The sequence below is a fragment of the Simochromis diagramma genome, unplaced genomic scaffold (genome assembly GCF_900408965.1).
Source record: "Simochromis diagramma unplaced genomic scaffold, fSimDia1.1 OVJJ01000483.1, whole genome shotgun sequence".
Lineage (NCBI taxonomy): Eukaryota > Metazoa > Chordata > Actinopteri > Cichliformes > Cichlidae > Simochromis > Simochromis diagramma.
Window position 1 is genome coordinate 2,180,360 of NW_024386835.1, and position 142,289 is coordinate 2,322,648.

The following is a 142,289-nucleotide window of genomic DNA, read 5'->3' on the forward strand; positions in this document are numbered from 1 at the left end:
ATATTTGAAATTGCTACATGATGATGTGTTTCCCTCTTTATGCACTGAAGCTGGCACGTTCCCTGAGTTTTTCCAGAAGATGGTGCACCACCACATTATGGGTGCCAGGTCCGAGCATTCCTAGATGCACAGTTTCCTGGAAAGTGGATTGGTCGTCGTGGGCCAGTTGAATGGCCCCCAAGGTCTCCCGATCTGACCCCCTTAGACTTTTATCTTTGGGGTCATCTGAAGGCAATTGTCTAGGGTGTGAAGATACGAGATGTGCAGCACCTGAAACTACGGATACTGGATGAAACCAAGCACACCATTGTTTTTCTTGTGACATTACCAATAAGTTTGATGTGTCACATGGCCCTCTTCCTAGTGAAAAAAACAAAAGTTGTATCCAAGATGGCCGACTTCTAAATGGCCACCATGGTCACCACCCATCTTGAGGAGTTTGCCCCCTCACATATACTAATGTGCCACAAACAGGACTTTAATATCACCAACCATTCCCATTTTATTACGATGTATCCATATAAATGGCCCACCCTGTACGTGTGTGGGTGTGTGTGTGTGTGTGTGTGTGTGTGTGTGTGTGTGAGAGAGAGAGAGAGAGATGCTTGTGAGTGTATAGTGTACTTTCTTCTTTTATTATATAGTATTATTGTTATATGTTAGAGGTTATGCTGCTTCTAATTATTCTGCTCTGAAACTGAAACTGAAAAGACTCACGTATTTTCTCAGCCAGTTTTTTCAATATTTACCAATGTCCCCAATTTCCCATCTTCATACTGCTCAATAGTGGCTGAGTCCCACATATTACTGTATATACCTGAATATACCTTATCAACCAAAACCTTTTTTTTGGGGGGGGGGGGGTATTAAGAAGTTGTCTGAGCCAAAAAGCACTAGAGAAGATTTTCTTAAGCGTTAACTTTTTTTGTTCAACCAAACTTTACGTAGCATCTGAATGCAAGAGTTCCAAGACAACAGAGTAACTCTAAATAGTTGGGGAATTTTTCAGTTTTCCTTAAAAGTAATATTCCATAGGACTCCTAAACGGTTTTTTATTTACGCAATAATAAAACAAACCACAAATTCTTTACTCCTGAGCGCTACCTGCTTCAGAGCTAAAATGACATCCCTGGAGTGCGGCAATATTACGGCAATTACGGCAGAGACAACACAACCATTCATGCTGATCGTTGTTAGTTAGTTGGCGGAAGACCTTCGAGGTTTGGAGAGCTGCACACGAAACCGGCTACAGAGAAGCGAATCAGCGAATGGAACATGGAGTGTGTAAGTTAGTAGCTTGCATATACAGAGAGGTTTTCCACCCAGCTTTCTCACGTTTAAACCAAATGAACTTACCCGACTTTTTGAAGCATGCTAACGGTACAAGCTAGCTAGCGAGCAAATTCTTGGTGGAGGGGTTGTTGGGGCCAACCCGCTTATTATTGCGCTTAGTCAGTTGTCAGGAAAACGGATATAATTATCAGTCCCGGTACCTGTCACAATTACCAGTAAAATGTAACAATACACGACATAATGACGCAGCTTAAGAGTCTTAGCGTAAATAGAAAGTCACCTCGACAGGCTCAGTAATGTCAACTGACTGACAGGCTAGGTAATACTCCGCTAACCTTTCTGTTATAGTATTTATTTATTTATTTTCCAAAGTTTCGTTACTTGTCAGTGTAACAGAGTCTTTTTGGACACCTAGAAATCACTAAATTATCTCACTAATTACAGAGGATCTTATTTGACTGCAAAGTTATACAGTTTGATGTTTAGCCAGCTGCTTAAGTGCAGTCTATGGCTCGGTGTTAAAGTACAGTTACCCACGTCTCAGAGTCAAGTCATAAACAATGAAACTGTTCACATTTTCGTGGTTTTCATGACGCCTCTGGAAACAGCTGACCTGTCAGCGACACTTCCAGTGAATACATGTTTATCAGAGGACTCATTGGGCTGTACTTCTCACGGTCTTTAAACTTTTTTTCCGACATCAGCTACGATAAACTTCTTTAAAACAAACAATAAACTTCAGATCTGACTTTTCCGTGCATGTCAAAAACAGACATTCCCACATCTTACCCAATATATCAGGTTGCGAAACTTTACATAAACACAACCATTTTTCTAGAAATAACCACTTCTAGAAATATCAGGTTATTTCTAGAAATGCTTTGTATGGATGTATCTCTTTTGTGCCCCAAAAATTGTAAATATTAAAATGTATAAAATAAAGTGTTGTAGCGTCAGAGCAATATTGGTGTGATATAATAGAACGCAACCAAAAAATATCACTTCATTTGGTGATATAAACGTTATCTTTCAGATTCCAGTAACTATTGATGATCTTGAGAGCAAGAAGGACCCAGTCATTGAAGGTAAGGGGCTTGCAACACAGTCTGTCATGCTGGGAAACAGTTATTTTTAGAAAATAGTGACAGCTGATTCTCATTCCTGTAGATCCAGAACACAATGTGTACACCAGGTTTATGAAGTCCCATCGTTGTTATGACCTTGTGCCCACCAGCTCCAAATTAGTTGTGTTTGATACATCACTTCAGGTAAAACAAAAGCCCTAAATTAAATACATATATTTTTCATGATCTAGTATAGCTTTAATCTGTTGTGCAATTCATCCTCAGGTGAAAAAGGCATTTTTTGCTCTTGTTTCTAACGGGGTGCGAGCTGCGCCTTTATGGGATAGCAAGAAGCAGTGTTTCGTTGGTAAGAGTAACTTTCATTTGGCTCTGTTGCACTAAAAAGTAAAAAAAAAAAAAGTTTAATAATAATGGACTCCTGTTTCTGCTCTGCAGGTATGCTAACCATCACAGACTTCATTAACATTCTTCATCGCTATTACAAATCTCCATTGGTAAGATGTAGACACTGAATAGATGTAACCAATTAAATCTCAAACTTAAACTCCATCCACGGTTGTTTTAGTTATGTATACTTTACCTTATTTTTGGTCAAACATGCACTTTCTCTTCGTTTCTGCATTACTTGATCCCTCCATTCACTTATTGTAAATTTTCAGGTTCAGATATATGAGTTGGAAGAGCACAAAATTGAAACCTGGAGAGGTGAAAATCCTTTATTAATATGTAACATAATGTACTTGTAATATCTTAAAGGGAAAATTCATATTTATCTTTTCTTATTTCCAATAGAGGTGTACCTTCAAGACTCCTTCAAGCCCCTGGTTAGCATATCTCCTAATGCAAGGTAAGTAACAGAATGTGCTATTTTAAGTTTGTGAATGCTTATTTGCACTATAATATTAAACTCTGAAAAGTCCCTTTGGATGTTAGTTTGTTGACCAGAATCACTTTGTATAGATATACTATTGAGAAATTAGGAAAGGCTAGCGTATACAACCTCGATTCCCCCAAACCTTGGGATCCTGTGTTGAAATCTAAATAAAAACGAATGAAATGCGTGTTTGCCAAACATGGCAAACCCACCCACAATAATTTTGAATTTGATGTCAACAACGCATCTCAAATGTTGGGACACGGCCATATTTAGCTATGTGTAGCGTCCTCTTTTTTTTTTTTTTTTTTTTTTTGAAAAAGTGTGTCTCTTCTTCTTTGTATTCACATTTTGCACAAATAATCATATAAACACAACACTCACATACAAATCAAATAACAAAAAAATAAAGAATACCCCCCCCCCCCCCCCCCCCTTCACCCCCCAAAAAACCGACAACAACAAAAAATAGGGCAAGTGGTGATGGGCTGAGATTCACAATAAAACACATGATTGGCGGTTTAAAGGGCTAAATAACAGCATTGTTGCATCATTGCCTCTCATTTTCACAACAGTTTGGAAACAGAGGAGACAAGCTGCTGGACTTTTAGAAGAGGAATGTTGTCTCATTCTTGTCTGATATTGGATTCTAGCTGTTCGGCAGTCATGGATGATCTTTGTTATATTTTTCATCTCTCGATGCTCCAGATGTTTTCAGTGTTTTCTGCTTTAAGCTTCAGTGTGTTGTGTGTTCAGGGATTTTCTTCTGCATACCTTGGTTGGTATGCAGAAAGTGTTTGTTTGAGTTACTCTTACCTTCCTATCAGCTTGAGGCAGTCTGGCCATTCCCCTCTGACCTCTGGCATCACCGAGGCATTTTTCACCTTTTTAGTGTTGTTTCTTTTTTTTTTTTTTTTTTTAATTATTAAAAAACCCTAGATATGTCTGTGCAGGAAAATCCCATTAGATAACCAGTTCTGAAATGATAACAAACATGCAGTGTTCAGAGTAAAATCAGTCTACATGCATTGAGCTGCTGCCATGTGATTGGCTGACTAGATAATTGCATTAATGAGCAGCTGAACAGGTGTAACTAATAAAGTTGCTCATCAATGTGTCTCTTCATAATATTTTATTCAGTCGTTTTCTGTCTCATTTAGCAGACTAAATAACTTTATTAACTTACTGTAACTTTCTGTAACTTACTGTAACTTTCTGTGTTACAGTTTGTACGATGCTGTGTCATCTCTGCTGAAGAACAAGATTCACAGATTGCCTGTAATTGACCCGCTGACGGGGAACACGCTCTATATTCTCACACACAAGAGGATTCTCAAGTTCTTGAAGCTTTTTGTAAGTTCCCCGGGGCTCCTCACCACACTGCAGCTGCATTAAGTACTTTAAATCATCTGCCATCTTCATTTTTGTTTTGAATAGAGAAGAGTCTGCAGTTAAGTAGTCTGGGAATATCTCATTTCCTTAACTAAAACACCCACAGTTTTTATTCAGTTATCTAAAATGCTTGTTATGTTTTCAGATAGCAGAGATGCCAAAACCCTCGTTCTTGAGGCAAACTTTAGAAGAACTGAATATCGGGACTTTCAAGAACATAGCAGTGGTCCGTGCAGACACACCGCTCTACACAGCTCTGGGTATTTTTGTTGAGCAGAGAGTGTCAGCGCTCCCTGTTGTTGATGACAAAGGTATGAGAACTGACTGAAATGATGCCCCTGTTGGTTTTCCATTAACCATCTCAGAAATCTGAGACATTGTGCTGTGTCTGTCTCGCAGGTCGAGTGGTGGACATTTACTCAAAATTTGATGTTATAGTAAGTTATAAGCACTCACTGCATGCTGTTTAGGTGTCTCACCACCATCTGCCAGGGCACATTGTGCTGTCTGTGACACCATAAATGCACTCTTATGATGACAGTAAATCATGAACAATGCATTAGAAGCGTCATATAAGAGCATGTCTTTTTACAGAATCTAGCAGCAGAGAAGACTTACAACAACCTGGATGTGACGGTGACCAAAGCCTTGCAGCACCGCTCACAGTACTTTGAAGGAGTGCTGACATGCAACAGGCATGACACCCTCGAGGCCATTATCAACAGACTGGTGGAGGCTGAGGTGAGAAGAGGATGTACACATTATTTGTTCACATTATCTACTGCATGTGTCAATCATCCACTATTTAAGCTCCTTATCATGCATAATCTGAGTAGCAGATTTTGAGCTTTAACTTTCAGTGTTTTGTCACTGCAGCTGTAGGAAAAATTAAATACTTATTATGCCTTTCCTTATGTTCTCTTTCCATCTATATAATATAAAAGTTTAAAATATTGAGGCCAGTTTAGGTAAAAGTATTCTCTCATGCTCTGTTTCAGAGTTTTTTCCCCCCCCATTGTTAGGTCTGTATGATTTCAGTGAGAGGTGATATCCCTGTGATGGTCATTGTAGGAACACAGCTCTGCCTGTGACTATAGAAGCCTCACCCACCTGCTGTTCAAACATTCTGTTTGAGAGGTGCAGCAAATCAGGAGAAGGCTGGCTAAAGAGAGGGTGGCCTTAAAGGGAAAGATGCTAAAGCTGTTTGTTTCAGGCAGAGGAGAAATTTAGAGGCTGTATCAAGGCTCACTATGAGATGAATGAGGATTAGGATTATAATCTAATTAGCATATTATTACATAGTCTAATTAGCATATTATTACATTGTTTCAAAAAGAGGATAAACCGAGGGTTTGCAGCAAGGCCATGTAGATGGACAAAATAGGTATATTTAAATTTGTGATTTATTCCAAACTACTCAGTTAAAGAACTAAGTATACCGTACATTTAAAAAAAAATCTTGCACCATAATAAATAATAGCACACCCCCGTTTGCCTCACAGCAAGAACATCCTGCATTTGAATCCATGCCGGGGCCTTTTTGTGTGGTATTTGTGTGCACACCTCTTGTCATAATTGTTTCAAAACATAATTTGAAATCATATTAAAAAAACAAAAAACAACTCTTTGTTACTTCTGCTATCAAAGCTACTGTCTGTGTACAGTTTGTCTTACACCAGTTTCTCTCCACGTTCCTTATGTAAAAATGGTACCTTGCTGAGATAAGTGTAACACCAACGATGTTCTTGTGTTCCCTGCAGGTGCACAGGCTGGTGGTAGTGGATGAGCACGAGGTGGTGAAGGGAATCGTCTCCCTTTCGGATATCCTCCAAGCCTTAGTGCTTACAGATAGAGAATAGAGTACGTGCACTTCTGTACTGAAGCCTACGTATTTTTTTTTTTTTTTTTTTATATAAGGGGGATTCACTGAACATAAACTTGAAGTGATTATTTGATTTTTCTGCCTACAGGGACAAATTGGAAAAGTTACTCAAAGAATGAAAGGCTGCACATTTTAAAGGTGGCACCAGAGCATAGGAGAGGAGATAACCAAGCCTGTAAGAGGGGAATTATGACAGCAAATGGAAGTTCTATCAATAATTTTTTTTTTTTTTTTGTAATTTACCCATGAATAATTCTATTTGTCTACAGAAACCAAAATATTGTGAATTTTAAACCATATAAAATATTTTTTGGTTCTACAGCTTATACAGAACCTCCTGTAAATTGAGCCAAATTTTGAGTCACTGGAAAACCAAGAAAGATGCAGAAGCACAAGAATCCTCTGGAGGGGAGCTGTAGCTGCTCAGAATACCCAGCAACATATAGGACAGTTAGACGTTTCCAATAATAAAATAGTCTGTAACCTTACAGGAAAACTGATTTTCCTGTTTTGCCTTTTGCTGGCATCACTTTTCTTCTGATCTAAAGCTGAAATCTACACACATAAAGCCTGCCAATAGGGTGATTTTGAACTGTGCAGCTTGGATTGATCAGCACTCTCTTAACACATCAGAGCCTTTTCTGAGCCTTGTTCTCTGATTAAGTAAGTAGTAGTATGATGTTATTGATATTACTCCTCATTCAGTTAACTTGATTATATAAATGCTGGTAAAATACATACGTACAAACTACCATATTCAATTTGAACCACTTCACCCTTCCAATGTGCAAAGACTTATTGAGTAGTTACCTCCACCTAGGAGGTTTTGTGACCCGTTCCCCTGTACTTGATATATAAAACTGGGGCCAACATAAAAATCACTGACCTTTCAAACTCATTTGGTTTAAAAAAAAAAAAAAAAATTTATCTGGATGAAAGCTTTGGTGGAGGTGTGCAGCCTTAGACTGCCCTTTCTACTCGAGTATCAGCATCATGCAGTGGATACAGCCACTCAGTACCTTTCAGTTAAGAATGAACCATTATTTGGCCTGATAAGTTTCCCCCAAAACACCTGAATGAGGTTTCTGTAAAGAATCCAAGGCCTCAGAGTTCAATCTGTTGTGTAGCCAGACAGCCACGAAGCAAACCTGGAAGAGCACTTAGAGTGAAGTCTAAAATGAATTTGCTGTTGAAGACAACCATTAACTGTGCTGTATCCTCTTTGAGTGCTTGTATCCGGATATTTATAGGTGTTATATTTTGCCATTTTAGTGTGTTGTCTTATAACTGCATGTGTAATGGATTCTATACTTTACTCAAGAGACACCCCCACCCCACCCCCACCCCGGTGCCGGTTCTGGTGTCATTATTAGTCGTAAAGGGATCTGCTTATGGCTTCAGTGCTCCAAAATCTCATTCTGTTAAAAAACAGTCCTACTTTGTTAATTTGACCATTACTTTCAGTTATTCTACTTTTGTTTTCTTTGTTCTGTGTTGTGTTGATGTGATTTATTTACTGTGTCAGAACATCGGCTGTTATAGGTTTATGTAGTTTTTATGGTTTTTTTTTTTTTGCGTTTAGAGGACTGACTTTATCAAAATCACTACATACCAGCGTTTTCTATTTTCTAAAGAAGATAAAGTGAGGAACATGTCACACTTTCTGTTTTAGGATATGTGAAATGGATTGTGTACAACTATGTAACTGCACAGTTTTTGTACTAATCTACAGTGATATTATAATTTAAACAATGAGCAATAAAGGTTCTTTAAGAGTGTTTGTATTTATTTTAACTTTTTCAGTGGCTAATTACTGATGAATATATTTGACATTAATATCGTACACATACCTCTTCTTGTAACCTGAGGTCATCAAATCAAAACCTTTTAGTGGTCCCACACTCGTTTTTAGAACTCGAGGGGACCAATCTTTCCAAGCTGTTGCACCCAGACAATGCACTTCCTCTTTTTCTACAGTGTTTGGACTCGGTGGAGACCTTCAAAAGCAGCTAAAGACATTTTTATTTCAAAAAGCTTTTAATTAGACCAGGGTTTTTATGATGTATTTATAACTGTATTGTGTTTTCTTACCTTTCTTGAAAAGGACTTTGTGACATGTCTGTGAAAGGTGCTATATAAATAAACTTTACTTACTTCATTTTTTAGATGTTTTCTAACACCACATGGGCAAAACCAGACTGAAGCAATGAGCTAAAAAACAATGTTGAGTTGGGAAGAATTGCAGGATCAAAATATAGGTTTTCTCACATGAATACAATCCTCGACCCCCTTTGAGTATAAAAATATTTCTTTGAGTGGGGAGGGTGACGAAAATGAAATAGGACACCACATAGGAAAATGACTGCATTTATTACATTTGTGTTGAATGTTACATGATAATTGTCCTGAAGGATTTTTTTTTAAGTAGAATAATTTCAATAACATAAACAGAGTTTTACAACATGTAATATAATACCTATATATATATTTTTTTGTTATTTGTTTTGTTTTGACTCTCACTCCAGCGTTCCTTCAAAGGGATACAGACACCGAAGTATTAAAAACACTGAACGCAATATTCACTTTTAAATTGTAAGGCAAACAAAGAAAGTATAAATATGCTTCACATTCAGTAGAGCTCCCCGGTCTTTTTTTAAAAAATAACACAGGTTGGAAAAAAAATGTGAGCTAACACGAAGGCATTTCAGCAGTATTTAGTTTCAACACTTCTTTCTCCCAGAGATTAAAGAAAAGCAAAATTATCTTTACAATTTTCAGTCAGAAAGGTAGGTCATCTGACTGGCATGATTTGTGTAAACATTCTCGTTTTCAGTGGCGTGATTTTAAACACTGGAGGCCGTGGCCGGAGATGATTCTGAGAAAAGGTTGGTGTTAATGCAGCGAGGTCAGTAGTAGTGCACAATTGGTCTGTCAGACTTCACACGAATACATGCAAACAGTACCTGCAGAATCTGCATACAGCTCAAGACAGAAAGTGCACATTTTTCCTGAATACATAAAAAAAAAAATGCAGTGATTTCTGACAATGTTAAGAGTGAAGTGATATACATAAGGCAAAATATGCACATTAAGGAGGTATAGCATGGTGGGGGTAGGGGGGCACAGAAAGAAATATGAATTTAACTTATACTGCTTGGCAGTAATAAAGTACTATAAGCAGGTCACCTGACAACTACAATGATGTTACTTCACAGGTCACAAAGTAATTTGGTAAATATTTGCCTTTACAAAAAAAAAAAAAAAAGACTAAAAAAAGTCATCTAAAAACACACTCAGACCTAAACTGAAGTATCACCTTAAAAGGCTAGTGTATGTGCAGTGCAGTAAATATACTTGATCAGGAGGAAAGTGCCCTGAGGGGAAAAAAAACCTCTGACATGCTGTAAGAGTATAAAATATGAGCTTAAACATGGATTCTGGACTGCACTGAAGGGGCAGTGTAATATCTGAATGTTGTGTATACAAGCTTATCTGAGGTTATGCATTCATAACAGGAGACTATGATACTAACATACAACACATGGATCTGCATGCATCTTGTTGTATTTTACGTGAGTGGTCTGAAGCTAATGAAGATCAAAGTCAGCAGTAGCTGCTGCCCTTCATCCTAGTGATGTTTAATAATTCCTAAATATGTACTTTTCTAAATGTGAACAGACTAAAATCAGGTGAATTATTTGTGCTAAAGGATTTCTAAGCAATGCAATATGTCAGGAATCAGGAAATATAAATATTACTCACAGCTTATCTGTTCCTATTAGCAATCATTTCAATCTCATAACAAACTCACAAAGGAGTCCCCCACAGTCTTTTTTCTATTTGTTTCTGCACTGTGTTCAGACTCAGAGAGAATGAAACAGTAAAAACTGTGCAGGCCTCATTTCTCCTGGGCTGAACGGTTACCAGGAGTCCTGATCTCTATGACACTGGTATCAATAAAACCTTCCTTTGAATGCTGCAGGTATGGCAGGAATTAACCTACACAGATAGCCCACAAGCTCCCGCACAGTGTTCAATTACTGATATAACAGAATCAGTATAAATGAGTTAATGCTCTTCTGCTAAGACAAAACAAGCAAATGCTGTTTACTAACTAATAATTACTGTCAACACACTTTGAAACAATAAAACACCAGCAGCTGATTTTTAAAATGTAACTTGGTTAAGTACATGTGCTGTTAATGACTGCATACACAAGAAATTCAGGAAACTGTTAGTGCAGCGTACAGGGTGAGGAAAGAGGGCGAGGTTTGGCAGCGGGAGCTAAGGATGAGACAGGGAAGGTGTTCCTGTATGTTTTGGCTGGGTAAAGCGAGGTAGGGTTTGTCAGAAATAAAGTGGTTTCAAACCTGACAGAAGTGTCTGTGCGGTAAAATTTTACAAAGTGCCACTCTTCATTGTGCCATCTCTTTAGAAGGCCCGACCCCTTCCTCTCAGTCTGGATGGAGGGGCCGGGTCCTCTTCAGTGCTCTGCTGTCTCACACATGCTCAGATTTTAATGTCCTCCTGAATGCTGAGCTGGGACAGCGTCTTTTTTATGCGCAAGGCCGTCAGGCGTGCAGCTCCGTTAGCATACCAACACTCCCTCATGATTTTACCCATGATCCGCAAGGCCTGATAAGCACAAGGAAAACACCAGTAAGGCTTAAGAGCTTGTATTGCAATATAAATAATGGTGGTGATGACACAAAGTAGTTCAGACACTCTATGAACAGCATTTGAGTGCTACTTTATACTGAAGAATACAAGTATCAGATTACCCTAATTCATTCACATAAAACACTAATAACAATCAAAACAATGTAGAAAAGCAGTTTTAATAATAACCCGGTTTATTTCATTCTGGGTCTTATTTTTGTAGTTTGGGCTATCAGATTCAGCATGAATGCAGATCACCAATGATCTGTACACATTACGGAAAAGGCAACACGGAAATATATATAACAAACTGAAACAAAAACATAAGATCATTGTGAAAAATATCATTTAAACTTAAAAAGTTTTCATGATTGGCTTAAAAAAAAAAAATCTCAACAAATGTGGATTTTTTGGGAACTGTGATCAAGATTTGCAATGTATGCAAACAAAATACCAGAGTGCCTCCACACGTTCTGCTTAGCCATGCAAACCCATGCCACGAAGCCCCTAATGCACAGTTTTTCTGCTGAAGAGCTCTTGGTGACCCTGCTCTGTAACTCTACATGATCTGCCACTCTGCGGCTGAGCTGCTGTAGTTCCTAAATGCATCCACTTTGCTATGATACCACTTACAGCTGATTTCATGAATTGACTGTTAGCATCCTGTTACAGTACCACACTGGAATTTAGTGAGCTCTCTTTACCTCTTTCACAAATGTGTGTATTTAAAGATAAAGAGGTGTGGCCTCAGTCTAACAAACTAAAGTAATCATTGCTCTCTGGTGGGGGAAACTATGCTTTATCACGCTACACATGGAGCTGCACAGAAATTACTAAAAGACTCACAAACTAGTGAATCTTGGAAATGAATGAACTCTATTATGTGTTGTCCTAGCTGTAACAAAGCCAACAGTGTAGTTCAGAAACACCACAAGCAAAGAACCTAAGTGGAGGTTACACTGTTAGTTTAAGATGATGAATGCAATGTTATAATTAGAAATATAAATAAAGGCCCAAACTGCAAAAGTAAGATCTTTCTGATGTAAGTGCAGATTTTAGTTCGATTTGAACTTAATTTTCATACCTCGTAATTCTGCCACCAATTTGGAATATTGGGTCGAAGCTTTTGGTCACACACCACTTTTCTCATCTCCTCTATGGACGGATCAGACGGTACCAGGTCATAGTAGGGCAGCTGGTATTCTTGATGGATACCTGATAACACAGAATAGTGTGAGGTCAGATCAGTGCCGTCTCTGGCATATCCAACGAGAGGAAAAAAATAACAACAACAAACAAGGCAGCTCAAGTATCCGAAGAGAAAACAAAGAGAGTCCAACCTCCACTGTTACAGCGGCGTGCAATTTCCCAGTAGACCAGGCCTAAAGCGTAGATGTCAGCACATTTGAATGATTCGAAGTGTCTCGTGTTTATGGTCTCATCGAGAACCTCTGGGGCCATGTACCTGGGGAACATAAACACAGTCCTGGTTTGTGCTGGCGTAAAGGATAAAGGGATATTCTGGGAAAGATGTCAGAAGATATCTGTGAGAAACGATGGTCAGCGTTAAGTCAGCAGGTGAGAAAGACCTGTTGGTTCCCACTCTCTGATTGGGCGCGATGTCGATCGTATCCGTGGCAGAGTCGTGACGGACAGCCAAGCCCAGGTCGGCAATGGCACAGGTGCAGTTCTTCTTCACCAGGATGTTCTTGGACTTCAAGTCTCTATGGGCGATGCCTGGCTTTCCTATCATGACATGAAGGAAAACAGTCACTTGTTAATACTTTCTTCTGCATCTAATTGTTTTGTCAACATGAAAATAGAGCCTGTTCGTGCAAGTACCATTTTTTTAAACTTTCATTTACTACAGTTTGATTACGAGAAATAGAATTACTCCTCCACTTTTGCAACAATTTATGATCAAGCAGACTCAACAGAGAAAAATGTTCAAAGATAAGTATAGGTGAGACCAAGCCTTAAAAAAATGGAACATAAATCACTGAAAAGCAGCTGTTTTGTAACTTAACACGGCTTACACGCCCATTCAACAAAAAAAATATTGTTCTTTGATTAAACAAAATATGCAAAACATTACAAAATATCACAGTCGCCTTTGTTAGTGCACAATCTCTGTGAGTAACATTTAAATATCAGGTTGTGACATAGTCTGTTGACTCAAGTCAGTTACGTCAGAGTCTTGCAAAAAACGGAAAAGTGCAGCTGTCAACGCCCGATGCCTTTTTCCTGTCTGTGGGTGGGGGAGGCAAAGTTAAAACTACTGTGGAAGTGATAAAAGGTGTTGATCAAAGCACTTTTTGATAACGCAGATATGCACAGAGTGTAAGCGAGGTGCACACAAGCAATGCTTAAATTCACTGGATTATGAAACTGAATTACAGCATGTCAGTTTAAACATAAGTCAGAAAACTGATGTTTTGAACTGCCAGTCGTTTCTACATGAATACATTTACCAGACAAATTATTAGGTACACCTTCCTAGTCCTGGGTTGGCCCTTTTACTTTCAGAACTTCCTTAATTCTTTGTGTGACAGATTCAACAAGGTGCAGTAAAACACTCCTCAGAAATGTTTGTCCATACTGATATGACAGATCACATGATCACACAGTTGCTGCACATTCATGAAATTAATCTCCTGTTTTTCTATTGTGCAATTTTGTTGAGCCAGTGTGTAATGTGGCCTCAGTTTCCTGCTTTAATGTTTGACGCGTTGTGCATTGAAAGTTGCACACATTGGCTGTAATACATGATTATTTGAATTACTTTTTCCTTCCTATTAGCTGAGAGCAGTCTGGCCATTCTCCTTGGTCCTCCAGCATCAACCAGACATTTTCTTCCAAATGTCTTGCTCACTGTATTGTTTCTCTTTTTTCACACCATTCTCTGTAAACTATACAGATGTTTGTGTGGGAAATCCCCAGCAGGTCAGCAGTTTCTGAAATACTCAGACCAGCCCATCTGACCATGCCATGTTAAAAGGCTTTGAACTTCAGCATGTCTACATGCCTAAATGCATGCAGTCGAGCCATGTAATTGGCTGATTAGATATGGAGCTATGGAACACCTGAACAGGTTTGCCTGGCTGGTGAGTATAAATGAGAAAGTAAACTTGACCTGCCTCTGTGTTACTGCGTCATTACTGTGACTGTGGCTGTACAGGAAAGAGACTCTTTATCTAAAACAATACTATCAGGGAGGTGTCTTGATCATCTGATGACAAAGACTCCAAACACAGCCACAATACAGAAGAACAAGGAAGGCTATTTACTCAAGGCAGAAGTTTACATGTAGTACCTGAAACATACGTAAAAAACTGCATATTTACTGAAAGTGTAATCTAGGACACATAAATAGAATTAACATGATTACACAATAGAATAACAAACACTACCTTGTGTTCCAAGAATCTCCATGTGCAGATGTGCGAGGCCGTTCGCAGCTGATAGTGCCAGTTTGATCGTTTCCTCGGTAGTGACGGAGTAGCGGTTTAGGTAGTCAAACAGAGAGCCGTACTCGTGGTAATCTGACACCAACCACAGCTGAGTCCACGTCCCGTTGTCTAAGGGAGAGACATACAAATGAAGATACTCGAGAAATTATCATTTTACTTTAGGATAACTAGTTATTATACAGCACAGTGAAACAAAAATGCATAATAAGGTCTTGTAAACTGCTGAAAAGATGAACTGTGTTTCTTTGACTAAATAAATGAAATATTGCATATAACTGGGTTGCACCTTTGTTGTCAGCAGCTATAAAGCCCAAGATGTTTTCATGGCGAAGCATGATCGTCTGGTAGATTTCAGCCTCACGGAACCAGGAGCGCTCTTCCCTGGATGAGAAAATCTTCACAGCCACGTCGCCACCCCTCCAGCGTCCTCGCCACACCTCCCCGAAACGCCCCTTACCAATGATCTCCTGCAGGACGATTGTTCTGGCTACAGTCCGCTGGACAAAGAGAGGGAGACCTGCCCAGAAAAAAAAATGACAATAGAAAAAGATTACTAGATACCAGCTGATGAAGATCCACAACATGACTGTCAGGCTGCAGTTCCACCACCAAACTGTCTACTGACCAGAGCCTGAACCAGACGTGGATAGATTGCAAAGGAGATCCTCCAGGGATCTGTCTTTGGCCAGGTAGAGATGGTCACAGGACGGATCCTCCACCTCCAGCCTTTGCCTGTGGTTGTAGCCCCTCCGGTGATAATGATATATGAACGCACCCACCAACAGTAGCAGACACAGCAGGAACAGCGGCCCTGCGATCACAGCAACCAGTTCCACGAGCCTCCATGTCCCACCCGGGCCGTAGCCTCCCCCGATTTCTGATGGAGTCACAATGGAATGGAAGAAAAAGCATCACAAAAATATTGAATTAGAGTAATTGCAAATTAATCCTGTAAAGGCTCATTTTCTTTAAAATATCCAAATTATTCTGTTTTGTTTGGTAAACAGCCAAAACTTCAGTGAACTCATCCGCACAGCTGGGAAAAATATACACACTATATTTTAACTCCAAGACACCAGAATAATTAAACCTCTGTAGAGACGCATGTGAGCAAATGAGTTGCATTCATTGCAACTACAAAGTCTTTTAAGACAGTCAAGAAATACAATAAGGCTATATGCAAACAGCTGACTAGAACCTGTCCCCCTACTTCCCACAGCTTTGATTTAAATTTTACTGGTGATCCCCAATGTGGAATATTATGTGGATTTCTTTTGGAGGGATCACTGAACAGGCAGGACATTTAACACTATGTAATTTTAATTTAGCACAGCAGACTTTCACGGACATTGGTGATATAAACAGTACAGGTAACTAAATGTGAATCTCACCAGTGGGTACTCTGAGGTCAATGCTGTTGCAGTAGTCGGTGTAGCAGCACTGCGTGTATAGGTAGCCTTCTACACCGAGGCAGTAGATCGGTTTTCCAGGGGGCACGAGATCTTCCTGTGGGATACAGCCGCGGCTGTGCTGCTGTTTTCCATTGCTGAAGATGGTGGAAGCCGTGCAGGCCCCATCGGTCTCACACTGGAAGTCAGACTTCTTACACAGAGGAGTGGTGCAGTTACACCACAGAGCTGAAGAGACATAGCAAAACATTTGCAAGACCATTAGCTTGCATGAAGTCAAGCGAACTGTGACCCGCTGGCACAGAACTGTTTAAGTACTGAAGAGTTAGAGAGAATTTTACAGCTCCTATAATACACAGCAGGGGGCAGCAACAGCCTGAAGACTTACTGCTGTGTCCCAAAACCTCACACAAATATGTGAGGATTGTAGGCTGGTTTTAGCATGTCAGGAGACATTAAAACACCTCAAAGGAGGTACTGTGCCCTGTAAATAAGCACACTCTTCTCCTACAATACATTGCATGATGGAAATGTGCTTTGAGAGGGTCGTGAGGCAGCTTCAGGAAAATCTCAGAAACATACATACTACTTTAAATCATTCAAAAAAGGTCTGTTTTTCACCTTTTTAAAGCTGCAGTTTGATTGAAAGCACATGTTACTGTGTGGTTATATTTCCTGTGAGCTTAAAGTGATGAAGTTTTTTGATGATTTGGTACATGTAGTACACCTGTGAAGAACTGGTATCGGTATTGGTAATTTGGCATACAGCTTTACTATCTACTACAACTTATAAAGCCATAAATAAAGCCTAAATATTTTTAAACGATCAGCTTTGCTCTTTAACATGCAGCTATTTCCCTTTTTGGCTTCTTACTGGTTTGTGGGGGGATCTGTTTAAGGCTACTTCCTGCCAAGGATGGCGAACCAAAATATACCGCATAACTAAATATCTCAATGCAAAGTGCTAAAAATATGAAGTAGAGGAAGTGTTAAAAGTGCAGTCATTGCATTAGGTGCAGGAGAGTGTTTTTTCTTTTTTTTTAATAACTCACTTAGTATAATTAGGCAACCAGGAGACTGGGTTCCTCTGAAATGGAGTAATGCTATTTAGGCAAGAATGGGATGTGGCATTCCAGTTATTCTCAAAGAGCTGCCAGGGAATTCTCAGTGGGAAAATGACCTTTCAACAGCCTGTGTGCCGGATGGGATTGATAAAACAACAACAACAAGAGAGCCACACATCCAGGAGATAAAGGGGGAAATATAATGGGCTACAATGTATTTTGTAGTGCTGACTCACACGATGCCCACACATACTGGACGCAAGAAATAGAAGAACCACAGAAGAAAAAAGGAAGATAAACGCTGACTAAACATGAAACAAGACTGACATTTCAGATTTTCCAAAGCTAGAAATGTCACAATTTTAATATACATTGTTGTGTTTGAAACCACAAAGATGTCAAGCGGCACAAAGCTACCGTGTCTGACAATTATTTTTTTAACAAAATAGAAATGCAAAAGCAAAGATGGCTACCTATAAAACTTTTCAAGTGGGTAAAGTAATTTACAATGGAAGCATGCTACTTTGCTTTTTTCAGTGACACAAGCCTTCATATCAGCACAGGAATTCGGCAGGCTGAGCCACCGACTTTGTTCACTTTAATTTTCCTGTTTTCAACCACACTGAAAGCTTTCAACAAGTCAAAGAAAAAACAAGAAAAAATGTCCGCCAAGTTTTTGGAACTATTTTCTAATGTAATAACATCAATTTAATAAGCATTAGTTTGCCGTCTAGAGCATTTCAATATACTAAAAACTAATAAATTAAAAATAAACTTTTGCAGAAACACAATATGTGAGGGAAAATATATTATGAACATCAGACTTCATCGTGCAGCATTTTCAGATGAATGCACTAAATCTCATCTAAGGACAATTAAATGCCAGTTGGGCTATATCATATTATGATACACATCATCAATAGCGCCATATAAAGTAATTGCAAAATCGCTCCCATGATCATGATTTAATCCCTACTGTCCAGCATTACTCCAATAGGCTATAATGCACACATTACTACCTTTGTAGCTAGAAGATTAGCAGAGTTTCATCAACGCATCACTTCTACCCACGAGTAATTTCATTAAATCGATTCCGCATCAACATTTTAAGCCATTTTTTCAAAGGTGCCTGATACCTGGATGCTTTTAAAGGACGCATACAGGAACTGGTGTTTAAGGTAGCTCTCAGTATAAACAGACTGCTACCTGAGCTCCTATTTTACCTGCTGTATCAGACTCACCTAACAAACCTCGACGTGGACGAGATAACATAGATAGACAGATAACATAACATGATTTATAAACATGCAGTGAAAGGCTCCCCGTATCGACAGCAGGAGGTTTGACCTGCTTTTTTCTGGTTAATGATGGTTAGTTTAGCGCTAGCTAGCAGCTAACTTCGCGGAGCGTCGGCTCCACAGCGGTAGCGACAGTCCTCAGACAAAACAAACAGTAAGTTACTCACCCTGGCAGGCTGTGTATAGGACAGTGTGAACAACCAGGACAGCGAGTGACATCCGTAGGTCAGCCATAATCAATGCATTCCAGGTTCATCGCATTAACACGTTGTTAACCAAGGATCTGGGGAGCCGTCATGTAGACAGTGAGACAGCGCAAGTAGTGTAGAGGCTCCACCAGCAGCAGGCAGTGACACACGCAGACAGCGAGGAGGTAACATCTCTCTATCTATAGATTAACTATAGATAGATGTTTAATGGAGACACGCAGACTGCGCAGTTACATCCTGTGCCTTCAATACTCTGGTACAATATTTATAAATTGCTATATTTACAAATTGGTTGATATAAAATTACTAACCACTGTGCTTTTAAGACCCAACAAATCTACTAATAAATCTTCACTGTCCTTTATTTATTCATTTATTTTTATAATTTCAAACAGCTGAAATCCATCTACAGTCATGTGAAAAAGGAAGTTTTCACCGGACTCTATGAAGTCCTGCATAAAGAGCCACCTTTAGCAGCAATGATTTGACCCAGTCTTTTGCAGTCTTTTGCATTAGGACTTTATCAGTCTTTCACATCTTAACAGCCCACTCTTCTTTCAAGCAATGCCTCATTTTATTGAGGTTTACAGGCATTCATCTATGGTTCCTCCACAACATTTAAGTCAGGTTAAGGTCCGAACTTTGACTGGGCCATTGCAACACGTTGATTCTTTTTCAGACATGCGTTTGCAGATTTGCTGCTGAGTTTGAGATTGTTGTACTGATGCATGACCCAGTTTCAGCCAAGATTTCGCAGATGGCCTCACCACCGTGCTAGACAGTTGGTATGAGGTGTTTGTACAGATATGCTGTGTTTGGTTTTCGCCAAATGTGCCGCCACCAGACATCTCCTCTTTGCTCTAATTTGTCCAAAGGATCTATGTTCCAAAAGTCTTGTGGTCTGTTCAAATGCAACTTTTGCAAAGATAAGCAAACAAGCCTCACTTTTGTAATTGTTCTCTAATTAATTTTAACATTTAACATTCTAGCTGAGGCCTGTAGACTCTCAGATGTAGCTCTTGGAGGTTTTTTTTGCAGCTTATTTTGAGGATTGCACGCTCTGACCTAGGGCTGAATCTCCTGGGACATCCTCTCCTGGGAAGACTGTGGCATTGTGTTTACAGACACCTGAATGCTCCAGATCAGCAAACTGCCAAAACTTCCGCATCTGTATAGAAACTCACACCTGCTGATGATCAGTTAATCAAGTGCATTTGATCGGCTACCCTTCAGTAAGGGTGTACATGATTTTGTACATAACTGTACGAAGTCATGTGCAAACTTCCTTTTTCATGACTGTGTGCACGGTATTCAAAGATTACATGAGCATTATTGGCAATATCACAAAGTGGCAATAAACCTAGAGGATTAAACAGATCCTGAGTTTTGATGCTTGTTGTCTAAACACTATACAGTATTTACAGTTCATGTTTTCATCCATAAACTCTTCTTATGTATAAATATTATACATACTACTTAATAATACAAATTAGCTGCAGCATATATGCTTCTAGGTTTACATCTCATGTTATAAATGGATGCAGGTCTACTCGTACTGTGGCTGTGATTTATTTGAATAATGAGGTAGACATCATGGATGCTTTAGCACCGGTAAGAATGAGCCAGTAAATATGGATTTTGTGCACTGTGCCATATTCTTTTTTTTTTTTTTTAAAAAAAGAAGCTCTTTAAAGTCTTTTAATCCCTAATAGAATAATAGACTTATTTTTCACATTAACTCCAAATATAGGTACTGCTTTTAGCGTAGATGCTTCAAACCTTCCCTGAAGAGTCTTTACAGTTCTCTTCCTCTGTCGCTCCCTTTCAGATTTAAGTTTAGTATTCACTTGGATGCTCTTTGGTTTGAGCATTTTAAGCCCTGAGTTGAAAAGACACTCACTTTTCTCACAAAGGATATTTTGTACAGCCCTTTCTTTTTTAAAACCTTATTTTTTGGCCTTCTTGCTGTCCTTTTCTTTCTTCTTTTTCTCCTTTTCTTCCTTTTCTTTTTCAGCCTTCTTCTTGTCCTTTTTTTTCTCATCCTTGATCTCCTTGTACTTCCACTTGGGTGGTTCCAGATAGCCCTTTTCCCTCTTCTTCTTCTTTTCTTTCTTTGGCGTTGCTTCTGTTGGCCTGTCTACATTGATCTTTGGGATGCAGCCAGAGGGGAACACGCTGTTCCGCCTCCCCATACTCCGGGAAATAAAAGTTGTGGCAGCTTTGGTGGAGAGCATACTGCCTCGCCGCTCGGTGTCGGCACAGCATGTCGCAGCAATCGACTCCGCAGAGTGTATTGTGGGGATAATGTGTGACACTGAGCCATTACTGTGGCACACTGAGCTTTCCTCAAGATCCTTTTTTGTATGTTTGCTGACCAGCTCTTGTACGGCCAGACGCTTCTTGCCAATCTCTGGAGGGCTCGTGGGGCAGAGTGGGCGACATCCAGTTGAAATCAGAGGACTGTAGACACTGGTGGTCATGCGCACCATGTGGTCCAACACCCCATTGTCCTCGGGGTCACGAGGTAATTTGAATCCAAAGGTGTCTTTGATCTGCTGGGCAATTTTTTCCCTGGGAGTTTTCTGAGATACGGCCTTGGCTACTCTCTCCTTGAGCTCAGGCCACTCAGGGACATAACCCTCACAGAACTGCTCAGCTCTTGGACGCATATTGAGGCGACGGAGACGGTGCAAGGTCTCGTAGCGACTTGTCTTAAATGCCCAGTCCCGAGCACATCTTCCTCTGGTGGAATCTACTGCATGTATGTCAGCCCCTGAAAAGAAATACCAGGAGGAAAAACAAATACAAGAACTGATTAATAATAACTCATTAATAATAAGTTCATATTAATAACTTGTTAAAGTGCTGTTTTGGGCTGCCCTACAAAAAAATGTTAAACATCAAAGTGTCTGACTTGATAATGTATTAATACTTTTTAGTAAATCTTATCGCATACAGCCTACACACGTCAGACTTGATGCCAAACCTGAGTTCTCGAGGTTCATGAGGCGCATGGTGGCTTGCAATAAACGTGTTGCTGTCTCACAGTTTGTAGATAACTAAGTTACAGCACAGCCCTGAGCCGTTTTGCACAGTTAAAATTATCTACATCTGTGGTTGTCATACTGTGAAATGTGAAAATGACTTGTGTGCCAATGCCTGTTTACTAATGTTTTATTTGTCTTACTAACTTAAATTTTCTGATACAGTGATATGCTGTCTAAATGCGGTAGAATAAAGCAGGCAGGGGTTTGTAAAGTTCAGCTGACTTTCCCACAGTCTGCTTCAGAAATCCATCTTTATGGATTTCATTATGAGGGCAGTTTATTGTAAGATATTAATGTTGGACTAAGTGTTACTCCTGGCAGAGATTTGAGGAAACGTGCAGTCCAAAAATAAGGAAACGGCTAATCTGCGACCAGCCCGCAAGTCTAGTAAGGTAAAGATTACAGAGTCAGTATCTGTTAAGATGCGATAATGTCCTCAGAGTGATCCTTTAAACCAGTCTCACGTCACCGACACGTTGACAGAGTTAGCCGGGTTCAAATACAGTCAGATAAACCATGTGGTCAGCCGTTCTCACTAGCAGTGCTCTTAGTCTTTATTTAGAGCAGTGAAAGACAGAGTTAAAGAACTGATGTTAAAGTTTCAGAAATGATCCAGTGATATCAGTTGGGGGTAGCTTTTGTATGTTCAACACTGTAAAAAGTTCTTTTAATGGAACGTCAGTATAGTTTGAATTGTAGTAAAAAGAGGAAGCTGAATAGCTCATATGTGTAAGTGACTAATCTGTTGTTTTATATATGTATATATATATATATATATATATATATTTCTATAAGAGTCTAATCTCAATAAATGATGGATATTTATTCATATTTGCTATTTCCCAAAGCATTAAGAAACAGAGAATATACCATACCTTTGTTTTTATACCAGTAGCTGAAATGTATAGGTAATGATCCAGTGAAATAAAGTGTGTTTTTGTACTCTACTCTTACATACCAGCCATAACAAGGGCTGCCACAACGTCAGTGCGGCCAGTCATTGCAGCTTTGATGAGAGCTGTGAAACCTCTACAATCCCTTATTTCTGTGTCTATTCCAGGATAATAGTTCAGGAGATACGTCACTGTCATGATGTGACCTGTAAAAACACAGAATTTATACAACAGTGCATCAGAAAACACGAGTTGAGTGCATATTTGCAACTGGTTAAATCTCCGATTAAATCAAGCTCAAGCTATTTGCAATCCCAATCCCAAAGAAGTTCTCAGGAATCTGTGTAAAATATAAAAACAAAATGGAATAATTACAAACCTAATAAACCCAGATTTTGTTCACAATAGAACACATAAACCATATCAAAGGTTCAAACAAAAACATACACACAAAAATATTAGCTCACTTTGAGATTACTGGCACCAATAACTCTCAGTTGGGGCAGTTTGCCACTGTCTAGCATCCCCGCTTCTTTTAACAACAGTCCATAAACATCTGGAAACGGGGGAGACCACCTGCTGGACTTTTGGGAGAAGACTGTTTTCCTGTTCTTGTCTGATACAGGATTCTAGCTGCTCAACAGTCCTGGGTCTCCTTTGACATATTTTTAATTTCATGTTGTTCCAGATGTTTTCAGCTGATGAAAGATTTAGATGTTGGATGGTCAGTTGGAAGGACACAGCTGTTGTCCATGTTTTCCAAAAAGAATGTCAAATTTTTTGATACGTCTGACCAAAGTACCATTTTCTACTTTGTCTCAGTTCATTTTGAATGAGCTTTAGTCCATTTACATGGCTTCTTTTTTGCTTGATAAAGCTTTAACCAGAATTTAAGGAATGCATTTAGTTATCTCTTTCCTGAACTGTTTGTCCATGCAGTCAGAGTGAGTGGGGAACCCATCCCCACCTTTACTGAAACAGATTTTATAGCAAACATGTCACTTGCATCAAATTAACTTTTTCGTGAGCACCCCAGTTGTAATAAGTTGGTAAAACATACCTGCTTGGGATGCAATCATCAGTGCTGTGTTGCCTTCATTGTCCTGGTGATTTATGTCAATATATGGACAGGTATGAAGTCCATGTACGATCTCTAAGAAACCTTTACAGCACGCCACCATTAAACCATTCTGTTGGTTTGAAGTTAACAGTTAAGATCAGTGATGTTGCAATATGTTGCTCACTGCTAGTCATAGAGATCATGAGTTCATTATGGATGAGACTCTCACCCAGCCATTGATGTCCAGCTCCATCGCCTCTTCTTTTGTGACCCCCCTCTCAAGCACTGTCTGCAGAGAGACCGGTTCATTATGGGCGCAGGCTTGATACAGTGTCGATGCTGTACTCCCATTTCTTGTCTCTGGCGTGTAGTCTGGAAGCACCGAGTCATCCGAAAGAATGCTATCTGAGTCTGACTCTCTCCTGGATGGAGACACTTCGCTATCGTCAGGGCCTGATCCCAGGTGGGGGTCCTCCGCTGCAGTGGCCATCTTCCAGCAGAACAGGTGAAATGGGCCCAAATGCCTTTGTCTACATCTAAAACAATATCAAAAACAGAAACTGGTCAGGCAAAAACTTCCTGTCAGATGCGTGTTTTTTTGGCTTCCTGGAAAGCAAGCTATTGTTTTAAAATCTGTCCTCTTATTCTAAGCATAAAGCTGTTGTTTCATCACAACATGCTATATATCAGGCTTCAGGAAGATCAAAGGTTCACTTGGTGACAGATGAAGTGTGACATGAGTCCGAGCTCAGCGCTGCCTCACTGTTAACTGGATAAGAATCTAAATGCCCTGCTGAACACACAACACGGCTAAATGAGGAACAACCCACCTCAGAGTAATCTTGGTCACATGTGAACCTGCTTGCTTCAATCTGAAGCCAACATAGGTATTGAAAGTAATCACTTCTGCTTTTTGACTTGTATAATTTTTACTTCACACAGCAAAAAGTTAAGTTTACATATTTTTACGCTGAAATCAAAACTGCAAATATATGATTTAAAGATCTATCTATAAAGAACATCACTGACAGATGTTTTGATGGTACAGCCATGACCTGTTATGGCTGAACTGTACATTTTTTTATTCGCTCAGTATAGACTTCTCAAGTATTTTATATCAGTACATAACTGTGAAGCCACAGTTCATAAAACAGAAGTAAAGAAATAAAAATTCAGAGGCGCATCTGCTGCATTGACTGTCATTCATCATTATGTAATAAATAATAATACCATGACTGTCAAACTATGAGACACTCATAGACATGAACAGGAAATACATACACTTACCATAAGTAGCATGAACCTGTCAGCATTTGTCTGTGACTCGTGCTAAATGACTTCTGACTTCAGCCCTCCTGCTGTGTTTGCAGAGGAGCCGTTTCCTCCCAGGCCTGTGAACAGAGATACTTTACCCATTTCCATCCCACATGTTGTCATCATGACATAAAACTAAGAGGAGGAGTCTTCGTTGAGTCTTCACTGAGGCACTGTGTGCTCATCTCCTATGCTTAGCTCATCCCACTTGTAACAGCTTTATAGAGGGGATTACCTGTTGCTCTCTTCATCTTTTAATAGCAGTTAAAAGCTAAATATGTCTTAGCTGGATGAACTAAGTTTTCTCCTTCTACAAATTATTCAAGTTCCACTGCTAGCATTGATGCAAACCTCAAAAAGCACCTCAGCTGCACATCTGGATTTTTACTTTTCATAAATAATACCCTTGTTTAATAAAATAGCTTTTACAACTTTTACTGCCGATTTATGAATATGCAGATTGACGCTCTGACTCCTCTGTTGCAGTGGACTGCTCTTAAACAGTTTAAAAAGGCCTTATGCTAAGCTACAAAGTAGCAGGTTTAGACTAATATTCAGCCATACAATTCTGAATTTGAGGACTATTTATCCATGCAGTTGTTATTATTATTATTGAAGTATTTATTTAAACACAAAGTCTCACTGAGATTGAAATCTCTTTTTCACAAGAGACCTGTGTACAAAAAAAACTGAGACAGACATCGACACATTAAAATCACACATTTTACATGGTAAATGGACTGGTTCTTCTACTCTACTTGAGTAGAAGAACACTTTATACAGCATGACTCATTCACCCATTTTCTATGCCTAAGTGCTTTCTGTCTCACATTCACACACATTGACACTTGAATGATTGCATTGGAAGCAACTCGGGGTTCGGTATGTTTCCCAAACATATTTGGTATGCAGTCTGGAGCAGCGAGGGATTGAACCACCAACCTTCCCATTAGTAGATGAGCTGCTTTACCCCTGATCGGTCATAAGAATGAAGATAAACATGTGCACGAGTAGCTGTGGACAAACAAATATAACCCTTCATAATGTTTCTGTGAAATAAAAGATTATAGCTTTCTTCTCCTTCATATTTCAAATTATGAAGGAGAAAAAAAAGAGCAATCTCTACAGGGTCACCTAGAGGTCGATGTAGCTTACAGGAATACACTCCTCTTTTTGACCACCTTATAAAAAAAATCTGGAAATAAGTAGCTACTACCATATAAACTTTTTTTCAGTCTTCAAAATTATTTTTATTGGTGGACATCTTTAATTCAATTACGAGTATAAAATGTTAACAGTAAGCTGCTTTAATCCAAGGAATCTAATTAATTTGTTAAGACTAACTAGCAGAAAGTCAAATCCCATTAGACATGACCAGTGTGCTCGGAATAGATGGGACAGACTCCAAAACAAAGAAATTCCCAAACAGCTGCAGTTCAGGGATGGTATTTCTCAAATTTACCTTTTTGGTTGGTCACAGCAGAGTGAAAGTGATGACATCCTACATCTGTGATAGAAGTGTATGGGATATACAAACTTCATTGGCATGATTTAAATCTGTGGATTGTTTACATTCAAGGAATTACCTCAGAGCACAAACTGGAATAAAAGTGTTAAATCAAATCTGGTTTAAAAGAAAAGGCAGTAAGTCTGTGTTTCTTTATCATAATAATAATTATAATAATAAGACAGTTGAGGTTTTTAATAAACTATTCTGAGTATATTTTTTTTGTTCTGGGAATGCAGTAACAGTCTGAAATTAGCCCAAAGAATCTGCTGGTACATGGCAGGACCTGTCTGGATGGCTTGACCCTCTCTAATCCAGAGCGGCCTAAGGAGAAATCCCACTGAAATTGACCAGCTGTCCTCATCTTCCTGCAGGAGACCCGCTGCAAAGTTTAAGCTGTCTGCTTTTGTCTTTTTGTCAGGCAGGATGAGTCGGATGTTTCTCTGAAGCCTAAGCTTAACTTGTTTTCTACCTTTGATTAAAGTCCAAAACTTGGCGCACGGATGATTTAATGAGGGGAAAGAGTACAGCACCAAGTGAAGAAAGATGATGCAATGATAGAAGAAGCTCAAGAGGAAGAAAAATGAAGACTTTGGAAAAAGGGAGGAATGAAGAACTTCTGGAATACAAGCTTGATAAAGTGAGTACTTGTGTGACATAAAAGGAAATGGTCTCATATAAAATCTTATGTATATATCAGCATATTTTTGAACAAATGTTTAATTAGGTATTAATTTATGTCAAATATTATCCAGTATAATGGATGTTGAATTACATAACACAAGAAGACATCTGAATACAGGAAAATAAGTAATTTTTCAAAAACTGTGCAACTATTATTTGATTCAAATGATATATTTTTTGTTTTCAAATCTTGTTCTCTTTGCCATGTAGTCTTTAGATTTCTAATGCAAAGAATCACATAAATGTAATTTCTTCCAAAATCCATTAAAAGTGATTCCATTCTTGTTAACATGAGTGCAAACAAATTAACATTATTATTAAAATTATTATTACTATTTTGCCCTAAAATAGGGCTCATTTCAGTTTAATTTAATTCGTCATCTGTTATGGAAAACCAAATCCTGAGCCTTAGTCATTTAGCCAGCATGCAGACACGCGCTTCTTGCTGTTTTTATGGCCACACGTTCGAATTTCTCATAAATGCAAAGACAACAACATGCAGAGCAGTGTGGTTTCCTTAAAAAAATCAATTCAAATGAAATAAGCTGCAGATCTTTCTCACATGTCATGCAGTAAGACTTGTTGGGGTGGTGATCAGCAAATCTAGCTGCATTCTGCATTTTTGTTTTGTAGGCTAGAAGCTGACTATTAAGATTCAATTACCCTGGCTTAACTTGAGTGAACATCATTGACCCCAGGCTGTGATACCATCCACTCTCCTGATCGTTTTTGTTCTCTAAGAGAAATTCCACAGATAAGATAAGAACCCACTTAAGCTGAAGCAAAAATAAGAGAGACAGGGGGTGGAGGAGAGGTGAAACAGTGTTAGCCTGGTATAATTAGCTCTGTCTGTTAGGATCTACCTACCCCCCTAATCTATCACATATATATGTATCAAAATACAAATCCAATTCCCTTCACTGATCACTCGCTTGTCTTTTCCATGTATAAGATTTCAGACACCAGCAGGGAGAAAATGTTGTTGCATGGTCATAGCCGGGACATCGGGACCCCGGGTGAAGTGGGCCGGGAAGTCACCTGTGACCGCAGGTTGCAAAGGTACCGCAGTGAGTGTATGGATCGATTCGTATCCCAGGATGTCATGCCACCTGGTTGACAAATCTCACTAGTTTTCCATATTAAACACATGCTATCCTGCACTGTTGTTTCACAATCCACCACCTGCATCATTACTGTACACCTAGTGATAATGGTCCTCTTTTAAAGTGCTGCAGAGTCTGAAGTAACTCAGAGTTTATCAGGCAGGAAAGCATGCTATGTTTTACTTAGTTTTTACTGACTGATTCATTTCATCTTCACTTGCTTTTTACTTTAAAGTTTACTTGCTGGTTAGATTTCGGCACCAAATACAACTTGTTTTGGCTTAAGATAGGTTCACGGTTTGGACCAGTGATAATCATTCACTCATGCATGACTCCCTGCTCCATATTTACTGAGTTATATGAGTAATTTTCTCTGCACCATTAAATGCACCATTGCTGTTACATAGTCAGAAGGTGGCAAAAGAAAAAAGGTTAAATAATGACATAAATACTGGCACACAGCATTGTATTAAACACAGAACATATTTTTTCCAAAATTAATACACAAAGTTAGTAGTGTCATGTGCTCCTCTCTTTCCTCTCATCTGTCTGCCATTTTTGATCCATGATACTATACAGGGGTTGGGGAGTGACCACTGGTTGTACACGGCATTTAACGAGGAATTGTGGGATACTTTGAATTCAGGTGTAGTGAAAGTGCTATAAAATGTCTATATAGTCAATACTTGCTATAAAGTGAGTAGTGAGTGATTTGCACACACTCTGTTTGCTGCTGGGTGCAACTCTTACATCACCCATAGTGGGGAGCTGTTTGACAGAAAAGCAACGCATGCACAAGAGTTAGAATTGACACACCAAAATAAACACCGAATGCAACCCCACATTATGTTATTCTGGTGATTAGTTATTGACTGATTAGGCATGCGCAAGCTGACATACACATGCACGCACGGACTGTAATCCTAAATTGTGGCGGGATCAGTGCAGTTCAGCTCAGAGGGATCATCGTCTCAGCAGAGTTTTTAAAAGCTTAACTCGACGGCCGGCAGAACGAGAGCATTTTGACATTTTTGCAGCCGTAATTTCCCCCTCTGTGGACTGAGATGTCATCATTTGCACTGGTCATGTGTGAATGTTGGTTTGCATGTGTGTGTGAAACTGTGCAGTTTGCATATAGTAAAAAATGAAGCTGTGTCAAATTCTTCTATTCCTTTTTTCTCCCCCTTCTTCATTGACTTTGTCCACATTTGGGATCATACGAGTTTACCCGTAAATCTTCTTGAGTCACCGCTGCAAGCACGGACAGCTGTGCTCGTAAGATCATCTCGTCAAGAATACTTAATCTTGGCTTTGAGATTAAATCGGTCTGCCTCCATCTAGCTACCTCGGTGGGCTGTGTGCAGGATATTTCCACATGTTGGCTTTTCCACAGCAGTGCTTTGGTATCGACGGGTGGCGAGCGGGGAAGAGTAGGCTGTCATACTGATTTGAGAGAATGGTTTAGTTAAAAGTTTTGAAAACATAAATCGTAGATTAAGCTGAGAGTGCGGGCCCATTTGAGTAACTGGGGGTGCTTTTATTTTATAGACTTTAAACGAAATTATGACTGCTTGTGGTATTTCTTTTCACACTTTCTCACTTTTCCCCCTCTACTCCTGAAATACACAAATGTGGGTCGTTGATGTGTTTCCAAATCTGCAGCTTGTTGTCTCTTAGTAGGTTGTGATGGCACACAATGTGTTCTCAGCTTTTATTACTTTAGCTGAGTGATTTGTTTTAACTAAGAGTCCACGGTCTGCAACCTTTGGAGTCAAGTGGTGTTGAATAGTAGAAGTAGAATAGTTTCTGTAATCTGGAAGTGGGGAACACCTGAGATTAATTTGTAACAAATTTGTAGCAAATAGTTGTCAACATCAAAATTATTCAAATAAGCACTTCTTCCTTTGAAAAACATGATTTATAGTGTACTTTCTTTCTTGCTAACCCAGCCCAGACCAAACGTGGAACAGTCAACAGGCAGGCATTGCCTAATGAAAATGACTGTTTGCCTGTTCAGTGGAAAAGTTCATGCTCGTTGTTATTCATGCCTGCTAATGGTAAGCAGAGAGCAAACACTGATAATAGAAGCTGATGAAGGAGGTGTGAAGCGAGAATGGATCAGGAGGGGAGGGGAGAGGCTGAGAGGAGGGACTGGAAAACAGATGCTGGTGCAGCAGCGCAGCATGCTCGCTACCATCCCTCCCTCATCAGGGCCCCTCCCCTTCCCTGCCCCTCTGTCGCTCCCTCACTTACTTTTGGTCCCTCTCATAATCTTTGCCCACTATCTCCCAGCGCAGAGAGGCTCGTAAGCCGAAGCCCTCAACAGCCTCTCTGGTTTTCCTGCGATTTGCCATCAAATCATGGGATAGTGGTGGAGTTTTTTTCCCCATCAGGTGTTGTTGCTCGAATTTGGAATATGGCTGTGAAGCTCTGTGTACACTTTTCCTCTCTCCTGCGGGGATTACCACAGAAATAGTGTGTGTGCATGTGTGCATGTGCTTCTGTGTGTGCGTGTGTGCTCAGCACTATGCCTATTTCTGATGGTGTTGAATGGACCGGCAGAAGTGCATCACCATGAGAGGGAGTCACCATCACCGAGGGTGTGGGTGTCAGCACCTGTTTAGAAAACTACTCAGCAAATGTGGCTGCTGCTTTGTCAAAGCCAGAGGTACGTAGAAGTTTTACTGCAGGTTTATTCATCTGTTGTTGCGGTGTCTGCAAGATGTTGCAGAGTGTTCATATTTTGTAATATGAGGAGATGGATTCAGACTCTGTAGTTTCACTGCAAGGTAAGAGTTTTTATTCAGTTATACAATATAATAAAGACCATCGATCCTTCCTCTTTTACTTTTGATTTTTAATCTTTTCATTATTTGCATGTATCTTTCATCTGTTCGGTTTTGGGTAATTTTTAATATTTTCCATTTCATTGTACGGGAAAACAGGAAACAGGAAAGTTTCAGGTGAAAAGTTATGCAGACTTTTCAACCAAAAATCTCTTCCCTCGACTTCACCTGTTAGAAGATTTATATGAACACTAATGTGTTAATCCTATGGATGGAGGTAAACTGCCAAGAAGAATGTTTTTCAGAAAAATTGATCTGAATGTTACCTGCTTTTGGGATACTGAGACATTCCAAAATCAGTTGAGAGACATAATCTCGTTAGCGTGTCCTGGGTCCACACTGGGGTGGAACCTGAAACATCTCTCTAGGAGGCACCCTAGCCAGATGCCCAAACCACCTTAACTGGCTCATTTTGATTGAGCTGAGCTCCTCCAGAATGATTGAGTTCCTAAGCTATCTCCTGACCTTGGAAGAGCCCAGATGCCCTTCGAAGGATACTCATTTCTGCTGCTTGTATCCACAGTCTTATTCTTTTGGTGACTACCAACAGTTTGTTATCCAAAGGTCAGGGTAGGACTGTAGATCAATCAGTTAATAAGCAGCTTTCACTTCACACTCAGCTGTCTCTTCACCACAACGATTCCCTCACTTGTGACCACAAGATACTCTAACTCCTCCACTGGGGGTAGCAACTCATTCTCACTGAGAACCATGCCCTCTGTCTGGGAAGTCCTAATTCCCATCCCAGCCTCTTCACACATACAGTACATACACCCCAGTGTGAGCTGGAGGTCATTGGTCAGTGAAGCTAACATGACCATAGGGTAAACCCTTTGCTCCTAAAATGTCATGTCCATACAAATTATGAACAGAATCTCTGACAAAGGGAAGGCATTTAAAGTCCAACACAACTGGGAGCTAGTCTTAATCCTGGGAATCTGGACCAAGCTCTCACAACAGTTATTCATGGACCAAATAGCACAGAGATATGACTTCTCCAAATCAATAACTTTAAACTTTAAACCTTCTGACTCAAAGGTTCAGTTAACAGACTCCTCTATCCAGTAACATGGTAAAAACCTTGCTACGTAGGCTGAGGACTGTGATCCCCTGAAGCTGGAACATACTCTGCAGTACCCTCGCTTAAAAAGGGGGACCACCTCTTCGGTCTGCTAACCATTGGCACTATTTCAGAACTCCATGCAGTATTGCAACAGATACATCGAGATGCTCGAGGATGTCAGGGCATATCTTATCCAGTTTTTCATACTGTGACCATGCGCATGAACAAATGATCAAGGTCTGGCTGTCCTAGTATATTTAGGAAGTCTTTAAAACTACTACCACTATAACTACTACGATTACTACTGCTACTAATAACAGCTGTTTAAATTTTGTCTTAAATATTGTCCGAGTGCACTGTTAGTAAATGACGTCTGCTGGGCCCAGCCTTGCTGTGGTGTGAGGTGTGAGCTCCTGGATCAGGGCCATGTTCTCAGAATACCCCCACTATGTCATTTACTAGTCCATGGCTTGATTTAGGGATGAAGGTGACTTAGTTAGATTTAAGAAAGCATTGTGGTTTGTGTTAAAATATGGCCCTTTGCATCATTGGAACATTTGCAACATTAACCTTGCACACTGAACTTGATGCATTAAAATCTGATGCCAAGGGGTTCTGACTAAGTCCTTATTTCATTATGACATACCTGTGTTGTGTGGGTTGCTGTAGAAATTCCCTTGTTTTCTCGTTGGCAAAAATAATGAATCACTTCCACAAAAAGCCTTTTACAAACAAACTACATTTCACTGGATTTCCTTATTTGTTTGATTAAGGTTTAGTTTACTGAGATTAGGTGGATATGCCCATAGCCATGGCTAGAAAAGATTTTTTCACTTTTGGTTTTGTGTGCCACAAACTTTAAATACTAAAAGCATTATGTTAGTAAAAATTCTCATCTGGTTGTTTCTCATGTTGGATGCATTCATGCTGTTCTATGTAGAAAAAATCATTTCCCTAATACTGTGACACTGCCTCATAGCTAATGCGGCTGTAAATACACACATATTAAGACATGCACACACAAAGGCACATGCATAGACACAGAGCCATGTCCCACAACTGCAACCCTTAAATCCTCTGTTGTTCCAGTTGTTTCAGGAAGTGATTACAGGGCAGCTCTTCGCACTGAGCTGTGCTGCTGTGGCAGACCCTGCAAACAGGCATGTAAAATGTGAAAATGAAAGCAGCGTTGCGTTGCCTCGCTTTCTCACCTCCTGGTTTCCTTTGGGATACTCATCTTCTTAGTGATGTGATTCCCCACCCCCCCAGACATTTCTAAAAATATCTGTTTTCTATTTGTGGATCAGTCATAGATGATACTAAAACACTAACTGCTTTTTAACATCTTTTTGCTCATGCCTTTTATTTATTCAGTATTTTTTCTTCTTCTCATTTTATAGTGTTTATCTTGTTTGGTATGGAGATTTCTCCTCTGTTTTACAAGACCTCCTTCTTCTCCTTCACTCTGTGATCCTACTCACTGATTGCTCATTTCATTTGGCACAATGTCCAAGTTCTATTTATAAAGACAGAGAAACACTTCCAGTTAAAGTATTTTTGGGTAACTTGCTTGGAAATCTACAGTTTTCGGTGTGTCACCAGACATTCTTTCACTGTGGCGCAGAAACTGCCTTGATTAATAGCCAATTAGCCAGTGTGTGTGACATCATCCTTGCCAGCATGTGTAGAAGTAAACCCGATGAGTAACAAGCATGAAAGTGTCTAGTTTCACAGATCACCTCCATATACAGGAGTTTACACACTCACTTAGCCATCTTACACTTTTTTGGGTAATGGTATGTTTCCTGCTGAACTAAATGTCTGATTTTAACCAGATTTACATCACAGCATAAAGTTAAACAGTACCTGCAGCAAGGGAAGGAGACAAAGCAGTTTTATTTATAGTGCATATTTTACACAAACAATGCCCTAAAATCATGGAACAGGAAACACGGTTGTGATATATTTCTACATCAGTGTTTGTTGGGAACCATTAGCTACACAATGCAAACAATAATGTGTGCTTCTGGCATGTGCTCAATGGTCAATGTGATGCTTACTTTTTATCTTTTCACTCTAAACTCTGTCCTTAACCTTACCTACAATGAGGCAAGATGGCGTACGCTGTGTAGCTCGTGTATTTAGCAATAGACGTTAGCAGGAACAGTGTGTGTAAGTAACCAGTATGAGTAAAAGCGGGTTAGTTCAAAGTTATTTTTTCTTCTTAGGTAATCCAAGCACTGAGGGGAACCCACAGTCTGTGTCTTAAATCATCACTTATTGCACTTCATGTGTACAATAAGTTAATATCTTGCTGTAAGACTTTATGCAGGAAGTTGTGTACGTGCTGCTGACACACTGTTTTGTTCCACTGTGGATCTTTCATGGTTTGATATTGTAGTCAACTTCTCACACAGAATTAATTTACACTCATGTAAAATTAATGTAATTCAACATTCAGTTCAATTCAAGTTTATTTTGTAGCAATCCATGAGGTGCTTTTTACTGTAAGGCAAAGACCCTACAGTGTTACCAACAATCAGACCACCCTTTATGAGCAAGTGACAGTGGGAAGGAACATCTCCCTTTTAAGAGACTTCTGGCAGACTCAGGGAGGGGCAGCTGTTTGCTGTGGTCGGTTGGAGGGGTGACAGGAAAGAAAACAGCAGAGAGAGAGAGAGAGCAGAGGGAGACAGGACAAAACAAACCTTGTGGGGGAAAAAATGCATGTAGTGACTCGCTGCTGTGGTGCATTAACACATAGGGAGGGAAAATGGTGAGTGGAGAAGAAGTGCTAAGAGGACCTGCAGCAGTCTGAGCCTATAAGAGCAGGATAACTAAAGTATGGCCTATGGTCACCTGATCCTGTTTCCTGGATGTCTGTTTCCTGAATCCAAACTGGGAGCTTGTTCCACAGGAGAGGGCCCTGATCGCTGAAGGCTCCGGCTCCCATCAACTTTTAGAAACTCTAGGAACCACAAGTAAACCAGCAGTCTGAGAGCAAAGTGATCAGTTTGTATAATATGGTACTATGAGGTTTTTATGAATTAAATAAACAGGGCTTTAAGTTGCGGCTCATGTCTAAACAGGTGTGTATTTTGTGCACAGGTAGGTCTCGATCAGATCCTGTTTAAATCTATTTTACTGGAATAATTATAACTTCATGCCTACATGATAAGTCCTCTTTGTGGCTAAGGAGTAAAAACACTCATTGGCATATAAACAGACATATAAACAGACATATTCCTCTCTGTGTATTGCACTGGATATATACTTCTGTGGGTGTACACAGAAAACATACACCTTGCTTGATTTGTATTTTTAATGACAGAAGAAGTATAAACTGAGACTGCAGTGATCATCATTTCTTCCATCAGCAGGAAGATAATGTGACGCACAGATGAATAATCCTCACATGACGCTTAATGAGATGAAAACACTGAAATAAATGAAATAAATGAAAGCGCATGTTGGCATCTGATTATTAAGAGAGATTTTCTATCAAATTATACAATCAATTTAATTTCCTGGATGGATAATACTTTATGATGTTAACTGTAACTTTAACTGTAATTAAACATTCAGTTATGTTGCAAAATGTTTAACATAACTTTTAAAGCATTAGAAAATTAGAATTAGATAATATGCACCGATTGCTGTCACTCACTGTGAGCCAGACATGGTACTAATTCAAAATATTTAAGTGAGTTATTTGAACACTCAGTTGCAAAAGTTATTCAGTTATTCTTTCTGTGCACACATCAAAGAAATGTGGTCAGTGCTGACACTGGTCAGGAGACTAACTATAAAACTAGAGAATGGGAGGACCTACACTTCTTTAAAGTGGAAAAATATCAAAGTAGCAAGTTAAATGCTCAAAAAAGGTCAAGAGGCCTCCTTTTCCTTGATAACTGACTATGAATGACTCTGGATGTGATTCCAACTGGGGTAAGATTTGCTGACTCACTAGAAGCTTTAGAAATAATCCACAACTACCCATATGGTCTACTCCAGTTCAGTGAGTCAGTTTCTGCCCTCACATATCAAACTCCATATTGTAGTAAAATATGCTGGCAGAGATCAGTGCACCAGAAAGGATTACTGTTGGAGTGAGTGACCCCTCCTTAATGTTTTGGTCTCATTTACTGTCATCTCCTTCCATCTGGGCATGGATGCAGAGAAAATTATCCTCTTCCAAACTCTCATCTATCCATGGATCTGTATGTTGTTGAGCATTTATGTTGTGAAACCACCTGAAAATAGTTGCTAATGTTACAGTTTAAATCAACAGGTTTTAAACTGAATATAAAACTATGTATTTAAAATAAAAATCTTATGTCTGTAATGTCTGAATGCGTGGATGCATTAGCAGCATGCATTCTTGCATGCACTTCAAACACTCCCTTAAGTCCTGATGGTGGTCCAGCTGTTGCTCTGTTGGAAAATGACACCTTACATAACAATTTTAAACAAACATGACCGGCTGAGTTGCTCAGCTCAGCGCTGATCTGGGTGTCAGAGAAGCCACTATGAATACTAAGAGTCATTTCAGGGTAAATGTTAGTGTATTTGCAGAAAAACGAGCAGTGATTTGTACATACCTCATTTTAACAGATGTTGGGGTGGTTGACAGCATTCATGAATGACCTTGATAGTTGTTGGTTTTTTTATTTAAAAAAAAAAAGGAGACCAGATGGCAGTCTCTGCTCGGGGTTGTTTGTAGTGACTCGTTTGAATTTGTTCTGTATTTATTTGGATCACATAGTTGTTGAGATGCTGATAAAGATGCTGCAGTCACTTAACTGATTGAAACATCTGCTTTGAAAATAAAAAAAATTAACTGAAAAAAACATCATTTTATACTGTGCGTGATTTTGGCTGTAGCACTCACCAGTGATGTGACTCTGCTGTGGTCCAGAGAACTAATATATGCATTCGTTATCCTAACTTGTCATCTTAGTAGTTTCCAGCTGACAGTGGGCAACATGCATGGTACACCCGGACAGGGTCGACATCTGTGAGAGTACTGATGAGAAAGGGACACAGAAAAGCATCCAACCCATGAAGGCACAGTGAAAATATGCAAGCGTCAGTCAGATTTGAACCCTGAACTTGCTTGCTTACCACTGTTCCACAGTTTGTTTGTTTGTTTTTAACATAAAGAGAAGAACGTTATAAACCTAATTGTTAGTACTGGATAATGTCTTCTAGCTGTTTTACTTCTTGTTCTCATCTTCTAATGCATCTATTTTCTGTGTTCTTCATCCTCTAAATTCATCTTGTTTTGGATTCACCGTTATTTCTTTTACATTTCCAGACTCTTCCATTATTTTTGGTCAGCATGTTCATTTAGAATATAAGCAAGCTGTTGACAAGTTCATCTCTGAACGTGTCAACAATCCCAAACTCTAAACAGACACAAACACCTCCCCTTTGTCTAAATCATCCCATTACAGAAATCGGCTTGTGTTATTCACTGCATGAATAAAGCAGCAGACAATTGTTTTAGTATATAATCTTACTTGAATGCAGCCTCCATTAAATGTATTGTTTTGTTTTGTAGGATGTCTTCATGCCGGCTGAAAGCATCAGTCGGTATCACTAATCGTGCAAATATCATGAATAGTGCATTTAATATTTGTCTGTTTTTGTACACAGGGAACAGTTTTTTTCCAGTCTTTTTTAAAATAAAAGGAGTTAAAATGGAACAGGAAAAAAAATCCCACATGATTTAGTATTTTATTGTCAGTATGGTGTCTTGTTTAATGGCTGCATCAGGCAGTTTTGGCAAATGGCTGACCCAGTTTTCCACTGGCTTCTAGAAAGCTTGTTATTATGATTACAGCTTACATAAATGTGCTGACAGGGAAGAGTGGCTTCTGGGAAGAGTCCAAAATGACAAAATGGGGCTCCTGAAATATTTCATTTTGCTATGATCAGCAAAACAGAGTGAAATTTTAAGGTTGCAGCTCTTGATTAAAACCGCGTGGTTCACGATTTGATACCAGTTTCCACAGTGGAGAGACTTAAAGCTGGAAACAAGATCCAGCTGTGGTGTTAAACGGTGTCATCTCTGGTACTGGTCCAGGCTGAGCTGCTGACTGAGAACATTCAGTGCAAACATGATAATCTCAGTTGTGACTATTTTAAAATGCTTTAATTTGTGTTATCAGAAAGGTTTGATGATTGTCCTATGAACATGATATATATCCGGGGGTCACTAGCTATATTTACCAGAAGAGTTCTGACATAGTTGCACATTTCAGAGGAAAATGCTGTATCCTGCATTTAACTGTGGTAAGCATATTAAACTGATGACGTACTGGCATCTTGCTTTTACTCTCTAGTGAGCCACTAGCCACTTTATTTTTTTTTCTAAGAAAATGCTCTACAATGACAAGCTAAAACATTCATTTTCCATGAAAATATTTAACTAACAATAAATAATATAACACAATATATAAACAAGTTCATTTGCTTCATAATGCCAACTTTAACTTTTTATACCTACTTTTTTAACTAGATGATGTGAATACTACTACACTACTACAACCCCAATTCCCCAAATTTGAAAAAAAAAAATGCAATTATTTGTAAATCTCATAAGTGGATATTTTATTCACAATAAAACATTTTTTCGAATTTGATGGAAGCAGCGCATCTTAAAGAAGTTGGGACAGGAGCAACAAAAGGCTGGAAAAGTTAGTGGTCCTCAAACAGCTCACAACAACTGGCAACAGATCAGTTTTGGGACTGGGTGTAACAAGAGCATCTTAGAGAGGCAGAGTTCCTCGGAAGTAAAGATGGGCAGAGGTTCACCAATCAGCAAAAAACTGCATCTACAAATTGATGAACAATTTCAAAATAATGCTCCTCAATGTAAACTGTGAAGGCTTTGAATAGCTCATCATCTACAGTACGTAATATCATTAAAAGATTCAGAGGGTTTGGAGAAATCTTTGTGTGCAAGAGACAAGGCAGAAAATCAGTATTGGATGTTGTATATTTTGTTCTTGGGCAGCACTGCTTTAAAAACAGGCATGATTCTGTCATGGAAATCACTGCATGGGCTCAGGAACACTTCCACAAATCACCGTGCCATCCACAAATGCAGATTAAAGCTCTGTGATGCAAAGAAGAAGTCACGTGTGAATATGATCCAGGAACATTGCTGGCTTTTCTGGGCCGAAGTTCGCTTAAAATTGCCTGAGGCTACAAGGTGGAAACTGTTCTGTGGTCAGACAAATCAAAATTTGAAATTCTGCTTGGAAAACATGAAACAGAAGAGAGCAAGACCATGAAAAGCTTCTGATAGTATCCATGGTTTGGCAGCTTACTTTTATTTGACACTTTACACAGTGCTCCAACTGTTTTCTGGTGCTGGGTTTGTATTTCCTTTAATGCATAACAAAATAAATCAAATTATATAGTGTTGAGTAAAATAATGTTAAAATAGGAGAGATCTTTTTAAAAAATGATTATTATTTTACAAAAGTATTGCTTTAACTACATTTTCCTGTGAATTTGCACAACAAATGCAACTTTGCATGCAAGTCAACTTTTACTATAACATTTCCAGTTGAATTTATTTAGCCTTTCCTTGTGAGAACAGACCAGCTCTGGTATTTAAAATGATTTAGTGCCCGTAGGTACAGTAGCTGCAGCTACTGAAGTTACAGTGTGGGCTAAAGACAGGAAATTGAACATTTTTGTGCAGAATTCTGTCTGCAACATTTGACCTATGAGGATATACCCTGCAATTAGCTCCTGGACTTTATTCATGTTCTCTTCCCCACCTTCTTTCTTGCTCCTTTTGCAGCAGAGTCGTACTCTGTGGCAGGCAGTGATGGCAGTATCACTCCCTCAGTGGGCTCTGTGCCTCACCAGGCCTCAGGCGGCTCCAGTCCCTGCTCACACTCCTCGTCTGGAGGCTCACGGCACCCTGTCACCACTCTGAAGAAATGGCTTACCAATCCCGTCTGCAAGCTGACCTCTGATGCCAGAAGTGGAGCGGGGAAAGGCGAGAAGCAGATGTTTGGGTCAGATGGGAGGCAACCAATGTTGATCCTTTCCCACACTGAAACTCAGCAAAGGCCTATGGAAGTGCACAATAACTACACCATCCTCACCTCTGGAGACACAGTTAGTATTTAAGACAGACATATAAACTCATTTACGGTACTGAGATATGCTATATTAGTATAATGATATATTTATTCCTAATTACAGTTTATTTTTGTTGCCAGGAGTGGAAAGATGGCCTGTTGAATCCAGCAGTTCATTCTCCTTTACATCCAGCTTCTCCGAGCTACTTATCGGACCTCCTGCAAGGCAGAAACGCACAGAGTCTAGTAATGATGTTGCGCCTAACCTGTCTTTACACACCCATAAATGCAACTGATTCAAAGCCTCTTTCTTTCTCAGCAGTTAAACACCATAATTAGGTCTCATAGAAGTCATAAAAGTAACTCTGCTAGAAGCACACATTTAAAATTCATCCATATCAGACACAGGCAGTAAATGTTTCTTTTGCATGCTGTGAATACAACCTGATACATTGATGCACATGAAGAAAAAAACAACTAACAATTTTGTTGTGTATTTGTGCAATAAATACTTGAAAGGGTAGTTATGATGGTTCTCAGAAGAAGCAAGACCCAAACATAGGACACACAAGACACAGGGAAAACTCAAAATCCGAGAAAACAAATCCTGAAATGGGCAGAAAAAAGGAAAAAATCCCAAAAGTGATACACTGAGAAATCTAGGAACAAACATGCGCACAAAAGCTTGACTATTATCCAGACAAGTCAGTCTGGTAAGTGAGACGTGGACAGCTGATGGCATATATTCTCAGGGGACTGACTGACTAATTGAATGCAGATTGTCCAGAAAAAAACAGAACAAAGGTTGGAAGTACAACTGAGAGGTCGTAACTAAGGATAACAAAATAAAACAGGAAATAACTCACACAGTAAGCACAGCAGGAATGCCAAAACATGACAATACTAATTCATTTATTATTCCACGAGTTATCAGCCCATCATCGTCATCTAAATGATCTGTGTCACTTGTGGGCAGTTAAGGACTGAACATTGATCCACAACAGAACACATTAAATGATGACTACATTAGAGGTATAATTGAATTCACACACAAACATACATGTGTGCATGAAGAGCTTTGTATTCCAACCCATATTTGGTGATTTAAAAATCGGAAGTATCAGTCAATATTTTTGAATCTTTCATACATAAAAAACAATGAGCTCATTTCTTTAACATGGTGGCTCTATATTGTAGTGGTTTATGTATTTGCAGAACAAGCAAAAGACCCCAGAAGTAGACATAAACTCTTATATTCCTTGGGGATTGCAACAGGAAAGGTATCTGGTGTAAAATATATATACATTTTTACATTTTTGTTGTTAACGAGTCCTTACTAAAATAATGTGACAATGCAATTTAAAAAATAGTCTTGTTTAATTGTCACAACAAGTTTGAATTACTCATTTACAGTCTACAGCACACTCTCTGTTGCTGCTAATTATATTCACAGTATTCACTCACTATTTCTTAAGGGATTCGCTAACTTAGCTTGTAGCCAACTTGGTAGCTGCATGGCCCTCTTGCACCTTCCTTCTGTGTGTCAGATGTTTAGTTACTCCTCAGTGTCCTTTAGTAATAATGATACTTGTAATAAATGTAGCCTCTTTGCAGTTTTTTTGCAGGTAGCTTAGCCCCGTTAGCTCTCAGAAGATGCTGTAGGTATTACGGGTACTGCACTGCAGTTGTTTGTATCATATCTATCTAACAGATTCCAATTTGTTCATGTAAATGGAGAGTCCTCTTCATACACTGACGTTAATTACGGAGTTCCACAGGGTTCAGTGCTAGGACCAGTTCTGTTTACATTATACATGCTTCCCTTAGGCAGTATCATCAGAAGGCATAGCATACATTTTCACTGCTACGCAGATAACACACACCAATTAGTTAAACTGCAGAAATGTCTTAAAGCAGGAGTGTCAAACTCAAATACACAGTGGGCCAAAACTCAAAACTGGAACAAAGTCGCGGGCTAACGTTAATATTTATTGAAATATATTTAATCCTCCAGATATAAGAATGAATCTTTTCTTATGGACTCAAACACATTTTGCTGAAAAACTGAATATGGAACAAGCAAAGCTTAATACTAAACAATATATATATTAGCTGTATAATACCAGTAGGCCAGCTCTAATAGTAATTTGGTATGGCTTCGCGGGCCAAATGTAATTAGGCTGCGGGCCAAATTTGGCCCACGGGCCAGAGTTTGACACCTATGTCTTAAAGACCTGGATGGCCTCAAATGTTCTGCTTCTAAATTCAGATAAAACTGAGGTTATTGTACTCGGCCCTGAAAATCCTAGAAATGCTGTTTCTACTCAGATACTTACTCAGGATGGCATTACCCTGGCCTCCAGCAACATTGTGGGGAATCTTGGAGTCATTTCTGACCAGGATATCTCCTTCAGACTGCAGGTTTACTTGTGGCTCCTAAATAATTTAAAAGCAGAATGGGAGGCAGAGCCTTCAGTTTTCAGGCCCCTCTTCTGTGGAACCGGCTTCCAGTTTGGATTCAGGAGATAGACACACTCTCTACTTTTAAGATTAGGCTTAAAATTTTCCTTTTTAATAAAGTATATAGTGCTGGATCCGGTGACCCTGAATCCTTCCTTAGTTACGCTGCAATAGGTCTAGGCTGCTGGGGGATTCCCATGATGCATTGAGTCTTCTTCAGTCACCTTTTTCACTCACTATGTTTATACACCTCTCTTCATCTATTTTTTTTTTTTGTTATTATTAATCTCTGGCCCTTTTCCACAGCATGTCTTTGTCCTGTCATCATTTACTCACGCCAACCAGTTGCATCAGATGGCTGCCCCTTTCTCAGCCTGGTTCTGCCGGAGGTTTCTTCCTGTTAAAAGGGAGTTTTTCCTTCCCACTGTCGCCAAAGTGCTTGCTCATAGGGGGTCATATGATTGTTGGGGTTTTCTCTTATTTCTTTGTATTACTGTAGGGTGTTTACCTTACAACATGCAATGCCTTGAAGCAACTGTTGTTGTGATTTGGCACTATACAAAAGTTGAATTGAAATTCAATTAAAAGCTGGAATACACCCTTGACATGCCACCAGTCTGTAGTGGGGGGCTAGACATAGCTCTATAGAGTATCATTCAGATTTATCTTATGTTAGCTCCCTGATTAAAATGTAAGTTCTTAAAGTAATGGTTCTCCTGTGTTAGAGACTCTGCATGTGCCTCTCTTTCCTGCTCTCAGGCTGTGTGTCAGACTGTTGAGAAAGCCTAACAGAAAACAGCTTTTAGCCAGAATATGAGAACTGAACAACAGGAGTACACCTGCCAAGTGTTAAGAAGATCAGATGAAAGATTCTTGAGAAACACACACTCATATGCACACTCCAAGAGCCCTTCGTTTATTTTTTTTCCTCTGTGTATGTTACTAATTAAAGTATTTTGACTCTCGAACTGCAATTTGACAATCAAAAGAAAAAACAAGCAAACAAAAAAAAAAAACTACCTAGATTAAGCATCAACAGACCTGTAACATAGCTGGGTATAAAAATAGCATCTTAAAGACGCAGTGGGTCACCAATTTGCAAAAAAGTGTGGAACAATTTCAGAATAATGTTCCTCAATGTAAAATTGTAAAGACTTATTGTAAAGAGATGAAATCTCTATGTCATCGTCTACAGTCCATAATATCATCAAAGGGTCACGGGACAAATCAGAATTGTGTGTACTATATGAAAGATAGGCATGATTCTGTCATGGAAATTACTGCATGGGTCAGGAACACTTCTAGAAAACATTGTCTGTGAACACAATCTGACTTGCCATGGATGGATTCAGTTTAAAGCTCTCTCATGCAAAATCAAATCAATAGAAACTCCACTGCCTCTTCTGGGCCATAAAAAACATTTTATTAGACAGATTTTAAGGCAAATGTTTGATTTGTGAATTAAACAATTAATTGGGCAATTTGTTGGTTAAGAATATATTTTAAAAACACAAAAAACAGTAAAGCCCTCTGCACTTTCCCACAGATTTTCCATGGAGTGTCTCTTGTTATTAAATCTTCTGATAATGTAATGCAGAGCTTGTAGCAGATAATGAATAACTTAAAGCATAATTACACTTACACTGCACATGTCTCCATCTACATCCTGCCCATATAAAAGCACTCCTATTCATATACACCACCTGACCTTTGTGCATTATGACTCAATTTTGTTGCATTTTTCATGTGCATGCTCACACACAAATAAATATATAAAAGCACTGACAATATTTCTCAGAAACCCTACACTGTACTGAGTAATCTTTGAGAGGGAGTGGAGTAGATTGAATCCTGTGGGCTTTCGTTGATCGCATCTGGAAGTAATTAAGTAAAGAAAACAGCCTTTAACAGGGTTAGGGTTGAGGGCCGAGTGCATGCCAAAATTAGAAGAAGAGCCTCAAAGGCAAGGTGAGAAACAGGTCTGTGGATGTTGGACAGTTCTCCAAAGATGACAGAGTAAAGTTTTGTAAGCTTTGCAAAGGTGATAAGAGGAATTTTTAAATGATTAAAATAATCCTTTAACTCATAAAGCAGATTGTTTTTCTTAATAAATGATTGCTCTCACTTTTAGCCTTTTTTAACTCATGGCCCTGCAGAAAAATGTCATTGCTTAGATACCTGTAGCTTCATATTTATTTTCAGTTATTAACTGTTTACTCTGCTGCTGCCTGGGTTACTATAAACAGTCTTACTGTCCCTTTAAAAGAGTAGTTTAATAGTTTGGAAAATATATTGGATACATGATTTGTATGGTCAGTATAACAAACATCCAAAAGGCAGTTAGCCTGGCGCAGAGACTAGTAACAACCACTAATCACCAGCATGTATTAGCAGCTCCATAAATTTGTTTGCACGCAAAAAGTCTGGACACTGTCAGGTGAATCGGGCCAGGATACTATGGAAAGTTGGGATGTTGTGTAATACATTGTCTAAAGTAGCAGTGCTTTGTACATGTGCTACTTGTACTTGCTGCTTTTTCTTTCAGTAATTTGAATAAATTAGAAAATTAAACTGTTTGCTGGAGAAGCCGCTGAGCTGCTCCCTGATCTCAGAGCATCACCAGTTATCTGACAGCACAACAGCAAGTCATTGCAGAACAGAGCATCCCTGCAAACCAGTTGAGCTCCACACATTTGAATCATTCTCCAAATATAAAATGTACATTTGATCTACTTGACAACATGTTCTGATTCTGCAATACGCTCTTGTTCACTGAGGCAAAAGATAAAAATTAGGATTCCAGTTAAATTCACATTAGATTACAGTGCTTTTAGGTGAAGAGTGATGTTTGTTACTTAACAGCCTTCTGTGCATTTTTCAGTTAGCAGGCTCTCAGTTACAGTATATGACTTGACAAACTGCTCATTATTAACCTTGCTGTCTGCCCAACACTCTCCTCAGCAGCACAGAAAATGTGCTTATTATTCTCAGGTTACTCAAAATTGCCCCACTGATGTGTTTCCCGCGGCGATTACTGACTGGATGTGCCGTGCATGAAGCCTAATGATTTTAGTGTGTGTGAATGGATTGCTCCACAGCACTGTGTTGCAGTGGGGGAAGAAGTAACATAATTTTTAACTAGCATGCAGATTAAAATACTGCTGTATCTACAATACTACTTGAATAAAAGTACCTAGAGTTACTTTTCTACTCTTTATTTCACAGTCATCCAGAGCACTTTAACCAACTGACCTCTCTGATTGAATGTAATACTGTATATTACAGAAATGCCAAAAGATGTAATGTTTTCCTTTTGTGTTTTAGAGTCAAAGCATCAACACTCTGCAACGGGAGGACAGCTGTACTGTAACCGATGACTCAACCAGCCAGTGTTCTGGTACAGTGGACATTGAAGAAGAGAGAAACATTGCTTTAGAGAAGAGCATGTAAGTCTAAAGCATTATACCAATGACTGTAACTTCTCTAACTTCTTTATCCCCTCAGGATTGCTGAGGTCCATGGACCAGCTGCTCCTGGCAGTCCCAAAAACCCCTCTGAAAACCACGGGCAATTGTCCAATTTCAATTATTTCCCCCAAATTGTGGAATGATCCCCTTGCTCTTTTATCATTTTTTTCCCTTTTATAGATAAAGGCTATGTGTTTGCCCTTGTTTCATGCCTTTATGCTGAGATAACTGTGACTAACTGTGATTGATATTTCGCACAGAGCCCTGAGATCATCATCAAGCATCTCGTTGAACTCTCAAAACTTGCAAATGCTTCTAATACAGTAGTCCTGTTTTTAATGTTTGTCTTTCAGATACGTGCTAACAGAGCTGATAGAGACAGAAAGGCTATATGTTGAAGATCTTGGACTTATAGTGCAGGTATGCCTCACCTCAAATGATCTACTTATTAGTATTTATATAAGAAACACCTGACATTCCTTAATTTGTACCAAAAGCAAAGGAGTTTATTTCCCGTATAGAAATAAGCAACTTAGATACATGTTTGTGTTTATACAGGGTTACATGGCCACCATGGGTAATCAGGGCGTTCCTGAGGACTTGAGAGGAAAGGACAGGATTGTGTTTGGAAATATCCACCAGATCTATGACTGGCATAAGGAGTGAGTCAGAATGTCTCCCCCCTGAGTTCCTCTGAATATGAACATCTCTTATGTTTAACAAGTTTTCCCCCTAAACTTCTCATGTTTCATAACTGTTGAGCATGTGTCATACCCCCTGCTGCTGTTTGTTTCCTGCCTCTGAGTACGTGTGTGTGTGTTTGGCTGGTTGGCTGCTTTTGCCTGACCTTCTGTGCTTCGTGTCACACAGTTATTTCCTGGGAGAGCTGGAGAAATGTGTGGGTGATCCAGACAGCCTGGCCCGGCTCTTCATCAAACATGTGAGCCTAAAGATCAGTGAGAGACTAGTGTCCTTTTTTTTTCTCAGTCTGAACATTTAGTCATCACAGTCCCCAGTGATGTAATGCCTCGGGCTGCTGCTGTGCAGATGTGTTTTCTTTTTGTAGATCAGCTGACTGCAGGTGCAGCTGGTAAATAACAGGCAGCAATCAGTGTCGAAGACGCTTCCACTGAGACCCTGCTGTTTGTAAAAAGGAGCTGAATCTACACCTCTCTGAGCTCTATTAAATTTTTTTGTTGTTTTTACTCTAAACTTCAGAAGATTTGATGATCATCATTGCAAACGGCAACATTAAACACAAAGAAAGCAACTTTTATTTTGTGTTTTGATGTAAAACATCAAAATGTGGAGAAACTGGAAGGGTGTGGAAAACGATTATTGGCACTTTACAGTCGAGCATCCGTATCGCTGTGCTACAGCAGGAATATAAACAGAATAAACTCATAATTTTGATTTGATTTTCGGGCCAAACATCTTTATTTCTTTAAGTTTCTGCAGCATGTCTAATTCTAAGGTGTAATTCTTACCCTGCTCATTGCTCCACACTTATTTGTAATAATTTCCATTATCCCTCTTCCACTTCCAGGAGCGGCGTCTTCACATGTATGTGGTTTACTGTCAGAACAAACCCAAGTCCGAGCACATTGTCTCTGAATACATCGAGACATACTTTGAGGTGAGAGCCCAACGGTCTCTGTCCCCAGAGATGACTTTTTCAGCAATAGAAAAAACCCTTGTTTTTCACATTTCTTTCCATTTTCGTCTTCTGACAGGATCTCAGACAACAGCTGGGTCACAGACTGCAGCTCAATGACCTGCTTATCAAACCTGTTCAGAGGATCATGAAGTATCAGCTACTGTTGAAGGTTTGCTACTTAAAAAGATGACCTATTCACTTGCATGGCACCTGCTACATGTTAATATTAAAATAATCTGTCATTCGTTTGATTCAGGAAACATCAAAATGATCAAAATATTAAATAGTAAAAGGGTTAATTTACTTAAATTAAAACATTCACAACTGAAAATTGTGAGTAGGCTCTCAGCAACCTTGCATACAACTAGCGGGTAACCAGTTGAGTCAAGTTCTCTATTGCAGAAAGATGTCTTGCGAACGAGTTGTACTCAGGCTCATGCTGATTGCAACTTACTGAAAATCCATTTGCTTTTTTAAATTAGAGGGCAGCTATTTAAAAACCTTCTCCAATCTGTCTGAGAGTGGTTGCAGAGGGAGATTATTATTATTTTGAGACAGTTTCCTTCAATCCAGGTGACCTGTGCATTCACTTTGCACAGGTCCAGGTGACCTGTGCAAAGTGAATGCAAAAGGTTCGGCAACTGGTTGCAAACAGCTGTCACCCAGTTTTTTGCAACCGGTTGCCAAATATGAAAAATTCAATTCAGCCACTGATTTTGATCCTAGTCACAAGGAGGTTTTTATTATACTGAACCATTATAAGTCCTTATTTCCTTACTTTATGTTACAGTTTTCTATTCAAGTTGTTTCAGTTTATTTTATGAAAATTAAAATAAATCTCTTATTGACTGGCACCTTCAGGACTTCTTGAAGTATTACAGCAAAGCTGGGAAGGATGTGGAGGAGCTGCAGGTACGAGCTCATTATGAAATGGTAACTCCAATAAAATGCTTTATCATTTCAATCGCACACTAAAATTATGTTTTCACTGCTATCCATCTGACTCAGAGAGCAGTGGAGGTTATGTGTTTTGTGCCAAAACGATGTAATGATATGATGAATGTGGGAAGGCTCCAAGGTTTTGAGGTAAGATCCCAGCCGTTTTTTAATGTGTTCTTAAAAAATAAGACGCATATCCGGGATGACTTGTGTTCTTTGACAATGGTATATGATATATGTACTGCTCAGGGGAAAATCACGGCTCAGGGGAAGCTGCTCCAGCAGGATACCTTCTCCGTCAGCGAGCAGGAAAGTGGCTTCCTGTCCAAAGCGAGGGAGAGGCGGGTCTTCCTGTTTGAGCAGCTGGTCATCTTCAGTGAGCCAATTGATAAGAAAAAGGGTTTCCCTTTGCCAGGGTACACCTTTAAAAACAGCATCAAGGTGAGATTATATTTGAGTGCTGAGTGTTGAGTGCTTTTGTTAATGTTCAAAATGAGCATGTTGTGCTTTGCAGGTAAGCTGCCTTGGTGTGGAGGAGCACTCTGAAGAAGATCCATGCTGTCTGGTCCTGACTTCTCGAGGCACTGACGGCAGTGTGACGCGCTTCATCATGCAGGCATCATCTCCGGATATACAGCAGGCTTGGCACAGTGATGTGGTCCAGATATTAGAGACTCAGAGGAACTTCCTTAATGGTACCGGAGCTCAGTCTTTCTTCTATACGACTGTTGATTTAAGAGTTTGGTCTGTCTGAATAATGCAACATATCTTCCTGTCTGCTGCAGCTCTTCAATCTCCGATAGAATACCAACGGAGGGAAAGTAAGTCAAACAGCCTGGGCAGGAACACAAAGTCTCCGTCTACATCAGCATCTGGCCTGTGGCCTCACTCCTCAGCATCCGTGGACAGGCGTCAGCAGCCCTGCTTGCTGTCTTATAACACCTCCTTGCCCTCTATGCATTCATCCCAGCACAGCCCGGCCTCGCAAAGGGTGCGTGTGAAACAGCAGTGCTCACCATCATTTTTATGCACAAACATGCATCTGTATTTTTCTCACAATTTAACTTTGACTTCTTTGTCTCTTTAAGGTGTCTAACCCTTGCGTGGTAACACTTCGTGCAGCTCACCCCTCACTTTCCTCCCCCATGCAGCTCAGTCTGTGCTCAGAGGTGAGACGTGACTGTGGCACATCCAATGGCCTGGCTCCCTGCAGCTATCACAGCCTGCAGGTAAATAATACACAACGCTGACTGACCTCAGTTATTTAACAGATGAGGCATCTGCCATGCTGATAATTTATTCTTCCTGAAAGAAAATACGGTAAAAGTTGTTTATGGTCTATAGTTATGCACTGGTGTCATCAGTGAACATTTAAAGTGTCTATTTGAACCCAAACTATCTGTATAGGTAGAAATTCACATTTAACGATTACATTTGCAGGCAGCCAATTGAGCCCTTTGAGCTGTGGTCATTGGTCAAAGACTCATTCAGACTGATGGCAAAATGTCACAAGTCTGTCTGCATTTATAAATTAGCAGGTTTTTTTTGCAAAATTTCAACAATGTCTCTAAGAGTGATTGCAGTCAGTCCAAGTCAGACTGCAACTGTTTGCAGAAAGATCCAATCAGTCGTCTGGACAATTGCCCTGTCATCAAAGGGATGGTGAATGTGCACAACCATCAAGCTCTGGGCAGCCATTTAGTCAACACTAGTTGCAGTCGGCTGCAGAATGTGATATAATTCAATGCAGTCAGCATTTCTAAATAAAATAAAGTGATGTAGATCAGCTCTGTGGAGCTGGTCTGTGTGTGTGGACTGAGGCTGTTTGTTGTGGCGATCATTGATGGTGATGGGAAATGACTCTCTGTATGCCTTTGTGAAAATATCCTGTTGTTGTTATTGCATGGATTTACAAACCTGGTTGACCTAACCTGCAGCCAGTTTATGGAAAACCCGTTGACCTGCTCTTTTATCTCATTCATTCAGACTTCCACCAAGAGGAGGAAGCAGTTTGATTACAATAATTATTAGACGTGCTGATCTGGCCTGATTCCACAAAGTTGTTCTTGTCCTCTTGGCTTGCTCTTTGTGTTTTGGATCAGCTGTGTTTCTATTGTTCTTTAAATGCACAAGAAAAGAAAAGAAAAGTTTCCTATCTACCTTTTCACACAGCCTTTGTCACACATGTCATGCATGATTCTTGACTACGTGCCATTTTTATGTAACAGCTTCTTAATTACATTTATGTAAAGAAAGTCACTGAGTACCGGTTCATTTTTCATTACTGATGAAGTAATTGCACATAACTTTTGCAGCCCTATTCTCCTAGATCCAGGCTAAAAAAGTAGAGGTGACAGGGCCTTCATAATCGGTGCAACAACTGACCTTTTCACATATGATTTACCTAATGACTAAAAAAACCCTATTTATTCTCGCTTGCTTTGAGTTCTACTTGAGCAGGGTTTCCGGGCTGTTTATTATGCAAGCATAGCCTTATTTACTTCTAGTATTACTTTAATTGATTAAAGTTTCTATTTTTAAAATGTATGTTTATAGTTTTTTTTGTGCATACTGTATTAAATAATTTAACAATTTTTGTTTAAATTACCTCAAATTTACCTCAAGTGGTGAAAACAAATCACTTTATTCTGCAAATGCTAATATTACAGCCTTAACAGCACAATTCTTTTATCTCCGTGTTATTTTTAAAGTTTGCCTTTTCAGTCTTATTTTGCAAATGTACTGAATTACACTGATGCCAGAATCAATCACCTGATTAACAGGAAGCCTTTGAAAATCTGCAGTGTGTCTTTGCTTCAAATGCCAGTGTAAAAATTGCCTATTTCCTCTCAGGGTGTGCCCGCCAGTTTCCAGACGATCACATTTAAGGACGCTGGGACTTATTCAGCGCATCAACTAAATAACTTGGATCAGCTCAAGGAGAGCGATCAATAATGCGCTGCAGTGTCACATGAACTCAGTTTACCCTTCTGGAGCTGGAGTACCTCGACTAGGTCTGACTGCCAGGACACTTTGTTCCACTCATGTACACAAGCTGTCCGAGTCTGCGCGTCTCTGTTTTCACATATTGTCTCATATTTCCTTTAGGCTTATAATGTGGGGACTATTCTAGTGAAGTTACGTTGGTGTGACTGTATTCATTTGAGTGCATCTGCATATACATTACCAATCAGCTATAACATTAAAAACAAGATGAACCGAACAATTCTGATCATCTCTTGCAATGCAAAAACCTGCTGCGAAGCCTTAGGTGCTGCCATTCATCTGGATGTTACGCTGATATTCAGAGACCATCTAAATAATGTTTCTTCCACCTTATTAGCGAAGCAGCCTCTTCCAGCTGGACAGTGCACAATACGCACTGCAAAAACTGGACGTAAAGTCAGATTTGTTGACTTGGCCTCCAAACTTTACCCATTCTGACTGAGGATCTGCATGAAGGCACGAGAAAGCCCCGTCCACAGGCATCACGTCCATTCCACAGAACACAAAGTTTTCCACAGACTCAGTGAACCTGCATCCATGCCTCCAAAGCTGGGATGCCAAATTCATTTTACATTGAGGGGGCACATACAGCCCACTTTGATTTCAAGTGGGTTAGGTTTATCTACACATTTAATGCCTGTGATATCTTAATATAAGAAAAAAGTGCAATTTCAAAATTTTGTCTCAGTTTTTCTGCTTGATTAAAAAAAATGTTGCCATAAGACATCAGGATGACTTTGGGGTTAAATTGTAAGAAATAAATGTGTAAAATTACAGAAAAAGTTCTGGTATCTCATTTCCTTGACTGTCCTGTAATTATAAAACAGAACATTGTTGTTAATTCACATTTTTAAAATTATTTTATTATTATTGTTTTTAATGTGGACCCATTATAAAACAAACAAACAAGAAATGTTTTAAGAGTAGATATTTAAGAGTAAACAAAAATGGAGGCAAACAAAAATTCTGTTTTTTTTCTAATTGTTAATATTTTAGTGTAGCATGAATGCCCAGGAGGGTGGTCCTTATCTGCAGAAAAAGCTGTTAAATATACCAAAATAGAGTTAAAAGTCGAGACTACGCCCTCTTTCACATTTTCCAGTAGACCAGATTGGTGTCTGTGTCAGGAAGATTCTGGCCCCCGGGCCTTATGTTTGACACCCTTTCTCCAAAGAGGTCTTTTCACTAAGCAGGTTATTTTAATGTCTTGGCTGATTGGTGTAAATGCAGGCATGCATATATATATATATATATATATATATATATATATATATATATATACGTACATGAAGTGTATATATCTGTGTCACCACAGAGACTGTGCTTCACAGTGTTTATGTATTCATTTCTTCCTGTTTCCTTTGAAAATTCTCTGATGGATCTTTGTATAATGCGTAATATTTTCACAGGAGACCAATTCCACTTTATTCCCACAGAGAACTGAGATCTTAAATCCCTCCTCAAATAACTGTATCCATGAAATTGCCAAGTGACTGTAAATCCCAGTTATAGTCCAGGATCTCAATCCACACGAGTTATGTGTATCCCTGCAGTCCCTGGAGATTAGCGAATAGCTGTGCTTTCTGTCTGGTGGCCTGTTTTAACCCTGCCATTGTCAGTCTTATCTGAACTAAACATATTTGTGGACTTACACAAAGCACGTGTCATAACCAAGCAGAGAGAGGAAAAAGGGAACAGAGATAAAACCGAGGTGCTCATTTGTCATTGTCGTCTTGAATGTAAATAATTTTGTGTTGGATCATATCGGTGAATCTCGTGCTGTCCTGATACACTCGTGGAATTAAAGAAGTTGTTCAGATATTTGTTATCATCATTTTTAGTTTTTCACTTCATGTGTCTCTTTTAGCGTCACCTGACTGTTGTGTGTCTCTTGTTTATTTCGTCCCATTGAGTAACTTGTTCTCGATATTTGCTTTGGCCCTTGTGCCTATGAGGTCTCAAGGCTGATGGGTCAGTTCATTTATCCTTCCATGTTTCCCATCTATTTTAAATATAAATGACCCATTAAAGCATAGTTGCTGGGAAATATGAATTATTTCCATCTTAAACTAACAGTCTGCAATCGATCAGCCAGAGTGTAAGTCAGCAGCTATTTCCTGTCATTTATTGTCTTTTCCATGAATTAGTTTTCCTAATACAGGCCAGAGGACCCCTTCCTAGCCTCATTATAATGTGCAGTGTATAACTTAATGGATGCCTTTGGTCGCTATCCAGAAGATTTATGTTCCCAAATGTGTAATAATCAGGTTGTTTTGTCTTGTTTTTATAAGATTATTTAAAAAGAAAATCCAAACGAATCGAAGCTGCACACAATCTGATCTCTGGTCTACAAAGCAGGGAACCCGATGGTGCTTAGCACCCTCTAGTGGAGGGAAATGCTCATCATTATGAATTAAAGAGTGAGTCACAATGTGAGCTCTTTAATTTACCAGTTTACAAGTCAAATATTTTATATTATGATTAATTATATGGTCTAACTAATTAATTATTATATTTTTATATTAAAAATTGCAGCTGGGTTTATACACATACATATAAACCGAATTTTTATACAGTAAGCAAAACCATGAAAAGGCATAAACTCGCGCTGCTGGCACCTGCTCTACACTTCTGAACATAAAAAATTTCAGTACTCCAAGCAAAAGACTGCCTGAAATTTCTGCATCACACAGAGGCCATTTGTCCTTCAGTCATCTGACTATGTGACACACAACATCCTAAAGTGGTCTCGTTGTTCATTTGCATCGCACAGACTCACACTGCCTCATCTTTTACATGTTTGTCTGCTTGTTTAACATCTTAATATTGCCACTGAAAATGAAGACGAAACCTTGTAATTAATACGAAGGCTTTTGTTTTTTATTTTTGTGCTTGGCGGAATTTTAAGGGAACATCCATTATGCAGTTTCTCTGGGTGAAACTGACCAGACTGCGTTGAGCTGATAGGAAGGCAACGGTAACTTAAATAACCACTTGTTACAACCAAGGTGTGAAGAAGCAGAACCTTGAAGCAGCTGGGCTACGGCAGCAGAATACCACACAGAGGATCACTCCTGTCAACTAAGAACAGGAAACCGAGGGTTAAATTGAACTTTTGCTATCAAAATCTGGTGGTAAGCAGTAAAGCACAGATCCATGCTGCCTTGTATAAACAGTTTAGTCTGCTGTTGATGGTGTGAGGGTGTAGAGGATATTTTCTTGGCACAGATTGGGTCCCTAAATACCAACAGAGAATTGTTTAAATGCCACAGCCTATCCGAGTACTCTTGCAGACCATGTTCAACCCTTTATCACCACATCGAACTGGTATTTTGATGACTGCCTCCAGCAGGATAATGCACAACGTCACAAAGCTCAAACTATCTCAGACTGGTTTCTTGAGCATGACAATGAGTTCCCTGTACTCACATGGCCTCCACAGTCACCAGCTCTCAATCTAATAGACCAGACTCGGGATGTGGTGGAACGGCAGATTCTCATCATGGATGTGCAGCAGACAAATCTGCAGCAACTGTGTGACGCTGATCTGGACTAAAATCTCTGAGGAATGTTTCTAACAACTTGTTAAATCTTTGCCACAAATAATTAAAGCTGTTTTGAAAGAAAGACAGGGCACAACCTGGCACGAGCAAGATGAAGCTAGATATAAGACTCCTTACCTGCATGTTCCTTCATGTTCATGGCCCTCAGTACCTCTCTGATCTCCTTCAGCTCTACACCCCCCCAGCCCCACCTGAGAAATCTTCCTCCTGTGTTGACATGTGGTTGCTGTACATTCCTCTCTCCAAGTTTCAGACGCTCAGGGATAGAGCCTTCAGCTTCCAGGCTCCGACACTCTCAGACAACTTCAGCCATTAAATTCAAAACCTGGTTTTAAACGCAGGCTTTTAGTCTCAAATATAAACCGTGCTTGCTATTATTTGACAGTTTTTGCCTCTCATCTATCATAGGTAGCATAAAAGATGTGCTTATAAATTAAGTTCTGTAATCTGTAATCAAAAGACTGTAATCTATTGTAAGTCAGCGTCTTCATCCTTTGAACCAACATCACAACATTGAACACAAGATTTCGTTTTTTTTTCCCCACACACATTTTTTATAACATTTGAAATGAATGTAAAAACTCTCATAATGCTCAAACAACTCATATTTTTTTGTTTTGGGTGTGGGGGTGGGTGGGTGAAGCAGGCAACAAATGATTTCTGTGTCCACACAATAAACATCACTGTTAAAAAAAATTCTACATCTGTCAACACTTACAAATTAAAATGTGAGACAAATTCTTCAGTACACAACTACATACAAACCAAGCAGCAGGAACACTGCTGTTAGTTTCTTCCATCAACAGAACGAACGTCACATTTTGGTGAAAAATAGAAATGAATTAAAAGTCACAAACAGATGCCGGTGTAGCTCAGAGCAGATCAGGTTCGATTCCGATGTGCTGCTTTCTGACCCGACACCCCCCTGCTTACTTGTCTCTCTTCACTGTTCTATCTAATAAAAGGCAAACAAATTGTTAATAAATTAATAAATAAAATAGTTACAAATAAGTCGATATTTCTCTTGGGGATTAAAAAAAACAGTTGATAAATCTCTGGCACCTTATTGCTAACAAAACAAAGTTAAAAAACTTGCTTAGGAAACAAATACAGTGATACAAGGGCGCCATCTAAAGACCATGGTATAAAAGAACAGCATCACCACTTGAGTCTCTGACATGCAGGAGTGCTCCAAAGAGGAGTTTCAGTATAAAAACTGTATTCTTGCTTCATCCCCCCCCCCCTTCTCCATCCTCTTTTCATAATGATGTGAGTATTTTACAAGTACTTTAGTTCAACCAATGTTTCTTTTGGCCACATGTAAAGATCCGGTGGTGAGCACTCAAACGCCTCGTTTTCCTCAGATGCTTGTTGGGGAAACAGACAAACAGCAGAAGACGACGATTACAGCTGCTCCCACAACCAGGTAACACCTGATGAACTGAGACCAAAAGGTTCTCCTCCTCAGATCTTACTTATCTCTCCATGGATGACACAAAAGGATTCTGGGTAATGGGCAGTAAAACCATAATACACACACAGATTAAAGCACCCAAGAGCTAGCAGCATCCAGACCTTTGGCACGGCCAGTCAGTACCAGAACCCGACAAATGAAAAGACTTGGAACACGTTCTTCATGTGGCATTGGCAAGAAGGTCACACTGGAGCTCCGAGTCTGCAGCTCTGTCACTTAACTGATAGGGTTTGTTGTCACTGACAGAAAGACCTTGTTCCAAGCTCAATTCTATATTCGGCTAGTGCAAATCGAAGGAGAATGCATGCACATCTACCCAGAACAGCATGACAATGAAGTTACACTGGCTGCTACCTGTTCGGTTCTCCCAAAGCCTGGTCTTTGTGCAGGGTATGAGCAAGATCCCTTTATGACTCGAGATGTTACTGGGCACTGCAGCTCATTTTCTCCTGTCTTCACACCAAAAAGGAAGCCTAAATTTTTATGTTGGGCTTCTAGATGCTAGAGGACTTTTTAGCTCACTGCAGAGCTGTGCACTGACAGATAAAACATGCTAAAACTGCTCTAAAGGCCGAAGCTGGAAAAATAATTTCAAGGTTCTCAAGAGAAGGCAAACCAAAATCTTATCTGACAGGGCGTGGGGGAGGAGAACTTCTTTGGCAACTCGGGGAGAGCGGAGGAACCTTCGAGAAAAAGAGGAGAGGGGAAGCTAATTATGAGTCAAGCACTGAAACCGATTCTTGAAGTACAGGAGGCCGTTTTTGGTGTGCGTGGCATCAGAGGAGGCTGATGGGTAACGGAACTTGGCGTAGGTCTTGTCGCTCTCTGACTGGCTTACCCAGGGTAGTTTGATTTTGGTCGCGTGATTGACAATGACATCATCGCAAGAGCCCACATGGAGAGAGCCGAGGCCATCGATGAAAAACTCTAGAAAAAAAAAGGGAGGGGGGTAAACATTCCTCAGTGGGTCAGGAACACTTTTAATTGATGAAATATTGCAGGTATGAAAGTGAGGAGAAGGTGGCGTGAGCTAAATGTTCCATTCAAATCACATTTCATTCAGTTTAATGTAGGTAAATTAAAGCCGAGCTGCGACTCCTCCATGGTGGTGTGTGCTGATAAGAAAATGTCACAGCATAATTTGCTAGCAAAAATTATCTTGCACACATTATCGTCTCAGTAAGTAAAATAAGATATGAATCTTTTTTCTTAAATTGCTAAGATATTGTTGCTATCAATACCTTAATCTGAGATATTCATCTCCCTTTTATTCTTAAATGATTAAGGAAACATTAAATTAATTTTATATGGCACACAAATTGACTCAGTGCTGCAGGAGGATAGAAAAACAATGAATATGAATATACGATAAAGTGCAAAAGTCTTGAGTTACACCTCATTTCTATATATTTTTCTAGAACAAATGGGAAATGGGTGATCAAAAACAGTGTTTGTACAATTCTAACAAGCTTGAAAGTAAATATTTGGTTTTACCACCTTTCTCCTTAAACACAGCCTGAGCTTTAGCTTTCTTATAATTTCTTGAAGCAGCCTTCAGGAATAGTTCTTCAGGCTTCTCAAAGGACATTCAAAGCTGAGTGTTTGCTGCCTTTTGTTCTGTTTTCTGATCCCACACTGCTTCAACAATGTTGAGGCCCGGGTTCTGGACACTCAAAGAAAGAAAAACTTTCAAAGAGCCTCTGAATGCCTGGAGAAATATTTCCCAAAACAATTAAAAAAAAAAAGAATGGTGGCTCAAGACTTGTGTATAAATGCGTAAATAATAATAATGATAACATTTTTTTTTTTTCAATTTTGGCATCTTTTTGCAACCGGCAGTCAAAACACTGAATAAATAACAGATGGCATGATGCTAAATTTGCTCCTTTGATATGAAAGGAAGCCCTGTACTCACCCAGATGAGCGACCCTGGTGAGGCGTGGGTCAAAGCCGACCTGCTGGACTTTGTCTGTGCGAGCTAAAAAGAAGTTGATGACCCCATCAGTCACAACGCAGTTGGGGAAGCCTTCAATGACGTGATGAAATCCTCTCCTCATGTGTAAACAGTCACCATCTTCCTCTCCTGGCTCAATGGAGATGGTTTGACGGTAGGTGGCGGTGTACCCCGTGGCCTCCCGCACTGCACCACCCACCTAGTTCACACACATAGATACACTGTCTCTGCAAGAGCCCCAAAACTTTAATATTAACTGAGAAAAAGAAAAAAATATTCTTCTGCTACTCACTAGATCCAGAGTGGTCCTTTCTAAAACATCCACAAGCTTCTCCAGCTTGGTGTTGGCTGTGAAGATGAAGTCATCGTCCACCCACAGTACGTACTTCGTGGTCACCTGGGATACGGCCAGGTTTCGGCCGGCAAACCAACCCTAAGAGACGCAACGCTGAGGTTTAGATTGAGATCGCATCACCAGTGACAGCAGGGAGAAGACTCCAGTGTGTCCTTACCTTTCCAAAGGGCATGATGTAATGTTCGATGTAAGGCCCAGAGATGGTTTGGGGATTTTCACTGTCATCAGCTATAACTATGGTAACAGTAGGGTAGTATCTTCTGATGCTGTCGATAAGATCTCTAAGCTTATCGTAACGCAGGAACGTTTTTGTGGCTATTGTCACGAGGGCGCTGATGTTGTACTCTGCAAAGAGTTGATGGAGGAAAACTGACTTTAGAAAGTGCTGTTTGACTCAGAAAGGACGTCTGACTTTAGTTATAAACACCGTCAACATGCCGGTGCTGTACCTCCTTTGGATCCAGTGTTGTACAGTTTAGGTGTTGTTCCGTGTCGGATCTTGATGCTGAAGACAGCTTGATGTCCCTCTGTCTCAAGCTGCACTAAAAGACCCCCGACACAAAAAAAACACGAGTATCATTAAGATAAAACTATGAATGCCTCACTCTCATCTGGTTCTCGTAAAGCATGTAGACATAACAATGTCATGTCTTTGTACAAAACCAATTTTTCAGACCCTCAGGTTAAAATGCTAAACTCTACAGCATTTTATAGACAATTCCAGTAAAAAAAAACAACACAAAAAAACAAAACACAAAGCACTTTTAGTTCATACGACTAATTTACCCTTCATAAAAACTCTACAGGGTTGGGATGACAAGTAAAGACAGATGTTATTAACAGATATTAACCCCAGGCCGAGTCGTTCGGTACTGGGACGCGAGAGTTGAAGCTCATAATAATAATGGATTGGATTTATACAGCGCTTTTCAAGGCACCCAAAGCGCTTTACAATGCCACTATTCATTCACTCTCACATTCATACACTGGTGGAGGCAGCTACGGTTGTAGCCACAGCTGCCCTGGGGCAGACTGACAGAAGCGAGGCTGCCATATCGCGCCATCGGCCCCTCTGGCCAACACCAGTAGGCAAGTAGGGTAAAGTGTCTTGCCCAAGGACACAACGACCAGGACAGAGAGCCCAGGGATCGAACCGGCGACCTTCCGGTTACAGATGCGATTCCCAACCACGGTCGCCCGTGGCTCAAATGTGAAATTTATGGTTTTCAGCATTTTTATTGTTAACTCTGTTTCCCTGGGTCTTTGTAGTTGTAGTGTCTTATTTTGAAAGAAATATTTAAACGTTACCATAGCGACCAGAGAGCATTAAGGGGCAGAGAGGAGGATGTCACTCGCAATGTTGTTGGCACATTTTCAGGAGGAAAATGCTAATAAAGTTACACAATTACAAAGTGAATTCGCATTTATTATGATATTTGCAAATTACCACGGTTTTTGTCTTGGTCATATCATTTTATTTTGTTGTATTTATCTGTGACACCTTAAAGGCCAGTTTGTGAAAATATTGTTTGACACTGGAGGTTGGGGATCACTGTATTAAAGCATATCCAGTGTTTAAACGGCCATTTTAAGGAAAATATTAGTTCAGTTTAAATTTGATGGAAGCAACATGTCCCCAATTGAGACAGGAAATGCTGGAAAAGTAAGTGTTACTAAAAATAGAAAAGAAATAGCTAGAGGACCATTTAAGGGAAAAAAAAGCATCTTAAAAAGTTTTCTCAGAAGTAAAGAAGGGGAGAGGTTCACCAATCTGCATAAAACAGTGTCTACCGATTGTGAAAGAATTGTGTTCCTCACTGTAAAACTGTGAAGACTTTAAATATCTCGTCATCTGCAGTAAAAAAATATCATCGAAAGATTCAGAGAACCTTGATAAATCTCTTTTTGCAAGGGACAAGACAAGGCAATGTCTTGTTTCCGTTGGTTGAAATGGCAAAAAGTTGTTAAAAGAGCTTTAAAGACAGTTTTTCATTGTGGGTTTTACTTTTTCTTGTGAGACAGGAACCCGGGGTTTGATGCACCAGTCCAGCTATGGTCATGTTCAGATACATTGTCATCCTCAGCGGAAAGATTGTGAAAGCCTTTCCTACTTGTGGTTAGGCAAATTCGATTTAATGTCCTACATCACTCAGATGCGCGTGCATTAAAGACAGACATGATTCTGTCATGAAGACAAAATGCTGATCTGCCTTTTTGTATAAGGTCCATACTCTCATTATAAAGACTCATTGTATTTTCTAAGTTTTGCTGTGAATAAAATCGATTGCACTCAGTTTTTATTTACATTTTAAAAAGTGCCCCAGCTGTTTTGAAACTGGGTTATACTATACAGGCAGAAAGTCAAAAGACAAGGGCAAACATGCCTTCAGCCATTCAGGTTTTGTGCATGCTTACTATTGTTAATTTTGTGCTGAACAAAGAGGCTCTGATATCAGACTGAATCCTGCTTGGTTGCCCAATTCTAGCTCAAGAGAAACAGCTCTGCAAATAATTTTCTCTGCCAGGAATACCATACAAGAGCAGGTGTGAGGCCACTGAAAAGGGAAAAAAAAGCAAGGTACACAGAGTAGCTTAGTATAAAGGCTGGAGACACTCGGGAAGGTTAGCCACGTCTGATGATGTGATGATGGCAAACAAACAAAACAATCTTGGTGTTGTACAGACAGTGTTGGGGAGTAATGGAATACATGTACCGCCGTTGCATATTTAAAATACAAAATATGAGTAACTGTATTCTATTACAGTTACCATTTAAAAAGGTATTATTCAGAATACAGTTACTTTGTTGAAAAAAATGGATTACACTGCGGTATTTTCCTGTTTCATATGCTAGGCTATGCCCTCTCTATATTTGGTAATTCCACGCCGGTGAAAACCCAAACAAAACGCGCATGAAGAGGCTCTAATGCCTGTGTCTCAATCTCGCGGCCCTACTTGCGGCCCGCATAATGACGTGAAGAAATATTTTTTTGAATTTTTACTCCAAAAATGATTTAATATCAAGGCAATAGGCAGAGTGTTACAGGCATAGCCCTAAAGAATGTAGCCTCATGGGCAGTGTAGTCCGTGCAGCAGGGAGAATGGACTGTTGTACCCGTTATGTGTCTGTGAGCACGAGGGAGGGAGAAAAAGGAGAGTCTAAAAGTATGAGTTGCCACCTACCAGAAACGGGAGATGGAAGCATGCATGTCAGTCACCTCCTGCTGTACCTTCGTATATACTGTATATGCATGATCAAAGTATCAGAGTTTTCATCTAATGACCGAGAGTGAAAAAAAATCCACATATTGCTTTAAATTTAAACACAGACTCAAATTAGGGTGTGAGATGATTCTTTTTCTGTGTCTTTACTTTCTCCTTTGTGGAATTTGCTGAAAAATACAGAAGAACAAAGTCCAGAGCCGATAAGACGGTGGATTGTTTCCGAGGGCTCACCTGTGTCTGCCGTGCTGGGATGAAACAGCGTGTTCGTGTAGGTGACGAACTGCAGCTGTCGGTTCATGTTCGGCAGCAGGCGGCTGGAAAGAGTCATGTGCATCTCGCCATCACCTTTGATTTTCACCTCGTCTACCTCCGCGGCCACATTTAGAGTTCCCAGCGTGGCAGTGATGTTTATCTGCATATGATGGAAAGAATAGCGGTCAAGGTCAGAGGACTGCAGGCATCTAAAATATTTAAAGACAGACACGTTTGAGCACTCACTGAGTAATTATCTCTGGGAAGGTCATGTAAGGCCAAGCCTGGAAAAGGAGAAACAAACACTGATTGATTTTCAGTCCATTTCCTGTATGCACCAGCTGGATAAATAAGGCCTTTCAGGGGGGTGACCTTACAATATATGTAGGTACAAAGAATATCCAGTATATAAACCACCTCTAGTTCAGGTTAATTTTTAATGTTTAGGGGCCAGTTTAACTACTTTCAAATGATAAAACCATGAGACTTTCATAAATATCTGAGTTGCTCACTCGCTGAAGTCGTACCTGGGATGATGATTGTTTTCAGGGGTCGTACTTCCACCCCCTGTGTCGGATACTGCAAGGGGCTGTTAGCCTCAGCAATAATGAGTAGATCTGCAGGGGTCTTTGACCTGAAATGAAATGTTTTTGTTTTTTTACATGAACAAGCACAGCAAGCAGAAAGCAGGAAGCTCTTCGCAAATAACAGTCACAATTACTATTATCCGCGGATATCGTTATTAAAATGACCTCACGTTTCTTACTGGAGAGCAAAGCTTTTGATAAAAACAAGTTTTGTCGTATTAGGAATTAATTTCAGTACTTCTGAAAAGTTAAAATTTTTCTGGAAAGGTGGCTAATTTTGTGTTACTTTTTAATTGCCTTCATCATTTCAAATGTTAATAACTAAAGTCAGTATTCAGTGGATTTTGTCTCACTGGCTCTCTCAGCCAGAGTTTATTCAATAAAGAAACTGAATATTTAGTCTGAGTGATTCATAATAATGGCGTCGGGATTTGGGTTGTGACAGCGTCTGTGTTGAATGTAGAAGCTGCGTCGACGTTCACTCTGATGCCTCTGTGTTTCTAAATGGAGGGACAGTAACTGTGTGTGTATGTAAGCATGTAAAAACTGCAGATAGTAAGATTAAAAGCAACAGTATTTTATCTATACTTGCCATTGTACAAATTCATCTCATGTAAACAATAACGTGACGCACAGCTTGGCGTCAAAAAAAAGGCGCTCACCTTTGACATTGCGTGGCTAAATCTCTGTTTTCTTTGTACAGACGTAAACGCAAAACTTGAGTTTTTAAAAAAACCTCTATTTTCAGTGATCCAAAACGCTTTTACGTGCGGACGAAAGGCCCGAACAAACAGAAAAAGCTGCATTTTCAAAAATACCCGTCTATGTAGCCTTACTAATGCACAACTCCTGCACGATCCACAGAGATGCAGGGAGGTTTTAAGGCTGCCAGTTGTGTACAGGAAGCAAGCAAAAAGCAAGGTCTGTGTTTATATATGTTCTAATGCATGTATATTCAAACCGCGTAGTAACAAACCACAAAGCGAAGCAGATCAGCAGATTTGACAATAGTGATGTGAGATCGTGGATGATTTTCCATGTTAGAGATAGATAAGTCTAAAAAACAATTTCCTGTAGCGTGCACTGAGACAGATGGATTATTTCAAGTAACACATTTTGTTACATCATTATTTAATTTAAATAAAACAACACATCAGGCCACATAATAATATTTTAGCCACACAGATAAAAATATGTGAAACATCTCTTAAGTACTCCTTACCTCGTCTGAAAGCTGCTGTACTCTTTAGCCCGTCTCCTCTTCATCTCCTCCAGCTCTGAAGCCTCGAAGGCAGTGTGCAGCGGGTGAGCTGACACCCGCGGGAACAAGAGTTGTGCGAACGGTAGGTTTACCCCCCCACTTTCGCCCTCACATATGCATCCATTACGTGCCAGCAAACTGGACAGATTATAAGACACGTGTGATCAGATTTAAACTCAGGTCTGTCCGCTTTGGTTCAAAATAGCATTACTTACCTCGCCACATTATCCCTTACATGGAAGGGAATATTGCTCAATCGATGGTCTGACTCAGGGACCCTCTCTTCCAGATGCCTCTCTACTATAAACGCTGGTCGCTGCCAAACATCCACTGTGATATAACCCCGAGTGGGCCACGAATGGAGGAGAGCCAGTACTAGCACCACAGACACCAAGATGACTAGCAACACCGTCTTCCTCATGGACCGCATTCTGGAACCTGTCAGAGATTAGAATGCTGGATGACGCTCTGGTTTCTATAATTATACTCTGACGATATTTCCGAACAGGAATGCGATTTAAGTGACGGGAACAAAATCAACAGTCTCTGTTTTGTGTGACAACTTTGTGAGGTTTTGCTAAAGTTAAAAGGTTATGTCATCCCCCTGCACCACCCCTTCCACTTCAGCTCAACCCCAAAAACAGCCCACAGGAAGTTGTTTAATTGCAGATTTTCTAAGTCGTCACCACAGCTACAGATCGATGGAAAATTTTTCGCATTTTTGTGGTTGCACTCACAGTGGAGCCATTAAAAGAGATCTATATATATCTGCTGAAAGGATCAGCATAACGAAATCATGAATGCCTTCCGATCCCTCATTCCCCTCCCATATTTTTTCTCCTCGATTCTTCTTCTTGTATATAACTGAATGCAGATGTGCCCCCTTTTAGAAACTTGCCAGCACACAATTACTTCTTTCTCCTCCAGCTGTGAAAAACAAAAACTCCATTTCTGATTCTGCATGCACTTGGGTGTGGGCGAGATGGTATTCTTGTAAATGAATTGCTCATATTGTGGGAACTTAAATATTATACACAGCTACATAGTAGGAATCCAGCCTTCTTGTTTTTTTTTTTGTTTTTTTTTAACTCAATTTTTATTATAATTTACAACATTGTAACTTGTACTTGTCAATGTTCACAAGTAGGACAGTTACAGAAACCGCAATGCAGAAATGTAGATCAAAATAAGAACTGCAATTAGGAAGCACAAAACAAAACTGGAAAGCAAAACAAAACCCAAGCAAGCAAACAAACACAAAACAACAAAAACAAAAACAAAAACTTTATGTAATATTAAATAACGTGACAAATCTAGCCATAAATGAACAAAACGAAACAGACCTATGCTAAATTATTGAAACAGTAAAGCATGTATGGGTCGCCAACGCTCAGTAAACAACTCTCTCTGAATCCGCAGAGCGTATGTTATTTCCTCCATCTGGTAAATTTCTCTCACTTTATCAAGCCACATATTATATGAAGGTGGGTCAAGATTCAGCCATTTAATAGTAATACACTTTAGTGCTGCTGTAAGCAAGATTCTTAAGAGATACTTTTTATTGTTTCCCGCAAAACCATTTGGTAATACTCCTAAAATGGCTAGCTGTTGGTCTTTCGTTAATGGTTGTTGGAAAACTGTGTTGAGAACTTTAAATATGTCATTCCAAAATGAGCAGAGTTTTGGGCATGACCAGAATATATGTGAGTGGGTTCCTAAATAAGTACCACAATTTCGCCAGCAGGTGTCAGGATTTGTAGGCTTCATTTTGGCAATTATCTCTGGGGTTCTAAAATATCTCATGTCCACCTTCCATTTAAATTCTCTCCACAGCCCAGAATAAGTCACAAGATGGGCTTCGCCGAACACCTCTTCCCAGGTGTCCTCTGAAATTTGAGTGCCAGTCTCAGCTTCCCACCTTGCCTTAATATCCAAAGTTGCATTTGTATTGAAACTCATAAATGCGTTATAAAAATTACTGATTAATTTTGGGGAGGAATTACTTTGAAATATTTTTAGAAATATTTCCTCAATGGGTGAGGGCTCCAAAACTTGCCTCCATTCTTTATGTTTTGTCAAAAAGCTTCTTAGCTGTAGAAACCTAAAAAAAAGTCAGAAGAAGGAAGCCGAAACTGACCTCTCAACTGTTCAAATGAGCTCAGGTGCCCATTCCTCACAACATGACATAGTTTATAAAGCCCACTATTTGACCATGCTCTGAAGCCAGGGTCTTCCACAATAGGAGAAAAACCCTGCAGGGAGGAGAGGCTTGATAAAATTGAAATTTCTTTTGGAAGACCAAATGATTGTTTGATTCTACGCCAAATCGTTAGTGTGACCCTTGTCCATTCCCCCATATGCAAATTTTTAATTGAAATGTTAGAAAAAAGCAGGTATTCCACTGATCTTTCGCACATTGTCTTCTCGATGTTTAGCCACTGAGTTTCAGATAAATCCCGCACCCATACAGTCAGGGGTCTCATCTGAGCTGCCCAGAAATAATATTTCAGATTTGGAACAGCCAATCCCCCCTGCAGTTTTGACAGTTTTAATGTTTGGAACTTGATCCTTGCCATATAAATTTGGAAAAAAGTTTATCTAAATTATCAAATGTAGAGTTGGGAATGTTAATAGGCAGCATTTGGAAAAGGTATAGAAGTCTTGGCAATACATTCATACGTATACTCTCAATCCGACCTAAGAAAGACAGAGGCAGGACTGTCCATCTCTCTAAATCTTTTTTTATTTTTGCAACTATAACTTCATAATTTACTTTAAACAAGTCTGATAATGAGTGAGGAATCTGAATTCCTAAATACTTGATACCTTCGTTTGGCCATTTAAAGCCACATCGCTCCTTAAATGTTTGTGAAATGTTTCCTCCTATATCCATTGCCAATGTTTTGTCAATATTAACTTTGTAACCAGAGAGGTGACCGTATGTACTAATAATTTCTTTTAAATGAGGTACACTGACTGCAGGATTTGAAATGTATAAAAGTACATCGTCTGCATAGATGGACAATTTATGCTGTTCTCCATTAATTGAAAGGCCCTGAATTTCATGTTCGTCTCTAATCAACTGCGCCAGAGGCTCAATACTTATATCGAACAGCAGGGGCGACAGTGGGCATCCTTGTCTACACCCACATTCCAGCGGAAATCTGGCTGATATTGTTCCATTTACCCGTACAGCCGCCATTGGGTTGGAATAAAGAATCTGTATCCACTTAATTAAGTTTGGCCCAAATTTGAATCTTTCAAGTGTATGGCCCAAGTACTGCCAGGAAACCCTGTCAAATGCTTTTTGCGCATCAAGAGACAGAATCATTGTTTCTTCTCGTTTGGTCTTGTACAAGGACATTAAGTTCAACAATCTACGAACATTGTCCCCGTAGTGCCTTCCTGCAATGAACCCCGTTTGATCTGGATTTATAACCTGTGTAATAATTTTACTAACTCTTTTGGCTAAAATCGTGGTGAGAATGCGCAAATCAGTATTAAGTAATGAGATTGGCCTGTATGATTGACAATTTGTGGGGTCCTTGCCCTCTTTATGGATTACGACAATTGTAGTATCATTCCAGGATGGCGCCATAGTCCCAGTCTCCAGAGCGCAGTGGTAAGCTTTCAGTAATAAGTGTGCGACTTTGTCCTTAAGTTTTTTTTATAGAATTTGTTAATAAAACCATCAGGGCCAGGACTTTTTTTAGTTTTAAGGTTTGAAATCACCTGCAAAATTTCTTGTTCCTGAATTGGTTCATCTAACTCCTTTGCTACAGATTCTGGCAGTGTTTTTAAATTGATCTTTTCTAAGAAATCAGATAGTGTATTGTCATCTTTACATGTATCTGAATTTTTATATAATGACTCGAAAAAATTGGCAAAGCAACTTGCAATTTGATTTGGTTTAGTAATTAGGGTTTGATCTGACTTCAACTTTTGGACCATATTACGAGTTTGCTGTTTCCTGAGTCTTATTGCCAGCAATCTACTAGCCCTGCTACCCTGTTCATAGTACTTTTGTTTAATGAATCTTAAATTGCCCTCAATTTTCTCGTTTAATAAACTATCAAGCTCACTACGTAACATTTTAAGATCGGAAAGCAAATTGGCTGTCTGTGCTTTTTTGTGTTGTTGCTCTAGGTATTTTATTTTGGCCTCCAATTCACACCGCCTAGCCTCTTTTCTTTTTTTCCTGGCACTTGCAAATGATATTATGCGACCTCTAATGTATGCCTTGGCGCAGTCCCAGAGAGTTAAAGGCGATATCTCCGGAGTTGTGTTCAACTCCAAGTAAGTATTTAGTTCAGTATGTATGAACTCACAAAACTGGCTATCATTTAGGAGTGAGGCATTTAATCGCCAAAGTTTTAGTCTTGGTGTCAATCCTAAGTCCCATGAGAGTGATAATTAGGGATGGGTACCGGTGTCCGGTGCCATGATGGCACCGGTTCTGACATAAACGGTAGTAACCAGACCGAAAAGCAGCGCACATTTCGGTGCTTTATTTCTGTGCTTTTTTTTCCTGAGCTGTGATACACTTCTAGCCAATCATTTTACGTTTCCGAGGATAGTAGGCGGGTCCAGGTACGTACGTTCTTTTAGAGCAGAGCTACAGATTAAAAACGCCCAAGGCGAAGCGGTCAAAAGTCTGGCTGTACTTCACAGCAAAATATGCAAACTCAGCAGCCTGCAACAAGTGCTTTAAGCTGATACTGTGATACTGTCAAAGGAGGTAACACCTCAAATCCGATGAAACACCTGGCGACGCATAGCGGGCTTTTTTTTTTAAAAGCCGAGAAATGCACCGTATTTGATAGCTTGCTGCGAGACCTCACACCGTGCACATCTACTGCGGGTGTGGTGCCTGTTATCGGACCCGGAGTTAGCAACATCCCCAAAAACACGAAGAGGAGAGTCCTGGCCCCTAGCCCTGCCAGTGTAGCAGAAATGATGACGGATGATGATGCAGCAGCAGCCGTTCTTCTCTGCGTGAGTAGCTTAATGTTGTCCGTGTGTAATTTACGTTGAGTAGGCTAACCACGTTATTACATTAATGCAGGTAAGGTGAACTAGCAAACATCATCATAGCTACATGCGGCTGTCTTCTTGTTTGATGGCAGATACTCCCTTCACCCTGGCCAAAAAGGCTAAAATGACCAAAGAAAAAGAGGGAAACGGCTAAACATGAGAGGTTTTTGGACAAAGTTTGTGTTTTTTCCATTGTTTAAGCACTGCTTCCAGCCAAGAGTGATACCATATATGCCCCATAGCTGCAGAAAAGGCTAACATTGTTATCTTTTTACAAAAAACAGCTGAACATGAGAGGTTTTTGGACCAATTTTGTGTTCTCCATTCTTTAAGCACCGGTTTGAGCACCGGCACCGTTTCAAAAGTACCGATTTGGCACCGGTATCGGATAAAACCTAAACGATACCCATTCCTAGTGATAATGGTGCATGGTCAGATAGTGTAATTGGTAAGATTTCAATATTGTCAATTCTATGCTCTTCTGTTTTAGAAGTAAAAAATAAATCTATCCTGGAATAAGATGCATGTCTATGCGAGTAAAAAGTATAATCTCTGACTCTAGGAAACCTATTTCTCCAGACATCAATTAGTCCCAGTTCAGTTGTTAAATGTTTTAGAGCTTTGCTCATTTGCGATGCATGGCTTTTAGAACTTGGTTGTTTATCCAAATAAGGTGACAAGACACAATTAAAATCCCCTCCTAGCAATAAAACACCAGAACACTTTTGAAGTACTAAATCAGAAATTGTATGTATGAAATTTGGCTCATCCTCATTAGGGGCATAGATATTGATGAGGGAAACCAGTACTCCATCAACAGAGCCGTTGACCACAATGTACCTTCCATGTGGGTCTCTATATGTAGTGAGTGGGGTGAAGTTTATCTGTCTATGTACTAGGATAGCCACACCTCTTTTCCTGCCAGCCTTGTGAGATGAATAAAACACTTGCTGTGCCCACGACCTTTTTAGCTTGTCATGCTCAATGTCAGATAAATGCGTCTCCTGCAGAAAAGCTATATAACAATTGAAACTTTTTAACTGGCCTAGAATTTTTTTTCCTTTTAATAGGGCTGTGGAAGCCATTGACATTATAGCTTATGACTTTAAGCAAATCTATCTTGACTGTGTAGGGTTACGTTTGAAAGATATCCGAGAGGCACAAGTAATTTTGCACTCCATGATGACCCAAAGTTTTGCTTAGCATAGGACAATACAGAAAGAACCATCAAACCAACAAACCAGAAACTAATATATAAACTACATTGTACAAGTTTTTTACCCATCAAAAGATCCCCGGGAGAACAAGGGACCAGAACAGGGGTAACAACAGCAGGACAGAAAGTCAAAGGGACCCCAAGTGCAGCTAACTCAAGTTTAGATGTCTTCATATGGAATGATGAACTGAAGTTCGGGGAAAATTGCTGGGCGAGCAGTCTCAGTACCACTAATAAATCTCAGTACTGTCTGCTAAAACACTATTGGAACTCAGGCCCTGCACAACGTAGTAACGACCAGGCACAGTAATGTAGCTTACTGACATAGAGAACTCTGAGTTACCTTCCACCTTGGGACAGAAGAAATCACCATCTGCTGGAGAGAGTATATTTTCCTTGACATAATCCATGGCTTTGGCAGCATCCACAAACTCCTTTTCAACGTTGTTGTAAGAGACACGGAATCTGGCAGGGTACAGGATGCCAAAGCGGACTCCCGGCCTATCGTGGAGTATCTTCCTCACGTCAGTGAAAGCCGCCGTGGCTTTCGCCACGCTGGCCGTGTAGTCGGGGAATATGGCAATTGGGTTTCCTTTGAAGAGTAGTTTTCCTCTGTGCGCTCTCCTGAGGATGTCCGCCGCGTCTCCTTCGCTGTTTAATTTAGCAATGATAGGGCGCGGAGTATCCCCGGGTCTCCGTTGAGTCAGGCTACGATGAGATCTTTCCACGTGGACTTCTCTGTCAAGCTGAAACACCTCTTTGAGGAGCGCAGAGACCGCCGCTGGAGAGCTGGAACCCTGAGTTTCAGTCACACCAATGATCCGGATGTTTCCCCTTCTCATACGTCCCTCGAGGTCTTCACATTTGTATTTAAGGGCTTTCACCTCTTTTGTGAGGGACTCCATCGTGTCTTGTACGGCCACCATTTCGTCAGACCAATTCGACAGACCCGCTTCGACAGATTTTACGTTAGCTCTCACCTGGTCCAGCTCGGCTCGAATAGCGGTAGTGTTGCTATTGATTTCTGCCTTCACGTCTTGGATATCCCTTTTCAACGAATCAAAGCTGTCAGCCAGAGCAGACCTGACTTCCTGCTGGATGACAGCTTCTATCTTGTCGCAAGGAGGTAAGAATATCCGTCTTGAGGTCTGCCACATCCATTTTAGCTATCGGTGCCGACTTCGGTGTTTGGCTAGCGGTGTTGTCACAACTTTTGCCCGCGGCTGCACTGGTCTTAGCTGTCGACGAAGCCTCGTATTTGTATTTCTGCAGATTTGCCGCCATAAAAGCGACTTTTTTGGATTTAAATCCGTAGGAACTTTGTTTAAAAGTTTAAGCTTGTCTTTGAAAGCAGATTGGTAACTTAAGTGCCTATTTTTGATGCAAATTAAGCTGGAATGTGCAGAGGCTCTGAAGTAAGCGTGTTCACTCCATCGCGCTCGCTAGCGCCCCCCCAGCCTTCTTGTTAAAGACATAAATGCTTACATCTAATGATGACGACTTTGTTTATGTTCAGAGTAGGAAAAGTCTAGTGTTAGAAATAATGTAGAAAACCTTTGAAGTGATGGAATCAAGACTCTATGTCTCTTGTATGTGTGTGTGTGTGTGTGTGTGTGTGTGTGTGTGTGTGTGTGTGTGTGTGTAGGCTTGCTTACAATGACAAAATTCACTGATAAGACATTAAATTAAACATTCTGTAACCATTTAGCAGACAGACTTTCATTTCTAGCAGTTTAAAAAGTATTTATAGGAATATCTACCTCACTGCCTCTATCCAGTCATTGAAAGGAAAACCTCTGTTGACACCTGCATCTCCAGAAACCATGTAAACATTTGTGGAAATGAGCAAGCGCCTTCTCCATCTGGAAAGAACAAAAAAAACAACTCAAAGAGTACAGACTGAAAAAGTGGATAACAACTAATAATAATATAACAGAATGTACTCTTAAGAAACCTGGAGTGCATATAAACTTATATTATCATGAGGTAAGTGACCATGTAGTGTCATTAAGTGACTGCATGGTACCACAGCTGCCGGAGGAAATTAGTTTTGTCGCGAAATCAATTAATGTAGAGCAGTGTCACAAACCACGGAGGCCCCAGAAAAGTGCAATCAAACGGTGAGTTTATTAACACCCAGGAGAAAACATCAGCATATGTCTTCTGACAAAAATACATGTTGAGAACACTTTTAAAGCAGTGAGGTATCCGCCCCCCCATGGCGTAAAAATAGGTTAAAGACATCAGTTACAGTAAAATGCTTAAGACCTTCTTGTAGACGAATGCAACAACTCTAAATGAGCACAAATTTTAGATGGCTATAAACAGACATAGAACTTCTCATTTCTATAACATCTTTCAAACAAGGTAATAACTTCAAGCCTTCAAGGTCTCTGAGGGCTGGTTGTCGACTCCGGTCATCTGTTACCAAGTAGACTAAAATGCAGTTGGAAGCTAAATGAGTTAAGGCCTCAGGCCTGACACATTCCTAGATTATATGTATTGTAAGCATGCATGCAATTATCCTTCTATGCTTTAGTCCTTTTCACAATAGATTGTGAAGACTCGCGCTTCATAAAGCTTAAGACCTTCTTGTAGACTAATGCAACAACTCTAAATTAGAGATGGCACGATACCACTTTTTTATGTCCGATACCGATACCGATATAAATTTGGATATCTGCCGATACCGATATGAATCCGATATAGTGTTTTTTTAATCAACAAAACTGTTTTTTAAATATCTTGCTGCATTTTGTATAAGTTCATACTCAAGTTTAAAACAACAACTACACTAACGCTATTCTGTTATACCTGTATGCAAAAAAAAAAATTTCATAGTTCAGCAATACTGATCAATCTAATAAACTTAAACCTACACCATCCTCCCTATTCTGGTATTTTAAAGAGTACTTAGTGTAAATATTAAGCAACCTAACTAATAGGGTTCCAACTCCCAGCAACAACAAAAATAAATAAATAAAAAATAGGGAACCACCCCTCACGCTCCACCTCATGATGCTTAATCGACGTAATCAACCTTAATTTGATGCAGTGTGAAATAAAATGCACAGAAATCAATTATTTTTCAAGAAATATTAAATAGATTCAACATCTTTCTTCAACAAAATTGCAGACTGCACAGATGGTACCTTCCCAAAGGAAAAAGTACTATAGCTTACTAGGGTATATATATTAGACTTAATAGTTACTATATACAGTAATTGACTTCTATTCATTTTGCATCAAATTAAAACTTTGGGTGTAAGATTCAGATAATTATTTATTAAAAACGAGACATTTTAAATGAGAATAAGAAAGAAAAGTATGTCTTTGTGCCCCCTTTTCCCTGTTCATGCCCTGTCGGCCCCCCTGGCTAAACTTTGCTAGATCCGCCCCTGCACAGTTACCAGCGTCAGCTACGTAGAAAAAGATCCTCGAGTAGAAAGTAATATTAAATAAATTCTAACAACAGCTTATCGAGCTTAAACGTGCTGCTGTTGTTTATCCACTGGTTTCCTCTTTCTGGTGCAAAGTGGGCCAAAAGCAAACTAGAGACACGGACTCGCAGCCGATCAGCTGATCGTTAAGCAGTTTCATGATTGAAGTAGCAGCAAGAAGAGGCAGTCATTTGTTAAGCTTAACGCAGGAATGCTTTACAAACATTCAGAGATGGACTTACACACTTGCTTTACTTCTCTCGGGATAACTTTGTCGGAGATGAAATGCCGGGTTGCTAGCGAAGCTCCAAATGCTATCCAGACCACTGACAGGTCCTGCATGCCACAGCCGCTCTATCACCTGATGCATACTGCTGACGTGCTAACGTTCTGAGGTGAGTTATGGCGTGTTGCAAGTTTTGTGAGGTGCTTTCGTGATATTTAATGGATCGGATTACATTTTTTATTTTTCTCCGATATCCGATCCAGTAATTTAGGTCAGTATCGGACCGATACCGATACGCAATATCAGATCGGTCCATCTCTACTCTAAATGAGCACAAATATTATGCAATGTGTATGAAATACTCCTGGCTGTATCTGTAATAAAAGTTAACATAATGAAAGGATCCTTAAATTAACATCTTCAATAAACAACTTTAATGCAATATCAATACTGTGAGAAATATTATTAAATGGAATAATGCTGTAGAGAATGTTATTAATGCAATTATAATGATGCAGGTTATATGGCAGCAATAAAAGAATTTCTGTATCTCCACATTTTACAAAGGTCTGGAGGGGAAAAACTAAATCAATACAGGGGAAAGATTAATAGGATCAGAACTAGCAATGTTCCTCTAAATCAGCAGATGGCTTACAGATGGCTTTGGCCACTCACTGTCATACCTTTCAGTCTAGTTCTTGTGTAATCGGTAATCTGCTATACCTCAGAGTTTTCTTGCAGTTTTCCTTCTTGTACCACCACCCTTCCAAAAGGAAATGAAATAGGAGCAAATTTTACGTTAAAAAAATACAATTTAGAATTGGTTCTTTGCCAAGTTATTTACTAAATGTGGACACCACACAGGTCATCCCCTGATTATGTTTGAATTGTTTATAGATCAGTGGCTTACAAAACAGCAATAACAAAAACGTTCCTGTGAGATTGCTCAGGTACAAGGACCAGACTGAAACTAGGTCAATAAGCAGCCAACGACTTTAAAAGAAAAATGTTTAAGACCGTCAGGATGTCTACTTTTTAAATAATTATAAATCTGGCTTCCTGGAATCAAAATATAAAAAATGAGGGGTTGGTCTTTTTGCACAGTACTGTATTTCAACAGAGATTGTAAGGTAAGACAACATGACACGATGCATATCTGTGAAGATATGCCTGCAGTAATGCAAAACATTGTTTTGCATTACTGCAGGCCTCCCAGATTTGATCTCCCCGTCTGAATGATAATTAGCAGCGATAGCGGAACAGCCCTAAGACATAACAGATAATCTAAGCCAATCAGAACATAGCTGTGTGCTGCACGCTGTTGTAATTAACCTAAAAACGAGCCTATGGTAGGGAGTGCCGCGGTGAACATGCATATAGTCCGTGGGTCCTTACCAAAGATTTGCTCGCATGTTTCGGACTATTTGAGATAATTAGCACAAAATTAGCACACCTTCCTTCGTACTGTGAAACATGAGGAAAATATGGAAAAAATAATGCGAATGTGTGTACAGAAATCCGAGGTAGCGAATATAAATACCCGGCTACACACAGGCCTATTAGCCCTCCTTATTCTGAGTGAGAGCGCAAGAAAACTCATGCATCCGAAATTATCTTTAAACAACACTTCTAATATGCTGAAAAACATCTCCAGAATAAAGACATACTGTGTATTTAGTTATTTTACCACCATGTTAATGTCAAAAATTAAAAAAAAAATCTCATGCCTATCCCCTCTTTGTCTATCAAAGAAGCTGTCAAACGTTCAGTCAGAGCTGAAAAACAACAACCCCAGAAAAAAATCCCCTGCCGAAGACGGGGACACGGGCCTAAAGCAGCACCCCACTGTAGAAAAAAAATCAAATAACCCCACAGCTCACCTCAGTTAAGACGTACACTACAGACTCTTTCACCTCCCTGCTGCACGGAGCTCGCCCCTCTCTCACGAATCTGTTCCTCGGAGGTCTTGAAAACGATTATGCGGGGGGAAGAGGCGCAGAGAGGAGCTGCCGCGCATCGCAGCACTGCAGGCTGTTGGACGGATGCTCCCCCTGCAGCAACAGCGGCTGCAGCGCAGCGGTGAGCGCACCGATATCGCCGCTACATCAGACTCATCAGCGGTCAGTCAGCTGAGCACGCACACACACAGACATAGAGGAGAGGATAACACTGAACTGACTGCACGATTTCTCAAAAAAAAAAAAAAAAAAAGGAGAATTATGATCAAACAATAAGATTTATGTCTACATACATGTTTAGATTGGTGTGGGTGTGTGTGTGTGGGCGTCTGTGCACACAGTCGATAAATATGTGTACTGCTTATTCAGCTTTTATAGTATCTCACCCTCTGTACTTCCCCTCCTCTCTGGTATTCTGTTAAGGAATGCTTTTTTTCTTCAAGGAACTGTCTTGATTTTTTCCTCACCAGATATTTAAACCCAGTAGTTTGACTGCACTTTTCGCTCAGCTCGGTGTGTACTTTTTGGGTATCATATGAATCGTTTTATTGTTTTGTCATTATTTTACCTAATTGTTATTGTAAACCTTTAAAATCAGTTACTTGGGACTGCTTTGCATCAAAACAAAATGAAACAAACGAAGACACCCCCCACCAAACATTTTACCATGCGACAGTCCGCCTTGCCTTCGTGCTTATGTGTGAGCCTATTTCATCGCAAGACAGGCGGTGACAGCGGAGATGTGCTGTTATTCATTAGCGTGCTAAATATAGCACAAACACGCCGTTCATTGTCTCTCCGCTGGTATGAAAACCAAACGCACCTCAGAACTCGGGAAAAACTTTGATTGACTTGGAAATTGGCCAATGACAAAGCAGGGCTTTTCACCTCGACCAATCCGCTGCTACCATGTCAGGCATTGTGTGTTGTTGCTGTCAGACAGGGGTAAGAGGCGAGAGTCAATGATGGCTGCTTCCTTGGTTTGGTTGTTAAAGAGACTGTACGTTTTCTTGTTGACATGTCCCCTCCGTGTCCCGGGCTTCTTGAATTTGGAGGAGCTTAATGACATGAAATATGGGATTCAGATTCTTCCCGATCCTGTCATCCTGGGGCAGGTGAGTCAGAAAATGCTAACGGATATAGCTTGTTAGCTTAAATATGAGCTAGCGTTATTTATTTACTATTCATAGTGTCAAATAATTCACAAAGCGTGAGACCTGATGTCATAAAAGCACAAAACATATTAAAATAAATCTTATAGAGTTACATGAAGACTAGTAATTCTCAGGTGAAGTACGTCACAGCATGCTGTGACAGCTGTTATGTTAATTGCCACAGGTCTATAACTAGCTAAAAGTAAAGCCGCAAACCATGTTTTTATCTGTTTGCATTCACGTGATGCGTTGGTAATGTGTGAACATGTGTGTCAAGATTAAATTCACCCCCTTTTCCATGTCTGTCTTACGTTTGTAGACTAAGACAGAGGAGGTTATGATGGTGTCCAGTAAGTACAAACAGCTCTATGAGTGTCGACTTCCAGCCCAGGCTGTGCGTTTTCATCAGGATCCCGCCACTGAGCCTGACTCGGAGGGTTACACTGGGCCAGATATCCCAGACCTGCTCAAGCCCATGCACAATGCCCCATGTCTACTCAAGGTTGGTCCTTAACTACTTATCTGTGTAATCCAACAGTGAAATGCTTAAGCTGTTTACACAGTGGTGTGACTACAATAATAATACAACAATAAGAACACAAGAGCAAAACACACCGAAAGCGTGTGTATATTTGCCAGCTTAAGTAAACTATTTTAAAGACACACATGGATGCCCCAGAAGCTTGCCAGAAACAACACTGGGAGGCTCTTGATTCAGTATTCATTGGATTAAAGGTTGTTCGTCTGCATCAGTGACTGGGTACAAAAGCAGTATATCTAAGAGACACACATCTGTTAATGTACCTGTGTTTTCAATTGTTCAGCTTATGTGTTAATTTAAGGTTTACCCAAAAGCCCACAAGTACTTTATCACTATCTTCTTGCTAACAGTGCATCTTATCCATGTATCTCCTTACAATGTGTTTTTTGTATAGTCATGAGACAAAGAAAGTTTGTCTCACTTTCCGCTTCCATAGGCATAAAGAGGTTAAGTCACAGCCTGGTACTGTTAATCAAATGTGCTTGATTAATTGATCATGTGCTCTGGAGCATTCAGGTGTGTTAGCACAGTACCAACGAGGAAAAACAATACCAAAGATCTCAAAGAATCAGTTGTTTCTGCCCATCAGTCTTGATGAGTTATAAAGCTATTGCCTTCAAAATGAACTCCATCATTCTACAGTAAGAATTTTTCCCAACATTTGAGACAGCCGCCAATATTCCCAGGACTTGATGTCCCAGTAAAACCCAAGGTCAGCCTGTGCAGTCCTCAGAGAAACTGGAAAAATACCCAAGAGACTAGCTCAAACTCCACAGGCCGCAGTTAGAATGTTAAATGTTAAAATGGTAAATGGCCTGCATTTGTATGGCGCTTTACTCAGTCTCTAAGGACCCCAAAGCGCTTTACACTACATTCAGTCATTCACCCATTCACACACACATTCACACACTGGCAATGGTAAGCTACGTTGTAGCCACAGCTACCCTGGGGCGCACTGACAGAGGCGAGGCTGCCGGACACTGGTGCCACCGGGCCCTCTGACCACCACCAGTAGGCAAACATGGGGTTAGTATCTTGCCCAAGGATATTTGGCATGCAGCCAGGAGGCAGCCTGGGATCGAACCACCAATCTTCTGATTAGTGGCTGACCTGCTCTGCCACCTGAGCTACAGCCACCCCAAAGTTCACAACAGTACAGTTAGAAAAAGACTGAACAAGTATGACTTGTTTGGAAGGGCTGCCAGAAGAAAAGAGCATATTCTCTAAAAACAACATGGGAGTCTGACTTAGATTTTCAAAGTTACATCTGATTAAACCACAAGACTTCCTGAAAAATAGTCCTCATTTATAGGGCTGCCACGATTAGTCGACTAGTCACGATTACGCGTCGTTTGAAGCTTTGTAAGATCACAAAAGACACAGGAATAAGTAGTAGTATTTAAGAGTGTAATAACAGACTGAAACAGAAGATGGCAGCACTGCATGTACAAGGATGCCAGCTGCCGTTAAACCCCGAAGAAGTAGCTCTGTCCCAGAATTCATAGCGCAGCCCAGCTCAGTTTCCAACAATAGCGGCAGCTAGTTAGTTTTAATATTACTCTTATTATTCTTTCTGGGTCACAAAATAAACGTTTAACATATTTTCAGGCGAGAATGTAGCTGTGTAAACCTCAAATATCTGCTCAGTTTATCAAGACACCACATATTTTCAAAAGCGCTCCGACGTTTTCGGAGACGTCTGTTACCCACTAGCTCGATAGCTAGCTGGGGGCAAGGCTCACTAGAGCCCGTGAGAGCACCGGACTCCCGGCAAATCGTTTTCAAACCCACCGCGGTCTTTCGCTACTCAGGTTAAACATACATAAGTCACTTAGATAACTTAAAAATGTTATTGTTTGGCTTTTTTTTTTTTAGTATTTTATTTTTTCCTGAGTAAATTGGTTTGGCTGAGATTAAAGTTATAGTTTTTACACAGCTGAATAAATGTCAAGCAGACAGCTGATTATCAGAAGTGTGAGATGCTCGAGAATATACTCCGGTGTCCTGTTATATTTTAGATAGCAAGGAGTTTGTTAAACTTCACCGAAACAACCTGCAGATTTCATTAAAATTTAATAAACTATCATCTTGTCTTTATTTTTAGTTAGCACATACCTTAAACACTTAAAGCTTTAAGCTAATGATAGTTATATAAGAGCAGATGCGTGCTGGTGCAATAAGCTGTACGCTGTATGTCCAATGGATGCATGATCTGATTAGTCGACTAATCGCAAAAATAATCGGTGACTAGTCGACTATCAAAATAATCGTTTGTGGCAGCCCTATTTACAAATATGTGCGTGGGACCGTTTCAGGCTTAGGCACTGTGTCAAAGTCTAACAGAAATACCTGTCCTGCAGACGAAGGACTGGTGGACGTACGAGTTCTGCCATGGCCAGCATATCAGACAATACCACCTTGAAGGTGAGAGGCCACTTCTCTGTTTTTTTTGTTTTGTTTTTTTTGTTTTTTAACCTACAAGAGGCTTTCAGTTATTGTTTTTGACAAATTTTGTTCTTTTGTCCTTAGACACAGAGATCAAAGGGGACATTCTCTTCCTGGGTTATTATGAGTCAGAATTTGATTGGAGCAATGAAACAGCAAAGGTAAAGTTGCCTCTATGTTGTGGCTGATTTGCATGACTGTACAATATGAACCAAACAATCGTGGGTGCATCCATTGTGTTTTTTCTCTCAGGCCTCCAAACAGCACAGGCTAAAGAGGTACCACAGCCAGACCTATGTAAATGGCTCTAAGTGTGACCTAAATGGAAATCCCAGAGAGACTGAAGTCCGGGTGAGATATTTACATTTGGAACTCATCCTGCTTGAGATGATTTGCGTGTTTCACTTTTTTTTTTCTTTTTGATTTTTGACTTTCTTCTTGCTTATCCAAACACTCATATGCAAAATGCCTGTGCAGATTTACAAGCCTTTCACTTTTAAATATATCCCAAGCAGCAGACATTTTGAACATGAATATGTTTTATGTTTGCTTTGCTTAAAAGGCTCAGTTGAGTTTTAATTTGTAAAGAAATTATTATTGTTCTTTGTTGTAGTGTAGTCTAGTCAAAACAAGTTATAGCATCTTAACTGTCTCCATTTTTACCTCCACTTTAATGCCAGAGTCATCTTTGCGATTCCTTCTGTGTCGAAATATTTATGAATAGTTTTGAGGGAGGTCAGGTGGGAGACGCTGGCTAGTTTTTCTGGAAAAATGAAAACTGTGACTTAGACATTAGTTCAGATTATGACAGCATGCTTTTTTGTGTACTTAAAAGAGCTAAAAATACTTCACATGCCAAACACAAAGTTTGGCATGTGAAGTATTTTGCTCATCCTGATACTTTATTGGGTCCAAAAAGTAAACCTGTTTGACCTTATTAAATGAAGGAACCCGTCATCTAGTCAACTGTCTTAATCTCATGGAGCAGCCAGTTTTTTAGTGCTAAACAACCCTAAACCCCCAAACTAATTAAAAGACAAATTGCCATCTGAAAACTAATGGTTTTGAGATTAATTTAGGCAAGTGCTTTGCTCACATGGGGACTTAAATGGCCTGTATTTATATAGCGCTTTACTAGTCCCTAAGGACCCCAAAGCGCTTTACATATCCAGTCATCCACCCATTCACACACACATTCACACACCAGTGATGGCAAGCTACATCGTAGCCACAGCCACCCTGGGGCGCACTGACAGAGGCGAGGCTGCCGGACACTGGCGCCACCGGGCCCTCTGACCACCACCAGTAGGCAACGGGTGAAGTGTCTTGCCCAAGGACACAACGACCGAGACTGTCGGAGCCCGAACCGGCAACTTTCCGATTACAAGGCGACCTCCCAACTCTTGAGCCACAATCGCCACGTAACTGCACACTCAGATGAGACTGATTATTAGAACAAGAACTAAAAGAGGAGAAGAAATAAAATCCAGAAAGCTTCCCGGTCCCCAGATATTCATATACAGCTGTTTGTTTTGAGATACGGCGTTAGTCGACTCTTTAGCCCTTCTACAGGAGATTAAGTTTATCAGAAGATGATAATTCTCTGATTACACAGATGTTGTAGTGAAACTCAATAACTCTGGAATCCTCTTAGGAACTCACTAAAGATCTGAAAATGATCGGGGTCTGTGGAAGAGTGATCAGAAGGAAACCTTAAGAGAGTAGAGTCAAAGTATTTGAGTTGTCAGTTGTGTGTGTTAGTCACATAGGAAACATTTCACAAACAGGAAAAAGGTTCTCTGTAAATTCTCAGTCACCAAGGTATTGGCAGTCGTAAGCACCTGTTAAGACATGAATAAAGCAGAGATTGGCCAATGTTGGTTATACTGATCTGTCTGTGTTTTGGCATTTGTAACAGTTGATTAATTCCCTGTTTATTTACTGTATTTAAACATTTTCACCTAAAAAAAAAAAAAAGAAAAGAAAAAAGAACCAAATATGTTGCAACCCAGCAACGCCCAAACAGTTGGGCATTTAATTCAGCTCAAAGTAGTTTGCATACTTTTGCTCTGTTTTGTTTCCAGTTTGTATGTGAAGAAGGCTCAGGTGACTACATTGCGCGAGTAGATGAACCTCAGTCATGTCGATATGTGCTGACGATTCACACCAGTCGCACCTGCCAGCACCCATTCCTGCGGCCACCATCCACTGCCAAGCCTCAGGGCATTGTGTGCCAGCCAGCACTAAGTGCCCAACAGTACATGGATTACGTCAAGGCACAAGTCTGTGAGTGAATAAAAAAACATTGAAGGGCAAAGCAATGCATCTTGGAGGCCTCTTGATTTTTTTATTTTTCGCATTTTAAAACAGATTGTGGTCTTTTTAATAAAAATACCAGCTAAGAAGCTAACTTGGCTTTCAAACTTCAAGCTTGCTCTCTCCTTTGTCTTGTGGTTGATTCCTCTGCCAATCATCCTGTTTCCGTTCCCAGCGGACACAAAGCGTAAAGTGGAGCAGATCTCGGAAGAATTAAGGAGTCTTGATGAGATGTTAGCTGGTAATGAAGGAGGAGATGGTGCAGTAAAGGTAACAGCAGAGGAGACATCGCCTAGCAGTCGCAGAAAAGGTGAGTTTTTTTTTATGCTTATGAGGCAAACGACCCCGCAGTAGTAACTTGTCAGTGCACCTAATAATAAAGTGCCGATCCATCCATAATGGGCGTGTGTGTATTAATTCTGATTCTGACACGAGTGTCTATTTCTGGTTTTGAAACAGGTCCTGCTGATGTATCTAAAGATGGAGAGTCAGATGAGGCAGAAGACTCTGACTTCTGGGAGGGAGTGACAAAGCCAGCAAGTTCAAGAACATCTACTTTCCAACAGGAGAATCAGGTATAGCAGGTGCAATTCAATTCAATTTTATTCATATAGCGCCAAATCACAACAAAAATCGCCTCAAGGCGCTTTATATTGTACAGTAGATACAGAGAAAAGCCAAACAATCATATGACCCCCTATGAGCAAGCACTTTGGCGACAGTGGGAAGGAAAAACTCCCTTTTAACAGGAAGAAACCTCCGGCAGAACCAGGCTCAGGGAGGGGCGGCCATCTGCTGCGACCGGTTGGGGTGAGAGAAGGAAGTCCGGATAAAAGACATGCTGTGGAAGAGAGACAGAGGTTAATAACAGATATGATTCAGTGCAGAGAGGTCTATTAACACATAGTGAGAAAGGTGACTGGAAAGGAAAAACTCAATGCATCATGGGAATCCCCGGCAGCCTACGTCTATTGCAGCATAACTAAGGGAGAATTCAGGGTCACCTGGTCCAGCCCTAACTATATGCTTTACCAAAAAGGAAAGTTTTAAGCCTAATCTTGAAAGTAGAGATAGTGTCTGTCTCCCGAATCCAAACTGGAAGCTGGTTCCACAGAAGAGGGGCCTGAAGGCTCTCGCTCCCATTCTACCTTTAAATACTCTAGGAACAACAAGTAGGCCTGCAGTGTGATAGCAAAGTGCTCTAATAGGGTGATATGGTACTACAAGGTCATTAAGATAAGCTGGGGCCTGATTATTTAAGACCTTGTATGTGAGGAGCAGGATTTTGAATTCAATTCTGGATGCAATGGTCTGTCTTCTTGGTAGAAACACACAACAGTGAGTAACTCAAATTGAAATGTAGCCATAAAAATACATTTGTAATTGGCTCTGCAAGGTCCAATGACATGTTCATTTTGGTACATTTTTGACACCTTCTGATTATCATTCTACTGTTACTTACACTTTTGATTATTATTAAATGTAGTACTGTGTATATCGTATAATACTGAATTTCCAGGTATTTTTGACAGTGCGATCTGGCTTTTTTAACCACTAGAGGGGGCAGTCGGATGCTTTCTGTCACCATTTCCTCCCTCTAACCTGATTTTTCCTCTTTCTGACAGGCAGCAGATGGTGGCCATACCTCACATGCAGACAATGAAATCATAGATGATGGTGATGAAGGTACTGAGAAAGATAGTGCTGTTTTAGTGCACAGCTTATTTTTAAAAAAAGAAAGAAAACAAAGCAAATACAAGCTGGAGCTTTTTCTTCTCTGATATTCTTCTTTTTTAGTAGAAAAATTCAACTTTAAAATCATCACTGACCCAGCAGACCTGATGAAATTTGTCCAGCACCTTAAGGAGAGTAACAGGAAGGTCAGTATTTGCTGTTGTTAGTGACAGCAAATGACTGCCTTTTTTCTCTTGGCAGTGCATAGGCTTTCCAATCCTTTTTTGTTTTGTTTTTATTTTTAGAAAGCACAAGATCAAGCCAAAAGTAGAGAAGAGACAGCACGACACAACAGAGTAACGGAGAAACTTGACGAGGAGGAGAAAGATGAAGAGGACCCTGTGCTACAGGAGTTTGAGGATGAGATGGCTGACCTCTCTGTGCCTTCAGATAAAATTGAAGAGATAAAGGAGGAAATGCAGAAGGAGTTTGACAACATCATAAACGAGGTTTAAGACTATATATATATATATATATATATATATATAAAGTTGATACCTAAAATTTGATTAGACAGATGCGTAACAAGGAAAAGACCAAACTAAATACCAACTTTAGGCGTTGCTTGGCTCTATCTGTGTTGTAGGCTCAACAGGAACTCGAGACAGAGGGTCTGAAAGGGGAGTTTGACCGCACTCAGGCAACACAGACACTGGAGACGACGCTGGATAAGCTACTCGATCATTTGGAGGAGAAAGACGTTCAGGACCCAGAGCAGAAAACGTCCGGAGGCCAAAGAGCCAGCGACCCAGCCCGGGGGAGCCCCAGCCTGGCTCCGAAGCACCCAGGTAACCAGGGGGCTTGACCCTTTTGTAGTCATGTGCATGTCCACACCCTCTGTGTATAATCATCTTCATAATTCATCAGTCTGTGCAGTAGATGTGTGTTACGACATTCTCCATCTCAGGAAAGATCCACACATGGAATTTGAAGAATTCAGAGAATTTATGTTATCAGATCACTTTTGGTCAGTTGCAGTCTTTCTTCTCCAGCCATTAATGTCACCGTGGGTGACTTTTGATTGCATTAATCTAAATCTAAATTAAAATTTCTGAAATCAGACACAGTATTTTAATCTATGTTCATAACACAATGCTATGGGAGGCTCTTGCCTCCTTCATCTCGTGGCCCTACTGGTGGGTTTTGAGGTGAACTGTCTTGTTTGTCCCTCTTTTGTCTCGTCACCCTAGACCAAGCAGCTGACGACCATGTTAAGATCAAAATAACTAAGTATAAGACGGGTATCAACCCTGATGGGGAGGTGAAAGTTCAGGAGGTGGGCGAAGGAGACCCGCAGTGGCAGCACATAAAGGACGTGGTTAAAGAACAGCTAGAGAAGGCAGGACTGAAGGCCGAAGGTATGAAGGGAGAGTGCCCGAAACACTCACGGCCTTTTCTCTCTTCCATCTGTTATCTTCAGTGTACAGCACTGTATTTCTCTTCGTATCCTATGTAAAATAAAAACCTGTCTAATGAGTTAAAAAGAGAAGATTTTGAAAAATATGTTTTCATTTAAGGAAAAAAATAATAGCAAGCTTAAAGCTCACCTTAATCAAAGAACATATCTCAGCCAGGTGTGCTGTGTTTTTCCACTCATATGTTTGTGTCATTCATGTCAATCATCCTGTTGTCATTGTTGACTCGTTCAGCAGTTTTCTTACGCCATTTGGATGTGTTAGGCGTAACTGCTGAACCTTTTTTGTCTTCCGTCTGTTTTTCTTTGTTGTTAGGAAAAATCGAAGTGAAGATCTTGACACGAAAAAACGCAGAAGAGGCAGGTGATCAGTGGCTGACTGAGGAAGATACAAAGTCCTTCAGGGAGCTACTCATTAATCTCCTGGTAACTGAAGTAGTACTTCTATTGGGTTCCTTTGAATGCTTCTAGCTGTTGCTTGCAGACTTGGACTGTGTCTGACGGAAGCGCTGTACAGTTTGCTGAGTGTTTTCCTGTCTGCAAGAAAGAACAGAGTGTGCTGTTGTTCTTGTGTGTTTGTCTGCTTTCACAGAAATTAATTACAGAAACCAAAAGCTCATTGGATTGTAGTTATGACACATTTAAAGTTTATTCAGGCTGGGGGCATCGGTTGAGATGTCAGTAAGCACAATTCAACAGAATTTGTGGACGCAGTATTAAAGAAAAGAAGGAACAAAATGTCCTTGTCACCAGGTGAAAAGGTCAATGCCACTTTCACAGCAGACCCTCATGACTGCCACATCATCTCTTTTTCCTGGTGTATGTTGAAGTGGAGCCAGCTTTCACTTCTGCTTCTTTTACTGGCTGTACTCTAAATACAGATTTGTTTATGTTAAGTGAATTCCCGTCCCCCCTCTGTCTTTGCAATATAGTGTGTGCAATTTCCTGCCACACTACCCAAAAGCAACTATTTCCATCACTATTAAGAGCTGCTGGCTAGTTACTCAATTCGTTGGTAGGTACAGTTTCCTTTGCGACCGATTATTGCCAGATACGGTAGTTGCCAACTGGTCTCTAGACCTGTGTGACTGAGGGCTCAGGAAAGGTGCTCTTATAAGCTTCCATGAGCACTGTGGTTACATGTTTGGACTTTATGGTACAGATTTCTGTGTCATCTTTATGTAACAGAAGATCCTACACTCTCAAATGTGCAATTTCATTTTTTTGGTCTTATTCTTATTATCTTCATGGTAAATTAAACAGTAGAGGACTTTTATATTTTTCATCCTGCTCTGTAGGCATCACTTTGCTGAATTTTGATTGGCAGCTGAGTGTTAGCGCAAGATTTGATGAATCTTCTAGCAGCAAAGTGGATTCGATTTGTTGTTTTCGTTTTTAACCCATTCCTGTTTTTACTCTCCCCCCCCCCCCCCCCCCCCCCCCTGACCACCACCAGACTGGAGGCACTGAAGAGGTTTATAAAGAGGAGAAAAGGCAGCAGGAGTTGGAGAACAACTATAGATTTGTTTGGGGAGATTCCCAGGAGGAGTCAAAGTCATCCAGCTCCTCTGATTCAGATGACGTGGATATATGAGCTCATTCAGAGTGACCCTTTGTGATGTTGCACTCCTATGGAGAGCAGGAGGGAGGAGGACTCTTAAGGTTTAGTCATAATTTTGAGAAAGCCCACTTGATTTGGTCATTGCTGTTAAAACCTGTGCTGTTTACACATTCAGAAAATGTGTTCATGTGGCTTGAATAGGCAATAATGCAAGTGTCTTTAATGGGGCAACGTTTATATGTTGCACAATGTGTCAGCTGTACTTGTGCAGTTGAAGTTATGCATTTTCCCCTTTTTGACGGGATTCAGTTTTTGTTTTCAGTTTTACTAAATATTCACGATTAGTTCCGACGTCGTCTGCAGCACACTGTTTATCCTCAATTAAATTATTACTTGTGTTTGTCTTCTGTGTTGCCATTGACAGAGACGTCCGTAGTGTGAGTCAACAAGGGAATTCTGTTTACTTCAGCAGATTGTATGAGTGTCTGCACAGGTTGTTTTGTTCGTTTTTTTTTTCTTCTTTCTTTCTTTCTTTCTTTCTTTCTTTCTTTCTTTCTTTTTACTGAAAAGTAAAAGAAAAAAAATGTTGAAAACAAAAGATAAAACCCTCAAATTCCAGTTTCCACTGATCCTCGAAGCTTTCTGATTTGATCCATTTGGTGAAAACAAACAAGTAAACAGATTCAGTGTCTGCACACACTGGCAGTTGATATATAGTTTTTGTTTTGTTTTTTCACAAATGTCCTGTGAATTCAGAAGAGAACAGAAAAAATTTGAATACTTTTTTTTTTTTTTTTTGACAGTAACTGGATTTAATATATCTCAACTTGGCAAAGGAAATCAAATAAATCTACAGTGTCAATCAGATTCAGTGCACCACGTTAATGCAAACATGCACTTAAAGGGCTGAATTTGTAAATTTTGTGAATGCTTGTGGGTACTTGCAAGTCAACATGTACATAATTATTGTGTCAATATGTTTTTGATTTATTGTAAAATAGCACAGATTAAGTTGCGACGGAGTTACCTGAGTAAATGAGTTTTAAAAATCCTGACTCTGCATTCTGTTATGAAAAATAATCTCATATGAGATGTAAATCACATACACACTCTTTTTTTCCAGACACAGTAGTGTTTTCGTATTAAAAAGTCTGCATCTGTTACCTCGGATATCTTGTAAATACAATTCTGCTGCCTCTTTTCAGTTGTTTGTATTGTGTATTAAAACTGCCAAATGTTAGACATTTGTATTTTTATTATCTCATACATTCAGTGTTACAATCCTTACTAGTATGGCTACTTGTATGCTAGGCCAACTGTATCAACAAATTTCCATCCGATACTATAACTGTTAAAGTGATCAGTGGGCCAACCCTGGCGACTAGTAAAATATTGAGACTGAGAAGACTGTGGCTAACCTGAGAACAAGATGGGAGCAGCATATGGAAGGACAAGTTGTTTTTGGATGTAAAATAGTACAAAACAACTAATCAAACGTTGAAATTAAAAAAAATGACAAGATTGAATTTAATGCTATCAAGTTTCTAAAGTGTCTACAGATGCATCAAGAAGGCTGGAAAAGTTTTTGAAATGCTCAAAATCAAAGAACATAAGAGACCTTTTCAACTGGGTGATCTATTATGAGGATGAAGGTAGTGAAAGAGGACATGTAGAGGGCTGGTGTGACAGGAGAGCATGCAAGGTGAAATACAGGCAGATGAGCTCCTGTGGATACCCCTGAAGAGAGTAGCTGAAGGGTTAGATTTTGTAGAAGATGTTCTGTTCCCACATGGTGTCTATGAACGCAGCACGAACATTCACCCCTCTACTAGATATCTAATCAGTGGTTGGTTATAAGGAGCAGCTGTTGCCTATTCCCTGAGTCCTGGAATTTGGTACTTATTCTGTCATTTTTCCTCAGTCACGCTGCCACATTCTGGTGTTATTGACAGGATAGTTGCATTTGTACTTTTCCTTTTCCAACAGCAGCTCCAGGATGGACATCTGAATTATAAGGTGGTACTTTAATTTCCTCTTCTATTTTCTTATGGAGGAAGAGCTTGCCCAGCTAAAGGACTTGCTACCCAACTGCAAGTACAGAATCGGCGAATTTGGCAAGAGCGTGAACCTGATCAGCTTGGGATCAGTGCTGTTTTCACCAATCTCTCTACTCAGGGTACTCTTCTATTTCAGTTCCAATAACTGAGAGACTGATTTACTTTACTCGTAAAAGGAAATGCCCATAGTTCAGGGGTAAGACTGCTGTAAGTATTGTTGAGTGGGTGGATAAGGGTTCAGACTTGTTAAGGGGACGACATCTTTCGCCAGCCGAACAAACGCTTTTTATTTATGACCATCTAGACGGGGAGCCTAGGGAAGAGAATAAGTATCAGCAGAGGTGGCTGGTATGAAATTGGCTAAGCCCTACCCATCCTTATTTGAACAAATGATGTTCAAATAGCACAGTGGGGAAAAAATGACTGAATCGTAAATTTTGTGTTACGTGTTTTCATGAAAGGACTGGCTAATGGCAAGTGTAAGTAGGCATTCCCTTTACTGTTTCCAATGTCTGCTTTTTGGAGGAGACGCAGCTTGGACCTGACAATGGATTGTAGATTTGAAGCATTTATCTGACAAAATTGTGAAATGTCTCACTTTCTCTCACTCATATATATCACTACTAGTTGCCACTGAGTATCAGCCTTAAGAGGAAAAGACAATCCAGAACAGATTCTGACCATTTCACAGGAATTGTATGGGTGTACTAAGTCCAGGCCCAGAAAATCACTGATATCAACTGATATGTGCAGCTCACCGTCACCCATTTACTCATACTATGGTGCAGCTCAAACCATGGGTGCATAAATAATCGCAGCACACGGAAGGTCCCACCACCAAGGCTATAGAGGACCACAAGAGAACTTTTCAGCAGAAAGTCTAGCTTCTTCCCACCTGTTTACATCAGGCCATTACTCCTTTTTTGATTATTTTCTGAACTACAAGGTTTTGGACATTTGAGTTTCTATGCACTGTCCAATGAAGGCTAGCTTGAAGTTTGCAGTATAATGTGTCACATATAACCCTTCTGAATGAAATCTAGCAAGTCTGAAGCATAAAAATTGTTTCAGTGACAAGTTATAGGCCACAATCACTTTTTGGCAGCTTGAAAATGGCATGTTCTCAGTCGATATTCTCAAAAACACAAGAAAGGCTACGTTCACACTGCAGGTCTTAATGCTCAATTCCGATTTTTTGATCAAATCCAATTTTTTTGTCTGCTTGTTCACACTACAAATAAAATGTGACAGCAAACACACTCTAGTGTGAACCCTCAAAGCAGCACGTCACACACAACGTGCTCTGTTTAGATCCAGACCAAAAAATATTGTTTGACTGATGGCTCTTAATATAGAGACTTGTTTCGAACTTCACGTTTCCCAGTTTTGCTTTAAGTTGTAAAGCTATTTTGTTATTTACGTATGGCTTAATAATTATCATTATTGCTGTTTTAGAGAAGAGCAGTGCTTCAAAGGATAGTTGCAGATTTCGGTCAGAATCTGCAGATTATACAGTACAAATAAAATGTTCACGTTTCTCCACGTTTCTGGATGTCCAGGAAGCGTATCTGTAACCGGAAGGTCGCCGGTTCGATCCCCGGGCTCTCTGTCCTGGTCGTTGTGTCCTTGGGCAAGACACTTTACCCTACTGCCTACTGGTGATGGCCAGAGGGGCCGATGGCGCGATATGGCAGCCTCGCTTCTGTCAGTCTGCCCCAGGGCAGCTGTGGCTACAACTGTAGCTTGCCTCCACCAGTGTGTGAATGTGAGAGTGAATGAATAGTGGCATTGTAAAGCGCTTTGGGTGCCTTGAAAAGCGCTGTATAAATCCAATCCATTATTATTATTATTATTATATAAATCCAATCCATTAGCTCTCCCTCCTGCTCGACTCTGCCGTCACTATATAGACAAATAGAAAGAAACACTGTTATTAAACAATCACTACCGCCTGTGGCTCACCTGCCCCCGTTACCGCCCCCTTGAGCTCACTGCACCATTCTAAGCTACCATTTGCTTTCTCTCCTCCAAATCTCCGGCATCTGACGTCACCTACAGCGTGAGTCACATACCTTTACTGTCACTTTCTTCACTTCCCTCTCCTTTGTCCCTTACCTGTCCTCCATCCTTTGTGGTTAACCCTACCACAGAAACACACTGGTGATCTGCAGTTTGAAAAAGGGCCTCCTTCCAGTGGTCTAACACAAGGGAGAATCTACAAATCAAATATTCAGAAACCAAATGTACAAACATAAATAAATTGAATCATCATCTGAGAACAGGCAAAGTGCTCTCTCAAAAATAGACCGGGAAGAGCTGACCTATAACATTTGCTAGCCATCACATTAGGCCTACAGAGAGTAACATGCATAATAACTGCTCTATGAAGTTGGAGTTTTAGGCTTTGAAGTAGGCCATGACTGAAAAGTTAGTTAATAGATGTGTCTTCAAAATATACCCAAGCCATCCCAACCCATGATCAATGGGCATCAACAGTGACAGAGGTACTGGTGAAGGAGTGTTTCTGCAGATTTGGTGTGCTGCAGGCGTATCCATTCCGATCAAGGTAGAAACTTTGAGAGTAATTTGGTTCTTTCTTTCCCCAGTTGTTTTGCTCATCAGCAGAAGAGCCTGACAACCCTTCCACTTACACTAAATCTCTGCCTTTAATATGTCAAGAATTAATGAGTCAAAACTGACATGGGGATGAGATTTACATACACATAAATATAAATGTCTAGTTTTAGTCTAGTGTATGTAGTGTGTACAAATATGAATAAAACCTCTTTTTTGCTGAGAAATGCAAACGTCTTCTGGTTTGAATGTTTCACAAATGTGTACAAACTGCTTAATGACAGTGCAGAGAATTTACGTTACTGATGGGGGACTGAAAAATATACTCTAAAGAATGTGTTTGCACTGTAACTTTAGCTGGAAACAAGAAACCTGTCTATATTAACCGAGATTATATCATGGAATCTGAAGTATTTCTGTAGCATCAGTTTGTATCAAGTTCACAAAATCTTAGCTTAACTATAATAAATTAATAATGTAGGGTTGTATAATAATACAATACTCCATGGCTATGTTAATCCATTTTAACTTGCTTTTTGAATTGCTTATTGAGGTGAACAGCAATGGCATGATGGCAAATGACTGTCATATCTAAACACACTATATGCACAAAAATATGGGAGACCTACACATTACAGCTGCATGAGCTGCTCAGAAATGGCACTCCATGCCATAAAGCTCCTAGCACACAGTTTTTGTAAGTTTGTATCTTTCCAGTTATTGAGTCAGTAATTCACTTATCCACCCATTTTCTTCTTCTTATCTAAATGAGGGTTACGCGGAGGTTTGAGCCCATAGAGCTAGATGCTGGGTACCAGTAAGTTGCAGGGCTAACACAGAGCCAGAGAACTATTCGCACTCACATTCACACCTATAGGGAATTTAGAATCACCAGCTAACCTAACCCGGTAATTGCATGTCATTGGACTGTGGGAGGAAGCCAGAGTAGCCAAAGAGAGCCCACACACAAAGGCCAGATAGTGTATTTGAACCCAGAACCTTTTTGCTGTGAGGCAGCTGTTCTAACCAGCAGTAACAGCAGCACTCAGCCATTTCTTCATAAATATTTGGAAAGGTGGACTTTGTCTGTGTTTGATTTATGGAACATGGGACTTTTTCTAGGAGAATAACATCACTCTTTTGGACCATCCTGCGTGTTCTCTTGATCTAAATCAAATTGAGAACCTTTTGGGATGGATGGCAAGGGAAGTTTACAAAAATGGACAACAATTCCAGACAGTAGATGCCCTTCGTGCAGCTGTCTTCACCACTTGAAGAAATGTTCCCACTCACCTCGTGGAAACGTTTGCATCAAGCATGCTGCAAAGAATTTGTGAAGTGATCAACAATAACGGTGGTGCTACTCATTACTTGTTCTTGTTTGGAATTTTGATTTTTGTTTTGGGGGTGTTTATGGTTTTTTTTGGAGGTGTGGTCCTAAACTTTTGATCAGCTGTATATGTATGTATGTGTTTCAGGTTAAGCATTGTTTTCAATAAATTGCATGCTCAAAAAATGTTTTGAACAGCACTGTATGTGTATAATGTGTAAAAGTTTAAGTGGTATGGAAACTTTTTCAAGGCACTGTAGGTGTTAAAACAGTAACAGTAAACCAATCCCTCTCAGTGGAGCCATAACCCCACTCGTGACTAAGAACAGCTACTGCCAAACTGAGACATCCTAAGGTTTTTTTTTTTAAACAACTAGTCATTAAGACATAGAGGGGGTAAAGGCATAAAAACATATATAACGTTCATGCTGAATATATAACATATAGTCTAGCTGCATTCTACCGATAGTATAAGGGTACTTTACTTTTGTTTGCAATGGGTATGACTAGTCACCATGCCCTGTGGTATATACAGAAGAGAGGAGGCAGGTGTACTGATCGTGCAGGCTGATGTAAAAAAAACCTACAGATTTGAGAGGAGAAAAAAAAGGAAACGTAACGTCTTTTTTTCAGGATGGAACGCTTTGTTTAATGAAGACATGACACATACTCGTATCATCGCGCTGTAAACCCTCAGGGCTACTGTGGACAATGTCCATCCGCCCATCAAATATTATTCACAGTCATAGTAACCCTGCATGAATGTTCCTCTGCTGTGATGAGAAAAATGCTCTGTGCAAATACATGTAAACAAAATCAAGATATAAAATAAAATATGCTTTTATTTATAGTGATTAAATTACCATTTCACTAAAAACAACCCTGCACACTGATTATATCATGTGTGCTCACACATTAAAATGAACTCATATCCACACTGATGTGTATCGACTCAATTAAGATTTCAATTCCAACATAAATATGTTCCAAATATAAATATAGCACTGTACACCATTCCCTTTAAGAAAACTCTGAAATGAGAAGATTGTCAAGGACCATTAGAAATGATGCGGCTGATATCAAATGTGAACGTGAGCGGCCAAAAGAAAGATGAGAAGAAAAAAACATTTTTTTAAAACATGCTCTGGTGAACATGCATGTGTTCGTGCACATACTACAGAAACCAAGTGTAAACACAAAGTTATATTTGAAAATATCAACCTCATACATTTTTAACCTTGAAGAAAATGTGGTCATAAAAAGAAAAAGAAAAAAAATGGCCACCGTTCCATGAAAACCTTTAGTCACTCTGCAGATATGTGCCAAATTCCTTCTTCTTCTTTCAGCATTTAAGCTCACCTTTGGTGATTACTGCATCTACCACAGGTTTAATGTCTGGTTAGAAACTAGCAAAAGAGCTGTTATTACTTTTATTTTTTACATGTGCAAAGTGTGCCAACTTCAAATGAGGCCTGACTGGCAAAGAGTTTCAAAATAACACCACCTTCGTCAAACTTAAAAAAACAAAAAAGACATTCACTGACTTGAATGAAGCTCAAACACATTACAACAGATGGATTCGGTAAAATAAAACAGCCATCTGAATCAACACTCTCTTCACGCTCATGTCACAGTACTAAGTCAAGTGTGCAGCTAATGGCTGGCTCATACAATCTCAATTTACAAGGCACAAGCTAATGACTCCACTGTAGGAAGATGCAGGAAACTGTGTGCAGCACGTTACACAGAAAGGTAACAATGTGCTGTGGGTCGGTTGATTAAGATCATTTTTCATTCCAGAGAAGAAAAAACAAGTTTGACTAACTTGTTCTTCATCCGACTGACTTCCCAGAAAATCTTTGCTGACTAAACAAAGTCCTCTTTGTTCAGTCCACAAGCGCCATGAGTCACTACATAATTAGCTCAACCACATATAACAGCTGAAAAGGCTCATCAGCCTTCACTGTGGTCTTGTGTGAAATCTTTGGCTGCATTGTAGAAATTTAGATTCCTTTTAAAGCATAACAGTCACCTCACTATTGAGGAGTATGCAATCAAAATATTTTCCTAAAATACATTTAGTAACGTATGATATCGGTTATATCAAATATTAATACAATCAGTTGCCAGTTTATTAGGTAGACCTAAGAACACATGTAATAAATTCTTCTTTCTACACTAGTTTCAGACATGTTTTATGTGTAGTTTGAACATTGCACAGCTGGATGTGTTAATTAAACAGAGAAAACTTCAGGATGGATTCTGTTTCAGCTCGTCTACCTAATAATCTGGCAACTGAGATCATTTTTAATAGCTGTTACTGTTTAATTAAGGCTGAATGTGTGATAAAAAATGTATTTTGCCAGATTTTGAGAGTTATATATATATATATATATATATATATATTAGGGGTGCAACGATATTCGTATCGATATTGAACCGTTCGATACAGTGCTTTCGGTTCGGTACGCATATGTATCGAACAATACAACATTTGTAATTTATTTTATCAATTTTCCTTCTGACGATGCTGTCTGTGTTGAGCGCTCAGTGAATCTGTGTTCGACTACTCCGCCTAGGCTGCACTGTCGAGCGCAGATCCACTGAGCGCTCAACACAGACAGCATAGTCAGAAGGAAGAGCGCAGGGCACCTCCCCCACCCTCATTCAGATCTGGCGTTTGGAATTATTTTGGTTTTCATGTGACGTATGACCCTGAAGGTAAGCGAGTCATGGACTAAAGTAAAACAGTATGTTGGATGTGCCATGCAATGCTCAATTACATTGGTGTGAACTAGTGTGTTAGCGCAGTTAGCTCGTTAACGTGTTTGCCGTCTAGCCCCATGCACGGAGCGATCGGCAGTAGCTCGTTAACGGAGATTTGCCGTGTTGTGGCGTTAAGGTCATTTAAACGAGATTAACCTGAAAGCACTAGTGGGAACACAACGAATATGACTGCACATTTACGCCGACATCATCCTAGTGCAAAGACAAGTGGAAGCAGACAAAAAAAAGCAAGCATGTTACTAACTTTAGCCGAGTCATTTAGACAGCTGTTAGCACATGATTCTCCTTATGCTGCTGAGAATATAGCCCAGAAGAAGCGGATAGTATAGCTTTTATTTTGGAAAGAGACATTTCTCTGTAATAAACTCTCTTTTCCAAAGATGAGTGATTCCTCAATCAGATACAGGGCTTGCAATATCGCTAGCCCGACGTCCCGGAGCTAGCGATTTTTTCAGTCGGGCTACCAAAATCTATCTCTGCCCTGCCCGTCGGGCTATTGTAGGAAAAATATATGTCAGTGCTTTTGCATTCTTTCAGAAATGTAGCTGGGTAATTATGTCATTGGCATCGGTGAGCCACTGTCAATATGTGACATATTGAAGTCGCGTTTGAATTTGCACTTGTTTTTTTGCTTTCACTTTGCAATCGTGCGAACTGTGTATAGAGAGCGACAGCACTGATCTGTGAGTGATGATAATTTGTGCACCAATTCCTCTGACATCGTCTTATTAATCGTTAGCTTACTATGCAAACATGACAAGTGAAATCTCCCGCAGCAAGCTTAAACATGTGAGAGGTTGATCGCGCAGAGAATCGCTGAGCTTATGTGAGTGAGCGTATAAAAGCATTTCAGTTCTGCTGAGCCAAATAAGACAGGTCAGGGTGAAGAAGTGACAGCCAAAGAAAAGCTTACCACAAAACGGAGAAGTTATGACAAATCAGACTATAAGGCAAAAAGAAAGTGCAGCTTTATGGTTCATGGACAAAAGAATTTCTGTGGCTGCAATATGATGAGCTAAATAACCAGGGCTACACATAAGTGGTCCGCAGGTGCGCATTCGCTGTCAAAATAAAAAACACGCACAAGGGTTAGGGTTAAATTTAAAAACTGTACTTTTGAGTTAAAATATATATTTATAATTTTAATAAATGACAAATTAAAAATGCATGAACATTTTTTGTATCGAAAAAATATCGAACCGTGACACCAAAGTATCGAACCGAACCGAACCGTGAATTTTGTGTATCGTTGCACCCCTAATATATATATATATATATATATATATATATATATATATATATATATATATATATATTTATTTAACCATCCATGGGACAAAATATTTCATTTGATAGAGAATAAAAGATTGACCTATTCATCACTTTTTTAAAACCTTTTGTTTTCCACTGTTACTTTGAAAAATAGGAGATCCACTTTGATTAACCTATTTACTTTTTAGGAAAACAGCAGTTTTTCACCAATTCTGATGTCTGGTTTACCAAGAGATGCAGACTAATGGGTACATAAATATTATCAGTTAACTGTAACTACTTCACTTAAGTAAACCTTTTAGACTTATGCAACGTCTTGGTTTAAAACATGTCTTCAAAGAAGGAACTTGTCAAAACACAAAACAACCAAAGATAAAAAGTAAAGAGATGCTACCCTTGTATTTTATGTGAAAAGGCTTTTAAGCACAATCCTAAACGCTAGTGTTTGGGAGGCATCAAACTCTCGTAAACAACAATATGATCTGACATAAACCAGGTTTCAGGCGCATGTAGCTATAAGTGTGAACTGAAGCCTAACAACTCCAGCAAGCCTTAAAGAGTGTTAGAACAAGTTTTACTGGGACTTTGTGGTAAGAAATGAAAGAACAGCAAAGTCACTTTTTTAAAAATGCACTGGAAATACTGGTTTACTTTGTTTTCAGAACAACAGAAAGGTGAGTCCTGTTATGGAACAATCTGTGAAAACACCTGACAAAACTGACATACAGAGCCACAGGTCACCTTTTAGCATGGGGAACACCCAGTCTTGCTGTCAAAGTTCACTAGCAGTCTAAGTGGACAAAGTTTTTATACTTCACTTTGATTATCAGAATGGATACCCAAACACTCAACACCCCAAATCCACCGCATATCCTAATGATCAGTACCCTCAACACTGCTACAAAGTCCTACTGTTATTTACCCTCTGCAGCAGCAGGACCATCTTTACCATCTACAGGAGGGGGATCTTCATTCTGTCTCTTGTCAGTTCTGGATAGGTCTGGATGGACTAGTTTTTGTTCCAGCTTTTTGTCTTTTTTCCCAGCATCCCAGGATTCAAACTTATTTATACTGTAGCCAAGTGGGGTGGGAGGCTGATAGCGATATCTGTAGCCAAAGGCATGCAGGTGATAAGTGTAATATTCCATTAAATACATCCCTACAGCATCCACGTAATGGAAAGATACTGACATGTCCGAGCAGCAGTTAGGACTCTGAAAAAAAAGGAGAAAAAAAACAAGATATGGTTATTAATACACATGGAGGAATGTTTGTTGTGTAAACAAAAGAAAATGTCAATGTGAATGGGTGGAGTACAAAAGAAGACGAATTGTCTTGACGCTTGAGTTCCATGCGCATGCAAACAGCTCGTCTCTACTGCTTTAACTGTTAAAACAGAAGGCAATACTGCGGTGACAGGATTTATTATGTGAAACAGCAGCTTGTTTAGTTTAAACAGTCTGCATTAAGCTGGGCAAACACTGTGCGATCTTTTTCAGTTACGTTATTTCGCTCCTGCTCAAACTGTACAATTAAATCGCAGGGGTTAGAAGTTCTTAAGTCACGATGCAGGGTCTCACACTATACGGCCTGATGCTCTGATGCGACCTGAGTGCTCAAACTGTGCATTCATAACATGAAGCTTATCATACAAAATCTGTCTCTCGCTCTCGCTCTCCGTCTTACAGACACACACACACACCACCACCGTCAACTTTGCTAAATTACTAATGAAAAACATTGACCAGGCAGCTGTGATTGAGCAGCAATGTCTATCCAACTCTTTTCATGGTTGTTGTAGTCGTGATAATTTTGTGAGGCCACATTGAAAAGCCTCGGATACGGAAGCGTAGAGCTGCCACCCAGGCAAAAGAAAAATAGAGCTATATCACGTTATAACATGAAAAGTATATTGTTCTAACAGTATACCTTTCACGTTTGAACAATATAATATCACGTTATTACAATATACAGAATTATCACGTTCGTACAATATAAATATTATATAGGCTACATCGCAGCTCCAGTCACGCTTCCATCAATGTCTTTCTCGTATTTTCCCAGAGTAACAGCCAAACAGGAGGATCTATTGGCTAGCACTGCTTAGCCTTGCACGCATTCTTATTTTAAACTTAATCTGGAATTCATTGCAAACTGTTTGTGCGGGATATGAATGACAGGATTTTGTTTTTCTACAAGAGTTAGTAAAAAACATCTCCAGTGTGATCAAATCTTCTTGTGAAACATCCGCAGCTTTGCAGTGAATACAGCACTATAATGACCAGACCTAATTCTTTTGAAAACCTTACATCTTTCCACAGGTCTCAACTTCATCAGACATCACCTAGACAGAGCTGGATGAGGCCAGCACAAACAGCAGCCTAACCGACTAAGATGATGGATCCATGGGGTCAGGAAAGCCAGAAGCATTGCTGGAGAGGTACCTTTCATGTCCATTCACTGGAGGTGTGGCTCTATTGCATGGCGTTCCTCCCATCAAGAAGCTGTCGATCAAAATCAATACAGCTCTTCCTGCATCTGGAGCCTGTGAAAGACTTCTTTTATACATGCAGGACTCCTGTTCACTGCTAAACAGTTACAGCTTCACAGCAAGAACCTTGAGAGCAAACTGCTGCTGAAACTTAACCATCACCTCACTGAGTTAAGAAATGGCACATTTTTGCTAAATATGCAGAAATAAATGCACACCCATACAACTTATGGTAAACTGAGCTCTCTTGTATGTACATACGTTGAAGATGCCTCGTTCTGTTTTCTCTGAGGCTGCTGTGCAAAGTGGGTGATAAACAAGCAAGAGAGAAAAGCCGATCAGCTGATCATTGATCAGTTTCACGATTGAATGAGAGAAGAAGAGGCAGCTGACAGCGTAAAGACACAGAATAACTCCACCTTTGTGTCTTTTTCCATTCTAGCTGAAGTACGGGACAAACTGTGTTCCTTTTCACCTCAATACGAAACGCGTAATATTTTCTCTGAATACGGAACGATTCCATTTTTTAGGGGACGGTTGGCAACTCTACTAACTAACCTTATGAATAAAATAAAGTTCACTATCAGTAACATCATAGCACCCACCCAGCTGTATAGAAACTCCGAGTTATTGTAACTGACGGTAAAAAGTCAGCACAACAAAAATAAACTCCACCTAAACTTGGTTTATGTCTGACCCAGATAGACTGCAGGTCATAACTTCTTACCTGAAGTTCAGTTCACCTGACACTCGGGACCGGTGTTGCCTCGGGTCTCTCCTCCTCCTGCCTCACCTTTCCCTCATCCACCTGGCCTCTTGTGGCAGCGCCGCCATAGCCACCATCAAACAACTGACTTATTTTTACACATCGGCCAGCATCTGGCCAATCCACCACCTTTCATTGTTTATACTGTTATAAAATAAATAAATAAATAAAAATCATCGTCCCATAAAAACGAAAAATGACCATCGGCGGCCTGATGGCCAGTCCAGCTATGCCTGCATAATAAAAAAAAAAAAAGTAGCCTAATAAGTATAAAATCCAGAAAGCTACACCACTTGGGGCGGTTCATTTACAAACACAAGTCTAACTTAATTTTCACACTGTTTTTTGTTAGAAAACAATCAGATTGTTACATGCTTAAATTACACAAAATGTAGGAAATCTGCACTGTCATAAACAAAAATTTAAACCTAATTTTGCATGATTTGTTGGATTCACTCACTGAGGTCTGAAATACAACCTTACATTTGTAGTTTACCCCCAAATTGTTTCATTTTATTTTTTCCCCTTGCCTTGTTTGGTATCATTCTTTTCAGCTCAACTGAATTTAGTTGTTTTTTTTAATATTAATTAATTAATATTAATATTACTGATCTGAAATCACACAAAGAACTTAAAACCCTAGTAGTAAAACACAGACATGTTGAGTAAATGTTTATAACTTGAAATGCAAATATAAAATGTACATTTTGTAACATATACAACTATACAACTACGAACCTTGCCCTGTCCAACTTCCTTTCCAAGGTAGGTCACTGTTGCCTTACCAAACTCACATTTAGCCAAGTTGAGAGTCAAGAAGCATCAGCTAGACGCTTGAACACAGTGGCTAAAGTGACGACATGCTCCGACCATTTGGAAGAATATATGTCCACATCATCAAGATAAACATTAGCGTTTTCCACACCAGATAATACAACTGACGTTAACCTCAGAAAGGTGGCAGGAGTGTTTCTCATTCCAAATGTCATTACTGCATATTGTAAAAAACGATCAGGTGCTACAAAAGCTGAGATTTATGATGCTTTTTTTTGTCAAAGGAACTTGCCAATAACCTTTAAGAAGGTCAGGTTTACGCCTATAAGCAGCAGACCCAATGCTGTCAGTACACTCCTCAAAAAAGGTGTTCCATCCGATTTTGGTGTAACAAGGCATGTAGAATTCCACTGACTATAGCTTGGTATAGCCAACCTATGCTGCAGAAGATAGTCCACTTCCATGTTCATCATTTCTCTTTTTGTCATATTTTCTTTTTGAAACGGTAAGTGTGTTGCATAATAGGCACTGCATTTCCAACATTACTATCGTGCTCTACCACTGTAGTACATGAAGGTATGTCACCAAAGAGTTTTGGAGGAGTGTTAATAAACATTTCAATGTCTAATCTCTGTTCATATGTCAAGTGAGAAAGATATTGTAGACAACTTTGACACCACCTCTGTGGTGAGGCGTGGTCGGCGGTGCCGTGCGGGCGCACGTGCACGGCATCCACAATCATGCTCGCTGTTGAAACACGGGGACTCAGGGGTTGGTGAATGTTTTGTGGTGTGATGTATGTGCAGCTGCCAGCAGAGAGCTACAGCCGTGGAATGAATAAAGATGGCTCTCAATAACAATCTGTGGTCTCGTTCACGCCACAACCTCAAAATTAATCATTCTGGCTCTCTGGTAGCTGGCATCACAGAGTTTAAGCCCATCTTCATCTAAACCCAACTTCAGTCCCAAAGAAACAATGAAATTGGTTCTGATTTAAAAATGGTAAATTTAGATTTAGATGCAGCAGACTTACCTGCAGGACCACAGAGAGAATCACTTCTAGAGTGATTTTGACCAGGATATGTCCTTCAATGCACATATTAAACTAATATGTAGGACTGTAATAAATGCATGAACTAGTTCATGCATTTATTACTTCTAGGCTGGACTACTGTAATTCATCATTATCAGGAAGATAGATTGAAAAATTGAGGAATGGCTTTCTTATCATACCAACTCTTTATCTTCTTCTGAGCAGATAAGAGGGCTTCTGCTGCCATCGACCGAGCCTTATGGAGTCACACTCTGAACTGTGAAATATAATCCAGAATATTAACTTTCACTGGATGGTTTGTTGAATTGAACTGTTCTTTAGCAACTTCAAAGGTCCCTCAACAGAATGACCAAACACTTGTTCATTTGGGCTGAACCCAAGTGATTCTTGCTTAGCTTCACGTATAGCAAACAACATCAGTGGTACTCCTCATCCCACTCTTTTCCAGTATCCAAACAGTATTTCTGCATTACTGCCTTGAATGTCTGGTGCCAGTGCTCTAATGCTACTTGAAATTCAGGATGGTATTCACTTCTCTCTTATAACTTAACTGGTAAAGTAACAACACATTTTTGGTTGTTAGTAACTTACTTTATTAACCATGCTGTGGAAAGGCACAGGCATATCAATGCGCACATACACCACACTTGGTGTTCTCTACTTTACACAGAAAGTAGAACCACAAAACTATAAACTGATTTTACTAAATACATAACAGTGTTTAATCCCAAGAGTCTGCATGACCTGCTTGAAAAGTTTAGATGGGAAGTTGGTTCCTTGGTCAGTCTGGACTTCTTTTTGGTAAAACAAAAGTGTTGAAAAACTTTGTCAACACAGTAATCACCAAAGGTTCAGTTATTCTTCTGAGTGTAGCTGCTTATGGAAAAGCAGTGAAGTACAAATTGCAGTCAGCAAAAACTGATTACCATTCTTTATTTTGGACAATGGACCAACACGCCACAATGACATGCTCAAAAGGCTCACCAAGTACTGGTATAGGGTGAAGAAGGGCTATAGGAACAATAGGGTTTGGCTTCCCTGCAATCTGACACGCTTTACAAGTACGGCAAAACTCAACAACATCAGCCACAACCCAGGGCTCTAGACTAACTTTTTGCCACGGTTGCACTGGTGCGCCTAACTTTTTTTCTTAGGTGCACCAGCTCAAAAGTTAGGTGCACCCAAATTTTTCAACCGCATTACTTAACAGCGCAAATTTACATGTTCATCTCCAAAAATTGATTCTGTTCATCTGGACGTAGCGTTTTCAGTGGGATAAATATTTCGTCACTCAGTGAAGAAGTCACTTTCCCCATTTTGTTGCTGGGTTGGACCCCACCCCACCTTGCAATCTAAAATTCATGAGATAGGTGCAGAGGAAGATAGTAGTTCATAGCCTTCCCTTGAAAACCTGCTTAGTGTATTTGGATGATGTCCTCATTTACAGCTGCTCTTTCACAGAACATCTCCAGCACCTGGAAGAAATTTCCGACAGATTCCAGGCAAGTGGCTTGAAGCTAAACTGTTTCACCAAAGATCAGGTACAATTTCTGGGCCACATTGTATCAAAAAATGGCATTCAGCCTGATCCCAGAAATGTGACTAGTGTGCACGCCTGGCCTCTTCCACAAACAGCGAAGTAAAGTCATTCCTTAGACTTTGTTCATATTATTGCAAGTTCATTAAAAACTTTGCACACCACAGTGTTCCCCTAGATGCTCTCACTGAAAAGCAAGCAACTTTTCAATGGACTTCTCAGTGCCAGAATGCATTCATGTATCTGAAACATGCCCTCTCAAACCCTCCGGTGGTTTCATTACCTGACTTCACATTGCCATTTGCCTTGTATACTGATGCTTGAAGCACAGCTATTGGCAGTGTACTAGCTCAAAAACAGGGACAGGAAGAGAAAGTCATTGCCCATGCTAGCCATGCACTCACAAAGGCAGAAAGAAAGTGGTCGACCTATGATCGAGAACTCTGGGCCATTGTTTGGGCAGTTAGACATTTTTGTCACTACATCTACAAGCAGCCATTTGTTATTGTCAAGGATCACAAGCCCCTCCTGGGTCTCTGGAAAATACCCATTGACATTGGTAGAACTGGTCGCCGTGCATGCTGGGCTCTTGAACTCGATCCTTTTGAATGGACTGTGATTCATAAAGATGGCCACTGCCACCTCAATGCAGATGCACTGTAACGTCACCCTGTCACTGGTGAAAAAGAAGAGCAGGACACAGTCTGCACTGCTTCTGGTACCTTACAACCTGAAGAGAGGTGCAGGGCTGCCCACAAACACATTCCATGCAATGACTTTCCTGATCCACGACTGTAGTGTGCTGCGCCATCTGTCTCATCCACATTTGTGCTTGAGCTGCCTGAAGATGATCTCAAAAGTGAACAACAAAAAGATCCTGTACTGTCAGAAGTCACTGGCTGGAAAGCTAAGGGTCGGAAACCACCATACTGGCTTATGAAAAAATGCAAACCTCAGGAAAGAGTGCTATGGCATGAGTACTCTAGACTAACCTTTCACAATGGCTTACTCTGTCATAAAGCTTTCAACTAGGGGTGCAACGATATTCGTATCGATATTGAACCGTTTGATACAGTGCTTTCGGTTCGGTACGCATATGTATCGAACAATACAACATTTGTAATTTATTTTATCAACTTTCCTTCTGACAATGCTGTCTGTGTTGAGCGCTCAGTGAATCTGCGTTCGACTACTCCGCCTAGGCTGCACTGTCGAGCGCAGATCCACTGAGCGCTCAACACAGACAGCATTATCAGAAGGAAGAGCGCAGGGCAAGCTAGCAAGACAGAAGTTAAGCTCTCCTTGCAACATGGACCTCCCCCACCCTCATTCAGATCTGGCGTTTGGAATTATTTTGGTTTTCATGTGACGTATGACTCTGAAGGTAAGCGAGTCATGGACTAAAGTAAAACAGTATGTTGGATGTGCCATGCAATGCTCAATTACATGGGTGGGAACTAGTGTGTTAGCGCAGTTAGCTCGTTAACGTGTTGGTCTAGCCCCATGCACGGGGCGATCGGCAGTAGCTCGTTAACGGAGATTTGCCGTGTTGTGGCGTTAAGGTCATTTCAACGAGATTAACCTGAAAGCACTAGTGGGAACACAACGAATATGACTGCACATTTACGCCGACATCATCCTAGTGCAAAGACAAAAATAACAAGCATGCTACTAACTTTAGCCGAGTCATTTAGACAGCTGTTAGCACATGATTCTCCTTATGCTGCTGAGAATATAGCCCAGAAGAAGCGGATAGTATAGCTTTTATTTTGGAAAGAGACATTTCTCTGTAATAAACTCTCTTTTCCAAAGATGAGTGATTCCTCAATCAGATACAGGGCTTGCAATATCGCTAGCCCGACGTCCTGGGGCTAGCGATTTTTTCAGTCGGGCTACCAAAATCTATCTCTTCCCTGCCCGTCGGGCTATTGTAGGAAGGAAAAATATATGTCAATGCTTTTGCATTCTTTCAGAAATGTAGCTGGGTAATTATGTCATTGGCATCGGTGAGCTACTGTCAATATGTGACATATTGAAATCGCGTTTGAATTTGCGCTTGTTTTTTTGCTTTCACTTTGCAATCGTGCGAACTGTGTATAGAGAGCGACAGCACTGATCTGTGAGTGATGATAATTTGTGCACCAATTCCTCTGACATCGTCTTATTAATCGTTAGCTTACTATGCAAACATGACAAGTGAAATCTCCCGCAGCAAGCTTAAACATGTGAGAGGTTGATCACGCAGAGAATCGCTGAGCTTATGTGCGTGCGTGTGTAAAACCAGCACGATATATATTTTAGTTCTGCTGAGCCAAATAAGACAGGTCGGGGTGAAGAAGTGACAGCCAAAGAAAAGCTTACCACAAAACGGAGAAGTTATGACAAATCAGACTATAAGGCAAAAAGAAAGTGCAGCTTTATGGTTTCATGGACAAAATAATTTCTGTGGCTGCAATATGACGAGCTAAATAACCAGGGCTGCACATAAGTGGTCCGCAGGTGCGCATTCGCTGTCAAAATAAAAAACACGCACAAGGGTTAGGGTTAAATTTAAAAACTGTACCTTTGAGTTAAAATATATATTTATAATTTTAATAAATGACAAATTAAAAAGGCATGAACATTTTTTTTGTATCGAAAAAATATCGAACCGTGACACCAAAGTATCGAACCGAACCGAACCGTGAATTTTGTGTATCGTTGCATCCCTACTTTCAACCCATCCCAAAAGTCAGTGTTGCATCAGTTGGTTGTTCTCAAGCTTTAAAAGACACTGTCCTACAGCTGCTGCACGACAACCCAGTGTCGGGTCACCTATCCGCAGATAAGGTCCTGAAACGTGGCCACGTGGCCAGTAACATTAATGTTAATTAATGTAACATAATGTTAATTAATGTAACATAATGTTAATTAATGTAACATTAATGTTAATTAATGTTACATTAATTAACATTATGTTACATTAATTAACATTAATGTTACATTAATGTTACATTAATGCTACTGGCCATTAATGTCACATGACATCAGAATATGGTGCACACAATGCACTCCATGTGATGCCAGACGGAATCCCACACCTCAACACAGAGCTCTATTGAAAACAATTGTTGCTACTGAGCCATTTCAAAAGGTGGCAGCTGACATCTTGAACTGCCCATCATGAGTCATGGCAACAGGTATATGCTCATTGTTCAAGATTATTTCTCAAAAAATGTCAATCTCTATGTTATTCCAGACCAACATGCCACAACAGTTGCAAAATGCCTGTTTGACAACCTCATCTGTTAGCACGGCGTCCCTGAAATGCTGCACACAGACGTCAATTTGAATCTGACCTGGTGAAACACCTGTGTCAGCTGCTGGGCATCCAGAAGACACAGACCAGCCCATATCACCCTCAATGTGATGGGATGGTTGAGAGATTCAACCGAACACTTATTGACCAGTTAGCTAAGTTACTTTTTCAGCAGCCTGGTGAGTGGGATGACTGCCTCAGTCAAGTTGCTTTGGCTTATAACACGAGCCCTCACTTTACCACGGGGTTTACGCCAGTCTTTTTTACACATGGACATGAAGCACGGTTGCCTGCTGAGATGCTCTTGCCTACCAACATGCCAGCATCTTCTACTTCTGGTTCTCTTGCTGACTACGTCACCTAGTTAACTCAGAGACTTCAGTTGTCTTCAGCAATGCTGCATGGAACAGAGACTGTGCCTATGACCAGCAGAAACAACAGGGGCATCAAACACACTCCTAATGTTCTGTGTGACCTGGTGTGGTTAAATGACCCCACAACAGCAAAGGAAAAATTTGCTCTACATGGGAAGGGCCCCTTAGAGATATTGGGGTGCCTTGGATCAGATGAAGAAACCCCTGGTGTCACATACAGGATTCGTTACCTCCTGGATCAATCAGACAAGTCTCAAATTGTTTACTACAATCGTCTCAGGCCTTACAATTCACCTGTCCCTAAAGGTAGCACCAACTCGCCTGCTGGTGACCAGTGTTGGTCAAGTTACTTGAAAAAAGTAATCAGTTACTAATTACTGATTACTTCCCCCCAAAAGTAATCCCGTTACTTTACTGATTACTTATTTTCAAAAGTAATTAATTACTTAGTTACTTTTTAAAAACATGATTTACAACCTGAATAGGTAATCTGAATAGATCTGTCAGCCCAATTCTACTTTTTCTACATAATCCATCATACAAAATGTAATCAAATGGAAAGGTTCCTTTTTAAAACTTGTTATATTAGTTTTAATCTTTTAACTTTATGCATCAAGCAAAAACTTAATTATATGCAACATTCTCTGACTGGAAGAAATTTGTTTAACATTTAAACCTATTTTCTGCACATTCCATCACATAAAATAAATTTTTTTTGTGTTTACACTCACTCTTTCAAATAGATGCAAGTAAAACACAGCAGAAAATAAATAAAGTCAAAGACTAGCGGTCCTTTTGCTCTATTTTCACCTGTAAAGCAGGAGTGAGGTAGGCGGAGGTTTACCCTGGTGCAGGTGTGCTGCAGCGGTCAGTTGAAGAATCCGTGAGTTTCTCTGTGAATTTCCCATTACGTCGTTGCGCACTCGGTGCTTGCTTGGAAGTTTAGGGATTTTTTTTCACTGTAAAAAGAAGTTGTCTTCCCACGCACGATGGACGCTAATGTTTTTGTCACTTTTTATGGAATCAAACTTAAAGTAAGGTCAGTACTTCCACGCTTTAAACGCTGCACGCTCATACTCTCTCCCACACTCGATATATTATCCATTGTTGATCTGCACACAGCTGTTGTCAGGAACGTCGCACTTGCTTACGTCACTGTCATGAGACATTCTCGCAAAAAAATCACAGTTTTAGTAAGGCAAGGCAAGGCAAGGCAAATTTATTTGTATAGCACAATTCAACAACAAGGTGATTCAAAGTGCTTTACAGAGACATTAGAAACCAAAACAAATAAAAAGCATGATTTAAAATTAGTAACGCAGTAACGCAGCGTTCCTACGTGAAAGTAACGGTAATCTAATTACCGTTTTTGCAATAGTAATCCCTTACTATTGCAAAGGGATGATTTGGTCAGAAGCCTTGCTGCAGCGTTTTGAACAACCTTCAGACGTTCCAGGGAGTTTTTGCTTAGACATGTAATCAGTGAATTACAATAGTACAAACATGATGAAATGAATGCATGTATAATAATCTCAAGTTCAGTGCGAGATACAATAGGCCTTAATTTGGCAATGTTTCTTAAGTGATAAAAGCAAGACCGAAACAGACATTTGACATGAACAATGTGAGAACCGGGTTCAAACAAATGTGGAAAGGGGACCAAGAGCATTCATTATTTTAGGTACAAGTCTGTCAGGAGCACATACAAGGACTTCAGTCTTTCCTTCATGGGGGCTGGCTGCAGCTCAGCAGGTCATGTACTGATCAGAAGGTTAGTAGTTTGATCCCTGGCTCCTGCAGTCTGCATGCCAAGTATGCCCAAGTATCCTTGGGCTGACCCCAAATTGCTCTCTGATGCATTCATTCATGTATGAATATTAGTTAGGAAGCACTAAGAAACTTAGAATGGGTGTGATCGGATGAATGCGGCATGTTGTATAGAGTACTCTGGGAGAGTAGAAAAGCGCTATATAAGAATTAGTCCATTTACTATTAAGTTGGAGGAAGTTGGCAGCCATCCAACCATTAATGGATTCTAAGCTCATTCAGAATCTGCAGCGTAGATAATTCTTGGGGCTTAAAAGAAACGTATACCTGGATGTCATCTGCATAGCAGTGTTAGCAAATGTCCTTAAACGGGCTCAAAATATGCTGGAGAGGAAATAGATATATTAAAAACAATAAAGGCCCCAATATGGAACCTTGTGGCACACCGCTGGTAAGGGAGAAGAAGAGTATCGTTAATTATGAAGTTTCAAAGGGTTCAGTACTGGGACCAATTCTGTTTACATTATACATGCTTTCCTTAGGCAGTACCATCAGAAGGCATAGCACAGGGCTGGGCGATATGGCCCAAAATTCATATCTCCATACTCTTTAGCTGGATGTACGATATATACCTCGATATTTTTGTTAAGTCATGAAGTACAAAAAAAAAGAGAGTTCTTAGTCAAAGCTGTGTCCCAGATCTCACACAGGCACTTTACTAACATACAGCGTAGATGTACATGAAAAAATTACTCAGAAATAAATTATCAGCATTTATTAAAAAATTATTGCTCCATAAATAAAATAAAACAATGTTGTTTTTTTGCATTACAAAAAGCTCACAATTGTGCAGTCAAAATGTAAACTAAAAGACGCTGAGCATAATAACAAAGACAGATTTCACAGCTGCTCTGTTTCCAAGTTCCGCTGCGTGACTGAAAGCCTCGAGATTGAAATCCTCTTTGTAACTGTGTCTCTTAACAGGTGCCATTTGTGGTCCTTATACACACACAATACGGTAATATTATGTTGAAGCACAGTGCATATTACTCCATGAGGCTCCTGACTACGGTAGCCGTAATGCTCGGACATCCAGCAAGCGGTTGTCACGATCCTGGGTCATTTTGAACCGGCGTTTTGAGTTTTAGTTTGTTTTTATGTTTAAGTCCTTTAGGTTTTCTACATTCATTCTATCATGCCTTGGTTGTCATTATAGTTCTTTGTTAGTTTCCCTTTGTGTTTTCTACCCCTGTATTAAGTCTCCCCTGTCCTATGTGTTTCATGTCTGCATCTCATTTGTATGTCAAGTTCATGTTGTCATGTCTGTCTCATTATGTTTCCTGTTTTATTTTGAAGAGGTCATGTGTTCATTGTGTTTAGTTTTACTCTTCTACTGTAAAGTCATTATGTTCATTTGTGACAGCTGTTTTCCTCATGTGTTTCCAATTCCCCTGATCACCTCCTGTGTGCTTTTAGTCTGTGTGTGTTCATTCATTCCTTGTCCGAGCGTCTGCTATCCTACCTTGTCTCCATGCCAGGTCTCTATGTCGATGTTCCAGGGTTTTGTTATGTTTAGCTCACCCAGTTTAGGTTATGGTTTAGTTTTGACTTTGCTTTAGTTTTTCATTGCTAAAATCTGCCTTCAATAAACGGCTCGTTTTCAGTTAATAGTAAGCCTTGTTATTTTGCGTGTACGCACTTGGGTCCAACTTCTTCACTCCCTATAGTCTGCCTCTGCCAGACTGCTATCGCGGTGCAGCTTCGTAGCTTACCAAAGTCGTACTAAATAATTTTTTTAAAGATTGCTGAGTGCCGTGTACCACAAAATCGGTTTGCGGTCAGTAAGCACAATCAGAATTCATACATAAGGTGCACTGTCGATTTTTGAGAAAATGAAAGGATTTTAGGGCGTGCAGCCCCCGTGCATGGGGGAGGGGGAGTTGTGTACAGTGAAGGAGAGAGGCGAGGCAGAGTAATGTTGCGTAAAGACAGGAATGAGCGGAGCCTCAGCTGGCCCAGGAACATGAGCAAAGACCAGTTGAGCCCCGGCCACCCTCACCCGAGGCACTGGTACGGGTGCAGGGAAAGGCTGGAGAACGGTCGAGCCCTAGCGACCCTTACCTGGGGAACTGGAACAGTTGCAGGGGGAAGCTGAACCGCAGGAACAGGAGCACATGGAAAAGCTGTCCCAGGAAAAACCAGCTCAGGAAAGTGATTAGCAGTGCCATATTGAGCAAGCTCGTTCACACACTCGAGCTGATGGGCACTACTGGAAATCTGTGTTTGGAAAACATGGAATAGGTTTTGAACAGGAAACATAATGGAGCAAAACACAATGGAGACCATATACGTGAGCGTCAAAAGCTATCAGCTTCAGTTTTTGTCAAACCATTGCAGATGACCATTAAACTCTCTGAAGGTAGATCAGATCTCCACATCTGATCAAGAATTACGGGACATTATGTGACCAACTGGTGTAGGATTACAGGTGACCATACAAGGATAAAGATAGCTCTGGACCTATTCAAGTTAAACAGATATATTGCCTCAAGCTGTTCAAAGAATAATTAATGTACATGGATCTCCCTTCAGTTAGAAAACTACAGTTAGCAGCAGCTTGCTGTAGTCAACTCCCAGGAGAGGAATGCCCTACCTTAGCGGTACACATATTTATAAGGATAATGTGCGTCTATCTGATTGGTCAAAAACTGTTGAGAAGGGCCTGGGATTTAGAGTTAGCCCCCTCCTCCTCCCTCAGCTGCAGCTTGACCTAGGGATGGACATACACACACACACACACACTAGAACAATAAAAATAAAATAAGAACACACAAAAGACCAATAGATCTCCTGGAACAGATGGCCTCTTGGTTGAATTTTATAAGTCCTTCTCTGATGAGTTAGTTCCCTTTCTAATGCAAGTTTATATAGAAAGTTTACAAAACTGAGTTCTCATAACAACTTTAACTCGGGGTCTGACTTCTCTAATACCAAAAAAGAAGGATCTTTGATCATTGACAATTGGCATCCTATTTGTTTTATAAATAATGATTATAAAATTCTAGCATAAATTCTTGCTAGAAAGAAAGAAAGAAAAAAGATTAAGATCCATTTTAAACTTAGTTATTGATGAGACACAATCAGGTTTTGTGAAAAACAAACATATAACAAATAACATAAGGCTAATTTTGGATATCTTCGATTACCCTTCCTTTTATTTTTAGATTTTTACAAACCATTTGATACCATAGAGTGCAACTATTTTTCAAGCTCTAGATAAATTGGAATTTGTTAGTAACTTTATTGCTGCTGTTAGAACTTTCATCTTGTAATTGAAAAAGAAAAAGCCTCCCAAAACGTTTCAATCAGTGGCTATTAAGGGATCTACCTCTGAGAGGCAGAGTCTTAATGACTAAGGCAGAAAGCCCGAGGGCAACTCCAGGTTAATTTATGCTGCCTTGGCTTTGGAGGTCGGAAATAAAATTTACAAGGAAATTAATCATTTACTCTTCAGTTTTGTCTGGGAGAATAAAACAATAAAACAAACAAACAACACTTTATAGGTCAACTGGATTCTGCAATTTTTCAGGTTCCCTACAAGTATTTATAATGTCATTCCTTTTCATATCCTCTCTAAAATTCAAGACTTACATTTATTTCTTGTCTGCAGTAGGATGGTTCAATGCCTGTTTTCAACATGCTGACCTATTGCCAGGAGGGGCGCTGTGTATATGAGGACGCTGAATTTCCTAGCGTCTGTTGTCGCTTTCTGTTTGGTCAGCTGCTTTGAACAGGTGCATTCATTTACGTAGTGCGTGTGTTTGCACAGAAGTTGCAGATGTTTTATCAGCTTAATCAAACTTGGCTATCCACATGTCGCAAAGACAAAGGAGTTGATAGTGGACTTCCGGAGGTGCAGAGAAGTACACACCCCCATCACCATCAACGGCGCTGCTGTGGAGAGAGTGAGCAGCTTCCGGTTCCTTGGAGTACATCTGGCTGAGGATCTTACGTGGTCAGTACACACAAACAAAACAGTGAAGAAGGCGCAGCAGCGCCTCTTCTTTCTCAGGAGACTGAAAAGATTCCGCATGAGCCCACACATCCTCAGGACCTTCTATCACTGTGCCATTGAGAGCATCCTCACTGGATGCATCACCACCTGGTATGGCAACAGCACCGCCTACAACTGCAAAGCTCTCCAGCGAGTAGTGCGGTGCTCTGAACGGATAATTGGAGGTGAGCTTCCCTCCCTCCAAGACATCTACAGGAAGCGCTGCCTGAGGAAAGCGGGGAGGATCATCAAGGACTCCAGTCACCCCAGCCATAAACTGTTCAGACTACTTCCATCAGGAAGGAGGTTCTGCAGCATCCGGTCCCGTACCAGCAGACTGAGAGACAGCTTTTTCCATCAGGCCATCAGACTGCTGAACACGTCATAGACACCTCAGCTTCACTACTGGAACTTCAACATTATGCACTCCACACTGTATATAAATGCCACTTGTTTTGCACATATTCAACTCTGTATATTTTATATATTTTATTATTATTATTATTATTATTTTTTTTTTTTTTTTTTTTTTTACTATTTAATTTGTAAAAATGTGTACACACACACACACACACACACGTAGGAAAATATTTAGTATACACATCCAGAAATGCATACACTATTATATATTGTACATATAGTTATTAGTTTCAGGTCGGCCATTCTTGTATTTTGCTCGTTTGTGTTGTTGTGTTTGCACATCTCTGTTGCTTGTGGGGCTCGCACACAAGAATTTCACTCGCATGTGCTGTGCCAATGTGCCTGCACATGTGATGTGACAATAAAAGTGATTTGATTTGATTTGATTTGATTTGACTTAGAGGCCTTTTGTTGTGGCATCACTTTTTGCTGTTGTGGTGGGAAATTTACCACTCCTCCCTAGGCAAACACAGTACAATAGAAGATGTATGCATCGCGTTGTTCGCCTAAACTGGCATGTTGTCACCTGTTGCTGCTGGGTTGGGAACAGGGCTGGACTGGGACAAAAAATCAGCCCGGGCATTTTGACTAGAGACCGGCTCACCAGGTATTAAAGGAAAAACCATAAAGCCTTTGAATGAAAACAAACGCTGTTGTCACAGTGATGTACACTGTTTTGTTGGTATATATGTATCAATGCAATAAACTTAAACCTACACCATCCTCCCTATTCTGGTATTCTAAACAGTACCCAAAAGTAGACTGTTTGGTCGAGTTAACCTCCTAAACTATCTAGAACAGATGGCGAAAACCTGAAATTAAGACAGAGAAGACTAGAGGTGAGACATGATCATTACTGATGACAGATTTAGATATATTTTCATAAACCATTCATTTGCCACATCAATAAACAGCATGGCAGGGCAAAATATTTTTTCTAACATGGCAACCTTTAATAAGTGAAAGGAGATAGAAAGACAGGTGAGAAAGAATAAAACTTAATTGACTTTTTGATGGCATTTTACACACAGTACTGGTACAGTATCTAGAAAATGTGGGAAAATACTGGCATCATATACAGTACTTAGCTACTTCTGAAGAAATTATGATGGGACCCTAAAAAAATTACTATGTACAATAATGGATTTCTATAAATTTTACATCAGATGAAAACATTTGTTGTAAGATTCAGATAATTATCTGTTAAAAGCGAGACATTTTAAATGATAATAAGAAAGAAAAGTATTTCTTTGTGCCCCTCTTTCTGTGTTAATGCTCTACCTGGCCCCTGGCAAAACTTTGCTAGACCCGCCCCTGCACAGTTACCAACTGTCAGTTACATAAAAAAGGATCTTGGTGTTATTTGTCGCTCAGAAACAGTTCATAACTTCCCTTCAACTCATCCATGTCACCTAAAAGGTGAACCTGTTTCTCCATCACCTGTTCAGCTCTGATGATTCAGTAAGGACATCTCCTGGTTTCATCTTCATGTTTCCCTCTCACCAGATAACCAAACCATATCATGACCAGCAGCTTAACAGCCGTGGCTCCAACAAACATCAGCTGATACTAGAAATTAATATTAAATAAATTCTAACAACAGCTGATCAAGCTTAAACGTGCTGCTGTTGTTTAGCGCGACAACCGCTGTTTTCCTCTTTGTGGCGCAAAGTGAGCGATAAACAAACAAGAGAGAAAAACCGATCAGCTGATCATTGATCAGTTTCATGATTGAAGTAAGAAACAGGAGACGGAGGGGAGAGAATGAGAGAAAAAGAGGCAGCTGTGCAGCAAAGACACAGAATAAATCCAGCTTTGTGTCTTTTTCATTGTAGCTGTTTACGGGACGGTTGGAAACTCTAATAACTAACCTCACAAATAAAATAAGATAAAACAAGTTCAACATCATTAACATCATAGCACCTGCCCAGCTGTATATAAACTCCATCATGCTAGCTAGTACAAAGTAGGAGTTATTATAACTGACTGTAAAAAGTCAGCATAACGAAAATAAACTACACCTAAACTTGGTTTATATCTGACCCAGATAGACTGCAGGTCATAACTTCTTACCTGAAGTTCAGTTCACCGCCTCGGGTCTCTGCTCCTCCTGCCTTTCCATCATCCACCTGCCAGCGTGTTGCATCTGCTGGCCTCCACCACTTGCTAATGTTACTGAATCTGTGGAAGCTCCGCAATAGCCACCACCAAACAACTGAGTTATTTTACACATCTCCCAGCATTTCATCCACCACCTTTCAGTGTTTATACCGTTACGGAAAAAAACGACCCCCCCCCCCCCCCAAAAAAAAAAAAAACCCAAAACGCTGCCCGTGAACTCAGCTTCAAATTTAAAGCGGCATTCCACTAAATGCAACTTGTCATTTTGCAGATGTTGGAGCTGCTGCCGTTTTTTTTTCGCAGTATCTTTCTTTTCTTTTTTCTTTTTTGTTTCTTTTTTCTTGTTGTCTTGTTTTAAGTTTTACTTCGTTTGTTCTTTGGTATTGTTTGGGTTTGCAGCCCTTGCACATTGCCTCGCTGGTTGCGCAGCAACTACGTTTGATTTCCCTAATTGGGTGTTTTGATCTTTTGTGTGTGTGTGTGCGCGCGCATCTGTAACCGGAAGGTCGCCGGTTCGATCCCTGGGCTCTCTGTCCTGGTCGTTGTGTCCTTGGGCAAGACACTACCCTACCGCCTACTGGTGTTGGCCAGAGGGGCCGATGGCGCGATATGGCAGCCTCCTTTCTGTCAGTCTGCCCCAGGGCAGCTGTGGCTACAACTGTAATTGCCTCCACCAGTGTGTGAATGTGAGAGTGAATGAATAGTGGCATTGTAAAGTGCTTTGGGTGCCTTGAAAAGCGCTGTATAAATCCAATCCATTATTATTATTATTTATGCAATGTTTGATCAAGCATTGCTTAAATAAATGTGTGTGTGTGTGTGTGTCCAGGCTGAGAGCTGAAGGTGGTGGATGGCCTTCTGAGTAACTGTTCCTCCGTGCTGTGCGTGTTTGGTGCTGGGTTCTCTTCACACTTGAATGCATGTTCACAAGTGTCTGACGTGATCTATTTATATTATTTGTTGAACTTGTCTCCTCCTCCTGTTACCAATCCTCACTTGCTGGTAAACCTCAGTCATAAACAAAAAAAAGTAAATACATTATTTTACTATTCTATTTTTTTTTTCTTTTTTTTTGGACCAAATTTCATATTCACAAGAAAACTCATTTTCCCCATTTTCATGATAGAATCCCTCAACTATACTGACACTATCAAATTTCCCTCTAATCATAAAGCAGTTAAGATGTTGTTGTTCTGCTCTCAATTAAATATTCAAAAAGGTACTTGATACAAAATGAGGAGGAAAGGGGGGAAAAAAAAACTTCCTCAGTAGTCGCTTTTTTCTTTTTTGCTCACGTTGGCACATCTGCATTCCTTTAATGTTCAAGTTCTGAAAAGATTTTGTACAGTATATATTTTATGTCTTTGTGCTACTGAGGTAGCTACAGCGCTTAGCTCGTACTTTATTAGTCCCACATGAAAAAGAGCAAACGTTTGTCTTATCTTGTCTTATCTTTTGTTGAATTAAGTTTTAAAAAAATCCTAGTGCCATAAAGTTTTATTTTGCTCGCTGTGGTACAGCATGAAAAATTGATAGAAACCTGGATTGGCGAATCAGGTGTTATGTCTAAACTTATAAAGAAAAGCATCTGGACTGTTTAAAAATTTTATTTGGAAGGTCAAGGACCCAGTATTGATCCTCTGCCTAATCACAGAAGTCAAGGTGACACTCTCACGGGTGAACACATTGTGCCTATGACCAAGGCTGGACTGGGACAAAAAATCGGCCCGGGCATTTTGACTAGAGACCGGCCCACCAGGATAAATGTGACGTCATTCGGGGGTAAAACCGCAAAGGATTCTGGGAACTTGTGGCAAGCGGTACTAGCACACGCAGGCTTTCAATTGAACTCAGTTACACAGCGATAAAAAGAAACCCAAAAAATGCCAAGAAGCTGTTGTATTATTAACTGCAATAGCCGGTCGCATGACAGCCACAGGAAGCCAACGGGTAAAGAGATCGTTGTTTTTTTATCGGATTACGTCGTTGAAGAGAAATTTTTAAGCCATGTTTCCGAAGTAAGAGCCGACGGATGGTCTGGATATACCAAATATAAAGTCTCAGAACACTCCAGCTCACAGGTTAGTCTGCTCCAAGCATTCCCACAAAGGTCAGTGTTTTGTAGTAGTTAATACGTCATTTTTCTTAACATAATTGGTGATATAGGTTACAAGCAAGTATGGCGCTGAACAGAAATTGTAGCGCTATGCTCCTTTGTTTATTGTGTTTATTGTGCATAAATAGTGAATTGTCCTGACACAATATTGCGTTTTGCTTCTGTTATTATGGTACATTGACAAAAACATATACTTTTATTCACAGGATAAAACAGTTGTTTTGTATCACCAATTGCCCAGTACGATTACAGCATACAGTATTATTGTCACTGCTACATTTCTGTAATGCGTTCCAGAAATTATTTCCACTACTAATTAATTACCGTTGAGCTCAAAGGGCCTATTAATAAACGGTTAACGAATGTGTATTTATGACGACGATTTGTGAGACTGGTAAACTTATGATATGTACGATGGTCTTTCGTTCTACACGGTGTATTTCAAGGTCCTGTACCCATCCGTCGGTAAACTGTACCTGGGCTTGTTGCAGTGACCTGAAGTTACTAAACTTCATGAGTGTATGCGCTCACTCTAAGAACCGTGTAATTATAAAGATGAGCGTGGTGAAAGTTGGGCAGCACGCTGACGTCTTTTGTCCCTCTGTGTGCTCATAAGGGTCTAACCCTTTCACTCCTTTGATTTTTTCCTCGTATCTTTTCTTTGTCTTTTCGTCGAGTCTGTCTTTGTACGGACCGGCATTGTTCTCCTTTTGTTTTGTACATTCCTTTTTTGTGCGGCAAAGAAAAACAAGAAGGCTTTGGAACCGGAGAATGAACGTTTTGCGGTGCTGCAAATGCTTGCATTTGATGCGGTACCTGGATTGTTTTGCCACGAGTTCCCGGCATGCAATGCGCGAAAATCACGTGATTGCTAAACAAGGGGGCGGGTGCATCCGGCCTCCTCGGTTGTAATTGGTCCAGCCCAGAGTCGATCATGACCAATTGGCCAATCCAACACCTTTCATTATATATACCCTTCCTAAAGAAAAAAAAAATCCATCGGCCCATAAAAACAAAAAATCGCCAGCGGCCCACCGGGCAAATGCCCGGTACGCCCGATGGCCAGTCCAGCTATGCCTATGACACCAACGGTCTGCTATCTATAATCCAGTTTTGAGATCCCTTCTCAGAAGTCTTAACGCCCACTCACATTTTGGGTCATTTTATCTCAGTAAGTCACATGATAGGATAGGGCAAGGTCTCACAATGTGTACACCTGAAACCTTGACTGATAGTGACCTATACCTGTTTTCACACCTTGGTTCATGTGATTGGACAGACGATCAATAGTGGGTCAATGACCCTCTTAGGGACACTCCCAAAAAGGCTTAAAAATCTGGGACTCGACCAGTTCCTCTTAGAACTGAAGAAGTTTCTCAAATGAGAGGTGAAACATCTTCAAGAAACTTAAAGTCCAGATGCTTTTCTTTCCAAGCTCCTTAGATTACTATGACCTGGATGACTGAGAACCTTCACAGACAACACCAAAATCAAATATGCAAAATTAAAGATAACAATAATGACACGAGTAAAAGTGTGCAACAGACATAAGAGATTCACATACACTAGTCTATTTCTAGATGTGTATATATATAGTGTGTTCAGATATAAATAAAAAAAACACTTTTTGGGTGAGAAATCCAAACTTCTTGTGGTTTGAATGTCTGACAAACGTGTAAAAATTACTTAATGATAGTGCAGAGAATGTACATTATAGATGGGAGACAAATATGCTCTAAAGCAGGGGTCTCAAGCTTAAATGAGCTGTGGGCCACTGCTGGCACTGTCATCTCACTGGAGGGCCACTTTAGTGTTCAAGTAGTGCAAAAGAAACAAACAAGAAAACACCCACAAATATTTCTGAAAATGTAGTGTTTTTTTCTTCTTCTAAATTTCAAATATTGTATAACAAGACAAAATTGCAAACGTGAACACAATTTTCTTTCCTCACTCTTAACTAATTGAAGCCTTTCATTGAACTACCAAATAAACTAACTGATACTCTCTTTCTGGCCAGACGCGTGGCAGCACTTCTGCTATAATTTTGTTTGTATTTAACAAAATAAAAATGCAGATATATAAGTGTACACATTAGTTTTTGACTGCAAGTGAAAATTGTTTTCTTTACAAATAACTCTCACTTAACTAACACAGCCAGTCTCTTGACATGTTTACTCTCTGCTCATTTTGCCTTCATATTAAATAATTTTGGGTGTTTTAAAGAACCTATTTTAACATTGCTCTCAACAACAAACAAATCCTCCCTAATAAAAAAAAAAGCAATTTCAAGGGCCGAACTGTATTATATTTCTTCACATCAATATGTGCAAGTTTGAGACTCCTGCTCTCAAGAATATGTTTGCACTGTAACTTTAGCTGGAAATAAGAAACCTCTCTATGTTAAGTAAGATTATAGAGTGGAATCTGAAATGAGAACACATAGTGTGCAGTATGAAAAGGGGCTGACAGTGAAACATACGATCTTAAAAGAACAAAAAAACATGTATCATCTGGCAACTTCTACAATACTTTTTCTTTGATTTTTTGTAATCTTCCTGATTATTCCTGTACTACTACTACTACTACTAATAATAATAGATTGGATTTATATAGCACTTTTCAAGGCACCCAAAGCGCTTTACAATGGCACTATTGATTTTTATCTCTGGGTCCTGCTGTCTTTAGGGCTTCGTGGTGGCAGCCTGTCTGCTCACTGGGATCAGTTTGGTTTCTTGTGGGATTGTGTGCAGTATTAGAGTGTGATCTCTGAATTAGGGTGAGCGGTCATTTTATTAGTGCTTAAGACTGTGCCACAACCTCTGTCTGTGCCTCGTGTTTCTTAAGCGAATCCCTATAGGACCAGTGGAAGTGTTCAACTGATTTATATGTATCTGTATACCAATAAAGCTGCTTGTAACAATGTGTGTACTGGACATTTTTGACTGCAGTGCTTGTTCTGAATTTTAAAATTTTATTCCGTTTTAAAACCTGTCCTGTACCCAAATTGGGTAACAAAAATAACAGTTGAAATAAGGTATAAATTAACATTCGGCTTTAATTTTGTTGATACATGACTCTTATAATTATTTAATTCATTTATTTAATATCAACACACTTTAAAGAACAGTAATTATGCACTGGAAGTTTTATCCTACCACATATGTAAACCCCTGTTAATGAAATCAATTTAGTTAGAAAAGGAAGAAACATAGAAGTGAACAGACAAAGAAGAAGTGATGGGGTCAACACATGATCCAGTCGTGTGTTGAAACCACAGGCGGAACAAATGTCAGTCCTTTTTTTTTTGTATTTTCTCTTTGTCACTGCAACCAGACTTTGCTTCCTTTGTTTATATAACTGTATTTATGCTCAACTTTCACAGTCAAATATATTCCACAACTCACATCTTTTTCTGAGAAAACAAAAGTCATATTATTACGTATTATTTTATAAAGAAAACACGCCACTCTCCATATTAACTTATGTGAAAACATGTCTGCGCTTTTCTTCTGAATAAATTGACCGGAAGTTACTTTTTTTAGACGGAAGGAAGCGGTAGACAAGTTAGATGTAGTTCTTGGCGTGTTTCGTATAATATTAGTAATACTATTGTAATCTGCGTGACAGTTTCACTAAACTCTCTGACTTTATTCCTGTCAGGATTTTTTTCAGCCCGTCGGTGGGCTGCGTCGTTTCCTCTTGCTCCGTGTAACCGCGACGTGATGGAAAGTTAACGTTAGCACTCGGAAAAATAACGGACTAGCCAGTTAGCTATCACCAGCTGTCCTAACACACATGACTGGAGAAACCGATTAACTGGTTATGACTGTGACTGTACTTAGTTCTATTTTTCTTCCGGGGAAATTTTGTTTTCTCGGTTAACATACATATTCTTTTAGCAGGTTTTTACCCCACCCCCACACCCACCATCATACGTGTTAACTTAGCAAGTGTGGCTAGCTGGGCTACCTGAAGAAAAACGCCGCTTTATGCGCGGAAGTGTTTGAACACCTATGGACTAGCTGTGTGCTGTCATAAAGCTGATATGGTTGATAGGCTAAAGCTGGTGAGTAAACCACACCTTTAACAGGGAGTGACAAACACTTGTAATCATGCTCATAGTCAACACGTCTACAGCTCGAGACTGTAGTGAAACTTAGGTCCATGCTTCCTTTGCTCTCGTACGCAGCTGCTGCCAAGTTAAGTCTCTGCCCGTGAGGACATCCGGTCCACCATGAAGACCCTCGGACCCAGAATCTCATTTTATGCGGGCTTTGTGGTGGGAACTTTTACACTGTACGTGTTTCTGCGGCAGCTTTGGTTTGAGAAGACTCTGCCAATGCATCAAGTCACCACCTTGGCTAGAATTCAGGACTACCAGCAACAGCTCGAGGAGGAAAAGAAAATGTGGAAGAAAGAGGGGTCTGCACTTTTCAACCTCGAGCACCCTCATCACATAGGTATCACAGCATATGCCTCTTTAATGCCTTAATTAAACACCAATCTGTGTGTTTCAGACTTTGAATCTTCTGATAAATTAATAATTTACGGTATTCAGCTTTGGACTTTGGTCAGCTACACTTACAGCATAAATGAAAACTTCCTTTTTAAATTTCACTTCTTCATTGTAGTCCCTTTTATACCATAGTAGTCTCACTTTCTGCTAGGCAAGTTTGTACATTATATGTATAGGTAGCGAAACATAGAAAGCCATGAACTGCTTCAGTAGCTACAAATATAGGTAAAAACCTTTCAATGTTTTAAAGGGGTGAAATGTTTTGGCTTAAACCAGAACAATATTTTATCTTCAGGCCAAGTGAGGATGTGATTCTATTTATCTTCAGACTTTTAGGACATATGTTCTCAACAAGGAAAAGGGTTGAGTCCGGTTTATAAAACTTTATCTCTTGCACGTGACCACGAGCTACATAGTTATATCCTTGAAGATTGTACATATTCATTCACTTAGAGCACAGGTTCGGAGTCACCTTGTTGCCTTATTTAACTGAAATGTCTGCAGTAATCCGTTTTTTATTTTTCAATATTTTTTATTTTGATTAACAAAAATGTGCTCTGTGTTTGACGATTAACAGAGCCAAGTTACATTTGTTTTAGATTGCAGCTGTTTTCGTTTACTACAGCCATAACTCTCTCAAGCCTTGTTTATAACCGCTAAGTAGCCTTTCCTGTTATACCTGAGTACTTTCTGTATGATATGAATCTATGTAAAACCCATGATGCAGTAATGTAGTCAAAAGTGGGCTTTACGGGCAGCTGTGTGTTTACATTTCTAGGGACGTGCACATCAGGACACAATCTAGGATTTCAAAGAGGTTTGTGGTGTGCTTATGGCGTAGATTTAGCAAAGAAGTATAAATCCCTTATAACCAATCAAGATTAGAACATTACCAAGTGAGAACTGTGGACAAGAAATCAATAGTCATATAATCATGAGGATAAAGTGGAGATCATTGACTGCACCCTCAGGAAGCTCAGCAGTCGGCAGGTCTTGACCTGGAATCCACAAGGAAGAAGAAAGATGTGAAAGCTCAGGAACATGTAGCACAGGTGCATATCACTGTACTGAGTCATGAGTATTAGTTACTAGAGCTTTTTGTTCTCCCTGCAAAAACAAAAGTGAATACACACAGAGTCACCAATCAATTGTATAACACTTTTATAAAATAATATAGGTGCATAAATGCTGAAATGGATTCTTTTACCCGTTGGTAGGTGGTTGCCAGGCATTTCATAATATTCATGAATTTCATCGGGTTAATATGTGCAGTACCTGTGTACTATGCCAATTTTGGTTGCTCAACTCCTGATTATGTTGGAGGATCTCACAGGCAGACAGATTTTGTATGCTATAGTAAAATGTTGCAGGGGTCCGTACACTTCATGGGGTGTTGTAGTGCATGAAAGCATGTTATTACCTGATTGATCCCCACTTTTCCAGTAATCTGGTATCTTATGTATGTGCAAATATACCTTGAGTACTCAGATTTGATGTGAAATTAAGGTGAAGTAATTCATTACTGGTAACTTGCCCAAACTGTTTATCTAAATAGCTGTTGCACTGCACTGATCTGCACTGCTTTTTTGTGACAGAATTATTACCAACCATGACTAGTCTCAGTATTTCCAAGTTGCCATCAGCAAATTAAATGTGAAATCTTGTCTTTTTTCTGCATTGAGTATTTGCGAACCTGGAAGCACAGTCACCAACAATAACATGTGAGCAAAACATCTTTCCATTAGTTTACCCTCCAGGACCATCAGTAGTTGTAGGAGGTTCCTGAAACAGTTGGACTTATCTTTGTTTCAGTCAGTGAAATGATAATAACGTCTCTGTGTCCTTACCAGGTGAGGATAGCCGCATGGCTGATGAATTGTACAAAAAGGTGCGTATTCTTTGCTGGGTGATGACTGGACCCAAAAACCTGGAGACGAAGACTCGACATGTGAAGTACACTTGGAGTCGCCATTGCAATATTGTTGTCTTCATGAGCTCTGTGGATGACCCCGACTTCCCCACAGTGGGATTAGGTACAAAGGAGGGTCGGGATCAGCTGTACTGGAAAACAATTCGGGCCTACCATTATGCTTATGAGCATTATGCAGATGAGGCCGATTGGTTCCTCAAGGCAGATGACGACACCTACGTCATAGTGGACAACCTGCGCTGGATTCTTGCAAACCACACACCTGAGGAACCTATTTACTTCGGCAGACGATTCAAGCCCTACACTAAACAGGGCTACATGAGTGGTGGTGCAGGCTACGTACTGAGCAAAGAGGCTTTGCGAAGATTTGTTGAAGGTTTTAAAAGCAAACAGTGTACTCATACTACCTCCGTAGAGGACCTGGCAATGGGGCAGTGCATGGAGAAAGTTGGGGTGCTGGCTGGAGACTCCAGAGACTCTTTTCATAGGGAGACATTTCACCCCTTTGTCCTTGAGCAGCACCTCACTGCCAAATTTCCAAAGAGCTTCTGGTATTGGAGCTACTGCTACTACCCCATCTCAGAGGCAAGTGTGGCAAACACCGTTGACATTGTGTTTACTCTTGACATCACTATTAAAGAGGTTTAAAGAAAGCTGAACACTATTAATATTTTAACTGAATTCTCACCTGCAAAATAAAATCCAATATTTGGATGCATTTCCACTTCACTCCATACTAGAACAATGTTTAAAGTGGACCTGTTATGCTTGTTGTTTTTTCTTTCTGGCATGCGTGCAAAGTGGTGGAAGCTAATATGGATTTTTAAATATTGAGGTTAGCATTATATGCTTAATCTCTGTTAGCCAAACGCTGAAGCTTTGGACTGCACTCTCTTGCTTGTGAGGTGCAGCCAGTCTGAATAAAGTGAGCTTACTGGAAGAGCAGCTAATATAAGAGAGTGGTTGAACTAATTCAAAATTTTGTATCTTGCAAAGCTACTCTAGTAGAGTCCAAGAATAAAATCCGCAAGGGTGCATAATAGATCCAGTTTTAGCATTATATGTTTAACCAGACTAGCATTCTTTAATCAGTCATTAACTAGCACAGCTACACCTGGTTAAATCATAATCTGCATGAGCATCTTGAACATGATGCGTGTTACCAACATTGTCACTGTCAATTAGCATTTATACACATGGTGTTTAGACCCACAAAATGGTGATATCGCAACAAGACTGTGGGCTGGGTACTGCAGTTTTGTTACAGCCCTACTGTTTAACCAAACTGATGGAGTCTTGCATTCATTTCTGGATTTATCAAGCATGAATAAATAGTCTGACGCAAGACAATTCGTCTTCTTTTGTACTCCACCCATTCACATTGACATTTTCTTTTGTTTACACAACAAACATTCCTCCATGTGTATTAATAACCATATCTTGTTTTTTTTTTCTCCTTTTTTTTCAGGGTCCTAACTGCTGCTCGGACATGTCAGTATCTTTCCATTACGTGGATGCTGTAGGGATGTATTTAATGGAATATTACACTTATCACCTGCATGCCTTTGGCTACAGATATCGCTATCAGCCTCCCACCCCACTTGGCTACAGTATAAATAAGTTTGAATCCTGGGATGCTGGGAAAAAAGACAAAAAGCTGGAACAAAAACTAGTCCATCCAGACCTATCCAGAACTGACAAGAGACAGAATGAAGATCCCCCTCCTGTAGATGGTAAAGATGGTCCTGCTGCTGCAGAGGGTAAATAACAGTAGGACTTTGTAGCAGTGTTGAGGGTACTGATCATTAGGATATGCGGTGGATTTGGGGTGTTGAGTGTTTGGGTATCCATTCTGATAATCAAAGTGAAGTATAAAAACTTTGTCCACTTAGACTGCTAGTGAACTTTGACAGCAAGACTGGGTGTTCCCCATGCTAAAAGGTGACCTGTGGCTCTGTATGTCAGTTTTGTCAGGTGTTTTCACAGATTGTTCCATAACAGGACTCACCTTTCTGTTGTTCTGAAAACAAAGTAAACCAGTATTTCCAGTGCATTTTAAAAAAAGTGACTTTTCTGTTCTTTCATTTCTTACCACAAAGTCCCAGTAAAACTTGTTCTAACACTCTTTAAGGCTTGCTGGAGTTGTTAGGCTTCAGTTCACACTTATAGCTACATGTGCCTGAAACCTGGTTTATGTCAGATCATATTGTTGTTTACGAGAGTTTGATGCCTCCCAAACACTAGCGTTTAGGATTGTGCTTAAAAGCCTTTTCACATAAAATACAAGGGTAGCATCTCTTTACTTTTTATCTTTGGTTGTTTTGTGTTTTGACAAGTTCCTTCTTTGAAGACATGTTTTAAACCAAGATGTTGCATAAGTCTAAAAGGTTTACTTAAGTGAAGTAGTTACAGTTAACTAATAATATTTATGTACCCATTAGTCTGCATCTCTTGGTAAACCAGACATCAGAATTGGTGAAAAACTGCTGTTTTCCTAAAAAGTAAATAGGCTAATCAAAGTGGATCTCCTATTTTTCAAAGTAACAGTGGAAAAAAAAAGGTTTTAAAAAAGTGATGAATAGGTCAATCTTTTATTCTCTATCAAATGAAATATTTTGTCCCATGGATGGTTAAATAAATATATATATATATATATATATATATTACTCTCAAAATCTGGCAAAATACATTTTTTATCACACATTCAGCCTTAATTAAACAGTAACAGCTATTAAAAATGATCTCAGTTGCCAGATTATTAGGTAGACGAGCTGAAACAGAATCCATCCTGAAGTTTTCTCTGTTTAATTAACACATCCAGCTGTGCAATGTTCAAACTACACATAAAACATGTCTGAAACTAGTGTAGAAAGAAGAATTTATGTGTTCTTAGGTCTACCTAATAAACTGGCAACTGATTGTATTAATATTTGATATAACCGATATCATACGTTACTAAATGTATTTTAGGAAAATATTTTGATTGCATACTCCTCAATAGTGAGGTGACTGTTATGCTTTAAAAGGAATCTAAATTTCTACAATGCAGCCAAAGATTTCACACAAGACCACAGTGAAGGCTGATGAACCTGTTCAGCTGTTATATGTGATCGGGCTGATTGTGTGGCGCTTGTGGGTCTTTTTCTTTCTTTCTTTCTTTCTTTCTTTTGTTAAAGATGACTTTGTTTAGTCAGCAAAGACTTTCTGGGAAGTCAGTCGGATGAAGAACAAGTTAGTCAAACTTGTTTTGTCTTCTCTGGAATGAAAAATGATCTTAATCAACCGACCCACAGCACATTGTTACCTTTCTGTGTAACGTGCTGCACACAGTTTCCTGCATCTTCCTACAGTGGAGTCATTAGCTTGTGCCTTGTAAATTGAGATTGTATGAGCCAGCCATTAGCTGCACACTTGACTTAGCACTGTGACATGAGCGTGAAGAGAGTGTTGATTCAGATGGCTGTTTTATTTTACCGAATCCATCTGTTGTAATGTGTTTGAGCTTCATTCAAGTCAGTGAATGTCTTTTTTGTTTTTTTAAGTTTGACGAAGGTGGTGTTATTTTGAAACTCTTTGCCAGTCAGGCCTCATTTGAAGTTGGCACACTTTGCACATGTAAAAAATAAAAGTAATAACAGCTCTTTTGCTAGTTTCTAACCAGACATTAAACCTGTGGTAGATGCAGTAATCACCAAAGGTGAGCTTAAATGCTGAAAGAAGAAGAAGGAATTTGGCACATATCTGCAGAGTGACTAAAGGTTTTCATGGAACGGTAGCCATTTTTTTTTCTTTTTCTTTTTATGACCACATTTTCTTCAAGGTTAAAAATGTATGAGGTTGATATTTTCAAATATAACTTTGTGTTTACACTTGGTTTCTGTAGTATGTGCACGAACACATGCATGTTCACCAGAGCATGTTTTAAAAAAATGTTTTTTTCTTCTCATCTTTCTTTTGGCCGCTCACGTTCACATTTGATATCAGCCGCATCATTTCTAATGGTCCTTGACAATCTTCTCATTTCAGAGTTTTCTTAAAGGGAATGGTGTACAGTGCTATATTTATATTTGGAACGTATTTATGTTGGAATTGAAATCTTAATTGAGTCGTTACACATCAGTGTGGATATGAGTTCATTTTAATGTGTGAGCACACATGATATAATCAGTGTGCAGGGTTGTTTTTAGTGAAATGGTAATTTAATCACTATAAATAAAAGCATATTTTATTTTATATCTTGATTTTGTTTACATGTATTTGCACAGAGCATTTTTCTCATCACAGCAGAGGAACATTCATGCAGGGTTACTATGACTGTGAATAATATTTGATGGGCGGATGGACATTGTCCACAAGTACAGTAGCCCTGAGGGTTTACAGCGCGATGGAAAAGCCGAAGTTTCACCATGAGGGTTCATGATACAAGTATGTGTCATGTGTCCATTAAACAAAGCGTTCCATCCTGAGGGGAAAAAAAATCCAAAATGCAGTCAAAACATTTGCACAAAAGCGATACATAACTTTCTTTCTGGTATTTCTTTTTTCTCAAGTGGGCAGGTTTCTTACCTAAGCCTTCCATCATCAGTGAAACTGCCTCCTCTTTTCTGCATACCTGTTTCCACGCAGACTAGTCATACCTGTTGCAAAGAAAAGTAAAGTGCTTTCAAGCTATCTACACTGACCAAGAAACACTGCTCACTGCTTCCTGGAACTAGATTTGTCACTTGCCATGGAATACCAGACTTGACAGATCCACCACCTTTTCACAATCTCAGCCTGAGCTCTTGTGATAGGCGTGAAAAAATCAGGAGAGGCTGTAGAGAGTGTAATGCTGCCTCTTGATTGAGAGCGAGCAGTTGCTCCCAGCTCATCCATCAACAAGTGTGGTTTACTGTTACTGTTTTAACACCTATGCCTAACCATGTTGTTTTTGGAGTCTAAACCTAACTAACAAGTGTTTCCGAAGGTGCTTAAAAGTGACCTGAGATTTAAGAAAATGCATCTAATTCATTTATCAGCACATCTTCCTTCTAGTAAGAACTGTTCTACTGATTCCAAAGGCACTCACTTGTTCTCCACCCCAACAGATCAGCAAGGCTGTGATCAGTGTCCCCTGCAAAAGAAAAATATTGCATTCAGTAAAGCACAATGATGAAAACTTGTTTAACAGCAAATTCAGCTGCTTTTTATGTTAAAACAACTACAGGTTAAATGAGTTTCATTCTTAGGAAAAGTGGAGCTAAATTCTTGGCATACTGTTTGTCAGAGCAGCATTTCTCCGTCCCATCAGACCCAGAAAGCTGTCATAACCGATGTCATCAAATCTCTTCAAATCACGGTCCGATCCAGCCTTGGGGGACAGTGAAAACAAGTTAGCCTTTTGCTCAGTGTTGTTATTTTTTCAGCTTCTTATTTAATATGTTTGCTGAAGTGGCTGCGAAGTTCTGCGTGGAAATGTGAGTGCATCTCATTTGACTTAGTCATACCTCTGTCAGTGGATTGTAGGCCTCTTCTTCACACCAGCACCTCACAGTCAGTAAGATGAAGATACTCAATGCAACCAGTGAAAAATGTGTTCCCTCCATCACTTCACTGAACTGTGAATCACTGGATTAAAGGTAAAAAGAAAAACAAAAGACATAAGTAAGCTACAAGTGAATTTACACATTAGGGAATCAGATGGGAGGCGTCTCCATGTATCTGTGGTTAAGGTGTTCTTTGTTCTCTGTTGAACTGTCCTCCACAACACTTAGCGATGTGTTGTGTAACTTCAGTTTACAACGATGCAGCAAAGCTGTTTGAGTATAGTTAAATACTGCTTCTTTAAGGCACCAGTTTATCTTAGTGGTACTCATCTGCCTTGTGCAGAACTGTGGCACTCATTTTCATATAGTTGTATGAATGATGCATATCAAATTATTGTTGACCCCAGAGTGTCTTAAAATATGAGTTTTTGAGTATTTGGTTTAAAGCACATCTATTTTTGCATTTGGCTCAAATATAAACATTTAATATGTAGCAGCCTAGGCCTATTGCTACATAACTTAGGATGGATTTAGGGTCACCTGATACAGCCCTAACTATAAGATTTATCAAAAAGGAAAGTTTTAAGCCTAATCTTAAAAGCAGAGAGGGTGTCTGTATCCTGAATACAAATTGGAAGCTGGTTCCACTGAAGAGAGGCCTAAAAATGGAAGGCTCTGCCTCCAATTCTACTTCAGAACACTCTAGGAACCACAAGTAAGCCAGCAGTCTGAGAGTGAAGAGCTTGATTCAAAGTGACATGGTACTGTGAGGTCTTAATGAGGCCTGATTATTCAAGACGTTACATATAAGGAGAAGGATTAAACATTCAATTCAGGATTTCACTGGGAACAAAGCATGAGAAGCTAGTATAGGAGAAATATGCTCTTCCTTTCTAGTCCCTATCAGTACTCTTGCTGCAGCATTTTGGATCCACTGAAGGCTTTTCAGGGAGTTTTTAGACATCCTGATAATGATGAATTACAGTAGTCCAGTCTTGAAGTAACAAATGCAGGAACTAGTTTTTTCAGTATCACTCTGGGACAGGATGTTGCCATCCAGAATAAGCATCTGGCTGGATGTCAGATTTTTATGGCTGAGTGCAATAACCTCAGTTTGATTTGAATATAGAAGCAGGAAATCAGATATCATCCAGGTCTTTATGTCTTTAAAGACACTCATGCAGTTTAACTAACTGGTGTGTGTCATCTTGGTTCATGGATAGATAAAACGTGGTTTTAGATGCATAGCAAATATCTGCCCACTGATTAGCCTTAAATATTATGTCAGTCTCTAAAGGCCTAATACTGGTTTGGTAAAGCTTCAATTTGCTTCTGTGGCATCACCATCATTATATAAAGTCCATTAACTTTCGTGTGAATTATGTAATCTATTAATCTATTCTGCTGTCCATGACCACAGCCATTTCTTCATAAAATGATTCACTTGTTCCCTTTTTTTGTGCTTCAAATGACTTTGTAGATCTCGTGCTGTTAACAGCATGAAGAGCGCTATGCAGAAAACCAAAAGGTACACATTGAAACCTTGGCAATTTCAATGATGGGATCTGTGACTCTGTTCTGCTGAGGGACAGTTCAAGACCAGAGACAGTTACAGAACGTGACTTTTTTGGGGTGGAGGGTCAGCAAATCAGCACAAAATTGCCCTAAGTGCCACATTTATCTGTTAATGATACACTTGATGAAACATTTCTGTCCTGATTGGAGTGGTCTTTTCAGCAGGGCCAAAGGGATCACTAACTAGTTTGATGACTATGAAAATGATGCCATGGCTTTGAAAGAAAACAGATCTAAAAGCAGTTAAACAAATATGGAATATTTTGGACAGACATGACAGACAACGCCCTCATTAAAATACAAAATGATGAGCTCCCTGTCCAATAAAATTACACAGACCTAAAGTACTAGTTTTTACTAAAGCACACAACATACAAAGTGCTTTGCCATCAGTATTTAAAAATAAAGGTGAACTAAACCTCATAGCAGGTTGTTGATTTCATATTATTTTTTCCTCTGTCTGTTGACTGTGATGCATTTTTTGACTGAATTTTTAAAATGTTTTGTGATTTGTGGGATTCAGGTATATCCCAGAAAAACAAGACATTCTTCCAGAATTTCATGAGCATTCCTCTTGAATTTTGTATGTTACAGCTGAAACCCAAGCTTACAGTAAACTTTCTCTAGTGTGTTCATAACAGAATACAGAGTAAACACTACTGTTTCAGTGCTTCCTCTAACACCTTTTGAACTAATAACCACGTCAGCTGTATATGGACAATACACAACATTGTCTATTGTCTGCCTAGGCTCAGGGCAGACCAATGACTGGCTGGAGAGATCATATTTCTCAGATGACTTGAGACTCTCTGCTCGAACTGCTGCCCATGCAACACAAACCCAGATAAGTGATAGAAGGATGGCATTGTCTATTGTCAATCTCTGTCAAATAAACGTCAAATACATGTCTATTAGCCAACATGAGCAGTTCCTATTTTATTGTTTACATTTTTTTCTTTCTTTTCAGAAGTCTAAGGAGGAGCTTAACCTTTGAAACATTATGCTGTTGATAAAAACTTGAAAGGTGCTTATTGACTGAGCAAACACCATGTAGATGAAGTATTGTGCCACACCTCTTAATCTTTGAATTCAGTTGTATTCAAAGACGAAAGTCAAATACGTAGCCACGCAGTCCACCTTTACAAATATTTATGAAGGAATGGGTGAGTGCCACTGTTAGCACTCACTCCCGCAGTCCAGCGACATGGAATTACTGGTGTTAGGTTAACTGGTAATTCTATATGCCTGTAGGTGTGAGTGCAAATAGTTGTCTGGCTCTTTGTGTTAGCTCTTTGTGATAGTCTGCAGCCTATCCCAGCTGCAACCAAGTTGCGATGATGAGTCGCTGAGTCCTGAGGTGGAAAAAGGTGAGCTGAAAGGCTACAAACTTCTTCTGGCATCAACACAAAAACTGTGCTAGGAGCTTCATGGCATGGATTTCAATGTCTGAGCAGCTCCTGCAGCTGTGATGTGTATGCCATATTTTGTGCATATAGTATGACAATTATTTTTATTTGCTATCACTCCATTGCTTTTTACCTATACTTATATTTATCTATTCTCACCTCATCCCACCTCAACTGGCTGCTAGAAATAAGAATAATTAAGGAATAATATAGCAAGTTTTAAATAATCAGATAACTATAGTGCATCAAGTGATACATTTTGACCTAATTGCTTATGATTTAAGTCAAAATGGAATAAAATAGCCATGGAGTATTGTGTTATCACATAATCCCACAATATAATTTAATTCATGCAGTCAGCCATATAAAGACTCATGTAACGAACCAAAAGTGTAAAAAATCTTACCCTGAGCTGATCTTTATGTATAAACCAACAATCACTCCAGCTTTTCCCTTCGCATCAGAGCAGCGCCATGTCACGTTGAAGCCAGTCTTTTAAGACAGCAGCATTTCTCTTTCTCAAATTTTATATAGCTTGAGTTAATTTTTAATCCGATTAGCACTCCACCCACCACCCAAAACTCTGTCCCACCCTTGCACATGTATACACATAATTTGTAGTAACTGCCTCATTAGATGTTCCTCATTGAAAAAATGACATTTTTTTCATTAAGACATAAAAGAAACAGGCAAAAAATCTACACAAATCTAAAAATAAAGCTAAATGTTTCATCCTCATGTGGATAAAACTTTGGCTTAAACATTAAAAGAAAAAAAAGAAAGTAATCTGGAGCTTATTTGTATGCTGAATTGTGTACAGACCTTTGTCCATTCCTTATTTAATGCAAGAGACATTAAAAGAAAATGTTTAATGTGGTATATAATAGCTTTGTGACATGGTGCATTATCCAGCTGGAAGCAGCCATCGGAAAATGAATCATACTTTTTTATCTATTCATTATGTGGAATAGGTTTCGCTCGATTATCTTGTTAGAGTTACTCTTCTGTATCTCTCACATGAAATCTCTTTGTCACTGAAATGCATGCTCTTTAAGAAAATGAAACAGAATGTCAGATGGCTTACAGTAACATGTTTGAAGCTTTAGTTTAGGTTTGTGGTCAGGGTGTGAACTAACGTTTTAGGGCGTTGTAGCTTGCAGATATTTGTTGCCTGTTACTCTTAAGATGACTTGTGTTACAGTGACAGACATTCACAAGAGCAAATTTAAAAATGTGTGTGTTTTTAATTATTTAGCATCGCTGCTCCCTTTAATGTAATGAGTGACATCACCACATTAAATGTGAACATATATGAGCATGTAGTGTTTGCCACAAGACATTATGAAACTTGTTCATTCCAAAGTAAGTGCCATAAAGTTTTAACTATTATCTCCTGTCAAACATGTCAGTCAGCCTTCCTGTTTGTCAAACACTACAGTTTATTTGCTCCACAGTTCCACAGAATTGGTTGCTCGTTGCTAGGAAAAACTATTTGCATTAGACATTTTCCCTTGGGCAGTTTTGTTTACCATATGCCACAAAACACACCTTATGTTGTCATTGCTATGAAAATGAAACCCAGCTTTAGCTATCCATGCAGCCAGATGACACATGCAAAATTTAAGCTATTACTTATTAGACATAATGACTGGGATGACCACTAAATTCAGGCAAAACTGAGGTTATTGTAAAAATCCTAGAAACATGGTGTCTAACCAGGTGGACTTGTTTTTGACCAGGATATCTTCTTCCGTGTGCACATTAGACAAATATACACACACATATATATATATATATATTCTTGCATTTGTGCAGAATCTCTAAAATTAGAGTAAATAATCAAGCCCCGTCTCATCCTAAAGACCTCATAGTAATCCAATAGAGCACTTCGCTCTCAGACTGCTGGCTTATTTGTGGTTCATAAGGTATTTAAAAGTTGAATGGGAAGCAGAGCCATCAGCATTTAGTTCCTTCTGTGAAACCAGTTCTCTCTGTGAGTTTGTAATTGGGAGACAGACACCCTCTGCTTTTAAGATTGGTCTTACAACTTTTTTTTTTGATAAATCTTATAGTTAGGACCGGATAAGTTGACCCTCAATCCACTCTTAGTTACACTGCAACAGGCCTATGCTGCTGGCGACTTCCCATGATGCAATGGTTCTTCTTCAGTCACCTTTTTTTACTCACTATGTGTTCTCTCTGGATTCACTCTCTAGATTTTAATTATTACTTATTATTAATCTCTGTCTTTCACCTGTCTCCCACCCCTCACCCCCAACTGGTCGCAGCAGATGGCCTCCCTGAGCCTGGTTCTGCTGGAGGCTTCTTCCTGTTAAAAGGAAGTTTTTTCTTCCCACTATTGCTGAGCGCTTACTCATAAGGCGTTGTCTGATTGCTGGGGTTTTCTCTGCATTATTGTAAGTACATTGAGGCGATTGTTGTCGTGATTAGGTCAGATTATAAATTAAACGGAACTGAATTAAATTACAGTGCAACAGCTCATCAGTGGCTTGATGAGACAGAAGAAACACCCCTACAGACTCATCACATGCAGAACAATTGGTTTCGTTTTCTTTTTGTTTTAATTTTAAATGGAAAATATTTTTAACACTTTTATTCAATTTGTCGGTGGTTAATTTGATAAATTGATAATGCTTTATTGATAGCTTTATTTATTTTCAAATGACTCTAGCAGTTAGCAGTAGGCATCACCCAGCTAACTCTGTCCATAGTTGCTGAAACCTGGTATTAGCATCTCTTAAACTTGATCTAGAATGTTAACGCTTTCATTTTGTACAGAACATGAAATGCACGGAGAACAATTCATCTTTCGCTGAGGGACTTTGTCATTCAGACACATATAAAAGTTCTGAGCTTTTCTATTTCTTTCTTCTTCTTTTTTTTTAACCTCAGTTACTTTGAATTCAGTTTTGCCATAGGCAAAAATATTCTATTGCAACAATAAATCTAAATGTTTAAAGTCTTTCTAACTACACAAAAACAAATACTCATTAGTATCACGGTATCATGGCTGCAGTCGTGCTCAGTCATGCACAAACAAAGTAAAGCAGGCACTTAAAAAACCTGTGGTTCAAAACCTGTTGATGTAAATAAAGTGCTCCACTTATATGAAAAAGCTTCTGAGGATTTTTTATTGGACCCTAGGGTCTTAATCATATCCATATGTGTCATTTCCACTGAATTCCTTGCAGAAATTACTGTGTAAGCAATCAGTCCTCTAATTAGACATCTTATATTATTTATCAACCACATTAAATAGGACCGCTTTCCTGTGTCCGGGCAAGAGCGTCATATATTTGTGTTGTACACTCATCGGTCACTTCATTAAGAAATCTTGCTGCTATCTTGATTGAGCTCCTTTTTCTTTTAGAACTGCACTAATTCTTCATGGCACAGATTCAACAAAGTTTTTAAAACTTTGATTCATATTGACACGACAGCATCACACAGTTGCTCCATATTCATCATCTGCACATCCATGATGACACTCTCCCCTTCTACCACATCCCTAATCTGTTCTGTTGGGATGTAAATAGTCAGCAACTAATACTAATATTTAAAAAATAGGTGAAACATTCAGGTGGTTCATATTTCTTGCGTCAGATGTAAAAAAAAACAAAAAACAAACAGACAGCGTTCTTTTCAGAACATTTTCACGACTTGCTCGAATCATTAAGTCTGTGAAGGTTCTCAGTCATCCAGGTCATCGTAGTCAAAGGAGCTTGCAAAGAAAAGCGTCTGGGCTTCTTTAAGTTGCTTGAAGACGTTTCACCTCTCATCCGGTCAAATGGCGGAGAGTCCCAGATTTAAACCCAGTGGGAGAGGTGAAAACATCTTCAAGCAACTTAAAGAAGCAGAATTTTTATTTATATTGACATCTGCTCCCATGACAAAGAAAATTTTTCCAACATCGCCCCCTAGTGCCAAGAAATCCTCCTATCACACAGTATGCCAGGCATTTCATTAGGTACACTTTGCTACTATTGAGTTGAACCCACTTTTACCCCCAGAACTGCCTTAATTCTCATGCCATTGAGTCAACATGGTGCTGGATACATTCCTCAGAGATTTTTGTCCATTTTTACATAGTTGCATGACAGCATCACACATGCTTCAAATTTGTTGGCTGCACATCCATGATGTGAATCTCCCGTTCACCCACATTTCAAAGGTTTTCTGTCAGATTGAGCTATGGTGGCTGTGGAGGCTGTTTGAATAGGGGGAACTCATTAACATCTTCAAGAAACCAGTGTGAGAGGATCTGAGCTTTGTGTGTTATCCTGCTGAAAGCAGCCATTGTAAGATGGGTAGTCAATACTGTGATCATAAAGGGATCCAAAGTGGTATGCTATGGAAATATTTTCACACCATTAGCTGACATCTATGGTGTCTTCTGCAGTTGTAGCGCATCTTCTTTAAAAATGTGATGTCCTGTGTGCACAGAGATGCTTTTCTACATATCTTGGTTATGATGAGTAATTGTTTGAGTTACTGCTGCCTTCCAATCAGCTTGAAGTGGCCTGCCCATTTTTCTCTGACCTCTGCTCATTTTCTAAACCCTAGAGATGGATGTGTAGTAAAATCTCAGCAAATGCACAGTTTCTGAAATACTCAGACCAGCTAGTGTGGCACCATCAACCCACTACATTCAAAGTCATATTTCATCCATGTGCTGATGCTTAGCAGAGCTTCAGCAGGTCTTCTTGACCTAATAAAGTGGCCAGTGAGTACATATATTTAAGAAACTATTGCTGGTTAACATAAATGGGCCAAAACAATCTGCTCATATGATATGATTGATTATCGTCTAATTGGAAGCAGCTCTGAATTTTATGTGTCTGTGCAGAGCGTTATATTACTGAATTACCAGACATGCAAGAATGACAACAGGACTTGTGAACACATGAAATGACTGATTAACTTTTTTTAATTTATTTTTTTTTTTACATTTTTTTATGGTAGTTGGACAATTTGGTTCTGAATGAGCTTATTTAATTGTAGGACACTCATTGACATACATGGAAATTTAAAACTTTAACTCTAGAGTGTTATCGGAACCTACAAGGAACCTATTACTACTGGAAACTATAAGTGTGGGAGAACATAGGGATGAAAAACCTAGTTTTCCAAATTCTGGAAGAACACTGAACAAGTCTGACATGCTTCAGTCCACTACTGACTGGTTAAATGCAATAATATCACTCTCTGTCACATAACCTGAATTTGCTGAATAAGTGGGAGAAATCCATGTGGAACCTCACAGTGAGTCCCGGGAAGGCCAGTTTTGATGTCTATTTAAGTTACCGAATACGGTTCCTCACCAAATATAGGTTATTCCTGTTATTTGAGAGTTCTGCAGGATTCTAACAGGGGAAAGCTATTTTTGTGTAAGGGTAAAATCGGTGTGTAAAGAGCAAAAGAAAGAGAGTAGCCATAATGAGTGAGTGGTATAGGATCAGGAGAAGAAGTTAAATTCTTTGGATAAGAAGTTCTTTTGTGCTTAATGCCGGTCCAAGAGCAACAACAAACAGGATATGTGCTTATTTTTGAAAATGTTTCACGCCTCAAATCAGTCAAAAAAAACAAAAAAACCAAGCAGGCATTGCAATTCATTAGATTGTAATTTTAAAAATGTAATAAAGGTAACGACTTAAATGCATCATCACAATGACTCTGATAAAGTCACATTTCTAAAAGACACTGATGCTCCTGGTCAAAACTGCACTATTCTGGGTGCAAGATGGACTTTTACCAGCGTTATATTGTGTGTCAACAGAGCTTCAGGGCAAAAAAAAAAGAAGAAGAAGAAAAAGAAAAAGTATGTTTGTAAATGGAGCAGTGTGTAATGCATTAGGATGTAAAATAATGGCACAAGGAAAAGAAACGCACACACAGCACACAGAGTTTTATGTGGGCTTTTGTGTGGGTCTTTACCTTAAATACCCCCCCCCCCCCATCCCCTTCTGTAAGAGATAAATTCGCTAACGGCATGAGGGGAGATTTCTTTCAAGTATTTGGGTCAAAAACAAAACCTGACGACTGTGTGAGAGGGAACAGGGGGAGCAGAGGGACTAGGTGGGGGGCGGGGAGAATGAGAGGATGGCGGGGCAGACAAACAAAACTGCTTTAGAACACATGGACTTTCCCCCACGTGAATCAATATTCAAGCCCTGATCTCCCTGTTGAGCAATGAGGCCAAAGAGAAGAGGGAGTTGAAAGACGGATGATACAGAGGGAGGGCTGTGGGATGTCATGTGTAAAGAAAGAGATTCTCATTGGAGGCAAAGGGAGAGAAGATCACTATGCACGTTTGGAGAAAAGGGAAAAAGGGGAAAACAAAAAGCATCCTACATGGTGAAGCCATCTTGGTCAGACGCTCAGGACTTCATGAGCAACACTAATTATTAATAAGGTAGGTGTACGATAAACATATGGAACAGGATGTTTTTGTTGTTTTTGAGAACAAAACAGGACATGAGGAATTGCTTCAGCTCCGAGTGAGAGGCCAGTTTCAGGACGTGTTGCTCTTTCTTGCTTTGCTAAACAAAATCATTTTTTTACTGCTTTTGCTTTTTTTTTGGTTTAATTTCACTTTAGATGTAGAATAGATTTGTTAATAGCATTTTTTTTTTCGTTAAAGTTACAGTGCGATTAACTCTTTTTTTTTACAAACAGCATTTTTGTTCTGGATTTAAAGGTTAAATGTTCTAGTAAGGTTATTTTCCTGCACAGCGTACCTTTGCAAATGTATAAACACCAGTGAGTCAATATTTGCTTAGTGCCTGCAGCAAAGGATTTAACACCACAAGAATAACACTGCATGGCAGCTAAAAAATTATGAACTCATCTATAAGACAAAGTGGTTTACATTTACTGTGATGACAAACTAACCAAATAATCCAGGTCTTTGATTGCACTATTTACTCAGCACATACAATAATAACCCTAATGTTTTTTTTCCCTTGTTTTTACTATTCCGATTTAGTGTAGTGGCTTTGGAAAAGTGTTCTTTTAAAGCAGGATGATGTCCTCCAAGCTGAAGTGGCTGATTGTGATCCAGCTCCTGCTGAATGAACAGGCCTTGTGCAGGGTCCCACCTCCTTTGGTGCAAAAGAGCACTCTGCTTCCAGGAAGTGACACCCATGAAGCTGTAGAGGTGTCCAAACAGAATCTGGACTCTCTCCTGGGATCTCAAGTTCAGTCTGGTCTCTTACCTGTGGAAAAATCTGAAAGAATCCGATCTGCCCAACGAATGACATCGGTCCTTGGGGCGAAGCTTCAGGAGCAGATTCAAGCTCATTTACACATTCAGGGGAACATCAGCTGTGAGGAGCTGCTGTCAGCCAGCGCTGTGGATGACCAGCTGTCCTCCATGTTTCCACAGGAGCTGTTGGGTCTCTCTTTGGTGCCTGTGTTGGTGGTGGCAGGGTGCCCAAAGGAAGCACAGACCCTGTTGCTGAAGCTGTATGATCTGCTGGGAGTGGCTGATACAGAGGAGCTCCTGATGGAGGTAGAAGGCCTAATAGAGCGAAGGATGAGTAAATCAGCAGCTGCACCAACACCCACATCAGCATCATTGCCTTCAGGGAGAGATCAAACTCAGCGACACATAAAAGCTGTGATGTTTAACATTGAGCAGCTGGCATTCGTGGGAGAAGGCAACACTATTCAGGAGGGGCACTGCGAGGGTTGGAGTCGAGTAAATGGGACCATGCTGATAGGAAACGCTGTGGAGGGAGGCACAGGTGGACTGGAGGATGCTGTGAGCAGCTGTGAAAGCCTGGGATTCCTGTGTGCTGGCGTGACCAGCAGTGGGCGTCACACACCCGGGATGTACCAGGCAGTGTGGAAAAAAGGTAGTCGCATATTGCCATCTGAATCCACAGAATCTGAGACCTGGATCCATCAGTGCAGCGCCACAGCAGCAACTGGTCACCGGTGGAAGCGCAGCACCCAGAGGAACTGCATCAACAAAAGCGAGCAGCGCGTGTACAGTGTAATGGAGTGGATCCCTGGAGTCAGCACACTCTATAACCTTGGCACAGCTGTGTATTACGCCTCAGTCAACTGTTCTGAAACAGCCAAGGAGAGAGCCATCCTGAGCGCCGTTGACCTCGGAACAGATGCCCTAATGGTCGCCACGGGTGGGACTGCTGGGGTAGCAGGCTATGCTCTGGGTGCAGGGGTGAAGACCGGCGTGAAAGCTGGGGTCAAGTATCTGCTCAACTCCATGAAGGAGGAAGATGACATGCTGGTGAACCAGTTCAGCGTGGAGGAGGGTGTCATCACCATAGACTGAAGAATCAATGAATCACCCTCTTAAACTCTGGCAATAAATACTGACATAGCTACATGTGTAAAGATAGAGGATCAATAATTGATAGCTTACCTGTTTGCATAGTAACTATTAGTGATAATTTGCAGTGCAATTTTTCTTTTCTTTTTTTGTAAGTGTGTACACAACGAAAGAATATTATTAAGACAGATTCCAAATTGTCTGCATATATAAAATAATAAAAGAGAGACAATGTAAGCTAACAATGAAATAAAAGTCATTCCACAGAGTGAAAAATGTCCACATGAGCTGAAAACAGATCCAATAATTTAAAACCTCAGAAAGTAAGCTTTAAGCCATTGCTTAGAAATCATATTTTAAGTATATACTTTATAAAGTAGTTTACTAGTTAATCGTATTAGGCAGCAACACTGATGACTGGTCTCAGGAAACAAAACCTTCAGTCCCTCAACACTTTGATTTTGCCCGTCTCTGTTTATCATCTTTTTTATTTTTAATTTGTCTCTTCCTTCAGCTGAAACCTACAGTCAGGTTGTCAGGTCGCAGTCATATTCTCAGCTCGGATTTAATTGCAGGGACACTAGCCTCATGATAAAATATTGTTGCTGTATATTTTTTCCTGTAAATGTTATTAAATTTTACATTAAATTGGTGGCAGTGTATAATGTTATCAGATTGTTTTTTGTGCTGAAAATATTTAATGTGCACGCTCGTGTTGAACTGCAGTACATA

At 39.8% G+C, this 142,289-nt stretch overlaps 8 protein-coding genes and 1 long non-coding RNA gene across 17 annotated transcripts; 5 read left to right on the forward strand and 4 right to left on the reverse strand.

The window, feature by feature from the left end:
- Nucleotides 1-1,132: 1,132 nt before the first annotated feature.
- On the forward strand, nt 1,133-8,304 carry prkag1 (protein kinase, AMP-activated, gamma 1 non-catalytic subunit). The gene is made up of 13 exons (XM_040028771.1): nt 1,133-1,284; nt 2,327-2,378; nt 2,461-2,561; nt 2,643-2,724; nt 2,814-2,872; nt 3,038-3,083; nt 3,171-3,225; nt 4,479-4,605; nt 4,790-4,955; nt 5,044-5,081; nt 5,239-5,385; nt 6,405-6,504; nt 6,615-8,304. Exons 1-12 carry the CDS (start codon nt 1,276-1,278, stop codon nt 6,501-6,503), a joined length of 981 nt encoding a protein of 326 aa, XP_039884705.1. The 5' UTR covers nt 1,133-1,275; the 3' UTR covers nt 6,504; nt 6,615-8,304.
- A 573-nt stretch (nt 8,305-8,877) lies between these two features.
- On the reverse strand, nt 8,878-18,707 carry LOC120731656 (activin receptor type-1B-like). Its single transcript, XM_040028768.1, has 9 exons — nt 18,594-18,707; nt 16,047-16,292; nt 15,281-15,532; nt 14,942-15,172; nt 14,596-14,763; nt 12,775-12,931; nt 12,526-12,650; nt 12,270-12,400; nt 8,878-11,161 (listed from the first exon to the last, which is right to left on the reverse strand). Exons 1-9 carry the CDS (start codon nt 18,658-18,660, stop codon nt 11,036-11,038), a joined length of 1,503 nt encoding a protein of 500 aa, XP_039884702.1. The 5' UTR covers nt 18,661-18,707; the 3' UTR covers nt 8,878-11,035.
- A 1,867-nt stretch (nt 18,708-20,574) lies between these two features.
- On the reverse strand, nt 20,575-25,099 carry ankrd33ab (ankyrin repeat domain 33Ab). The gene is made up of 5 exons (XM_040028769.1): nt 24,923-25,099; nt 23,865-24,171; nt 23,636-23,765; nt 22,641-22,781; nt 20,575-21,408 (listed from the first exon to the last, which is right to left on the reverse strand). The coding sequence occupies exons 2-5, from the start codon at nt 24,123-24,125 to the stop codon at nt 20,582-20,584; spliced, it is 1,359 nt and encodes a 452-aa protein (XP_039884703.1). The 5' UTR covers nt 24,126-24,171; nt 24,923-25,099; the 3' UTR covers nt 20,575-20,581.
- A 5,406-nt stretch (nt 25,100-30,505) lies between these two features.
- On the forward strand, nt 30,506-52,027 carry LOC120731670 (rho guanine nucleotide exchange factor 25-like). 2 transcript variants are annotated; one of them, XM_040028787.1, is made up of 16 exons: nt 30,506-30,911; nt 39,975-40,294; nt 40,399-40,503; nt 46,042-46,163; nt 46,538-46,604; nt 46,743-46,846; nt 47,055-47,124; nt 47,731-47,820; nt 47,918-48,010; nt 48,703-48,753; nt 48,850-48,927; nt 49,030-49,221; nt 49,295-49,475; nt 49,566-49,771; nt 49,869-50,009; nt 51,634-52,027. In XM_040028787.1, exons 1-16 carry the CDS (start codon nt 30,794-30,796, stop codon nt 51,733-51,735), a joined length of 2,040 nt encoding a protein of 679 aa, XP_039884721.1. In that variant the 5' UTR covers nt 30,506-30,793; the 3' UTR covers nt 51,736-52,027. The 2 variants fall into 2 exon arrangements, with proteins under 2 accessions (XP_039884721.1, XP_039884720.1); XM_040028786.1 differs by having other exon boundaries at nt 30,507-30,911; nt 39,972-40,294.
- A 2,641-nt stretch (nt 52,028-54,668) lies between these two features.
- b4galnt1b (beta-1,4-N-acetyl-galactosaminyl transferase 1b) lies at nt 54,669-76,470 on the reverse strand. Of its 4 annotated transcripts, none has more exons than XM_040028780.1 (12): nt 76,254-76,469; nt 72,468-72,569; nt 64,673-64,895; nt 64,419-64,595; nt 63,137-63,243; nt 62,856-62,893; nt 62,589-62,769; nt 59,582-59,674; nt 59,290-59,477; nt 59,070-59,210; nt 58,739-58,976; nt 54,669-57,750 (listed from the first exon to the last, which is right to left on the reverse strand). In XM_040028780.1, exons 3-12 carry the CDS (start codon nt 64,885-64,887, stop codon nt 57,533-57,535), a joined length of 1,596 nt encoding a protein of 531 aa, XP_039884714.1. In that variant the 5' UTR covers nt 64,888-64,895; nt 72,468-72,569; nt 76,254-76,469; the 3' UTR covers nt 54,669-57,532. The 4 variants fall into 4 exon arrangements, with proteins under 4 accessions (XP_039884714.1, XP_039884713.1, XP_039884715.1 ...); XM_040028779.1 differs by lacking the exons at nt 72,468-72,569; nt 76,254-76,469 and adding an exon at nt 71,051-72,461 and having other exon boundaries at nt 54,669-57,506; nt 57,662-57,750; XM_040028781.1 differs by lacking the exon at nt 72,468-72,569 and having other exon boundaries at nt 76,254-76,470.
- Nucleotides 76,471-77,039: 569 nt separating this feature from the next.
- On the forward strand, nt 77,040-89,027 carry os9 (OS9 endoplasmic reticulum lectin). 4 transcript variants are annotated; one of them, XM_040028784.1, is made up of 15 exons: nt 77,040-77,446; nt 77,805-77,987; nt 80,387-80,450; nt 80,556-80,632; nt 80,724-80,822; nt 82,556-82,757; nt 82,963-83,097; nt 83,268-83,362; nt 84,413-84,473; nt 84,585-84,667; nt 84,767-84,970; nt 85,108-85,309; nt 85,712-85,879; nt 86,252-86,361; nt 87,392-89,027. In XM_040028784.1, the coding sequence occupies exons 1-15, from the start codon at nt 77,198-77,200 to the stop codon at nt 87,527-87,529; spliced, it is 2,070 nt and encodes a 689-aa protein (XP_039884718.1). In that variant the 5' UTR covers nt 77,040-77,197; the 3' UTR covers nt 87,530-89,027. The 4 variants fall into 4 exon arrangements, with proteins under 4 accessions (XP_039884718.1, XP_039884717.1, XP_039884719.1 ...); XM_040028783.1 differs by having other exon boundaries at nt 77,041-77,446; nt 83,247-83,362; nt 84,588-84,667; XM_040028782.1 differs by having other exon boundaries at nt 77,042-77,446; nt 83,247-83,362.
- Nucleotides 89,028-121,831: 32,804 nt separating this feature from the next.
- Nucleotides 121,832-128,967, forward strand: c1galt1b (core 1 synthase, glycoprotein-N-acetylgalactosamine 3-beta-galactosyltransferase, 1b). The gene is made up of 4 exons (XM_040028793.1): nt 121,832-122,354; nt 122,478-122,748; nt 124,655-125,319; nt 126,203-128,967. The coding sequence occupies exons 2-4, from the start codon at nt 122,523-122,525 to the stop codon at nt 126,500-126,502; spliced, it is 1,191 nt and encodes a 396-aa protein (XP_039884727.1). The 5' UTR covers nt 121,832-122,354; nt 122,478-122,522; the 3' UTR covers nt 126,503-128,967.
- A 128-nt stretch (nt 128,968-129,095) lies between these two features.
- On the reverse strand, nt 129,096-133,747 carry LOC120731674. The gene is made up of 6 exons (XR_005695401.1): nt 133,647-133,747; nt 130,221-130,341; nt 129,991-130,084; nt 129,803-129,847; nt 129,301-129,371; nt 129,096-129,196 (listed from the first exon to the last, which is right to left on the reverse strand). It is a non-coding gene; the product is annotated as an uncharacterized LOC120731674 (long non-coding RNA).
- Nucleotides 133,748-139,489: 5,742 nt separating this feature from the next.
- Nucleotides 139,490-142,219, forward strand: apof (apolipoprotein F). 2 transcript variants are annotated; one of them, XM_040028792.1, is made up of 2 exons: nt 139,490-139,673; nt 140,252-142,219. In XM_040028792.1, exon 2 carries the CDS (start codon nt 140,283-140,285, stop codon nt 141,558-141,560), a length of 1,278 nt encoding a protein of 425 aa, XP_039884726.1. In that variant the 5' UTR covers nt 139,490-139,673; nt 140,252-140,282; the 3' UTR covers nt 141,561-142,219. The 2 variants fall into 2 exon arrangements, with proteins under 2 accessions (XP_039884726.1, XP_039884725.1); XM_040028791.1 differs by having other exon boundaries at nt 139,493-139,673; nt 140,247-142,219.
- Nucleotides 142,220-142,289: the final 70 nt, after the last annotated feature.

What these genes read in the sequence shown, in the direction of transcription:
- prkag1 (XM_040028771.1), top strand. An exon ending in TGTTTGATACATCACTTCAG is followed by an intron (nt 2,562 to 2,642) that starts GTAAAACAAAAG and finishes ATTCATCCTCAG; the next exon opens with GTGAAAAAGGCATTTTTTGC. An exon ending in CAAAATTGAAACCTGGAGAG is followed by an intron (nt 3,084 to 3,170) that starts GTGAAAATCCTT and finishes TATTTCCAATAG; the next exon opens with AGGTGTACCTTCAAGACTCC.
- LOC120731656 (XM_040028768.1), bottom strand. Translation starts at nt 18,660, where the DNA reads ATGGCTGACCTACGGATGTCACTCGCTGTCCTGGTTGTTCACACTGTC. An exon ending in ACGCCGCTGTAACAGTGGAG is followed by an intron (nt 12,401 to 12,525) that starts GTTGGACTCTCT and finishes CTGTGTTATCAG; the next exon opens with GTATCCATCAAGAATACCAG. An exon ending in ATTGGTGGCAGAATTACGAG is followed by an intron (nt 11,162 to 12,269) that starts GTATGAAAATTA and finishes TGTGCTTATCAG; the next exon opens with GCCTTGCGGATCATGGGTAA.
- ankrd33ab (XM_040028769.1), bottom strand. Translation starts at nt 24,125, where the DNA reads ATGGCCACTGCAGCGGAGGACCCCCACCTGGGATCAGGCCCTGACGAT. An exon ending in AGCTGGACATCAATGGCTGG is followed by an intron (nt 23,766 to 23,864) that starts GTGAGAGTCTCA and finishes TCAAACCAACAG; the next exon opens with AATGGTTTAATGGTGGCGTG. An exon ending in GATGATTGCATCCCAAGCAG is followed by an intron (nt 22,782 to 23,635) that starts GTATGTTTTACC and finishes GTGTTTTTACAG; the next exon opens with GTCACATCATGACAGTGACG.
- LOC120731670 (XM_040028786.1), top strand. Translation starts at nt 30,794, where the DNA reads ATGGACCGGCAGAAGTGCATCACCATGAGAGGGAGTCACCATCACCGA. An exon ending in CTGCTTTGTCAAAGCCAGAG is followed by an intron (nt 30,912 to 39,971) that starts GTACGTAGAAGT and finishes CTCCTTTTGCAG; the next exon opens with CAGAGTCGTACTCTGTGGCA. An exon ending in GCAGAAACGCACAGAGTCTA is followed by an intron (nt 40,504 to 46,041) that starts GTAATGATGTTG and finishes TTTGTGTTTTAG; the next exon opens with AGTCAAAGCATCAACACTCT.
- b4galnt1b (XM_040028778.1), bottom strand. Translation starts at nt 71,864, where the DNA reads ATGTGGCAGACCTCAAGACGGATATTCTTACCTCCTTGCGACAAGATA. An exon ending in TACAGCAGCTTTCAGACGAG is followed by an intron (nt 63,244 to 64,418) that starts GTAAGGAGTACT and finishes ATTTCATTTCAG; the next exon opens with GTCAAAGACCCCTGCAGATC. An exon ending in TCCCAGCACGGCAGACACAG is followed by an intron (nt 59,675 to 62,588) that starts GTGAGCCCTCGG and finishes GGGGTCTTTTAG; the next exon opens with TGCAGCTTGAGACAGAGGGA.
- os9 (XM_040028782.1), top strand. Translation starts at nt 77,198, where the DNA reads ATGACAAAGCAGGGCTTTTCACCTCGACCAATCCGCTGCTACCATGTC. An exon ending in GCCTAGCAGTCGCAGAAAAG is followed by an intron (nt 83,098 to 83,246) that starts GTGAGTTTTTTT and finishes GTTTTGAAACAG; the next exon opens with GTCCTGCTGATGTATCTAAA. An exon ending in AGCTACTCATTAATCTCCTG is followed by an intron (nt 86,362 to 87,391) that starts GTAACTGAAGTA and finishes GACCACCACCAG; the next exon opens with ACTGGAGGCACTGAAGAGGT.
- c1galt1b (XM_040028793.1), top strand. Translation starts at nt 122,523, where the DNA reads ATGAAGACCCTCGGACCCAGAATCTCATTTTATGCGGGCTTTGTGGTG. An exon ending in CGAGCACCCTCATCACATAG is followed by an intron (nt 122,749 to 124,654) that starts GTATCACAGCAT and finishes TGTCCTTACCAG; the next exon opens with GTGAGGATAGCCGCATGGCT. An exon ending in GCTACTACCCCATCTCAGAG is followed by an intron (nt 125,320 to 126,202) that starts GCAAGTGTGGCA and finishes CTTTTTTTTCAG; the next exon opens with GGTCCTAACTGCTGCTCGGA.
- apof (XM_040028792.1), top strand. Translation starts at nt 140,283, where the DNA reads ATGATGTCCTCCAAGCTGAAGTGGCTGATTGTGATCCAGCTCCTGCTG.